This window comes from Hemitrygon akajei, unplaced genomic scaffold (assembly GCF_048418815.1).
Source record: "Hemitrygon akajei unplaced genomic scaffold, sHemAka1.3 Scf000073, whole genome shotgun sequence".
In the NCBI taxonomy this organism is placed as follows: Eukaryota; Metazoa; Chordata; class Chondrichthyes; order Myliobatiformes; family Dasyatidae; genus Hemitrygon; species Hemitrygon akajei.
Window position 1 is genome coordinate 1,350,130 of NW_027331959.1, and position 126,191 is coordinate 1,476,320.

The 126,191-nt window shown below is 44.6% G+C and overlaps 3 protein-coding genes across 3 annotated transcripts; 2 read left to right on the forward strand and 1 right to left on the reverse strand.

Moving 5' to 3' along the window:
• Positions 1 to 5,550: 5,550 nt before the first annotated feature.
• LOC140722269 (uncharacterized) lies at positions 5,551 to 85,177 on the reverse strand. Its single transcript, XM_073037071.1, has 3 exons — positions 85,149 to 85,177; positions 79,838 to 81,253; positions 5,551 to 8,816 (listed from the first exon to the last, which is right to left on the reverse strand). The coding sequence occupies exons 2-3, from the start codon at positions 80,846 to 80,848 to the stop codon at positions 7,614 to 7,616; spliced, it is 2,214 nt and encodes a 737-aa protein (XP_072893172.1). The 5' UTR covers positions 80,849 to 81,253; positions 85,149 to 85,177; the 3' UTR covers positions 5,551 to 7,613.
• LOC140722226 (uncharacterized) lies at positions 34,234 to 43,972 on the forward strand. Its single transcript, XM_073037013.1, has 2 exons — positions 34,234 to 34,298; positions 39,979 to 43,972. The coding sequence occupies exon 2, from the start codon at positions 40,200 to 40,202 to the stop codon at positions 41,151 to 41,153; it is 954 nt and encodes a 317-aa protein (XP_072893114.1). The 5' UTR covers positions 34,234 to 34,298; positions 39,979 to 40,199; the 3' UTR covers positions 41,154 to 43,972.
• A 7,402-nt stretch (positions 85,178 to 92,579) lies between the features above and the next one.
• LOC140722266 (uncharacterized) lies at positions 92,580 to 109,047 on the forward strand. Its single transcript, XM_073037068.1, has 3 exons — positions 92,580 to 92,659; positions 93,622 to 93,788; positions 103,868 to 109,047. The coding sequence occupies exon 3, from the start codon at positions 104,261 to 104,263 to the stop codon at positions 105,464 to 105,466; it is 1,206 nt and encodes a 401-aa protein (XP_072893169.1). The 5' UTR covers positions 92,580 to 92,659; positions 93,622 to 93,788; positions 103,868 to 104,260; the 3' UTR covers positions 105,467 to 109,047.
• The last annotated feature ends 17,144 nt before the right edge of the window (positions 109,048 to 126,191 follow it).

Below are 126,191 nucleotides of genomic sequence, written 5' to 3' on the forward strand. Positions count from 1 at the left end.
GAGAGTGGGAGAGATGAGCGATAAAAGAGGAAGCATGTGTCTGGAGTGCAAGGAGGCAGTGAACGTCCTTACCCATACTTTGCTTCAATATTCACCAGTGAGCACGACATTGATGAATGTGGATACAGCGAAACACGACGGATGTGCCGGTACACGCAAACGTTCAGAATTACGAGCTAGATACAGGGAAAACATGAAAATAACTCTTTCCCCGTTGCTACAAGGGATGTAATTCAGGTAATCAGAGAAAGCGAGCGAAGATATTGCTGCGCTTTAGGACATGACATTGGAGTCATCACTGGCCACAGAGAACGGCAAATGTTATTTTTCTTATCAAGAAATATAATGTAGTCCTGAGAGTTACAGGCCAGTGAGTCTTCGGTCAGTGGTGGGCAAGTTTTACGAAAGGTTACTTAGAGACAGAATTTATGAGTATCCGGAGAAACGCATCCTGGTTGCGGAAGGTCAGCATGGTTCAGTGAGGACAGGTCGTCCCTTATGAGTCAGTATACTTTCCATGAAAAAAGTGAAACATTGGTCGATGAAGTCGGAACAGTCGTGGTAAGGTTAATGGTTAAGGCTAATGGTTAAGCTGTTTGACTGGGTTCCATGTGGAGCACTGATTCAGACCTGGGATCTAGTGAAAACTGGTTGCATAGATTCAGAACTGGCTGAGTAAGGGAAGTCCGATGAGGCAGTGGATGGAGACTTTCCGCACGGTAGGTCTAATCAGCGGAACACTCTACAACTATAACTGTACTGTGATATGCTATTAGAGTGTTCTGAGAAACAGACATTAATTTGACCATCCTGCAGCACTGGGATAATTTACAGTAATTTAGAGTCATAGGTGATGATGAAAGCAAAATACTGAATCCGGACTGAAACTGCACGCTCTCTTTCTTTCTTTTCAAATCTTTTTATTAATTTTTTAAAAAAAACAGAAGAAAAATATTATTACAAGACATTTGAGAGTACATAATAGATTAATTGACATTCAAATATATATTGATCAATACATAGAATCTCTCAAACTCATATTATAATATAAATGATTTAAGAGAAAAAAAACCCCATAAGAAAACAACAACAACTAAATTAAAAAAAAACTAACCAACATGGGAAATCGCATAATGTTATATATATACAGTAGTGCCTATGACTCCCAACCTCCATCCACACAAATCAGGATAGTGGCAATAAGGTTCAGGATCAGACCGTTTAATTCATATGAAAATGCTGAATAAATGGTCTCCAAGTTTTCTCAAATTTAACTGAAGAATCAAAAACCACACTTCTAATTTTTTTCTAAACTTAAACAGGAAATAGTTTGGGAAAACCACTGAAATACAGTTGGAGGGTTAGTTTCTTTCCAATTCAGTAAAATGGATCTTCTAGCCATTAGTGTAACAAATGCAATCATTCGTTGGGATGAAGCGGATAAACGCATTATCTATCATTGGTAAGCCAAAAATTGCAGTAAAAGGATGTGGTTGGAGATTAATATTTAAAACTCTTGAAATAATATTAAAAATATCTTTCCAATAGTTTTGTAAACAAGGACAAGACCAAAACATATGAGTCAACGAAGCTATATCAGAATGACATCTATCACAGGTTGGATTAACATACGAATAAAATCGAGCAAGTTTATCTTTAGACATCTGAGCTCTATGTACAACCTTAAATTGTATTAGAGCATGTTTAGCACAGATAGAGGATGAGTTTACCAATAATAAAAATTTTTCCCATTGCTCAATAGATATAGGGCAATGCAGTTCTTCCTGCCATTCCTTCTTAATTTTTTCTGATATATCTGGTTGTAGATTCATAATCATATTATAAATGATAGCAACTAAACCCTTTTGACAAGGATTAAGAGCTAAAATTCTTTCTGTAATGTCCAATGGACATTCTTTCGAAAAAGACTTTAGTTCATTATATAAAAAATTTCTAACTTGTAGATATCTAAAAAAATGGGTTTTAGATAAATTATATTTATTAGATAACTGTTCGAAGGACATAATGTTATCATCCAAAAACAGATCACGAAAACATGTTATACCTTTTGTTTTCCATAAAAAAAGGCTTGATCTATGGAAGATGGTCGAAAAAAGTAATTAGATGTTATAGGACTTGACAGTATAAACTTATTCAAACCAAAAAATTTACGAAATTGAAACCAGATTCGTAATGTATACTTGACTATAGGATTAGTTATCTGTTTATTCATTTTAAATAACGAAAAGGGAAGTGAAGATCCTAAGATTGAATTCAATGAGAAATCTTGCACAGATTTACATTCCAAATTTACCCATTGTGGGCCAGCAACTGTAGTCAATTCTTGTATCCAAAATATCAAATACGGTATATTAACTGCCCAATAGTAAAATCTTAAATTTGGTAGAGCCAAGCCGCCCTCCTTCTTAGGCTTCTGTAAATATTTTTTAGCTAACCTAGGATTTTTGTTCTGCCACAAATACGAAGATATTTTAGAATCAACTATATCAAAGAAAGATTTAGGAATAAAAATTGGTAATGCTTGAAATAGATATAGAAATTTAGGTAGTATCATCATCTTAATGGCATTAATTCTACCTACAAAAGACAAAGATAGTGGGGACCACCTATTAGCAAGTTGCTTAATTTGATCTATTAAAGGCAAAAAATTAGTTTTAAATAAATCTTTATGTTTTTTAGTAATTTTAATACCTAAATAAGTAAAATAGTCTGTGACAATTCTATATGGTACCCGATTATAAATTGAAGTGTGCATATTTAATGGAAAAAGTTCACTCTTATTAAAATTCAATTTATATCCAGAAAAGTTACTAAATTGAGCAAGCAAAGAAGAAATAGCAGGAATAGATCTTTCAGGATCAGATAGTTATAATAACAAATCATCCACATATAATGATACCTTATACATCGTCTCCCCACGGGTAATACCTAAAATATTGGGTGATTCACGAATAGCTATAGCCAAGGGTTCTAAAGCAATGTCAAATAATAAAGGGCTTAAAGGACAACCTTGCCTTGTGCCTCGAAATAACTGAAAAAAAGGGGATCTTTGATTATTGGTGAAGACCGAAGCTAAAGGTTTCTGATATATTAATTTAATCCATGTATAAATTTTGAACTAAAGTTAAAATGTTGCAAAGTATTAAATAAATATGACCATTCGACTCTATCAAATGCTTTTTCGGCATCTAAAGTAATGTCACATTCTGGGATTTTAGATGAAGAGGTATAAACAATATTAATTAATTTTCTAATGTTAAAAGATGAATAGCAATTTTTAATAAATCCAGTCTGATCCTCAGAAATAATCCGAGGCAATATATTTTCTAATCTAATAGCCAAAATTTTACTAAAAATCTTAAAATCCGTATTCAGCAAAGATATAGGCCGATAGGATGCACATTCAGTGGGGTCTTTATCTTTTTTAAGAATTAAGGAAATAGAAGCTTCATAAAAAGATTGTGGTAGTTTACCTATACTTAATGCATCTTTAAAAATTTTACAAAGCCAAGGAGAAAGTATAAAAGAAAAGGATTTAAAAAATTCTGCAGAAAAAGCATCTGGACCCAAAGCTTTACCCGAGTTCATTGAGAAAATAGCCTTTTCTATTTCAGACTCCGTAATAGGTGTGTCCAAAAATACACTATCCTCAACAGTTACTTTTGGAATATTCAATTTCCTTAAGAATTCATTCATTATAGAAGAGTCCTTAGTACATTCTGATTGATATAAAGAATTATAAAAATCTTGGAAGGCTTTATTTATCTCTTTATGATCAATCGTCAAAGTACCATCTTGCTTACGAATCTTAGTAATTTGTCGCTTATCCGAAACAATTTTCAATTGGTTAGCTAGTAGTTTACCAGACTTATCTCCATATGTATAGAATTGAGCTTTCGATTTAATTAACTGACTTTCAATCGAGGAGGTTAATAATAAACTATGCTCCATTTGAAGTTCCACCCTTTCTTTATAAAGTTCTTTACTAGGGGTCAATGAGTAGATCTTGTCAATTGCCTTAATTTTATCAAGTAATGTTAATATTTTAGAATTAGTTCATTTCCTAACTCCGGCAGAATATGAAATAATCTGTCCATGAATATATGCCTTAAAAGTATCCCACAAAATTCCACTAGAGATCTCTGCTGTAGAATTTATTGAGAAAAACAAATCAATTTGCTGTTTAATAAAGTTAACAAAGTCAGAGTCCTGCAGTAAAACAGGATTAAACCTCCAACCTTTAGTACTAATATATGAATCCGTCACCTAATAGATAACTTCAAAGGTGCATGATCGGATATAGCAATAGAGTCATATTTGCAATCCATAACATCTATAAGTAAATGCTGATCAATGAAAAAGTAATCAATTCTTGAGTAAATATGATGCACATGGGAAAAGTATGAGAACTCTTTGTCATTAGGGTGTAGAAAACGCCAAATTTCACAAATAGCTGAATCAATCATAAAAGAATTAATAAGAGAAGCCGATTTGTTCGGAAAAGTTTGAGTGGGCTTGGATCTATCCATCAAAGGGTTTAGACAACAATTAAGATCCCCGCCCATTATCAATCTATATTGATTCAGATTAGGAAAGGATGTAAATAAGCATTTAAAAAATTCAGGGCAGTCAGTATTTGGAGCATAAACATTAACTAAAACAACTTTTTGATTAAAAAGTAAACCAGTAATAAGCAAAAATCTACCTTGCTGATCTGAAATTGTTTCATGATGTATAAAAGCAGTTGATGAGTCTATAAAAATAGAAACACCTCTCACTTTGGCTTGCGAATTTGAGTGATACTGTTGACCTTCCAAAACCTAAACAACCGCTGACTATCCACCTTCCTTACATGAGTCTCTTGTACAAAAATAACATTAGCATTCATTCTATGGAATACTTTGAATACTTTTTTCCGTTTGATCAGATGATTTAAACCATTAGTATTCCAAGAAACAAAGTTAATAGTCTTATCCATATTGACAATATATATTACAGTTAACATATAGGTTTGAAAGAAAAGTGAACTCATGAACCCGGAAGAAGGAAGTAAGTTCAAAGGGAAACCGGAAGTCACAGCACTGCAGCCATTTTTGTAGTTTCATATAAGCCCATGAAATAAAACTAAGCAAAAAGCAAGCGAAAAAAAGAAGAAAAAAAATCCCCCTCCCACCACCCTCAAAACCCCAGGAAAAAAGCCAAAAAGAGGCAAGCGAGCGATCTAATACTAAAATTACCCCCTTGTCTCAAGACGGCAACTCGAACGTAACAAAGTTAAAAAAAAATACAAACAACCCACATTATAAAAAAGGGTTGATATAACAAAAGTTAAAATATAAAATTAGTGTTATAAATGTATATAAACAAAAGGGCTTAAAAAAATTAAAACAATAAATGAAAGTTTAAAACTTTCAAACACATCAAAACAGTTATGACGCTGCAAACACTGGAGTCTGTCGGGAAGAAGAAACGCCATTTTATTTTTTCCCAATCTTAATATTCAAATGTTAAAAGTGTAAAAAAGAGCGTATATTGATTTTAAAAAAAAGAAAAACAAAAAAGAAGAAAAAAACCCTAATAGGTCATTTTCAACGCTAATAGATTAATAATATAAAAAAATATAAAGTCAGAATAAGCCCAGCAAAAAAAAAAGAGCTTTAACCGTATGTAAGAAATACATGTAAACCGTATCAAAAAAAAACCCAAACGTCAATCTATAACAGATCCAAATCTATAGGCTAAATTACATTGGTCAGCCCGATAAAATGTCATTGTTCCAGGAAACCTTGAGCATCCGCTGGCGATTTAAACAGCCAAATAGTTCCATCTTGGAGGGTGACTCTCAGGTGTGCTGGAAATAGCAACGCTTGCTTGTAGCCTTTCTGGTGAAAATTTGACATAACCGATCTAAAAGCCAGCCTAGCCCGTAATACCTCCGGGCTATAGTCCTCCAGAATGTGAAAATTGAAGTTTTGATAGGTTATCATACCTTTTTTATGAGCCGCACGAATCAGACGTTCTTTGATATGAGGATAATGGATTCTGAGGATTACGTGTTGTGGTTTCAGACTTGAATCTGCCTGAAATCGTGATACCCGGTGTGCCCGATCGATTATCGGGGGTTATCCAGGACCTCTGCGCCCAGGACATCCACTAGAAATTTAGAGAAGAAAACGGTCAGATCACCGCTTTCAAATTTTTCCGGGATCCCAATTAACCGAAGATTTTGTCTTCGAGAGCGATTTTCCAAATCAGTAATTTTAACTTTGTAACGATCCATCTGTTGGAACGTCGAAGTTTGCTCTTCTTGTATTTTTTCGATTATACGATCCTTCTTACGAGCGGCTTCTTCAAGAACCAAAATGCTTGCTTGTTGTTTTTGTGATTCCAGTGAAAGGGTCAGGAACTTTTCTTCGAGTGATTTCAAACGTTCGTCATACTGTGAAAATCTTGCGAATAATTTTTTCTCCAGATCTTCAAATTTAGCTTCTATAAACTTCACAACTACTTCTAAAGTTATCGGTTCTTTCGTCTGTTTCGGTTCTTTTGCTTTAGACATTTCAGCAAGTTGAGAATAATTCAAATAGTTTAAAAAGAAAAATTCTATATGTTTAGACCCCTTTAGAATAAGTTTAAGGGGTGTTTGTAGGTTAAAAAACGTAAAAGGTTTGGAGCAAAGCCTAGATGCGGTTTACTCCATGAGCGCCATCTTGAGACCCAGGACATTCCAAACCCCATGTGGATTCTGCGTGTCTTTCTCTCATTTCCTGCGTCTCCTGACCTGAATTAATAGCGATCTTGCGATTCTCAAAAAGGTGGGGGCTACTTTGTACCCTTCTGCCCCTCAGAGTTGGGTCACAGGCGTAACAAAATATAACTCCCAAACTATTGAGCTCGGGGGAAACAAGGCTTAGAGTCTTGAGATGGTAAAGTATGGAAGTTCAGTTCATCCACGGAATAGGTGATGAGAGAGAGATATTTGTAATCCAGGGTAAATGTCGAGAGAAGGCAATTACGTCGATTTCCAAAGGTTCCATTGTGGTGAAACGAGAGAACAGTTGCTGTAGATTTTATGCTTCATCGTTTCAAATCCACATACGAATTATCACCGAAAGTGACTTGTCACAAGGGGTATCGCCTTCAAGTGAATTATCACACCACACCCAGCCAAGCGTTAACACATAAGTAGTCTTCACAGGATACCCCAAATCCTATCCACACCTATGGATCAAATGAGGTGATAACCACACATTCGATGTATGGTGAATCAACACTTAACCCACCCTTGTGGGCATAGGAAAGCTCTAAACAGTGACCCTTGGCCACTAGTTCCCTGGTTTCGATCCTTCCATTTTCCCTCCGTCTTCTCAGCCTGACTCTGAGTGTGAGTCCTCGGTTAAAACTAAACAAGCTGTGAGCGATGTAAACAAGCTGCAAGCCCGACTGATTTGCCTTCTTAATCACTCTCTCTCTTAAAATGAATGTCCTCAGCAAGCAAAAGCAAGGAATTAATAACAATGTGAACTGACTGGTGTGCCAGTAGTTGGGATGACTGAATGAATCCTTTCCAACATTCTGAGCAGGTGAATAGTTCAGAATGTGTGAACTGACTGGTGTTTCAGTAGGCTGGATGACAGAGTGAATCCCTTCCCACAGACTGAGCAGGTGAATGGTTTCTCCCCAGTGTGAACTCGCTGATGTACCTTCAGTTTAGATGGCCGAGTGAATGCCTTTCCACAGACTGAGCAGGTGAACGGTTTCTCCCCAGTGTGAACTGACTGATGACTCAGCAGGTTGGATGACGAAGTGAGTCCCTTCCCACAGACTGAGCAGGTGAACGGCTTCTCCCCAGTGTGAACTCGCTGGTGACTCCGTAGGTTGGATGACCGACTGAATCCCTTCCCACAGTCTAAGCAGGTGAATGGCTTCTCCCCAGTGTGAACTCGCTGATGACTCCGTAGGTCGGATGACCGACTGAATCCCTTCCCACAGTCTGAGCAGGTGAATGGCTTCTCCCCAGTGTGAACTCGCTGGTGTGTCAGTAGTTGGGATGACACAGTGAATCCCTTCCCACATTCTGAGCAGGTGAACGGCTTCTCCCCAGTGTGAACTGACTGGTGACTCTGTAGGCTGGATGACCGACTGAATCCCTTCCCACAGTCTGAGCAGGTGAATGGCTTCTCTCCAGTGTGAAGTTGCTGATGACTCTGTAGGTGGGATGAGCAAGTGAATCCCTTCCCACAGACTGAGCAGATGAATGGCTTCTCCCCAGTGTGAACTTTCTGGTGTCTCTGTAGGTCGGATGAATCAGTGAATCCCTTCCCACATTCTGAGCAGGTGAATGGCTTCTCCCCAGTGTGAACTCGCTGATGTCTCAGTAGTTGGGATGACACAGTGAATGCCTTCCCACATTCTGAGCAGGTGAATGGCTTCTCCCCAGTGTGAACTCGCTGATGACTATGCAGGTTGGATAGCCGAGTGAATCCCTTCCAACAGACTGAACAGATGAATGGCTTCTCCCCAGTGTGAACTCGCTGATGACTATGCAGGTTGGATAGCCAAGTGAATCCCTTCCCACATTCTGAGCAGGTGAATGGCTTCTCCCCAGTGTGAACTCGCTGGTGTGTCAGTAGTTCAGATGACCGAGTGAATGCCCTCCCACATTCTGAGCAGGTGAAGGGCTTCTCCCCAGTGTGAACTCGCTGGTGTATCAGTAGTTCAGATGACCGAGTGAATGCCCTCCCACATTCTGAGCAGGTGAATGGCTTCTCCCCAGTGTGAACTCGCTGATGACGCTGTAGGTGGGATGACTGAGTGAATCCCTGCCCACATTCTGAGCAGGTGAATGGCTTCTCCCCAGTGTGAACTCGCTGATGACTCTGTAGGCTGGATGACCGAGTGAATCTCATCCCACAGACTGAGCAGGTGAACGGCCTCTCTCCAGTGTGAACTCGCTGATGTACCTTCAGTTGAGATGACCGAGTGAATCCCTTCCCACAGTCCGAGCAGGTGAATGGGCGCACCCCGGTCTGAACTCGCTGGTGTGCCATGAGGTCAGATGTCCGAGTGAATCCTTTCCCAGAAATTCAGCAGATGACCAGCTTCTGACTGATGTGTCCACAGGTGGGATGACAGACTAAGTGCTTTCTTACACACAGAACAGGTGAATGACCTTGCCCAGTGTGAACTTGCTGATGTACCTTCAGTTGAGATGACTGTCTGAATCCATTCCCAATGTCTGAGCAGAAGAATGGGCTCTCCCCTGTGTAAAATGACGGGCATGCCAGTTGGTCAAATGACTGAGTGAATCCTGCCCCGTAGTCTCATCAGGTAGGATGGTCGATTGAATCCCTTGCTTCACTTCTTAAATATCTAGACAGAGACAGCAAAACTGGTGTGCCATGTTTGAGCTTCCGGGAGACAAATTCCTTCTCGTTTTTAACCTGTAAAAAGATTTACAAAATCCATCACTGGGTGTAGGACAACACTTCGGATGAGATTACTTGAGTTGCCAAGGTTTGATACAGCATCACACTGTTACAGTGAGGTTCCACCCAAGTTGCACAGAGAAATCATCTTCTAACTGGGCACAGTGCTGGTATCTGAAATAACCATCAATTCCCTGATGCTCTTCTTGTTTCTATAGGAATGGGGCATTTCTGTGGTCTCCAATTTGTGCCTTGGCTCAGTTTGGCTCCCTCCATTTGTATTATTCCCTGTTCCTGCTGAGCTGCATGGGTGCCTGGCCACACAGTAACTGAAAAATTCTCACACAAATAGTCTTTTTTGACGTGCAGCTGGGATTTTCTTATATGTATTATTAACTTAAAGTGCCACAGTTTTAATGCCTTATAAAAATTTCTTGCTGAGATGAATGGTTGGACCGCACAGCTGTTAAAGGCTCTTGCAGAAAAGTACCAACAAAGAAACAGGCCCTTTGGGCTATCTAGCTTGTGCTAAACTATTTAAACTCCCCACTCCCACACCCCTACCATTCAGGTACCTACACAAAACTCCTTAAATGTTGAAATCCAGCTCGCATTCACCATTTGTGTTGGCTGCTCATTCCGCACCCAGATGACCATCTGTGTGAAGAAGTTTCCCCTCATGTTCCCCTTAACATTTCAACTTTCACCCTTAAGCCATGGCCTCTGGTTGTAGTTCCACACCATCTCCGTGGTAAAAGCCAGCTTGCATTTTATCTATGCCCCTCTATCACAATCAAATCTCCCCTCAATCTTCTACATTCCAAGGAATAAAGTCCTAACCTGTTCAATCTTTCCTCGTAACCCAAGTCCTCCAGACCTGGCAAAATCCTTGTAAATTTTCTCTGAACTCTCGGAACCTCTTTTACAACTTTCATCTATCTACTGTTGTCAGTGCTTTGGTTCATGAAGGCCAATGGGATGAAATCTTTCTTTCCGTCTCTATCTAACTGTGATACCACTTTCAGTGAATTACGGACATGTATTCCCAGGTCCCTTTCCTCTAAAACACTCCTCAGTGCCCAACCAGTCACTGTGTAAGACCTACACTGGTAGGTCCTACCAAAGTGCAACACCTCACACTTGTCTGCATTAAATTTCATTTTCCATTTCTCAAACCATTTTTCCAGCTGGTCCAGATCGCACTGTAAGTCATGATAGTCTTCCTCGCTGTCCACTACACCCCAATCTTGGTGTCATCCACAGATTTACTGATCCAGTTAACCACACTATCATCCAGATTACTGATATAGATGACAAACAACAACAGGTCAAGCACTGATCCCTATGGCACACAACATCTGACTTCCAATATAACTCGGAGTCCTGCCATGTGCAGAAGTTCGCTGATGACACGGCCATAGTGGGATGTGTCAGGAATGGACAGGAGGAGGAGTATAGGAAACTGATACAGGACTTTGTGATAAGGTGCAACTCAAACTACCTGCGTCTCAATGTCACCAAGACCAAGGAGATGGTGGTGGACTTTAGGAGATCTAGGCCTCATATGGAGCCAGTGATCATTAATGGAGAATGTGTGGAGCAGGTTAAGACCTACAAGTATCTGGGAGTACAGTTGGACGAGAAGCTAGACTGGACTGCCAACACAGATGCCTTGTGCAGGAAGGCACAGAGTCGACTGTACTTCCTTAGAAGGTTGGCGTCATTCAATGTCTGCAGTGAGATGCTGATGATGTTCTATAGGTCAGTTGTTGAGAGCGCCCTCTTCTTTGTGGTGGCGTGTTGGGGAGGAAGCATTAAGAAGAAGGACGCCTCACGTCTTAATAAGCTGATAAGGAAGGCGGGCTCTGTCGTGGGCAAAGTACTGGAGAGTTCAACATCGGTAGCTGAGCGAAGGGCGCTGAGTAGGCTACGGTCAATTATGGAAAACCCTGAACATCCTCTACATAGCACCATCCAGAGACAGAGAAGCAGTTTCAGCAACAGGTTACTGTCGATGCAATGCTCCTCAGACAGGATGAAGAGGTCAATACTCCCCAATGCCATTAGGCTTTACAATTCAACTGCCAGGACTTAAGAACTTTTTTTAAAGCTATTATTAATGCTTTTTGAGTTAGTGATTTAGATGCATATCATATTATTACTGAGTTAAGTATTGTATGTACAACAAGTGTATGGGACATTGGAAAAAATGTTGAATTTCCCCATGGGGATGAATAAAGTATCTATCTATCTATCTATCTATCTATCTAGTCACAGGCCTCCAGTCAGAGAGGCAACCATATGCTACCACACTCTGGCTTCTCCCAAAGACAGTGTCTCGTCCAATTTACTATCTCATCTTGAATGCTGAGTGACTGAACCTTCTTGACCAACCTCCCATATGAGACTTTGTCAAGTGCCTTGCCGAAGTCCATGTAGACAACATCCACTGCCTTGCCTTCATCCACTTTCCTGATAACTTCCTCGAGAGACTCTATAAGATTGGTGAGCCATGAACTACCAAGCACAAAGCCATGTTGTCTATCCTTAATCAATTCACATCTATCCAAATACTTATATATCCGGTTCCTGCACATAAGTTCCAATAACTTTCTCCCTACTGATGTCAAGCACACCAATGTACAATTTCTTAGTTTATTTTTAGAGCCTTTCTTGAACAGCGGAACAACATTGGTTGTCCTCCAATCCTCCAGTACCTCACCTGTCACTAAGGGTGATTTAAATATCTGTGCTTGGGCCCCGACAACTTCTGCACCTGTCTTCCAAAGGGTCCGAGGGAACAATTTGTCAGGCCCTGGGGATTTATCCATGGCAATTTGCCTTCAGACGGCAAACACCTCCACCTCTGTAATCTGTACAGTGTCCATGAAGTTGATGCTGCTTTGCCTCACTTCTATAGACTCTGTGTCCACCTCCTGAGTAAATACGAATGCAGAAAAAATCTCCCCCATCTATTTTGTCTCCTCATATGGATTACCATTCTGATTTTGTAAAGGATTAATTTTCATCCTTGCAATCTTTTTGCTCTTAACATATCTGCAGAATCCATGAGGATTCTCCTTCACCTTGTCTGCTGGGGCAACCTCATGCCTTCTTTCATCAGTGTTCACTTGAATTTCCTGTATCTCATAAGTACCCCATTTGTTCCTATCTGCCTGTATGCACCTCCTTTTTATTGATCTGGGAGATGAAAACCAAAGGGGTGATAGAGCTGCATGGCGGGGGGTGGGGGTAAGGGGGGTTAAACTAACATCTCAGGGGGAATGGATGCCTGAATAACAGAACAGATAGTGCAGGTGTTGTGGAGACAGGTGTTGTTCAGACCTCAGACAAGGTCAGGAATGAAAAACGTTGAGCATGGTGCAGTAAATGTGCTGAGCCCTGTATATCTCAATGCAAGGAGCATGATAGGAAAGGTGGATGTGTTCAGGGAATGGATCAACACCTGGAATTAAGATACTAGGATCTGGCAACTGTGGACTGGGACAGGCTGCTTTATGGCAAAGGTGTGCTTGGTAAGTGGGAGGCCTTCAAAGCGAAATTTTGAAAGTACAAAGCGGGTATGTGCTTGTCAGAATTAAAGGTAAAGATAGAAACTGCAGGGAACCTCAGATTTCAAGAGATATTGAGACCCTGGTGAAGCACAAAATGGAGTTTCTTAACAGGGATAGGCAGGCAGGTTCTTATGAAGTATAAAAAATACAAGAGAACACATAAGAGATAAATCAGGATGGCTAAAAGCAGGCATGAGGTTGCCATTGCAGAAAAGATTAATCATCAGGGATTCCAGAGATAGATTAAGAGCAAAAGGATTTTAAGGCACAAAGTTGGTTCTCTGTAAGACCAGAATGGCAATCCATGTGTGGAACCAAAGCAAATGGGGGAGATCTTAAATATGTTTTCATCTCTATTTACTCAGGAGATGGACAAAGGTTCTATTGGAGTGTGAAAAAGCCACATTAAAATCGTGGACCCTGTACAGATTAAAGAAGAGATGTTATTTCACTGTTCAACATAGAACATTGAGCATAGAAATCTACATCATATTCCAGGCCATTCAGCCTATAATGTTGTGCCAACCACGTAACTTACTCTAGAAACTGCCTAGAATTTCCCTAGCACAGAGCCCTCTATTTCTCTAAGCTCCATGTGCCTATGTAAGAGGCTGTTAAAAAATCCTATTGTATCTGCCTCAACCACCACTGCTGGCAGTGGACTGCACACACACACTATTTTCTAGGTAAAAAACTTACCCTTGCCATCCCCTCGGTAACTATTTCCAAGCACCTTAAAACTATGCCCCCTCGTGTTAGCCATTTCAACCCTGGGGGTAAAACCTCTGGCTATCCACACGATCACTTTATAGCCCTAAAAAAGGGTCTAAACATCAGAAAGTAAATTATACATTGCTTTGAGGATCTGTTAGAATTATGAGGGTATAGATAGGGTAAATGCAAACAGCTTTTTCCACTGAGGTTGGGTAGGATGACAACCAGAGGTCATGGGTAAGTGGGGAAGGTGAAAATTTAACGGGAACATTTGGGAAAGCTTTTTAATGAAATGGTCGTGAGAGTGTGGAATGAGATGCCAGCAAAAGTGGTGAATATAAGCCCAGTTTCAACAATAAGAGAAGTTTGATAGATACCTGAATGGTAGGGGCATGAAGGGTGATTGACCAAGTGCAAGTAGTTGCATTAGACAGCTTAAATGTGTTCTCAGCATTGACTAGGTGGGCCAAATAGCCTGTTTCTGTACTGAACTTCTCCATGTTTCTATGACAGAGAAGCTGGCCAAACTTGTAAGGGGAAAGGTAGGAGTGACAACGGAGCAGCAATGGCTGGAGTTTCTGGGAGCAATTCGGGAGCTGAGTGATCGACACATCCCAAAGAAGCGGAAGCATTGGATAGGCAGAATGACACAACCATGGCTGAAATGAGAAGCCAAAACCAACATAAAGACCAAAGAGAGAGCAAACAAAAGAGCAAAAACTATTGGGAAGCTTTTAGAAACCAACAGAAGACGACTAAAAAAAAAGTCAGATGAGCTCGCATGGATTTATGATTTGTAGTCATTAATGAGTCTTGGTAGCACCCAACTGTCTGAGGCATTCAGAAGAATAAGATATCCGGGGCCTCAATATCTCTTGAAAACCAAGGTTCCCTGCACCATTTACCTTTCAACTTTTATTTTTACAGGCACGTACAAACTCAACACCCTCAAAATTTCACTTCTGAAGGCCTCACACTTACCAAGTACTCCTTGGGCAGAAAACAGCCAGTCGCAAACCACACTTGTCAGATCCTTTCTGATACCATCAAAATTGACCTTTCTCCAATTTAGAATATCAATCCATGGTCCAGACCTCTCTTTTTCCATATTTACTTTTGAATCTCATGGCATTATGATCACTAATTTCTGTCATCAGCCCTGGATCAGTTCCCAACAGCTTATTGCACACTTCTACGTCGGGATTCCTACGCACTGATTAGGGGCACATTTGACAAACGTTACCCCATTTAGTCCTTTTACATTATGGGAGTCCTAGTCAATATATGGAAAGTTAAAATCACTTACTGCATCAAGCTTTGTTTCTTGGCATGGTCTGCGATCTCTCTACAAATTTGTTCCTCTAAATCCCTCAGACTGTTGGGTGCAACAAAGTCCCAATCATGGCTACAATATCGTAATTCCCTGCCCTGAGCTCATCTGGCTTTCCTACGATGCTTCTTGCATTGTGATATACACAGCTCAGCACATTCATCGCACCATGCTCAGCCATTTGATTGCTGACTCCATCTGAGGTCTGAACAACTTCTGACCAAGCCTGTAAAGATGGGAATCTGTCCCCCCAGTTTAACTCCCTACTGCTCCAATACTTACCAACTAAATTAGCCAACATGATTAAAACAAATAATATGGATTGGCCTGACAGTGACCAAAATCGAATGTGACAAGCTTTGACATATTGTTGGGACCTGACTTTCAAATCCCAATCAACCCAGAAGGGAACTAATATTAAAGGTGAAGATGTTCAGTGGGAAGAAGGATGCGAGAGGGCTATATCTGGGGATCAGAGATGGGAACAAAAACCTACCAAGGGACAGGTGGGGACAACAACCCGTTTTCAAATTAACAAGCAAGGATGCTTCCTGCCGTGAGTACCACCCCTCAGGAAGAGCCCAATGGAACATTGCAAGTTGCTGGAATTCCAATTCCATTTATGATTGATATGCCGGCAACCACAACCACTCTCAATCAGGAAATTATATCGGAAAATGGAGTCCAGCTATCAAACACTACAATCACTCTGTCTGGGTTCGAAGGCACGGAACGCACGTATTCACATACACAGCCACTACAGGTGTAATTCCAGGGGGATTGAGAAACGCCAGTATTATGCACCCCTCTAGGGACAAAGTTCCCAGTCACATTAGAGAGGTTAAAGGAAGAGAGAACAGTGCATTACTGGCCGAAGTTCCGGATTTCCTTTGGCGACAGACAGGACAGGTGGTTCCCCATACCACCGTGAGGGTTTGCCTTGGATTCAAGCCAAAGAGCCTAGGGTTCCTTGCCTACACCCTGATGAAACAAGCCTCCAGCACCAAGGGAGGCTGGCCAGACTTGGCCGCATGCCAACTCTGATACTAGAAGGACTCGGGTGAAGACAGGACATCTGGTAAGACACTCTTTTAATATTGACCAAACCCAAGAGGCTGTACCCCATCTCTGGGCAATCTCAGGCCATGAAATTGGCCTTGCTTGTTAATTTCTAAAACTGCCCCCCATCCGGATCACCATGAAAGAAGGACAGACTCTCCCATCCACTCTGCAATATCCCCTCAAGCCCGAGGCAATGTTTTATGAGAATGGAAGCCCTTTTGTGGATCCAGCAGGGAAACAATATTCTGGCGATGCGATAGTAACTGACAGTGAAGTAATTGAGCAGGCCTCTTTTGAAGCAGCTGTCTCGTCCAGAAGGCTGAGCCGTTTGCTCTGACTTGTGCCTGCATCCTAGCAACAGATAAAAGTGCGAACAATTACACGGACTCCCGTTATGCATTTGGAGTTGTACATGACTACCGGGCTGTCTGGGAACGTGGGTATTCCTGACTTGCTCTGGCCACCCCATTAGTAATGCCTCCTTTGTAAACAACTTACTCACCGCTCAACAGCTACCTCGAGTTTTGGCTATTATTAAATGTGCGGCCCACACCCGCATGGCCAACCAGGTCACTAAACTCAATGCTTCAGCAGATTAGACAGCGAAAAGTGCTGCACAATCCTCGATAGTTGTCGTCTCCTCGGGTTCCCATCAAGCAATCCTCCGTGACTCAAGCAGAACGAGTTTGCCAGACATGTGGGAGGTACGTACTTTTCAGGGGGACGCCTCTGAGGAGGAGTGCAAGCTGTAGTTCCAGGTGGGGTGCCAGAAAGACCCCGACCGAGGTTTCTGGATCACCCCAGCGGGACAGGTTTGTGTTCCTACACAGTTTTTACCTATATTGATCAATTCTGCACACACCTGGAAAAGGAGGGAATGGTTGTTAACCTGCACACCGGGTACGACTCCCTTGACCATTTTCGTGTCTACAAGTTGATGTTACTGAATTGCCTAGAGTACGTTGCTATAGATACTGCTTAGTTATTATAGATGCATTTAATAGATGGATTGAAGCTATTCCAACTACCAATAATACTGTTATGACTGTTGTGAAGGTATTATTACGGGATATAATTCCCAGGTACGGCCTGCCAGAGATGCTGAGCTCTGACAATGGCCCACATTTTGTGGCTAAAGCAAGTGAAGGGGTGTGTAACAAGCTAGCTATCAAGCAACAATTCCAGTGTGTACACCACCCACGGGCCACTGGCTTAGTGGAAAGAGTCAGTGGCACTCTGAAGAGTAAATTGGCCAAACTAACAGCGGAGACTGGACTCACTTGGTTGAAGGTCCCACTGTTAGACCTATTCTACATGAGGGTCACCCCACAGGGGAAAACAGTGTTCTCACCAGCTGAAATCATTTATGGACGGCCCATGAGGACACCCTGTGGACCAAGACCTTGTGTAACATTGTTCCCAGAAAGTCTACCAGGTAAATTGGATATGCATACCCTCGGGGAAGAGATGGGGAAATACATATGCCAACTAAACAAAATTTTCCAAACATTACATTCACAGGTACTACAGGCTTACAAGGAAGAGAACCACCCCGCAGAGAGGAGTGACTATCCCACCCTAGAACCTGGGAATTTTGTCCTGACCAAGAACTGGGATTGAGGGAAACTCAGACCTCGGTGGAGAGGACCATATTAGGTGTTACTGACCACTCCACGGCTCTGAGACTGAAGGGGCAATCTCGGTGGATACATCAAACAGACTACAATCGTGTTACTGAAGGAACTGAGTAGAAGGACTCTCTCGGACTAAAGGAAAAAGTATTGGTTGATCGTGGTGTGATGAACCTCCAGGTTTCTTGTCACTCAGAGAGTGCCTGAGTGACGTCAGCCGCCGGCTTTCTCGGCTCCTGTTTGATTCTTACTGAGAGAGAGGGAGGGGTGGAACTATTTGACTCTGCAGCGTGCTTACACTTGCTCACAGCTTGTGTTTACATAGCTCGCAGTTTGTTTTATTTAAGCCAGGACAGTCAGAGACAGACAGTCAGATGGAGAGAAAGAAAGAAGATGGAAGGTTCGAAACAAAGGACCTAGTGGCCGAAGTTCGCTGTTTGAACTCTCCTGTGCCCACAAGGGTGGGTTGATTATCGATCCAGCAAATACCTGGAAAATACCTGAGGAGGAAGGTAAAGCTGCGTGAGCGCGGGTGACGTCAGTGGCGAGCGCGGGCTTTAAAAAGCGACCCACTTTCAGGAGCGGGCAGCGGAGTGCGCAGGAGCAGAGTGCTGGGCTTTGGCTCAGCGGGCTTCGGCGCAAGAGGACTTCGGCAAGAAGCCTGCTTTTCATTTATTCTGACTAATCTGGGATCAGGTAATGGGGGAGACGGTTAGAGCAGTGGTGTGCTCCGTATGCAGTATGTGGGAGGTCAGGGTCAACACAGTTGTCCCTGATGACCACACCTGCAATAGGTGCATCCAGCTGCAGCTCCTATCAGACCGAGTTAGGGAATTGGAGCAGGAGCTGGATAAACTACGGATCATTCAGGAGGCAGAGGCAGAGATAGATAAGAGTTATCGGGAGGTAGTCACACCGAAAAGACAGGAGGTAGGCAAATGGGTGACAGTGAAGAGAGGCAGGGGGAGCAGACAGAGAGAGAAAAGCACCCCTGTGGCCATTCCCATCAAAAATAAGTATACCGTTTTGGATACTGTTGGTGGGTATGACCTACCAGGAACAAGCTGCAGTGGTCCTGTCTCTGGCACTGAGGTTGGACCCGCGACTAGGAAGGGGAGGAGGGAAGAGAAGAGAGCAGTAGTGATAGGGGATTCTATAGTCAGGGGGGCGGATAGGAGATTTTGTGGGGAAGATCGGGAGTCTCGGATGGTACGTTGCTTCCCTGGTGCCGGGGTCCGAGAAATCTCAGATCGGGTACAGGTTATTCTCGAGTGGGAGGGCAAGGATGCAGATGTTGTGGTCCATGTAGGGACCAATGACGTGGGTAGGATGAGTGAGGGGGTCCTGCGTAGGGAGTTCAGGGAGTTAGGTGCGAAGCTGAAGAGCAGGACGTCCAGGGTAACAATCTCAGGATTGCTACCTGTGCCACGTGCGAGTGAGGCAAGGAACAGGAGGATTATAAAGATTAATACGTGGCTGAGAGGATGGTGCAGGAGGGAGGGCTTCAGGTTTGTGGATAATTGGGCTTTGTTCCAGGGAAGGTGGGATCTGTTCCGAAGGGACGGTTTACACCTGAACTGGAGCGGTACTAACATTCTTGCAGGGAAGTTTGCTACAGCTTCTTCGGGGGGGGGTTTAAACTAAATTTGCAGGGGGCGGGGATCCAGACTGTGAGAGATGATAGCGAGAGGATGAATAAAGGACAGGTGGGGACTACACGGTTCCAGAATATTAAGTGTGTAGTAGAGGGAGGTGGAGCGGAACAAGTGATAAGGAGGACTCGTGTACAGAGGGATGGTCTGACGGAACATGGAGTTAAATGTGTTGCAAGAATAAGTAAATGTAGGAAGGACAACAAAATTCTAGGGGCGTATAGCCCGATGGGAGTTCGGGGAGCTGGGTTAAGCACAATAGGCAGCGATTCAAACAGAGAGAGGAGAAATGGGTTAAAAATTCTATATCTGAATGCACGGTGTCAGGAATAAGGCGGATGAGCTTGAAGCCCAGGTGCGAATGGGTAACTATGATGTTGTTGGGATAACAGAGACATGGCTGCAGGGAGATCAGACCTGGGAAATGAATGTACAAGGGTATATGTGCATGTGGTAAAGGTAATGTCGCAGTAGTTATGGGGGATTTCAACATGCAGGTGAACTGGGAGAATCAGGTTGGTGCTGGACCACAGGATAGGGAGTTTGTAGAGTGCTTACGGGATGCATTCTTGGAACAGCTTGTACGAGAGCCGACCAGGGACAAGACTATTCTGGATTTAGTGTTATGTAATGAACAGGATTTGATAAGCGATCTCGCAGTAAAGGAGCCATTAGGAGGTAGTGATCACAATATGATAAGCTTTTATCTGCAATTTGAGAAGGATAAGGGCAGCTCGGAGGTGTCAGTGTTGCAGATGAACAGGGGAAACTATGAAGCCATGAGGGAGGAGCTGGCCAAAGTTGACTGGACGGATAGCCTAGCAGAAAAGACCGTGGCAGGTAATCTTGGGAATAATGCACAAGGTGCAAAATCAGTTCATCCCCCAGAGAAGGAAGGATTCAAAGGGGGGAAAGGCGCCTCAGTGGTTGACAAAGGAAGTCAGAGACTGCATAGCATTAAAAAAAAGGAAATATGACAGAGCTAAGGTGAGTGGGAGGACAGATGATTGGGAAGTTTTTAAGAAACAACAGAACTTAACTAAAAAGACAATACGGGGAGAAAAAAATGAGGTACGAACGCAAGCTAGCCAGGAATACAAAGGAAGATAGCAAAAGCTTTTTTAGGTATGTGAAGAGAAAGAAGATAGTTAAGAACAATGTTGGGCCCTTGAAGAATGAATTGGGTGAAATTGTTATGGGAAACAGAGAAATGGCACAAGAATTTAATGAGTACTTCAGATCTGTTTTCACTAAGGAAGTCACAAGCAATCTCCCAGATGTATGGATGGGCCAAGGACATAGGGTAACAGAGGAAATGAAACAGATTGACATTTGGAAGGAAACGGTGATGAGAAGACTGATGGGACTGAAGGCTGACAAATCCCCAGGTCCAGATGGTCTGCACCCTAGGGTACTAAGAAGGTGGCTCTGGAAATTGCGGATGCATTGGTAATCATTTTCCAATGTTCCTTGGATTCAGGATCAGTTCCTGAGGATTGGAGAATGGCTAATGTTATCCCACTTTTTAAGAAAGGAGGGAGGGAGAAAACAGAACTATCGACCTGTCAGCCTGACATCGGTGGTGGGAGAGGTGCTGGAGTCCATTATTAAGGATGAAATAGTGGCATATCTAGATAGCAGTGATAGGATTGGGCCAAGCCAGCATGGATTTACCAAGGGTAAATCATGCTTGACTAATCTGTTGGAGTTTTTTGAGGATGTAACCAGGAAGTTAGACGGGGGAGATCCAGTGGATGTAGTGTACCTCGATTTTCAGAAGGCATTTGATAAGGTCCCACATAGAAGATTAGTGGGTAAAATCAAAGCTCAGGGCATCGGGGGGAAGGCATTGACATGGATAGAAAACTGGTTGGCAGATAGAAAGCAAAGGGTAGCGGTGAATGGGTGTTTCTCGGAATGGCAGGTGGTGACTAGTGGAGTGCCACAGGGCTCGGTATTGGGACCACAGCTGTTTACCATTTACGTTAACGATTTGGATGAAGGCATAGAGAATAGCATCAGCAAATTTGCTGATGATACTAAGCTGGGTAGCAGTGTGACATGTGATGAGGCTGTTAGGAGAATTCAGGGTGACTTGGATAGGCTGGGTGAGTGGGCAGATACTTGGCAGATGACGTTTAATGTGAATAAGTGTGAGGTTATCCACTTTGGGAGTGAGACCAGGAAGGCAGATTATTATCTGAATGGTATAGAGTTGGGTAAGGGAGTAATACAAAGAGATCTCGGAGTCCTTGTTCATCAGTCACTGAAGGTGAATGAGCAAGTGCAGCAGGCAGTGAAGAAGGCTAATGGAATGTTGGCCTTTATTACAAAGGGAATTGTGTACAAGAGCAAGGAAATCCTCTTGCATTTGTACAGAGCCCTGGTGAGACCACACCTGGAGTATTGTGTACAGTTTTGGTCTCCAGGGTTAAGGAAGGTCATCCTGGCTGTAGAGGAAGTGCAGCATAGATTCACGAGGTTAATTCCTGGGATGTCTGGACTGTCTTACGCAGAGAGGTTAGAGAGACTGGGCTTGTACACACTGGAATTAAGGAGATTGAGAGGGGATCTAATTCAAACATATAAGATTATTAAGGGATTGGACAAGATAGAAGCAGGAAATATGTTCCAGATGCTGGGAGAGTCCAGTACCAGAGGGCATGGTTTGAGAATAAGGGGTAGGTCATTTAGGACAGAGTTAAGGAAAAACTTCTTCTCCCAGAGAGTTGTGGGGGTCTGGAATGCACTGCCTCGGAAGGTAGTGGAGGCCAATTCCTTGGATGCTTTCAAGAAGGAGCTAGATAGGTATCTTATGGATAGGGGAATCAAGGGATATGGGGACAAGGCAGGAACCGGGTATTGATAGTAAATGATCAGCCATGATCTCAAAATGGCGGTGCAGGCTCGAAGGGCTGAATGGTCTACTTCTGCACCTATTGTCTATTGAATGTGTGATTGTCACTTTGTTTGATCCACTGGAGTGGATCTTTAGGTTTGGCAGTATCCTGTGAAGACCACTTGTGCTAACCCTTGCCTGGGGGTGGTAATTCACTTGTACAGGGTACCCCGTGACAAATCACTGTTGGTGATAATTCCTATAATCCATATGGGGATTTTGATGGAGTATCCCGTGGCTACCACTTTTGTTAACCCTTAACTGGATTTAGGTGTGTTATGTGGTAACCACTTGTGAGAAAGAGATTCTGTGGAAATCACTGTCCGTAATACTTTGTGTGTTGGACCTGGATTGGGAGTACCTTGTGGAATCTACCTGTGTGTTAACCCTTGCCTGGGTGGTAGTTCCCTTTGAAGACGGTACCCCTGTTATCAGCTAGTTTTGGTGATAATTCATATGTGGATTTGGAACAAAGACGGATAAGATCTTCGGCGACTGTTATCCTGTTTTATCACCATGGAACTTGTGGAATTGGAAGCAATTGCCTACTCTCGACATTCACCTTCGATTACAAATATCTCTCTCTCATCATTTATTCCGTGGATGAGCTGAACTTTCATACTTTACCATCTTAAGACTCTAAGCTTGGTATTCCCTGAGCTCAATGGTTTGGGAGTTATATTTACACATATGTACACACATAACACTGTTAACCATAGAACACTACAGCACAGTACAGGCCCTTCAGGCCTCCATGTTGTGCCGACCCATATAACCCTTAAAAATAATGTACTAAATCCACACTACCACATAACCCTCTATTTTTCTTTCATCCATGTGCCTGTCCAAGAGACTCTCAAATAGCCCTAATGTTATAGCCTCCACCACCATCACTGGCAAGTCATTCCAGGGACCCACAACCCTCTGTGTAAAAAAACTTACCACTGATGTCTCCCCTAGACTTCCCTCCCTTAATTTTGTACAGATGCCCTCTGGTATTTGCTATTGCTGCCCTGGGAAACAGATACTGACTATCCACCCTGTCTATGCTTCTCATAATCTTGTAGACCTCTGTCAAGTCCCCTCTCATTCTTCTACTCTCCAAAGAGAAAAGTCCCAGCTCTGCTAACCTTGATTCATATGACTTGTTCTCCAAACCAGGCAACATCCTGGTAAATCTCCTCTTCACCCTCTCCATAGCGTCCACATCCTTCCTATAATGAGGTGACCAGAATTGAACATAATACTGCATAATAAAGTGCAGTCTCACCAGAGATTTGTAGAGTTGCAACATGACCTCTCTACTCTTGAACTCAATCCCCCTGTTAATGAAGCCTAGCATACCATAGGCCTTCTTAACCACCCTATCAACCTGTGCAGCAACCATGAGGAATGTATGGATTTGAACCCCAAGGTCCCTTTTGATTGTTTTGCTTAAGTTGTTATATTATAAGTAGATACAAATAAAGATAGTGGTGTTAACATCAAAACCAAACTCCATGTGTGGTCTATTGCTGCTGGTTCATTTAAATTGTTACAGGTATGTTAACAGTGGTGTTCGTGTTTATGTCTTTGAGAGGGATCACCCCACAATCCGGGGTCCCCATGTTAACACATTTCTGTGTCTCTGTCACACCGATGCCAAACAGGTAGAACTAGGGGCCACCAAACGCAACTTCCCAGACTGGGAAACATGCATCCTGGCCATACTTGCAGGTGCCCAGTGGCGGAGAGGAATAACTGAGACTGAGTGATTTTGGATGATCACTTTTCTCTCCTATGGAGTAGCCAGGAATCCACCAAAGATAATCAATTTGGCTACAGCACTTGAGCTGGCCACAATACTGCAGGGGCCCTGACAGAAACGCAGGCCCAAGTAACAGAAATATCCACTGAAATGAATGCAATCCGACAAACAGTCGTACAGAATCGTATGGTTTTAGATTTTATCCTAGCTGAGAAAGGGGGAACCTGTGTTATTATTGACACAGAATGCTGCACCTATATCCCTGATGAGTCTACTAACATTACATCCCTCTCCAAGCACACTGCCAGGGAGATTGACAGCATCAAGAAAGTAGGGCAGGATTTACACAGGCTCACCGAAGGTTCGAAATGGTGGTATTTGAAGGCCTGTTTGGTAATATGTGAGGCATGATATTGCATTATGGCTTAATAGTTGTGCATATCATTGTTATAATTACTGTTGTGCACTGTTTTTATCCATTGATAAGTCAATGCTGTACACGGTTGCTCTCTCTGTAAAAAAAATTACGGGTTTGTTGATCATGTAATGATCAAAAGGAGGGAGTGGTAAAGTATGTAAAAGGGTTAACACTTCCTTAAACAATAGCCGCCTGTTCTTCTGAAAGAAATTGCTGATGATTAGCCAATGTACTAAGCCATGCTGAGCCATATTTCTTCTTGAGGGCAGCTAGCTAGGGTTTCTGGATGTTTATCTGAATTGTGCACTCATGCGTAGAGATAGGACAGCTTCAGTCCGTTCTGTGTGTGTAAGCCATTATGACTATTTTGTAATTTAAATTAAGGGGCTGTAATATAGTAAATAACTTTGGCTCCAGCCTGCCTTGTGTGGTGGGTATCTGGACAGATATATCTGTGGTGTAAGGGGAATTGTTAGTCAGTTAGTGGATTGGATACTAACGACACTAACGACATAAACAGTCTATGACTGTTCCTGTTTGAACGACTAACTGAGTAAGCCCCAGGTGCTTGGAGTAAAGAGTTTGTATTTATACGGTCTCTGAGTGACTTTATCCAGATTCGACTTCCACAGAATGGGAGTGGTTTCAAAGGACTGGGCTGCTGGAAGCACATTACCAGACCTGGAGTGATTGCAACTGGATCTGACAGAGGCATAACTGGCTCCTCTGGGCACATTCAGTCTCACTCCAACAATTTCCTACCTTCCTTTTACAGGTATGTAATGTCTAAAGGACCAGTGTTTCAGTAAATGAGACTCACCAAACTTTCTCCTGACTGAATCACTGGATTCTATGAGTCAGATGGGTTCTCTCCAGTTGACGCTCTCAATCCTCGGGCTGGTTCACTTGTTGATGTTCCACTGTCTTCAGTTGTGGTTTGCTTCCAGTTGGGTTTTTCTTCCAATAAATCTCTCACCGCAGGTCTAACTTTAACATGAAAGATAATGAAGCACATTGACAATAGAAAGGAGAACCAAACATTTCTGCTTAATGTTACTAAGAGCAAAACTCACTGAAATTTAAATGTTGAAGGTAGATATAATGATCTCAGTGAACAATCTTTTATTGTCCCTCACACGTCACAAAACGATATGGGATAAGAAGGAGCCATCATTCAGTTATGGTCAGACATAAGACACAGGAACAGAATTAGGTGATTCGATCAATCTGGTCTGCCCCACCACTCAACCATGGCTGATTTTCATTCCAACACCATATTCCTGCCTTCCTCCAGTAACCCTGAAGCTACTTAGCAATCATCAATATATTAATCTGTCATAAACATACTCAAATGGCAGCCTCAACCACCCTCTACAGCAACAAATTCCACAAATCAGACTTCCTTTGGCTGAAGAAATTTTCTCACCTCAATTTTAAAGGGAAGCATCTTTATTCTGAGCCTGTGCTGTCAGATCACAGATTCTCTGTCTAATGGAAACATCCTTTCCATGTCCATTTTATCCAGGCTTTTCAGCATTCGGTAGGTTTACTTAACCATACATCCCTCCACCACCCCCCACTCTGAACTCCATTGAGCACAGGTCCAGAACCATCAAATACTCCTCATACATAAAGCCGATCATTCCTGAGATTATTCTTGTAAACATTGTTAGCAACACACCACGTGATCGTGCGTCACAAAGCAGATCTGCGGCGCACAGCCTCACGTGACCTGTTGGCGGGACTCCCCTTTCAATTCTGCGGAAATAGACAGCCTGTGCTCCTGGTTTGGATCGCTCAATGCAGATTCAGTGAAGTCGACACATTTCTGACGAGCCCAGATAACTGGGTACTAAATGAGTAATTGGCCCTCAGTTCGGGGCTCAAGGCCAATATCGGACCTCCCCGCCCGGGATCGGTCTCAATACTCACCGATGGGAAAGTGATATTTTCGGCCCGCAGACAGTGATCCCGAATCCGCAGAACGGCGCCAGCCTGGAGACTGTGAGCATGCGCAAAGTGATTGGTGCATCATCCGGAGGGCGGGGCCTCGGAAGCGACGCACAGATGCTGCCCATCTGTGGTTAAATGGGAGGGGAAAATGGGATCACCTGACTCCTCCTTCCCCCCCGGCTGTGACTCCAGCTATCCATTACTCTGTGGAAAGAAGCAAACTTGCCACTCACATCTCCTCTCACCCTAAATGTATTAGCCATTTCACCCCCAGGAAAAATATATCGTCTTTCCACTATTTATTCCTCTCGTAATCTTATAAATGTCCATCCAGTCTCACCCCAGTCTGCGCCGCTCTGGAGTAAACAACACAAGTTTGTGCAACCTCTCGTTACAGCTCATGCCTCTAATCCAGGCAATATTCTGGTGAACCTATTCTGCGAACAGAACTGTATGAAATACTTCAGATGTGGTCTAACTAGTTGAATAAAACTGTGTTACGAACTGTAACGTTTTAGAAACGAAACAGCAGCAATACAGTTCACACCGGAGTCTGGTTTTGATGTTAAAACCACTTATTTATTAGTATCTACTTATAGTAACTTAACGAAATAAAGGAAAGGTAACAGTGTTATGTGTAAATATAACTCCCAAACTATCGAGCCTGAGGGAACAAAGCTTAGAGTCTTGAGATGGTAAAGTAGGAAAGTTCAGTAATCCCCGGAATAAATGATGGGAGAGAGATATTTGTAATCCAGGGTGAAACGTAGAGAAAAGGCCGTTACTTCGAAATAACCGTCGTCGAAAATTTTATCCGTTGAATCTGTCCATATACAAGTTATCAGCGAAAGTGACCTGTCACAGTAATACCGTCTATCAGGGGTTACCGCACAACATACCCAGGCAAGGGTTAACACAAGTAACAACCACACACATTCGTTGTGGTTCCGTGCACCGATGATCAACCCACTCTTGTGGGCCGAGGAGAGTTCCAAGCCTCAGCTGCGACTAACTGAAGCTATCAGCTTTTCCACACACACACACACACACACACTCTCTCTCTCTCTCTCTTCCCCCCCCCCCCGCTCTCTCTCTCTCTCTCTCTCTCTCTCTCTCTCTCTCTCTCTCTCTCTCTCTCTCTCTCTCTCTTCAGACTGGCCGACAGCCTGTCTGCAGATCGCTCACTCTCTCTCTCATGATTAATCCACAGTTAGCGCTGTCAGCCTGTGACTGACGTCATAGTCCCGCCTCCTCACGCCGGCGCTCTTAAAGAAACAGTCACAGTACGACCGCAGGCACGTAACAGCCGCAACACAACTTCCCGACTTTTGAACTCAAAGCTTCAACTAATAAAGACAACCACGCCATTTGCCTTCTTAACCACCCGATCAATCTGTGCAGTCTATTTCAGGAGCGATGAACTTGGAGTCTGAGATCCCTCTGATCATCAACACTGTTCAGGGTTTTGCATTTAACAGTGTACTGTCTCATACATTCGACCTACCGAGCTGCCAAGATGATCATCACTGATCAAATCTCACTGAGATTTCTCAGGTCCTGTTGAATTTATTGCCAAGTGCACAAGTACGGGAAGGTACAGGTACAGAGAAACATTGACTTGTGGCAGCATCACAGGCAAGTACATTCGGATAACACACGGAACACAGATTATACGATTCTCTGTCAGTAACAATCTATTATCTATAAATATGTCATTAACCGTATTTTATATACAGTACGTTCTGTCATGATCAATATTTAAATGTGCAATAACGGACTTGGAAATGTTGAATTTGGTCCATGTTTCCATTCCTCCTGTAATCCACAACCAGCTCCTTTGTTTTTGACACAATGAGGGAGAGGTTGTTTTCTTGACACCACAGTGTCGGGGTGATGATGCTTCTCTGTCGGCTGTCTCGTTATTATTTGAGATTAGGCCAGTCAGTGTAGTGTCGTCAGCAAATTTAATAAGCAGATTGGAGCTGTGGGTGACGACACAAGTCATGGATATACAGAGAGATAAAGGAGGGGGCAAGGAGACGCCCCTGTGGGGTATGTGTGCTGGGGGTCAGAGAGACAGAGGTGAGGGAGCCCACTCGCGCGATCTGACAGGAAGTCCAGGATCCAGCTACACAAGACACGGTGAAGGCCGAGGTCCCTGAGCTTCTTGTCGATACTTCTCGCCTTCGTATGGCTGCTACTCTGCCCATGACTGCAAGGAACGGCAGAGAACTTTGGAGAGCGGAGAACATCAGAGAAACAAGCCTCCCCTCCATGGACTCTTCCTACACTTCCCCTGCCTCGGAAAAGCAGGCCATGTACTCACAACCTGGACATTCTTGCTGCAAACCCGCTCCCCATCGGGGAAGAGATACAAAAGCTTTAAAGCGCGAAACACCCGGCTCAAGGTCGGCTTCCTGTCTGTGGTTATAAGCCAAATGAATGATAAAATGGACTCGACCTCACAATGTAACTCGACGTGACCCTGCACCATATGTCTATCTACACTGCACTTTCTCTGCAGCCATAATGCTTTGTTACAGTTATTGTCTTGTCGTATATCAACTCAATGTACTGTCGTAATGTACTGATCCTGTGTGGCTGGTACGTCAGGCAAGCTATTCACTGTAGCTCAGTACGTGATAAGAATAAACAATATCCCCATTTTAATTGTGTGGAAATATTAGACAGACTGAGCTTCTGCTTTGGAAACTCAGAAGGAAACTTAACTGACTGTTGTAATTTCTGAGGAATGCAAATAAATGGAAAAGGCTTCAATCTCGCATTACGATCTGCGGTAACTGGGATCAGGTGACCGGTGGTGGGTCTCCCATATCAATATCAGAATCAGGTTTAATAGCACCGGCATATGTCATGAAATCTGTTGTCTCTGCGGCAACAGGAGAACCTAATTCATAACAATAGATTTTAACAACTATGAATTACAATAATATACATATTAAATCGTTAAATTATATAAGTAGTGCAAAAATAAACATAAAAACTAAACTCTTTTAATTGTGTGGATATTCTGGAGCAAAGCTTAACTGAACTGTCCACATTGATGAGAAGCTCAGAAAAATAGTAAAGGCTAAATTCTCATATGAATGGGTCAGGCATCCAGAAATATTGGCTGCACTTTGGCAGGGAGAAACAGTGGAATAGACCATAAGACCATAAAATATTGGAGCAGAAGTTGGCCATTCGGCCCACCGAGTCTGCTCCGTCATTCAATGATGGCTGTTCCAATTCATCCTGTCATCTCCACTCCCCTGACTTGGTCCCATACCCTTTGATGCGCTGGCTAATCAAGAAGCTATCTATCTCTGCCTTAAATACACCCAATGACTTGGCTTCACAGCCACTCATGGCAACAAATTCCACAGATTTACCACCCACTGACTGAAGTAATTTATCCGCATCTCCATTCCAAATGGACGTCCTTCAGTTCTGAAGACATGCCCTCTTGTCCTAGCATCCCCTACCATTGGAAATTTACTTTGCCATATCTAATCTGTAATGGTCTTTTAACATTCAGAATGTTTCTATGAGGTCCCTATTATTCTCCTGAACTCCAGGGGACACAGCCCATGAGCTGTCAGACCCTCCTCATATGGTAAACCTTTCATTGCTGGAATAATTCTAGTGAATCTTCTCTAAACCCTCTACAATGCCAGTATATCATTTCTAAAATAAGGATCCCAAAACTGCACACAATAGTCTGTGTGATCTCACGAGTGCCTTACAGAGTCGCACCATCGCATCTTTGCTCTTAATTCAACCCATAGAGACTCTACACCTTCCAGTCATATGTCATCTCCTTCCAATGATTTAATATTGTACACAGGGCCACACCACTTCCTGTGCCTACCCACCTCTCTTTCAGATACACCGTACATCGTTGGACTTCCAGCTGCCAATGGCCGCCATTCTTTAGCCAAGTTTCACAGATAGCCACAGCGTCATGTTTGCCAATCTGTAGCTGGATTTCAAGATTGTTCATTTTATTCCTTATGCTGCGTGCATTCAAATACAACACTCTCAGTCCAGTATGTGCTGCTTTCTGTTTTAATCGCACAATGACTCTATTGCCCTGTAACTCATGCCACTGGTTTTGATTAAGCTTCATCTCCTGCCTGTTCTTTCTATAATCTCCGTTGCACACAATCTTTGATTTATTTCTGTTTTCCCCTTCCTCAGCCCAATCACTCCGGGTCCCATCTTTGTATACCTGTCTGGACACGCCCCTCTGCTGACTGCTCCTCCTCCTCCCTCAGTCACCTACTCCTGAGGTTCAATAACATTGCTGACTCTGAGTTTACCACCGTCAAATGCCAGGAGGGATATAATAATAATAATAATCATCATCATCATCATCATAATAATAATAATAAGAAGAAGAAGAAGAAGAAGAAGAAGAAGAAGAAGAAGAAGAAGAAGAAGAAGAAGAAGAAGAAGAAGAAGAAGAAGAAGAAGAAGAAGAAGAAGAAGAACAAGAAGAAGAAAGTTTCTGGTGGCAGCCGTGTAAATAAAATGTGATCTAGCGTGTCCAATCCGTTAATAATCTTACCTGTTTCATTCAGATCCCCTCTCATCCTTCTAAGAATGCGAAGGAGACAGACAAACTGAGCCAAGTCACAGACTGATGAAGGGGAGGAATGATCCATTTTGATACAGAGAGGGAAGCAGAGAGTTTGATATTGTGCCTGACACCGGAACTGTAGCCAGTTAGAAGATGAAGTGTTGTTCCTCCAAATTGTTTTGAGCTGTGAAAGTGTTTTTTTATCAGAAGACACAATGGAGACTAAAATTATCTGAGTTGAAATGTTGTCCTTCTCCCAGTGACGTGCTTTGTAAACTTTCAACAGTGTAGAAAGATCCAGGGATTTGTGTATGGGAATCTCAAACGTTGTTTCCGCTGTATCTGTCAGTTCACCAGCGCTTGAATGTCGCCGATCCTTGAATGTGGGGGCGGAGATACGGGAGAAGACAGCGCCCCACTCGCTGCAAGACAGCCCGATCACGTGTCCGTGTTCGTGATCTGATTGGATACATTGCCACGACGTTGATAGCAGTGTGATGTCATTCACTGACGAAGTGTCTCGGCCCGAAAAGTTGACAGCTCGTTTCAACGGATGCTGAGTTCATCCAGCTTGTTTGTACGTGTTGATGTCATTCACTGGCACTCATTTTGGAAGGGATTCAATCGGCCATCGCAGATACACCAACAGCTTCGCACTGGGAAGCGGCCGTTCACCTGCTCCGTGTGTGCAAAGAGACACATTCAGTTAACCCACCTTGTGATGCTCCGGTGAGTTCACAATAAATAGAGGCCACATTTCTGTCCGGAGTGAGCAAAGAGTTTTACTCAGTCATCCCAGCTGCTGCAACACCAGCAACTTCACATCAGGGAGGAAGTTCAAATCAGCTCCGTGTTAAATGTTTAACCATCACGGTGACTGAAGGCAGCTGCAGGTTCATGAGGGACTGTTACTGTCAGATTCTGCAGTTCTTTCAGCTGCTCATCGCACCCAGGACTGAACCCTGGTCACTGAGCATTGGAAGAGTCTGTTCTGCTGATGTTAACCTTAAACTGGACTGATGTTTAATATTGTGGATCTGTGAAAGATAAACCAGTTCTGTTTCAAATCCCGTGTCTCAGGTACTGACTGTCTCTGCCAGACTCAGAATGTACACTAGAGAGGCCCATGTTTCTGTTCCATATCAGTATTTAGAAATATATCCCTGCCACTCCCCATTCAATCTCCCTGTGATTACCGGTTGCAGCTAGTCGCCACTCTAGGAGATTTCCCTTGAATTTCATAAAATCATAGAAATCTACAGCACATTACAGACGCTTTGGCCCACAATGTTGTGCCGACCATGTAACTTACTCTAACTCTGCCTGGAATTACCCTACCGCATAGCCACCTATTTTCCTAAGCTCCATGTACCTATCTAAGAGTCTCTTAAAAGACCCTATTCTATCCGCCTCTACAACTGTCGCTCGCAGTCCATTCCACACGCACACACACCACTCTTTGCTTTAAAAAACTTTGCTCTGACATCTCCTCTGCACGTACTTCCAAGCAGCTTAAACCTCTGCCCCTCGTGTTAGCCGTTTCAGCCCTGGGAAAAAGCCTCTGGCTATCCACACGACCAATGCCTCTCATCATCTTATACACCTGCATGAATTCCCTGCATGATTTTCTCCAGGCTGAATAAGACGATGAGCTCACTGTGGTTTTGACTTTCTTCAGGGCTCTGGACAAAGTTGGTTAAACTCCTTCTTCCCTGCTCTTTTCAACGTTTTGGGTCATTTTCACCTATTTTAAAGGACGGTGCCTCAGACAGCTGGGTTGTTGCAATTGTTACGTACCAGGAGCAACAGATCACTAATGGAGTCTGGTTTCGATGTGAAAACCACTATCTTTATTAGTATCTACTCCAAATATAAAAGATTAAACAAAATAAACAGAAGTTAACAGTGTAATGCGTATATGTAGCTCCTAAACTATCAAGCTTGGGAAACAATGTTTAAAGTCTTAAGATGGTAAAGTAGAAAAGTTCAGTAATCCACGGAATAAGTGAGTGAAAGGAGAGATTTGTAAATCCACACGAACATGTAGAGAGAAGGCAATTACGAAGAATTCCACACACATTTTACGCTGGGTAAACGAAATAACAGTCGCCGAAGATCTTAGCCGTCGATTCGTTCCGAAATTCACTTCAAAATATCACCAGGTGACAGTGACAGGAATATCGTCTTCAAGTGGTTACCACAGAACACCCCGATTCCAGGTAATGGCCAACAGAAGTGATAGCACGGGATACTCCAACAAATCCACACGTATGAATTATACGAAGTGACAGTCACACATACGTTTTGCACTGCGTGCTGATGATCAACCCAGTCTTTTGGGCATGGAAGAGTTCCAACTCGTAGCAGTGAGAAGCTGATGTTCCAACAGTCTCTCTCTCTCTCTCTCTCTCTCTCTCTCTCTCTCTCTCTCTCTCTCTCTCTCTCTCTCTCTCTCTCTCTCTCTCTCTCTCGCTCTCTCTGACGTCACAGTCCCGCCTTACTCTGGCACTTAAAGCGACACTCAAGTAAACGAACCCGCGGTTTCGTAAAACAATGCACCTCTAAAGTCTGACAGCAGACTAGTGAATGAATCTTCGATGGAGCAGAGTCAGAAACCAGAGAGTTGCCAGCCTGAGCCAGGGCTTTGGGGCTCCGGAGAAGGATGCAGTACAGAGTTTACGAGGAGGAGGAGGAGGAGGAGGAATCAGACCAGCAGCATGCGGCTACAAAAGAAAGATCAGAAACATTTGGAAACTGGCTGACCGAAAAAGAAGGTGGTTAAGTTCTGCAAAATACTGGTGGAAATCAACAGATGAGGCAGCAAATATGGAGAGGAATAAACAGTGTACGTTTAGGCCGAGCCCCTTCAGCATGCCGAGTCTGTGTACTCCTCTGCTTAGTTGCTGCTGAACTGCAGAGCTCCTTCAACATTTTGTGTGTGTACGTCTCTGTATTTCCAGTAACTGCAGAATCTCTCGTGTTTCACATCTGCATTTTACCTTGGCATGAGATACACGTTGATATTGAGTATATTGTATATGGGAGCCGCTTTCTGCGTTAAAACAGCTGCTGATTTTTCTATACACACGAAAAAAAATGAGGTATGGACATTGAACCAGTGCTTGCAGAAATGTTTAATGGCGTCGTGATTACCCATAAGGACTTGCGTCACAGTTTTTGGCCGGCGCTGATGCACCGATCGAATGAGCAGGCGTCAGGGCTGTTGACGTCACTGTGTACACGTATGCGCGCAGTACAGAAAAGGCCTTGGAAAATTTCAATGCAGGTGAGAGTTATTCTCCATTCTGCTAATTTAAACTCCAACTTCGGGACAATGCCCTTGAGGTGTGGCCATTATGGCCCGCAATCCCGGGACAGTCCTGTCTTTTTTTTCCCTCTCTGTCATCCCCACGATCCGTGCACGGGCCCCGGGGAGCTTAGGGCTGATGAGGGAGTGGGAGCCAATGCATCTCTCAGACAGAGCTGAGCTCCAGCTATCTGAATGCAAGGATTAGGAACTCGGAGAAAGGGAACTTTTTTTTACATCAGCTGTGAGAAAGCCACCTTTGTTCTACCTCCAATCCTTAATAAGAGAAAATCCACAGATGTTGGAAATCCAAACAACAAACACAAAATGCCGGCGGAATTCATCATTAGTACACTTTTCGATGGTTGCTGCCTGGTCTGCTGAGTTCCTCCTGCATTTTGTGCGTGTGTTGCTTGTTCAAACTCCTCTTGTTCTGGACTTTTCTACCGGTGAGAAGATATTTTGTCCCATTCTCTCTGGGTACATAATGATATCAAACAAGTAGCTTTCACATCTGGAATGTGCCAGACTCCAATGAGACGGACTACATTGCCATCAATGAGTTCACCACCATCTGTCACCTGGGAGAGGATTCATGGGAAATATTTATGTACACTACAGAAACTGGTGATACATGTGTGCATTGTGATGATGCAAAAGTTGCTGGAGAATTTGCAAGTGAGAAGAAATGGCTTGATATTTGGAAATCTGACTTTTTAAAGCATATATGTCAAACTCAAGGCCCGTGAGATAATATCTAATTACTATTAAAGCTGGCCCCAGTAATCGAAGAGCCTATGGCGTATGATATGGCTAATGCTGAGTTTATTCAGGTACTAGGTTTTCAGGGTTTTTAGTGTTTATTCGGCAGTCTTGCTTGGCAGTCTTCTTCATAAGAAACCGAATTTGTAAAGAAAAACACTTTGTAGTTATAGCAGAGGCTGAGACACATGAGAGCAGGCTGAAAAAACGGAGGCAACGAAAGCTGCGTTCACACGCGTCCGACTGATGCAGTATGAAGCTGCATTTTGCTCAATCCGGCCCGTGACCTAAAATGAGTTTGACACCCCTGTTTTAAAGCATCATTTAGCAAGCCAACCAGATATTGACAATATGCAAAGGCTTTGGTGAGAAAATCCTTCATTACCCATTCCAGGCCTGCTACATAGGTTGTGTGAGAGTGCAGATGAACTGGATCAAACCCAGAAGAGGTCAAATTTCCTATCGACAGTGATTTGCCAGCTGTGAAAATGAATTCCTCTCTATATTAAATTCACTGTGCGCATGTTGTCACTGGGTAAAAAAATGCACAGTACAAGGTTTATGTGCACAAGGATCATTACAAATTAGAGGGGACATTGGTGGGAAGTTGGGGAGACCTCCAGTGTCCCTGATGCCCTCACCTACAAGATGTGCATCCAGCTGCAGCTTGTAACCCTGCACTTCAAGGAGCTGGAATTTGAAATGGGTGAATTCCAGATCATCCAGCAGTTGGAGGGGGTGATAGATATGACATGAATATGGGTAAGTTACACCCAAGGTTCAGGACACAGGACACTGGGTGAGAGCCAGGAAGGGGAATAAGGTTAAATAGCAGAGTACTCTTGTTGATATCCCACACAACAACAGTAGACCACTTTATTGGGGGGAATTACCTGGCAAAGGAAAGTCAAATAGCTGATAGGGGATTCATTAGTTAGTGGAACAGAACAACAGGGGATGAATATCCTAGTGGTAAGGCTTGCTGGTGGGGGGGAGAGGTGATGTGGTTACAATAAGCTGTAGAAGGTATGGGAGTCAGAATGACAGAACAGATAGTGGAGAGGGTGAATTGAGTTGACTTTATCACATACATACTTCATAAACATGAGGAAAATGCAATTGTATCAGCATGAATTAATCAGTCTGATGGCCTGGTGGAAGATGATGTCCCGGAGCCTGTTGGTCCTTTTGCTGTGGTACTATTACCTCGATGGTCACAGCAGGAACAGTTTGTGGTGGTGGTGAATTTGGCCTGTTGTTCCCTGATATCCTTTGGGCCCTTTTTACACACCTGTCTGTGTAAGTGTACTGAATTGTGGAAAGTAGATTGTGCAATGTATAATTTCCTTGTTTATATTTAGAGCCTTTTTTAGGTGTATAAAATGATGAGGGGTATTGAGCGTGTGGGTGGCCAGAAGATTTTTCTCCAGGGTTGAAATGGTTAACACGAGGGGGCATAGTTTTAAGGTGCTTTGAAATAGTTACCGAGGGGATGTCATGGGGTAAGTTCTTTATACGGAGAGTGGTGGCTGGGTGGAATGCACTGCCAGTAGCAGTGGTCCAGGCAGGTACAATGGGGTCTTTTAACAGACTCTTAGATAGGTACATGGAACTTAGAAAATTAGAGGGCTATGCACTAGGAATGTTCTATGCAGTTTCTACCTTGTCATGCCCTGGAGATGTATCCACCCTAATCTGCCACAGAATAGCAAACAGCTCCTCTTCTTTAATCTGTACAGGGTCCATGATTTTTTCTAAAATCTAGGCAGTTACTAGAGTAAGTTACATTGTTAGCGCAACGTTTTAGGCTGAATGGCATGGAATACGCTGTAGATTTCGATGTTCTATTTTGAACAGCAAAATAACTTCTCTTCTTTAAACTGTACAGGGTCCAGGATTTTAATGCCACTTTTTCACACTCCCATATACCCTGTGTCCATCTCCTGAGTAAATAGAGATGAAAAAATATTTAACATCTTCCCATCTGCTTTGGTTCCACACGTGGATTGCCATTCCGGTCTTCCAGAGGACCAACTTTGTGCCTTGCAATCCTTTTGCTTTTAATCTATCTCTAGAATCCCTGAGGATTATCCTTCATCTTTTCTGCGACAGCAACCTCATGCCTTCTTTTAGTCATCCTGATTTATTTCTTATGTGTTCTCTTGCATTTCTTATACTCCATAAGAACCTGCCTGCCTATCCCTGTTATGCAACTCCATTTTGTGCTTCACCAGGGTCTCAATATCTCTTAAAATCCAAGGTTCCCTACAGTTTCTACCTTTTCCTTTTATTCTGACAAGCACATACCCGCTTTGTACTATCAATATTTAGATTTGAAGGCCTCCCATTTACCAAGCACACCTTTTCCATAAAGCAGCCTGTCACAGTTGCCAGATCCTGGTGTCATAATTCCAGGTGTTGATCCATCCCTGAACACATCTGCCTGTCCTACACTGCTCCTTGTATTGAAATATACAGGGGTCAGCATAGTCACTGCACTATTCCTGACTTTGTCTGAGGACAGAACAACAACTGTCTCCAAAACCCCTCCACCCTCTGTTCCATTATTCCGGCCCCCTGCAACTTTAGTTTAACCCCCCCCCCCCCCACCTACGCCCTCCTCCCACCATGCAGCTCTATCACCCCTTTGACTTTCATCACCCAAATCTATAAATAGGAGGTGCATACCAGGTACAGGCAGATAAAGAACAAATGGGGTACTTATGAAGTACAGGAAATTCAAGTGAACACTTATGAAAGAAATAAAAGAAGGCATGAGGTTGCCCCAGCAGACAAGGTGAAGGAGAATCCTCAGGGATTCTGCAGATAGGTTAAGAGCAAAAAGATTGCAAGGGAAAAAATTAAACCTCTGGTAGATCAGAATGGTAATCCACATGAGGTAACAAAATAGATCGGTGTGATTTTTTGCACATGTGCAGGAACCGGATATATAAGTATTTGGATAGCTGTGGATTGATTAAGGATAGACAGCATGGCTTTGTGCATGGTAGGTCATGTCTAACCAACCTTACAGAGTCTCCCGAGGAAGTTATCAGGAAATTGGATGAAGGCAAGGCAGTGGATGTTGTCTGCATGAACTTTGGCAAGGCACTTGGCAAAGTCTCATATGGGAGGTTGGTCAAGAAGGTTCAGTTACTCAGCATTCAAGATGAGACAGTAAATTGGATGAGACAGTTTCTTTGGGAGAAGCCAGAGTGTGGTAGCAGATGGTTGCCTCTCTGACTGGAAGCCTGTGACTATTGGTGTGCCAGAGGGATCAGTGATGGATCTGTTGTTGTTTGTCATCTGTATCAGTAATCTGGATGATAACATGTTTAGCTGGATCAGCAAATTTGTGGATGACACCAAGACTGGGGGTGTAGTGGACTGTGAGGAAGACTATCATGGTTTACAGTGTGAACTGGACCAGCTCGGAAAATGGCTTGAGAAATGGAAAATGGAATTTAATGCAGACAAGTGTGAGGTGTTGCACTTTGGTAGGACCTACCAGGGTAGGTCTTACACAGTGACTGGTCGGGCTCTGAGGAGTGTTGTAGAAGAAAGGAATCTAGAAATACAGGTTTTCTCTGAAAGTGGTGTCACAGTTCGATAGGGATGGAATGAAAGATTTTGGCACATTGGCCTTCGTGAACCGAAGTACTGCGTACTGGAGATAGATGTTATGTTGACTTTGTACAAGATATTGGTGATGCAGAATTTGGAGTATTGTGTGTAATTTTAGACACTAACCTGCAGGAAAGATGTAAAAGAGTTTGAAGGAGTTCAGAGAAAATTCACAAGGATGTTGTCAGGTCTGGAGGACGGGTTATAAGGAGAAATTGAACAGGTCTGGGCTTTATTCCTTGGAATGTAGAAGATTAAGGGGAAATTTTGATGGAGGTGTACCACAATTGTGAGGGCTATAGATGAGGTAAATGCAAGCTGGCTTTTACCACTAAGATGGGGTGGGACTACAACCAGAGGCCATGTGTTAAGGGTGAAAGGTGAAACTTTAAGGGCAATATGAGGGGAAACTTCTTCACACAGATGGTCATCCGGGTGTGGAATGAGCAGCCAGCACAAGTGGTGCATGCGAGCTCATTTTCAACATCTAAAAGGTTTGTATATGTACCTGGATGGTAGGGGTATGTGAGTAGACAATTTAAATAGTTCAACACAAACTAGATGGGCCAAAGGGCCTGCATCTGTGTTGTACTTTTCCATGACTGACAAGAACCTTAAATAATACTAACATTCACTTGAATTCCTTTTAACAGCTGTGCATACCAACCATACATCTGAGTAGGAGATATTTACATGGCATTAAAACTGGCACTTTAAATTAACAGTACCGAAAGGAAAATCCCAGCTGCATGTCAACAAAGCCTATTTTCATGAGAGTGTTTCAGTTACTGTGGGGCCAGGCACCCATGCAGCTCAATGGAACAGGGAATAATACCAATGGAGAGAGTCAAACTGATCCAAGTAACAGTTTGAAGATGGAAAAAATGCCCCATTCATACAGAGACAGGAAGAGCATCAGAGAGTTTGATTTCAGATACCAGCACAGTGCCCAGTTAGAAGATAATTTCTCTCTCCAACTTGGGTTGTACCTCGCTGTAACAGTGTGATGACAGATCACACCTTGACAACTATAGTGATCTCATCTGAAATGTTGTCCTTCATTCGTTGATAGATTTTGTAAATCTTTTTACAAGTTAAAAATGACAAGGAATTTGTCCATGGGAATTCCAACAAAACACACCAGTTTTGCTGTCTCTGTCCAGATATTTAAGAAGTGGAGCAAGGGATTCACTCAATCATCTTTCCTGCTCAGACTGTGGGGAGGGATTCACTTGATCATCTGACTAACTGGCATGTCTGTCATTTTACACAGGGGATCCCATTCATCTGCTCAGAAAGTGGGAATGAATTCAGTCTGTCATTTCAACTGAAGGTACATCAGCAAGTTCATACTGGGCAAGGCCATTCACCTGTTCTGTGTGTAAGAAAGCATTTAGTCTGTCATCCCACCTGTGGACACACCAGTCAGTTCACACTGGGCAGAGGCTGTTCATCTGAATTTGTGGGGAAGGATTCACTCGGTCATCTGACCTAATGGCTCACCAGCGAGTTCACACCGGGGAGCGGCCGTTCACCTGCTCGGACTGTGGGAAAGGATTCACTTACTCATCTAAGTTGAAGGTACATCAGCGAGTTCACACTGGAGAGAGGCCGTTCATCTGCTCGGACTGTGGGAAGGGATTCACTCAGTCATCCACCCTACAGAGTCACCAACGAGTTCACACTGGGGAGAAGCCATTCACCTGCTCAGACTGTGGGAAGGGATTCACTCAGTCATCCACCCTACAGAGTCATCAACGGGTTCACACTGGGGAGAAACCATTCACCTGCCCAGACTGTGGGAAGGGATTCACTTTATTATCTCACCTACAGAGACACCAATCAGTACACACTGGAAAGAGGCCATTCACTTGCTCAGTCTGTGGGAAGACATTCACTCAGTCATCCCACCTACAGAGTCACCAGCGAGTTCACACCGGGGAGAAGCCGTTCACCTGCTCAGACTGTGGGAAAAGATTCACTTGGTCATCTGATCTACTGAGACACCAGCGATTTCACACTGGGGAGAAGCCATTCACCTGCCCAGACTGTGGGAAAGGATTCACTTTATTGTCTCACCTACAGAGACACCAGTTAGTACACACTGGAAAGAGGCCGTTCACCTGCTCAGTCTGTGGGAAGGCATTTACTCAGTCATCCCACCTACAGAGTCACCAACGAGTTCACACCGGGGAGAGGCCATTCTCCTGCTCAGACTGTGGGAAGGGATTCACTCATTTATCCGAACTACAGAGTCACCAACGAGTTCACACTAGGGAAAAGCCGTACACCTGCTCAGACTGTGGAAAGCATTTCACTAGATCATCCACCCTATTGGCACACCAGTCAGTTCACACTGGGGAGTGGCCGTTCACCTGCTGTGAATGTGGGAAGGGATTCACTCGGTCATCTCATCTACTGAAACACCAGCGAGTTCACTCTGGGTAGCGGCCAATCACCTGCTCAAACATTGGAAAGAGATTCTCTCAGCCATCTCCACCAAATGAGCATCAGTGAATTCACATTGGGGAGAGGCTGTTCACCTGCTGTGAATGTGGGAAGGGATTCACTCAGTTATCTAACCTTGTGACACACTACTGGGTTCACACTGGGGAGAAAGTTTCAATAAGCTGCATGCTGGATATTTGTCCATCACCGTTGCTGAATGTAATTTCGAGAGTGACTGTCGGTGCTGAACTCTGCAATTATTGCTGCTGCTCACCACACCCAGTTCTGCACCCTGGTCACTGGGCACGGGAGGAGTTTCATATAACCATATAACAATTACAGCACAGAAACAGGCCATCTTGGCCCTTCTAATCCGTGCCGAACACTTACTCTCACCTAGTCCCACTGGCACTCACTCAGCCCATAACCCTCCATTCCTATCCTGTCCATATACCTATCCAATTTTACTTTAAATGACAATACCAAACTTGTTTCTACCACTTCTACTGGAAGCTCGTTCCACACAGCTACCACTCTCTGAGTATAGAAATTCCCCCTCGTGTTACCCTTAAATTTTTGCCCCCTAACTCTCAACTCATGTACTTTTGTTTGAATCTCCCATGCTCTCAATGGCAATAGCTTATCCACGTCAACTCTTATCTATCCCCCTCATAATTTTAAATACCTCTATCAAGTTCAGCCTCAACCTTCTACGCTCCACAGAATAAAGACCTAACTTGTTCAACCTTTCCCTGTAACTTAGATGCTGAAACCCAGGTAACATTATAGTAAATCTTCTCTGTACTCTCTCTATTTTGTTGACATCTTTCCTATAATTCTGTGAACAGAACTGCACACAATACTCCAAATTCGGCCTTGCCGATGCCCTGTACAATTTTAACTTTGCATCCCAACTCCTATACCAATGCTCTGATTTATAAAGCCCAACATACCAAAAGCTTTCTTCACCACCCTATCCACATGAGATTCCACCTTCAGGGAACTATGCACCATTATTCCCAGATCACTCTATTCTACTGCATTCTTCAATCCCCTATCATTTACCTTGTATGTCCTATTTAGATTATTCATTCCCAAAATGTAGCACTTCACACTTCTCAGCATTAAACTCCATCTGCCATCGTTCAGCCGACTCTTCTAACTGGCCTAGATCTCTCTGCAAGCTGTGAAAACCTACTTCATTATCCACATCGCCACCTATCTTGGTATCATCTGCATACATACTAATCCAATTTACCACCCCATCATCCAGATCATTAATGTATATGACAAACAACATCGGACACAGTACAGATCCCTGAGGCACAGCACTAGTCACCGGCCTCCAACCTGACAAACAGTTATCCACCACTACTCTCTGGCATCTCCCATCCAGCCACTGTTGAATCCATTTTACTACTTCAATAATAATACCTAACAATTGAACCTTCTAAACTAACCTTCCATGTGGAACCTTGTCAAAGGCCTTACTCAAGTCCATATAGACAACATCAACTGCTTTACCCTCGTCAACTTTCCTCGTAACCTCTTCAAAAAATTCAATAAGATTTGTCAAACGTAACCTTCCATGCACAAATCCATGTTGACTGTTCCTAATTAGACCCTGTCTATCCAAATAATTATATATATATACCATATCTAAGAATACTTTTCATTAATTTACCCACCACTAACATCAAACTGACAGGCCTATAATTACTAGGTTTACGCTTAGAACCCTTTTTAAACAACGGAACCACATGAGCGATACGCCAATCCTCCGACACCATCCCTATTTCTAATGACATTTGAAATATTTTTGTCCCCTGCTATTTCTACACTAACTTCCCTCAAGTTCCTAGGGAATATCCTGTCAGGACCCGGAGATGTATCCACTTATAGATTCCTTAAAAGCGCCAGTATTTCCTCCTCTTTAATCATCATAGTTGCCATAAATTCCCTACTTGTTCCCCTTACCTTACACAATTCAATATCTTTCTCCTTAGTGAATACCGAAGAAAAAAAATTGTTCAAAATCTCCCCCATCTCTTTTGGCTCCACACATAGCTGTCCACTCTGATTCTGTAAGGGACCAATTTTATCCCTCACTATCATTTTGCTATTAATATAACTGTAGAAACCCTTTGGATTTATTTTCACCTTACTTGCCAAAGCAACCTTGTATCTTCTTTTAGCTTTTCTATTTTTTTTCTTACATTCTTTATATTCCTCGAGCACTTTATTTACCCCATGTTGCCTATATTTATTGTAGATATCTCTCTTTTTCCTAACCAAGTTTCCGATATCCTGTAACGGGGTGCTACGCGCAGCGCTGAAATTACGCCACGGAGTCGATAAACTGCAGCCACAGAATAAGTTTATTTCAAAAACACAGTCTTGCTTTAAAGCCTGTCTCCCCCACTCGATACTTCAAGAGGCACGTAACTGAAACCCCTTGAGGCTATCTCCCTTTGTCTCTGGCTCTGGCTAATTGTCAGCCAGTTCGAGTGAGCTAGTAATTGGGTCACCACAATCCTTTAAAAACTATGGCTCTCTCAAATTTCTAACCTTTACTTTCAACCTAACAGGAACATAAAGATTCTGTACCCTTAAAATTTCACCTTTAAATGACCTCCATTTCTCTATTACATCCTTCCCATAAAACAAATTGTCCCAATCCATTCTTTCTAAATCCTTTAACATCTCCTGAAAGTAGGGCCTTTCTCCAATCAAAAATCTCAACCCTGGGTCCAGTCCTATCTTTCTCCATTATTATATTGAAACTAATGGCATTGTAGTCACTGGACCCGAAGTGCTCCCCAACATATACCTCTGTCACCAGGCCTATTTCATTCCCTAACAGAAGATCCAACACTTCCCCTTCTCTATGTATTGCTGCAAAAAACTATCCTGCACACATTTTACAAACCCTAAACCATCCATCCCTTTTACAGTATGGGCTTCCCAGTCTATGTGGAGAATTAAAATCTCCCACAATCACAACCCTGTGCTTACTACAAATGTCTGCTATCTCCTTGCAAATTTGTTCCTCCAATTCTGGCTCCCCATTAGGTGGTCTATAATACACCCTTATGTATTACTACACCTTTCCCATTCCTCAATTCCACCCAAATAGACTCCCTAGATGAGCCCTCTAATCTATCCTGCCAGAGCACTGCTGTAATATTTTCTCTGACAAGCAAAGCAACACCAGCCCCTCTTGTCCTTCTGATTCGATCACACCTGAAGCAATGAAATCCAGGAATGTTTACTTTTCAATCACACCCCTCCTGCAACCATGTTTCACTGATAGCAACAGCATCATATTTCCAGGTATCAATCCATGCTCTAAGCTCATCCACCTTTCTTACAGTGCCCCTAGCATTAAAATAAATGCATTAAAGAAATTCTCCACCTCTTCCTCTCTGTTTATCTCTAACAATACAAAGAACTTTACTGTCTTATTTTTCTTCCTTCTCCCATACATCTGTTCCTAATCTCTGGTTCCCCTCCACACCCCCCCCCCCCCCAGTATCTAGCTTAAATCCACTGGAGCCTCTCTAGCAAACCTGCCTGCAAGAATATTTGTCCCCCTCCAGTTCAGATGTAAAATGTCCCGCTGGAACAGGTCCCACCTTCACTGGAAAACTGCCCAATTATCTACAATTCTGAAGCCCTCCCTCCTGCACCATGTCTTCAGCCACGTGTTGATCTGCAGTATCTTACTATTTCTAAACCCACCTGCACGTGGCACTGGTAGCAATCCTGAGATTGCTATCCTGGAGGTCCTGTCCTTTAACTTAGCACCTAGCTCCCTAAACTCACCTTTCAGGACCTCCTCACTCTTCCTACTCATGCCATTGGTCCCTACATAGACCACGACATCCGGCTGCTCTCCCTTCCTCATGAGAATACTGAGATCTCGATCCGAGATATCACGGACCCTGGCACCAGGAAGTCAACAGACCATCCGGGACTCTCGATCTCTTCCACAGAACCTCTTATCTGTCCCCCCTAACTATCGAATCCCCTATCACTACTGTTCTCCTCTTTTCCTTCCTTCCCTTCTGAGCTGAGGGTCCAGTCTCGGTGCCAGAGACACAATCACTGCATCTTGTCCCTGTTAGGTCATTGCCACCAACAGTATCCAAAACGGTATACTTGTTGCTAATGGGAACAGCCACAGGGGTGCTTTGCTCTTCCTGTCTATTCCCCTTCCCTCTCCTGATAGTCACCCAACTACCTGTCTGCTGACTCCTAGGGGTGACAATCTCCCTGAGACTCCTGTCTATTTCTGCCTCTGCCTCCCAAATGATCCGAAGTTCATCCAGCTCCAGCTCCAGTTCCCTAACACGGTTTGTCAGGAGCTGCAGCTGGATGCACCTTTTGCAGACAACAGTGCTCGCCCTGACTTCCCACATGCTGCAATCGGAGCACTCAACTGCCCTAACAGCTGCCTCCATTACCTACTCCTAAACTAATTAGATTAGTTAAAGGTCTTACCTCACTTGGAGTTAAGCTCGTTCTCAGCCTCTGCTCACTATTTAAATTCTCCCGCTGCCACACGGGCCGACGTTTTATGCGCTTGCGCAGTTGTGCCCCGTTCAAACCACGCAAAAGCCTGACTGAGCCAAAGCCGTCCCACTCTGCCTCAGTCCACTCCGACGATGGCCACTGTATATGGCGGTCTTTCTTTTTAAAACTTTGGTGCGCTGCGTGACGCGCCTGTGCAGTCTAGCGTCTTTGCCCCGATCAGTTAAAAAAAACAGCTTCTCTCCGAGCTTCTTTTACCTCTTCCCTCTCCGCCTCTTGCCGTGATTTAAATAACCATTGAAAACTTCCTCTCCTTTTTATACCTTTGGCGCGCTACGTTTCTTCTGCAGGCTGAAGAAGCCGAGCTGACTGAAATTCTGTCTGCGATGTCCTTCGCCCCTCTAATCTCTGGGCTGAGGAAGAATGACATTGGTAGTTGACCTCCTTAATCTCGACTCATTTCCATATTATGGGTTATTTTCTCTCCTGAGAAAGCAGTCCTGTCCTCTGAAGACTGAAAGCAGAATGGGAAACCATCAGTTGGATGTTCCAACGAAGCAGGGACAGAAACCAGAGGCAGGTCTGCACAGGGCAGAGTTTGGGGCTCCGAACGATGGTCGGGGTAAGTTCGTATGATGAGGAGAAGGGAATCATCAGCTGGGTGTGGCAACGAATGACAGAGTAGCAACATTTGGAAGCTGATTGACAGAGAAAATCTTTTGGTTGTCTGACTGATAACATAAACAATACCCGTGGTGAGGTGCTCCACTGGCTGAGGAAGATGTGTGTGTTGGGAATGGTTTTATCTATTCAGGGAGTTGTTCCTGCTTGTTATCCTGTAATATTATTAATGGCCTCCTAGGTTCCCCAGCGTTTTGTGTATGTGTTGCTTGGATATGTAGAGTCCACTGATTTTCTCCTGTTTTTGAAAAGAGCAAAAGCGGGGTTATATAATATAGCAAGAAAATAGTAGGAAGTCAGAGGATTGGAAAGCTTTGACATAACCAACAGAAGACAACAAAAACACACACACAGGAGAGGCAAGATGGAAAATTGAGGTAAGTGAGCCAATAATATCAAGTATCAAAAGTTTTTCAGATACATAAAGAGTACAAGAGAGGCAAGAGTTGATACTGTACCACTGGAAGATGATGCTGGCGAGTTAGTAATAAAGGAAAGAACCAGCGGCCGAATGTAATAAGTATTTTGTGCCAATCTTCACTGTGTAAGACACCCGCAGTATAAGACCATAAGACATTGGGGCAGAATTAGGCCATTCAGCCCCATCGAGTCTGCTCCAGCGTTCTATCATGGCTGATCCCGGTTCTCACTCAACCCCACGCACCTTCCTCCTCGACATATCCTGCAATGCCCTGACTGATCAACAAACTATTAGCTTCTGCCTTAAATGTACTCACAGACTTGGCCCCCACCGCTGTCTGTGTCAGAGAATTCCACAGATTCACCGCTCTCGGACTAATTAAAATCCACCTTAACTGCTCTAAAAGGTCACTCCTCAGTTTTGAGGCTGTGCCCTGTTATGCCTACCCCCACCATACAAATTGTCCTCTCCTCATTCACCCTATCTAGAGCTTTCCGCATTCGGTAGGTTTCAGTGAGATTTACCCCCATCATCCACATTTATTAAACATAGGTCAGTGCAGGAGTACAGGCCCAAGGCTGGCAAACGCTCCTCATATCTTAACCCCTTCATTCCCGGAAACATCTTCTTGAACATCCTCTGGACTCTCTCCAACGACAACACTCCTTTTCTGAGATTTGGGTCCCACATCCTCCAAGTGCAGCCTAAGTAGTGTCTTCTAAAATATCTACATTATCTCCTTGTTTATATATTCTGATTCACTTTAAATAAATGCCAGAATTGCATTTGCCTTCTTTACCACAGGCTCAACCTATAAATTAACCTTCTGGGAGTCTCGCCCGAGGACTCATATTTCCCGCTGTACTTCTGATGTTTGAAACTTCTCCCCAATCAGATAATAGTTCACTATTGTTCCTTTTACCAAAATGCATTATCATACATTTCCTAATATTGTATTCTATCTGCCACTTTTTTGCCCGGTCTTCAAATTTGTCTGTGTCCTGCTGCAATCGTATTGCTTCCTCAGCCGGACCAACACCTCCACCTATCTTTGAATCATCCGTAAACCTTGCCACAAAGCCATCAGTTCCATTATCCAACTCATTGACAAGCAATGTGAATAGTACCGGACCGAATACTGACCCTTGTAGACCACAAGTCACTGCTAGCCAAACAGAAAAGGCTCCTTTTATTCCCACTTGCTGCCTCTTGGCTGTTAGCCATTCCTCTATCCATGCCAGTATTTCTTCTGATTTTCATCCTGTTAAGCATTCTCATGTGTGACACCTTCTCAGAAGCCTTCTGAAAGTTTAATTAAATTATATCCACTGCCGCTCGTTTCTCCATCCTGCTTATGACTTCCTCGAAGAACTCTAACAGGCAAGATTGCCCTGTACAGAAGCTATGCTGGCATTGACTTTTTTTCTCATTAGTCTCCTGGTACCTCAAAACCTCATCTGTTATAATAGACTCAAATGCTTTCCCAGCCACTGAGGTTAGGCTAACTGGACTATAATTTGTTTTAATTGCCTGGTGTTGAATTTTAAAAGATACCCAATTATCTAACTTCCTTCTCACTTTTGCTTTCTTATATGCACTTTTCTTGGCTTTTGTGCAGTCCATAACTTCCTTTGTCAGCCACGGTAGCCTAGCCCCGCTGTTTCAGAACTGCTTCTGCGGGACATAACTATCCTGTACATTATGAACTATTCTCAGAAATGGGGAATTCTCACCTGGGGAATCACCTCCCCCATGCCTCTGTAATTCCCTTTATTCCATTGCGATACTACGCATGTGACCTATGGTTCTCCCTCACAAATTGCAGTAGGAATTCAATCATTTTATGATCCCTACCTTCTATTGGTTCCTTTACATTAACCTCCCTAATAAGATCTGAGTTGTTACACAACACCAGAACTGAGATAGCAGTTCCCCGATTAGGCTCAACCATCAGCTGCTCTAAAAAATCTATTTCGTAAGCATTCACTCTCTTGCGATTGGACACAAATCTGTCTTTCCCAATTTTCCTGCAGATTGAGTTCACCCACTACAATTGTGTCATTAAATTTATTACATAAATGCCAAACATTCAGAAGTATCTGGGGCAGAATTGAGGATAAATGCTTCTACCAAGGAGAGAAGGTGTTTTTGAAGCTGAAAGGTTTTTATTAATAATTACTGGGTTCAGGACTGTAAGGATGGAATTTGCTATCATCAGGCACAGAAATGTCTAAGAAGGATTTTGATATTTGAAACGGATGCTTCCCAGAATAACTGATGCCAAGATGAAGGAAATCATTTTTGTTGGTCCACAAATCAAGCAGCTCATCACTGACAGCCAACTTGAAGAATTTCTAGTGGGACCAGAGAAAATAACATGCAAGGCATTCAAGGAAGTTTTTGAAATTTTTTCTCGGTATCAACAGAGCACCAAATTTCATGCAGCTGGTTGAAAGTATGCGTCAAACATATAAAACCACAAAATGCAACATGTCACTAAAGATTCATTTTCTGCATTCATATTTAGACTTCTTCCCTGCAAATCTTGGTGCTGTTAGTGACGAGCATGGTGAAAGGTTTCACTAAGATGTTGTGGTCATGGAGAAAAGATACAAGGGCAACTGAATCCAGCAATGCTGCAATTTATTATTGGACACTTAAGCGAGCAACCTCAGATACTGAGTACAAAGGAAAAATCATTAACAAAATATTTTTAACTTAGTTGAGCTATTGCAAAGCATTAGCACCATTATGCAATTAAACACATTATATTCAATAAAAGTTAATTTGTCGTTTTTCCCAAATTCCTACGTGATACAAGTAGTCTGAAATTCTATTTGTGTTAATCTTCAAGCAGTCTATCATAAACAAAAAAAAAATTGAAGAAGCAACACTTTTGAAAAAGATTGTTGTCCAGTGAAATTACAGGACAGTTAGTCTGACCTCAGTGGTCAGGAAGATGTTCGAGTGTATTAAGGGTGAGTATTTTGGATACTGTAATTGGGGGAGGCATGATGAAGTAGGACAAAGTTAGCAGGATTCCTTTACAGGAAATAGTGCCTCATAAATACCTTGGAATATTTTGAGGAAATAACAGGCAAGATAGATAAAGCAGAGGCAATGGATGTTGTTTGCTTTGATTTTCAGATGATTTTAACAAGGTAAAATCTTGAGGAAGGCTGATTGAGAAAGTAAGGAGGCATGGAATCCAAGAGGACATTGCTTTGTGGATCCAGAACTGGCTTGCCACAGAAGGCAATGAGTGGTTGTAGACGGGTCATATTCTGAATGGAGGTCAGTGACCAGTGGTGTGCCTCAGTGATTTGTTCTGGGACTCCTACTCTTCGTGATTTTTATAAATGACCTGGATGAGGAAGCGGAGGAATTACTAAGTTTGCTGATGACACAAATGTTGGGTGCGTTGTGGATAGTGTGGAGGGCTGTCAGAGGTTACAGCAGGATATTGATAGAATGCAAAACCGGGCTGAGAATTGGCAGATGGAGTTCAACCCAGACAAGTGTGAGGTGGTTCATTTTAGTAGGTCAAATATGATGGCAGAATATAGCATTGATGGTATGACTCTTGGCAGTGTGGATGATTGGAGGGATTTTGAGGTCCGAGAGCATAGGATGTGGAAACCATAGAACGGGTGCAGATGGGATATAGAGGAATGTTGCCTGAATTGGGCAGCATGCCTTATGAGAGAAGGTTCAGTGAACTCGGCCTTTTCTCCTTGGAGTGACGGAGGATGAGAAGTGACCTGATAGAGGTGTATATCATGATGAGAGGCATCGATCTTGTGGTGAGTCAGAGGCTTTTTCCCAGGGCTGAAATGGTTAACACGAGAGGGCACAGTTTTAAGGTGCTTGGAAGTAGGTACAGAGGAGATATCAGGGGTAAGTTTTTTATGCAGAGAGTAGTGAGTGCATGGAATGGGCAGCCAGCGACGGTGGTCGAGGCAGAAATGATAGGGTCTTTTAAGAGTCTCCTGGATAGGTATATGGAGATTAGAAATTTAGAGGATTCTTGGTAAGCCTAGGTAGTTCTAGGGTAAGGGCATTTTCTGCATAGCTTTGTGGGCAGAAGTGCCTGTATTTTGTTGCAGGTTTTCGATGTTTCTAAGGTGCTGCACGTGAGGCTGCTTAATAAGATCACAGCTCATGGAATTACAGTAAAGATACTTGTATGGATCGAAGAGTGGCTGACTGACAAGGGAGAAAGAGTCAGAGAATCTGCAATTCTGTATTGCTGTTGGTAACTAATAGTGTTCCGTAGGGGGTCGGTATTGAGACCGGACCTTTTCATGTTATATCTGAATGATATGGATGACGGATTTGATACCTTGGAGACTGCTGCACCCTTGGCTTTATCACAGGCCAGAGAAGTCGTGTCAGAGCTTTGGAATGTGCAAAATATTATTCCTTTGTTTAAAAAGAGAAGTGGAGATAACTCTGAAAATTATAGTTTAGTGAGTCTTACGTTTGTGTGCAAACTATTGGAAAAGATTGTTAGAGACATAATTTAAGAGAAATTGGAGACGGGAATTGAAATAGTCATTATTGCTTTCAGAGGAGCAGCTCTTGTCTCAGAAGCCGTGTTGTATTTTGTGAGGGTATGACAAAGCACATTGATAAAGGTAGAGACGCTGATATGGGAAAATGGATTTTAATAAAACATTTGATAGGTTTCACCGAAGTCACCGACAGCAAAAGTCATCTAGCAGGATCCTTGCCTCGCCCTGCCTCTGCCTGGAGCTTTGCCTTGCCTTGCCTCGCCTTGCCTGTGTCTGAGTCTCGCCCTGTTTGCAACTGTACGTCCGTGTCCGCGTCTTCGATAGGCAGGTCCGGCCATTTTGCCGCTACTTAGCGTTGGGAACTGTCTCATCGAGTCCGCATTCTGTGTGATGACTCCCGGCCCTACGTCCTGTACCCAAGGAGGGGTCCCGGCTCGGTGTTCCATGTTCCTATCCTCCCTCGACTCAGGCTCAGTGTTCTGCGTTCCTGTCTCTCCCTCGACCAAGGCTCTGGCGTTCCAAGTATCAAGTCCTGGCTCTGGCGTTCCAAGGATCAAGTCCTGGCTCTGTCGTTCCAAGGATCAAGTCCTGACTCTGGCGTTCCAAGGATCAAGTCCTGGCTCTGGCGTTTCAAGTATCAAGTCCTGGCTCTGGCGTTCCAAGTATCAAGTCCTGACTCTGGCGTTCCAAGGATCAAATCCTGGCTCTGGCGTTTCAAGTATCAAGTCCTGGCTCTGGCGTTCCAAGGATCAAGTCCTGGCTCTGGCGTTCCAAGGATCAAGTCCCGGCTCTGGCGTTTCAAGTATCAAGTCCTGACTCTGTCGTTCCAAGGATCAAGTCCTGGCTCTGGTGTTCCAAGGATCAAGTCCTGGCTCTGGCGTTCCAAGGATCAAGTCCTGGCTCTGGCGTTTCACGTATCAAGTCCTGGCTCTGGCGCTCCAAGGATCAAGTCCTGGCTCTGGCGTTCCAAGTATCAAGTCCCGGCTCTGGCGCTCCAAGGATCAAGTCCTGGCTCTTACCCCCGAGCTCCTAGTCCTAACCCCAGACGCTGAGTCCCAGCCTAGTCCCAGGCCTGAGTCCTCGGCCATAACGCCTATTCCCGCTTCCTCTTTGCTCTCCTTGATTTCTCTCAGTTCTATCCTTGCGTCACGGCTCTCCTTGTAAATAGTAATAAACTCTATTTAGTTAACCTTACGAAACGTATTTGTGTCCTGCATTTGGGTCCTCCTCCAGCAGCCTTGCCCCTCCACGTTTTGACATGATTGTTAGCAGTCTCGTGGAACAGAGGGATGTTAGCGTCCACATCCACAGATTCTGCAATGTTTCTTCACGCTTTGACAGGCAGTTTAAGAAGACGAATTGGGTGTCAGCTGCATTAGGTAGGGGGTTGAGTTCAGGAGCCACGAGGTCATGTGGCAACATCCTTGTAAATCTCCTCTGCACCCTTTCTATAGTTTCCACATCCTTCCTGCAGTGAGGTGACCAGAACTGAGCAGAATACTCCAAGTAGGGTCTGAGCAGGGTCCTTTATAGCTGTAATATTATCTCTTGGCTCTTGAACCCAATCCCACAGTTGATGAAGGCCAATGCACGATATGCATTCTTAACCACACATCCAACTTGCATAGAAGCTTTGAGTGTCCAATGCACTCGTCCCCAAGATCCCTCTGATCCTCCACGCTGCCAAAAGTGTTACTATTAATCCTATATTCTGCCATCATATTTGACCTGCGAAAGTCAACCACCTCACACTTATCTTCGTTGAACTCCATCTGCCATCTCTCAGCCCAGTTTTGCATCCTATTGATGTCCTGATGTAACCTCTGACAGCCCTCCACACTATCCACAACACCTCCAACCTTTGTGTCATCAGCAAACTTACTAACCCATACCTCCCCTTCCTCATCCAGGTCTTTCATAAAAATCATGAAGAGAAGGGATCCCAGAACAGATCCCTGAGGTACACTACTGGTCACCAAACTCCATTCAGAATATGACCCGTCTACAACCACACTTTGCAAGCCAAATCTCGATCCACAAAGCAATGTCCCCTTGGATCCCATGCCTCCTCACTTTCTCAATAAGTCTTGCATGGGGTTCCTTATCAAACGATTTTCTAAAATCCATATACACTACAGCTATGGCTCCACCTTCATCGGTGTGTTTATTCACATCCTCAAAACATACAATCAGGCTCCGAAGGCACGACCTGCCTTTGACAAAGCCATTGTGACTATTCATTATCATATTCTACCCCCTGAAACGGTCATAAATCCTGCCTCACAGGATATTCTCCATCAACTTACCAACCACTGAAGTAAGACTCACTGGTCTATAATTTCCTGTGCTATCTTAGCTCCCTTTTTTGGAATAAGGAAACAACATCTGCAAACCTGCAATCCTCTGGAACCTCTCCCATCCCCATTGATGATGCAGAGATCATTGCCAGAGGCGCAACAATCTCCTCCCTCGCTTCCCACAGTAACCTGGGGTGTATCTTGTCTGGTTCCAGTGACTTAATTAACTTGATGCTTTTGAAAAGCTCCAGCACATCCTCTTTCTTAACGTCTATATGCTCAAGCTTTTCAGTCCGCTGTAAGTCATCCCTCCAGTCGCCAAGGTCCTTTTCCGTAGTGAGTACTGAAACAGGTTTGTGTGGTGTCACAGTTTTTCAGGACGGTGCCTGGGGTTTGTGGTGTTTCAGTGTGTCAGGACCCTCCCAGGGTGTTTGTGGTCTCACAGTATATCAGGATCCTTCCAGGGGTGTCTGAAGTCTCATAGTGCGTTAGTCCCCTTCCAGGGATCCGTGGGGTCTCTCGGTGTGTCAAGACACTACCAGGGGAATGTGGGTCTCACTGTCTCTCAGGAAACTTCGGTGTGTGTATCACAGTTTATCAGGACATGGCGGGGTGTGGGATCTCACAGTGTGGAACAGTGTCAAATATTACAAGTAGAAGACAGAGATTGAAGCAGAGGACAAAGGGGATTAGAGGGATCTGAGGAAGAGATTTTTCACTCAGAGGGTAGTTGAAATCTGGAACACACTGCCTGAGGTGGTGGTGGAGGCAGGTCCCTTCACAACATTAACGAAGTGGATGAGCATTGAAACTGCTGAGATACAGTCGGCTGTGAACCAAGTGCTGATAAATGGGACCAGTGTAGACAGTGAGTGGATGGTCACAACAGGGATGGCCGGCCAAAAGCCTGTTTCCGTGCTGTGTGATCCGTCACTCCGGACATGCTAAATTAACGATAGTGGCACTGCAAGGCGTTGATTTCAAAACTCCACACCCCTCCCCAACCGGCATCCCTTTGTCTCCACTGCGAATATCTGTTTCCGTTAAGATAACATACAAATTGGTCACTTCTACTGAACAACTGGCAATTGATGAAGTTCCTGTGTCTTCTTCCATTAATGTTGCTTCCTTACAGCAAAACTAACCCTCTCACTGTGTCAGAATCAGTGACTAAATCCGGCCCCAAACACTGTGCTTTCATCCCTGCACATTGTAACTTGAACCATCTCACTGAGGGTCTGATGGAGACACAACTCCTGCCCTCTGCACATGCGATCACATTTCCCCTGCTTCTGACATTTCAAATGCCCTCAGAATGGTTTTCTGATTCAGTCTGAAGGTGATGGTACATTCAGCCCGTCGTCAGACCTGACAAACCATGTCTTCCCACAGCTGGTCCCAGCTGTTGGTGTGTCCTCTTTCCTCCACCTCCGGGGAAGCTGCATCTCCACACAAACTCCTCACTTGAGACGACAGTCTGTACCCGTGACACAGGAAATCACATCTCTGTCACTCTCCTGATACCGTGTCTGACCTGCTCACCTCCGGGTATCCTCCCTCAACAAGCTTCATCCTCAGTCACCGTCTGTGAGATTATATATATAAAAAAAGCAATTAAAACCATCTATCAGGCAGCTCCTGTACCCCTCCACCCCAGACGATGGCTCGCTGGTTAAAACTCTCTTTCCTCAGCCCCAGATATGCCAGCAGATCCGAATCCACTATAGGGACATTTACATCTCACAAGCGGCTGTACAAACCCGTGTCTTTCTCTGATGCAAGGTCACTGACACCCCTCCCCTTTCCCATTCTGCACTCGCAGCCCATGACGGTGACAGCTGTTCCCAGACGCTGGGGCTTTGTAACAAACACAATGTCAACATCAAGATTAGACAATAATTAATTTAAAGAGAGTATTGTTGCTTCCTGAAAGGATACCCAAGCGTCCAATACAACGGAGCAGATCCTCCCCTGTTTACAACTGTATTTGACCCGGGTCACGGAACCGGAGATCCCTACAGACCTCCTACAGTATCGGAGGCCGGAGGGACAACGGAGAGGTAAATCACAAACACGACGAAGTCTGCAGATGCTGGAAGTGCAGAGCAACACAAACAAAATGCTGGCGGAACTCAGCAGGCCGGGCAGAATCTATCTTAAAGAGTCAACAGTTGACGTTTCCCGTTGAGACCCTTCTTCAGGACTGAGAAGGAAGGGGAAACGTATCGGAATATAAACGGGGCGGGTGAGGAAGGGGTATGGGTCACATTGTCAGGGTGTTAAGTTTACCAGGAGACAGACGCAAATCGAGACAAACACCACGCTGCCCACTCCACCAACAACACGGCACGGCCGGACACATAACAGGGGACTTTACATCTCACAACACTGGATTCAGTGATGAAACCCATGATTAAAGTTGTTGGCCCACTGAAATCATCAGAAACGTGAATTAAAGTGTTTTTATATGTGAGCGCTCTCCCACAGCTGCCGTCAGACACCCCCCCCCCCCCCCACGCGCCTGACGTCACACATGGGCTCCACACGCCTGGAACTGCCCTCGCGTGAGCAGTGTCTTACGTCACCCACGAGCTGGAGAGCTCGAGATTTATCGGTTTAACGGCTGGGCTACTAACCACGTGACCATCCCCTCCCCCACCGCTGTCAACGGAGGATTCGGGAGCTGCGCTATTCCTATTGGTGCGAGGCGATGTCAATCACTGGTTAAACCAAGTCTCGGAGGCGGACAAGCGGAGTGGGCGTTACCACCGCTTCGTTCGTCTCCCGCTCAAGCGCCGACCGCCTCATCAGAGCTGAGAAAATCTCAAAGTAAATGGCCGCTTTCTGATTTATTTCCATTTCCCTCCGAGGGAAGTCGGGGCGTTTGTGAAACGTCTCTTGCGGCCGGAGTCTGATGTATCACTGAGAGGTAGGAGGAGACCGCTCGGCCCGTCGTTTTGATGCCGGCTCCCCGGGGTGAGGGAGGGAGAGGGGGATTTTATTGAAAGGATGAAGATGGTGAGAGACGGGGCGGACAGGATGTTTGTCCCGGTGGGGACAGGAGGGGCTCATCTGTGGAAATGTCTGAGACCACGGTGGTGTCGAGCAGAGGGATTCATCACATTGGGAGGCAAACACCGGCAGACTGTTGCCCTGCAAGCGGGGCCAGTGGTCCGGCAAAGTGACAATTATTAGGGATTTGTTGAAACTGTACCTGGAATATGGTGTAAAATCCCGCTCCCCATAATCACACGGGTTATGTAGACCAATCCCTCTGGACTGAGAGTGGACGGGAAATAGTCAGAGAAAAGAGGTGAGGGGTGGGGATGGGGCAAGAGCTGGGGAGTGAGAGGTGGATCCAGGTGAGGGGGGAGGTGGGAAGGTGGAAATAGTGACAGGGGTGGGAGGTGAGTGTTTGAGGCAACACGGGGCTGCAGAAGATGTAAATTAATTCCATAGAGCAGGGGTGTCAAACTCATTTTAGGTCACGGGCCGGATTGAGCAAAATGCAGCTTCATGCGGGCCGGATCAGTCGGACGCGTGCGAACGCAGCTTTCGTTGCCTCCGTTTTTTCAGCCTGCTCTCATGTGTCTCAGTCTCTGCTATAACTACAAAGTGTTTCACTTTACAAATTCCGTTTCTTATGAAGAAGACTACCGAATAAACACTAAAACCCCTGAAAACCTGGTACCTGAATAAACTCAGCATTAGCCATATCATACGCCATAGGCGCTTCGATTACTGGGACCAGCTTTAATAGTAATTAGATATTATCTCGCGGGCCAAAGATAATTCCACCGCGGGCCTTGAGTTTGACATATATGCTGTAGGGGACTTACAAAGAGGTTAGAGAGTATTTGTTATCGAGAGTGCAATGAAGATTCACCAGACTGATCCCTGGAGTGGTGGGGTCTGTAAATCCCCACCACAGAGGGCGGTGAAGACTCAGTGATCATCCTCACATAAAACAGAGGCCGGCAGATGTGTGGAGACCGAAGGGATCGAGGAAATGAGGATCGGGCAGAAACATGTGGCTGAGATGGGAGAGCAGCCATCATCTTGTTGATGGTTAGAGGGGCTGAATGGCCACAGATAGAAAAGAGCAGACAGATCGAATAGACCTGCGGGGTAATCACAATAAACAGAGTCAGTGAGTACCTGGATTAAGCTGATCAGTGTTTGTATCGTTGGTTATCTACCTCGGGTTCAGTATCCTCACCGTGTTTGGAAATTCCCACTCACTGTCGTCTGTCTGTGAGCAGCTGGAAGTTAAAGAAACACTCAAGATGCTGGAGACCTGAAATCACATCAGAAATTGTTTGAAGCCATTCCGACACAGGGTGTTGGAGCTGAAACACTAACTTTGTTCCTCACAACAGATATTCTTTGTCTGTTAAGTGTTACTTGAATTTGCAGTTTTTTAGAACATTTCGTTGGAATGATTTAAGTCTCCTAGGAAATGGACTTGTGTCGGACGTACAATGTAATTCACTCTCTTACAGCACAGAAACAGGTTTTTCGGCCCATCTAGCCTGTGCCATTTTATGCCTGGATCCATCCACGTGCACCCAGACTCTAGATGTCAATACCTCCCTCATCCACGTACCCCACAAACTTCTCTTCAATGCTGCAATTGAACCCGCATCCACGTTCGCATCACCATCTGAGAGAAGTAAACATCACAACGAACAGGGTTGTCGGAACAGATCGGTTCAGAACACTCCTGTGAACCGACTTCCAGAGAGAATACGCTCACTCTGCCACCAACCTCTGCCTCCTGTGGCCAAGTCATTTCGGTATCCACAAAGCCAAGTTCCCCTGGATCTATGCTTCCTACCACCCTGACCCGGCCTAATTTCGGGAACGTTGTTAAAATTCTCACTAAATTCCATTTGGCGCTTCTTCGTGAATTTTAATAAATACTCCCGAATACCTTAAGTGTAGTGAACAGTGAAAAGATAAGCGCAGAATACATAAAATTGAAAAAGACCGAAAAAAATGAAGTTCCATTGTGTGTGTGTCTGTGTGTGCATTTTTGTGAGGGAGAAATGAACAGAAAAATAGGTGGAAGATAGAAAAATAGATGGACAGAAGCGCAGATAGAGAGAGAGAGAGATGTCCCCATCGCAGGTGAATTGTTTTGCTGTAACAGAATCAAAGAGATCGGCGTGGGCAGGAACGCCGGCATGGACATCGTCGACCTCACTACACACATCGATGCTGTGAAACTCCATGGACAAGGTGGAGCGAACTGCCCGCTTGCATGAGCGGAATATGTTGATTGCAGAGGGTCAATGTGTGGTAGGGCAGGACAAGAGGAACTCTGTCGCTATTGCTCCATTGTCTTCATAAATGCTACCCGACCGGCTGAGTTCCTTCAGTACTTTGTGTGTGTTGCTTTGGGTTTACAGCATCTGCTGAAATCCACCTGTTTAACATACTGAGATGAACATTTTTTTCAGGTATGTCGCATCCGGAATCCAGCATCAGCCTGATTCGAACTCAGGACCTCTCGCCCCGAAGTCCAGCGCTGATGCCAGTGCGCCAGCAGCCGTAGTGGCAACAGAAATGAACATATTTTTTGAAAATTTCAGATGGATGGAGACGCACGGAGAAGTGAATCCATAAAACCATCAGATATACGAGCAGAAGTAAGCTATTCGTCCCAACGGGTCTGCTCCGCCAATGAATCATGGGCTGATCTAATTATTCCAGACATCTGAACTCCCCTGCTTTCACCCCATACCCGTTGATGACCTGCCTAATCAAGAACCTATCTATCTCGGTCTTAAATACGCCAAATAACTTGTCCTCCATGGATGCTCGTAGCAACAAATTACACAGATTTACCACCCTCTGACTACAGTGATTTCCCCACATCTGAGTTCTAAATGGACGTCCTTCAAGTCCGAAGTCGTGCCATCTTGTCCTAGAATCCCCTACCATGGGAAATTAACTTTGCCATATCTAATCTGTTCTGGCCTTTTAATATTCAATATGCGATCTCCCTCATTCTCCTGAACTCCATGGAATACAGCCCAAGAGATGTCAGACGATCCTCATACGGTAAACCTTGCATTCCTGGAATCATTCTCTGAATCTTGTCTAAACCCTCTCCAATATCATTATATCATTTCTAAAATAAGGATACCAAAACTGCACACAATACTCTGCCAATTTCCCACTATTTTTTCCTCTATTATTTCCCTCGATCGTTCAATTGCCCTCTATTTTCCTAAGTTCCATGTACCTATCTAAGAGTCTCTTAAAAGAACCTATTGTATCCGCCTCTACCACCGTCGCTGGCAATGCATTCCACACACATTGTTCAATAAACGTAGCCCTGACATCTCCTCCGTACCTACTCCCAAGCAGATTAAACTTTTGCCCCTTCGTGTTATCCGTTTCAGTCTTTGGGAAAAGCCTCTGCATATCCACACAACCATTGCTTCTCCTCCTCTTATACACCTGCATGAATTTCCCGCATGATTTTCTTCAGGATGAATAAGACAATAAACACACTATGGTTTCGAAATTCTCCAGGGCTCCGAACTGAGGTGGTTAAACTCCTTCTTCCCTGCTCTTTTCAACTTTTTGAGTCATTTTCACTCATTTCAAAGGACTGTGCCACAGACAGCTGAGTTGCTGCATTGCACCTCTAAAGTCTGACAGCAGACTAGCGAGTGAATCTTCGATGGAGCAGAGTCAGAAACCAGAGAGTTGCCAGCACCAGTCAGGGCTTTGGGGCTCCAGAAAGGGATGGGGTCTAGAGTTTACGAGGAGGAGGAAGAGGAATCAGACCAGTAGAATGCGGCTACAAATGAATGATCAGCAACATTTGGAAACTGTTTGATCGAAAAAAAAGTGGTTAATTTCTGCAAAATACTGGTAGAAATCAACAGATCAGGCAGCAAATGAGGAGAGGAACAAATAGACAACGTTTAGTCCGAGCCGGTTCAGCATGCCTAGACTGTGCACTCCTCTGCTTAGTTGCCACCTGAACTGCAGTTTTGTGTGTATGTGTCTACATTTCTAGCAACAGCATAACCTCTTGTGTTTAATATCTGCATTTGTAAGAAGGTTCTACTTTGGCATTAGAAACGCGGAACGTTTGCTGATATTAAGAGCATTGTTTCTTAGAAACTGCTTCCTGCGTTAAAAGAGCTGCTGAGTTTTCTACACAAAAACAAAACTGAGGTCTGGATATGGAACCGGTGCTTGCAGAGACTTTTAATGGCACCGTGATTACCCTGAAAGCTCTGCTGAACAATTCTCACTGTCGCTGATGCACCGATCGAATGCGCAGGCGTCAGGGTTGCGGATGTCCCGAATATCGCGCATGCGCGCAGTACACAAAAGGCCTTGGAGGATCGATGAAAAGGTAAGTGTTTCGCCGGGTTAGCATTTTCACTACCGACTGAGGGGCTATTTCTGTGAACTCAGTACATCGTGACCCACAATCACGGGACAGTCCTGCTCTCTTCCCTCTCTCACAGCCCCGTGTTCCGTACACGAGCCCCGGGGGGCTTCCGGCTGATGAGGGAATGGATCTCTCAGACAGACCTGAGCTCCAGCTATCTAACTGCGAGGATTGTGAACTCGGAGAAAGGGAACAAAATCGTTTCCATCAGCTGTTGAGAAAATCACCTTTGTTCTACCTCCAATCACAAACAAGAGAAAATCTGCAGATGCTGGAAATGCAAGCAGCGCACACAAAATTCTGCAGGAACTCAGCATTAGTACTCATTTCCATAGATGCTGCCTGGCCTGCTGAGTTCCTCCAGCATTTTGTGTGTGTTGCTTGTTCTACCTCCACTTGTTCTGGACTTTTCTGCCAGTAAGGACATGTTTTGATCCATTCTCTCTGGGTACATAATGATATCAAACACCTTGGTCCTGGGCAACAAGTAGCTTTCACATCACACATGTGCCAGACTCCAGTGAGACAGACTACTGCCCTTCCCTTCATATTCATTGGCATTACCATCACCGAGTTAACCACCATCAGTCATTGGGGGAGAGTTCAGGGGAAATATTTATGTACCATATTGAATGTGGTGTTACCTGTGTGTAGAAAATTTGCTGGAGAATTTGCAGGTAGGAATAAGCAGAGTGATATTTGGAAATCTGACTTTTTAAAGTGTAATTTAGCAAGCAAATCACATATGGACAATGTGCAAAAGCTCTGGTGAGAAAATCCTTCATTACCCGTTATAAGCCTGGTACATAGGTTGTGTGAGAGTGCAGATGAACTGGACTGAACCAAAAGGAGATCAAAGTTCCTATAAACAGTGATTTGCTAGCTGTTAAAATGAATTCCTCTCTATAGAAAATTCACTGTGCACAGGTTGTCACTGGGTAAAATATGGACATTACATGATTTATGTGCACACTGGTCATTACAAATTAGAGGGGACATTGGTGGGAAGGTGGGGAGACCTCCAGTGTCCCTGATGCCCTCACCTACAAGATGTGCATCCAGCTGCAGCTTGTAACCCTGCACTTTAAGGAGTTGGAACTTCAAATGGATGAATTCCAGATAATCCAGGATTTGGAGGGGATGATAGATATGACATGAAGAGAGGTGAGTTACACCCAAGGTGCAACACACAGGAAAGTAAGTGAGAGTCAGGAAGGGAATAGAGGTGAAATAGCCATTGCAGAGTACTCTTGTGGAAATCAAACACAACAGCAGGTGGACCACTTCAGAAACGGTTGGGCTGTACTACCTGGCAGAGGAAAGTCAAAGGGCTGATAGGGGATTTGTTAGTTAGGGGAACAGTACAAGAGGGGACTAATATCCTAGTGGTAAGGCTTGCTAGGCTAGTGTGTGTGTGTGGGGGGGGGTGTGATGGGGTTAAAATAAGTTGTAGGGGGATTGGGAACCAAATGACAGAACAGATAGTGGAGAGGGTGATTTGAATTGAATTCGCTTTATTACATACATCTTTCATATACATGAGGAGTAGAAATCTTTATGTTACCTCTCTGTCTAAATGTGCAATGTGTAATTTATGGTAATTTATAATAAATAGCTTGTACTTAGAACTGTCAATGTAACATCGAAATCAATTAATCAGTCTGATGGCCTGGTAGAAGATGAAGTCACGGAGCCTGTTGGTCCTTTTGCTGTGTTACCGTTGCCTGGATGGTAACAGCAGGAACAATTTGACGTTGTAGTTAGTTGACTCCCCAATATCCTTTAGTCCCATTTTATACAGCAGTCTCTGTAAATATCCTGAATAGTGGAAAGTTCACATCTACAGATGGGCTGTGCTATCCGCACCACTCTCTGCAGGTTCCTGCGATTAAGGGAAGTACAGTTCCCATACCAGGCATTGATGCGGTCAGTCAGGATACTCTCAATTGTGTCCCTGCAGAATGTTCTGAGGATTTGGGGCTGCATCCCAAGATTCTTCGACCGTCTCAGGTGAAAGAATTGCTGTTGTGCTTTTTTTCACAACACAGCGGTATGTACAGACCATGTGATATCTTTGGTGATGTTTCTGCCAAGGAACTTAAAGCTGTTCACCCTCTGAACCCCAGATCCATTGATATCTTGATGTCAATATGGGTTAGCCTGTCTCCAATCCTCCTGTCACCCACAATCAGCTCCTTTGTTTTTCTAACAATAAGGGAGGGTTTGTTTTCTTGACACCAGTCAGATGTTGTTCAGACCTCAGATAGAGTCAGCAATCAAATGGTTGAGCATGGTGCGATGAATGTGCTGAGCTGTGTATATCACAATGCAAGAAGCATCGTAGGAAAGCCAGATGAGCTCAGGGCAGGGAATTACGATATTGTAGCCATGATTGGGACTTGCTTACACCCAACAGTCTGAGGGATTTAGAGGAACAAACTTGTAGAGAGATGACAGACCATGCCAAGAAACAAAGGTTGATTTAGTAAGTGATTTTAACTTTACATATATTGACTGGGACTCCCATACTGTAAAAGGACTAGATGGAGTAGAGTTTGTCAAATGTGTCCTTAATCAGTACGTAGAATTCCCGGTGCAGAAGTGTGCAATAAACCGTTAGGAAGTGATCCAGGGTGACCGAAATTAGTGATCATAATCCATGAAATTCAAAGTAAAGGTGGAAAAAGAGAGGTCTGGACCACGGGTTGAGATTCTGAATTGGAAAAAGGTCAATTTTGATTGTATCAGAAGGGATTTGACAAGTGTGGTATGGGACAGGCTGTTTTCTGGCAAAGGAGTACTTGGCAAGTGGGAGGCCTTCAGAAGTGAAATTTTGAGGGTGTAGAGTTTGTATGTGACTGCCAAAATAGAAATTGAAAGGTAACTGGTTCAGAGAACCTTGGTTTTCAGGAGATACTGAGGCCCTGGATATTCTGGTCCTCTAAAAGCCACAGACTTTTGGGTGCTACCAAGACTCATTAATGACAACCATATCATAATCCCATGCCCTGAGCTCATCTGGCTTTTTTTTTATTAGTCATCTTCTATTGGTTTCTAAAAACTTCCAAATAGATTTTCTTCTATATTTTGCCCTCTCTTTAGCTTTTATGTTGGCTTTGGCTTCTCAGTTTAGCGACGGTTTTGTCCTCCTACAAGTCTAATGCTTCCATTTCATTGGGATGTATGGATCACTCAGCTCCCGAATTGCTCCCAGAAACTCCAGTCTTTGCGGCTCTGTTGTCACTCCTACCTTTCCCTTCCAAACAAGTTTGGCCAGCTTCTCTGACAATACACAATAGACAATAGGTGCAGAAGTAGACCTTTCGGCCCTTCGAGCCTGCACCGCCATTTTGAGATCATGGCTGATCAATTCCTATCAATACCCGGTTCCTGCCTTGTCCCCATATCCCTTGATACCCCTATCCATAAGATACCTATCTAGCTCCTTCTTGAAAGCATCCATAGAATTGGCTTCCACTACCTTCCGAGGCAGTGCATTCCAGACCCCCACAACTCTCTGGGAGAAGAAGTTTTTCCTTTACTCTGTCCTAAATGACCTACCCCTTATTCTCAAACCGTGCCCTCTGGTACTGGACTCTCCCAGCATCTGGAACATATTTCCTGCCTCTATCTTGTCCAATCCCTTAATAATCTTATATGTTTCGATCAGATCCCCTCTCAATCTCCTTAATTCCAGCATGTACAAGCCCAGTCTCTCTAACCTCTCTGTGTAAGACAGTCCAGACATCCCAGTAATTAACCTCGTGAATCTACGCTGCACTTCCTCTACAGCCAGGATGTCCTTCCTTAACCCTGGAGACCAAAACTGTACACAATACTCCAGGTGTGGTCTCACCAGGGCTCTGTACAAATGCAAGAGGATTTCCTTGCTCTTGTACTCAATTCCCTTTGTAAAAAAGGCCAACATTCCATTAGCCTTCTTCACTGCCTGCTGCACTTGCTCATTCACCTTCAGTGACTGATGAAGAAGGACTCCGAGATCTCTTTGTATTACTTCCTTACCCAACTCTATACCATTCAGATAATAATCTGCCTTCCTGTTCTTACTCCCAAAGTGGATAACCTCACACTTATTCACATTAAACACCATCTGCCAAGTATCTGCCCACTCACCCAGCCTATCCAAGTCACCCTGAATTCTCCTAACATCCTCATCACATGTCACACTGCCACCCAGCTTAGTATCATCAGCAAATTTGCTGATGTTATTCTCTATGCCTTCATCCAAATCGTTAACATAAATGGTAAACAGCTGAGGTCCCAATACCGAGCCCTGTGGCACCCCACTAGTCACCACCTGCCATTCCGAGAAACACCCATTCACCGCTACCCTTTGCTTTCTATCTGCCAACCAGTTTTCTATCCATGTCAATGCCTTCCCCCCGATGCCCTGAGCTTTGATTTTACCCACTAATCTTCTATGTGGGACCTTTTCAAATGCCTTCTGAAAATCGAGGTACACGACATCCACTGGATCTCCCCCGTCTAACTTCCTGGTTACATCCTCGAAAAACTCCAACAGATTAGTCAAGCATGATTTACCCTTAGTAAAGCCATGCTGGCTCGGCCCAATTCTATCACTGCTATCTAGATATGGCACTATTTCATCCTTAATATTGGACTCTAGCATCTTTCCCACCACCGATGTCAGGCTGACAGGTCGATAGTTCTCTGTTTTCTCCCTCCCTCCTTTCTTAAAAAGTGGGATAACATTAGCCATTCTCCAATCTTCAGGAACTGATCCTGAATCTAAGGAACATTGGAAAATGATTACCAATGCATCCGCAATTTCCAGGGCCACCTCCTTTAGTACCCTAGGGTGCAGACCATCTGGACCTGGGGATTTGTCAGCCTTCAGTCCCATCAGTCTTCTCATCACCGCTTCCTTCCGAATGTCAATCTGTTTCATTTCCTCTGTTACCCTATGTCCTTGGCCCATCCGTACATCTGGGAGATTGCTTGTGTCTTCCTTAGTGAAAACAGATCTAAAGTACTCATTAAATTCTTGTGCCATTTCTCTGTTTCCCATAACAATTTCACCCAATTCATTCTTCAAGGGCCCAACATTGTTCTTAACTATCTTCTTTCTCTTCACATACTTAAAAAAGCTTTTGCTATCTTCCTTTATATTCCTGGCTAGCTTGCGTTCGTACCTAATTTTTTCTCCCCGTATTGTCTTTTTAGTTAAGTTCTTTTGTTCCTTAAAAACTTCCCAATCATCTGTCCTCCCACTCACCTTAGCTCCGTCATATTTCCTTTTTTTTAATGCTATGCAGTCTCTGACTTCCTTTGTCAACCACTGAGGCCCCTTTCCCCCCTTTGAATCCTTCCTTCTCTGGGGGATGAACTGATTTTGCACCTTGTGCATTATTCCCAAGAATACCTGCCATTGCTGTTCCACTGTCTCTTCTGCTAGGCTATCCGTCCAGTCAACTTTGGCCAGCTCCTCCCTCATGGCTCCATCGTTTCCCCTGTTCATCTGCAACACTGACACCTCCGAGCTGCCCTTATCGTTCTCAAATTACAGATAAAAGCTTATCATATTGTGATCACTACCTCCTAATGGCTCCTTTACTGTGAGATCGCTTATCAAATCCTGTTCATTACATAACACTAAATCCAGAATAGTATTTTCCTTGGTCAGCTCTCGTACAAGTTGTTCCAAGAATGCATCCCGTAGGCACTCTACAAACTCCCTATCCTGAGGTCCAGCACCAACCTGATTCTCCCAGTTCACCTGCATGTTGAAATCCTCCATAACTACTGCAACGTTACCTTTGCCACATGCCAATGTTAACTCCCTTTTCAACTTGCACCCAATATCCATGCTACTGTTTGGTGGCCTGTAGACAACACCCGTTTGGGTCCTTTTGCCCTTACTGTTCCTCAGTTCTATCAACACAGACTCTACTTCTCCTGACCCTATGTCCCCCCTTGAAAAGGACTGAATCTCATTCCTCACCAACAGGGCCACCCCACCCCCTCTACCCACATTTCTGTCCCTACGATAGCATAGAAACATGGAGAAGTTTAGTATGGAAACAGGCTATTTGTCCCATCTAGTCAATGCTGAAAAAACATTTAAGCTGTCTAATGCAACTACCTGCACTGGGACCAACACCCTCCATAACCCTACCATCTAGGCTTCCCTCCAAACTTCTTTTAAATGGTGAAACCGAGCTCATATTCACCTCTTGTGCTGACATCTCATTCCACAGTCTCACAACCGTTTCAGTAAAGAGTTTTGCCACATGTTTCTGTTAAATGTTCACCTTTCCCTCTTACCCATGATCCTCTGGTTGTCATCGCACCCAACCTCAGTGGAAAAAGCTGCTTGCATTTACCCTAACTATACCCTCATAATTTTGTATACTTCCAACAAATCCTCAAAACAATGTATACTTTCCTTATAATTAGATTATATTCAGATCCTTTTTTTTAAATGTATAAGATGATGAAGGGCATTGATTATGTGGATATCCAGAGTTTTATTCCCAAGGCTGAAATGGCTAATGCGAGGGACCATAGTTTTAAGGTGTTTTGAAATAGATTCCGAGGGGATGTCAGAGGTAAGGTTTTTACACAGAGAGTGGTGGGTGTGTGGAATGCACTGCCGGCTATTTGTGTGAGAGTGTTTCAGTTACTGTGGGGCCAGGAATCCATGCAGCTCAGTGGGAACAGGGAATGGAGACAGTCAAACTGAGCCAGGTCACAGATTGTAAATGGCAGAAATGCCCCGTTCTTATAGAGGAAGGAAGAGCATCAGAGAATTTGAGGGCCATTCCAGATACCAGCTCTGTGCCCAGTTAGAAGATGATTTCTGTCTCCAGCTTGGGTTGAACTTCATTGTAACAGTTTAATGCCAGATGACACCTTGATAACCCAAGTGTTCTCACTGAAATGATGCCCTTCACCCATTGATGGATTTGTAAATGTTTTTTACAGGTTAAAAATGACAAGGAACTTGTCTACGGGAATCTCGAACACAACACACCAGTTTTGTTGTCTCTGTCCAGATATTTAAGAAGTGGAGCAAGGGATTCACTCGATCATCCTTCCTGCTCAGACTGTGGGGAGGGATTTGCTCAATCATCTAACTGACTGGCATGCCCATCATCTTACACAAGGGGGAACTCATTCATCAGCTCAGACAGTGGGAATGGATTCACTTGGTCATCACAACTGAAGGTGCATCAGCAAGTTCACACTCGGACAAGTCCATTCACCTGTTCTGTGTGTGAGAAGGGATTCAGACGGTTTTCCCACCTGTGGACACACCAGTCAGTTCACACTGGGCAGAGGCTGGTCATCTGCTGAAGTTATAGGGAAGAATTCACTTGGTCATCTGACCTAATGGCTCACCAGCGAATTCACAACAGGGAGCGGCCATTCACCTGCTCAGACTGTGGGAAGGGATTCACTAAAGCATCTAAACTTAAGGTACATCAGCGAGTTCACACTGGAGAGAGGCCGTTTACCTGCTCAGACTGTGGGAAGGGATTCACTTGCTTGTCTCAACTGAAGGTACATCAGAGAGTTCACACTGGAGAGAGGCCGTTCACCTGCTCAGACTGTGGGAAGAAATTCAGTTGCTCATCTCAACTGAGGGTACATCAACGAGTCCACACTGGGGAGAGACCATTCACCTGCTCAGACTGCGGGAAGGGATTCACTCTGTCATCTAAACTGAAGGTACATCAGAGACTTCACACTGGAGAGAGGCCGTTCACCTGCTCAAACTGTGGGATGGGATTCACTTGCTCATCTAATCTGAAGGTACACCAGTCTGTTCACACGAGAGAGAGACCGTTTACCTGCTCAGACTGTGGGAAGGGATTCACTCAGTCATCTAAACTGAAGATACATCAGAGAGTTCACACTGGAGAGAGGCCATTCACCTGCTCAGACTGTGGGAAGGGATTCGCTCGGTCATCTCAAGTGAAGGTACATCAGAGAGTTCACACTGGAGAAAGGCCATTCACTTGCTCAGACTGTGGGAAGGGATTCACTCAGTCATCCACCTTAATTGCTCACCAGCGAGTTCACAACAGGGAGTGGCTGTTCACCTGCTCGGACTGTGGGAAGGGATTCACTTCATCATCTCAACTGAAGGTACATCAGCGAGTTCACACTGGGGAGAGGCCATTCACCTGCTCAGAGTGTGGGAAAGGATGCAGTCAGTCATCCAACCTACAAGCACACAAGTCAGTTCACACAGGGGAGAGGCCATTCACCTGCTCAGTGTGTGGGAAGGGATTCACTCGGTCATATAAACTGAAGGTACATCAGCGAGTTCACACTGGAGAGAGGCCGTTCACCTGCTCTGACTGTGGGAAGGGATTCATTCAGTCATCCACCCTAATAGAACACCAGCGAGTTCACACTGGGGAGAGACCATTCACCTGCACGGACTGTGGGAAGGGATTCACTTCGTCATCTCAACTGAAGGAACATCATCGAGTTCACACTGGGGAGAAGCCATTCACCTGCTCAGAGTGTGGGAAAGGATTCACTCAGTCATCCCACCTGCAAGCGCACCGGTCAGTTCACACTGGGGAGAGACCGTACACCTGCTTAGACTGTGGGAAGGGATTCGCTTCGTCATCTCAACTACAGAGACACCAGCGAGTTCACACTGGGTAGAGTCCTTTCTCCTGCTGTGAATGTGGAAAGGGATTCACTCAGTCATCTAACCTTATGTAACTCTCACTTCGCCTGGCAGCTTAATATAGGGGGTGTTCACGCCACCCCCCCCCCCCCCCCCAGCACGGCCAAACTTAAGAAATCTCGTTTGGGTGGATGCTGCGCGATGTGTCCCTTGTTACAGATCAGTGCCCCGAAATAACAAACAATACACAATATGTCATTAAAGAACTGGGCTCTATAATTCTTACTTTCACTATAGGGTTAGTAAAGAAAAAATAAGGGCCCATTTTCTCCATTTGTGTCTTCTCATCTGTCCCGGCAAGCGACCATGAAAATCTCTCTTCCAGACTCAATGAAAGAACATTACTCTCATTGGATAGCATCGCACACCACAACCCTGTTATCTCTGCTACAGAGAAACCATTACCTCAGCAGTGAAACATTACAGAGAGGCCATTACATGAGCAGTGAAACCTTGCAGCATGTTACACTTGTGGCACACTGGCGGGTTCACACTGGGGAGAAAGTTTCAATGAGCTGCATGCTGGAGATTTGTCCATCACCGTTGCTGAATGCAATTTCGAGAGTGACTGTCGGTGCTGAACTCTGCAATTATTGCTGCTGCTCACCACACCCAGTTCTGCACCCTGGTCACTGGGCATGGTAGGAGTTCCTTCTGCTGCATATTCACCTTTAATGGGACTGGATCTGTGACAAATAAATCAGTTCTATTTTAAACTCTCCGGTATTTAGTGAATTTATAACGCAACTAGTGTACAGTAGAGAGTTAACTCATGCTGGCTGGACCCTGCCAGTGATACTGTTTGCAACAGTCCTTTTACATCTTCCCCTGTTGTTCATCTCTCACTCTCCATTCACTCCATTCTCATCTCCCTCACTCTCCGCTCACTCTGTGGGTGAAGAGGTTTCCCTTGAATTTTCTGCAGACTGAAGAATTCGAACTGACTGCAGTTCTGTCTGAGATGTTCTTCGCCCCTCAAATCTCTGGGCTGAGGAAGAATGGCATTGGTTGTTAACCCTATTCAGGGCTCATTTCCACATTATGGGTCATTTTGCCTGCTTCTAAAGGGTTGTTAGAAAACACCACTGTCCTCTAAACACTGAAAGCAGAATGGGAAACCATTAGTTGGGTGTTCAACGGAGCAGGGTCAGAAACCAGAGGCGGGTCCACACAGGGCATTGTTTGAGGCTCTGGACGATGGTCGGAGTAAGAACGTATGATGAGGAGAAGGGAATCAGCAACAGGGTGTGGCAACGAATGACAGATTAGCAACATTTGGAAGATGACAGAGAAGATAATTCAGTTATCTGACTGATGACACAAACAATGCCTGTTGTGAGGTGCTGCACTGGCCGAGGAACGTGTGTGTGTTGGGAATGGTTTTGTCTATTGAGGGAGTTGTTCCTGCTTGTTTATCCTGTAATATTATATCCAGATGGTTATTATAGATTGTCCTGTCTGATATAATGTATTGATTATCATATAATTTGTAAGATTTTGACTGTAAACGTGGATCAGGCTTGAACTTACGGTGCCTCGATGAAGTGATGAGGGCATTCATGCGTTTGTATTTTGAAGCAAGGTTTTGGTGAATCATATTTGCCACTGATTGTACCTTTGTAATTAATCAGATTGAATTAAACTGCTGTAGGGTCCTGAAATGTGTTGGATTGTGTCTGATTTCTCTTGGCATTTTCTACATAGACAGACAGACAGACATACTTTATTGATCCCGAGGGAAATCGGGTTTCGTTACAGTCACACCAACCAAGAATAGTGTAGAAATTGGTGCCTTATTGTTTGTATTTCATGTACTTTCGATTTTTCTTTCCTTTTGTTGACCACATTGATGTGTATTTCTGCAAGGGACCCCTTGTCAAGTGATTTTTGACAGGTCATGACCATTGCATCTGTTATCTCTTCAGCAGCCTCTCTCAGGTGTTACAAATCCCTCGGTTTCCTTTGCTGTGGACTGTCACTTTAAGAAAGTTCCTGAGTGAGGCGGGACTAACAGTGACGTCAGCCGGCAGCTTTCTCAGCTCAGAGAGAGAGCGAGATAGAGATTTAGAGAGAGCGATATATATAGATAGATATGAGACACACACACACACACAGTCGGAACGAGGGAGACAGAACAACTACTCTCGTAGTCTAAGACTTTTATTTAGAACTGCCAGGGCAAGGTTTGCTCCAGAATGTGTGTCTGTCACTTCGTATAATCCAAAGGAGTAGATTTAGGAATGTAATGTGGGACCACTTGAAGTCAACCCTTACCTGGATATGTTATGTGGTAGTCACTTGAAGACGACATTCGTCTGATATATCTAAGTGGATTTTGGATCGATTCAACGGACAAAATCTTCGACGACAGTTTGCGTTTACCTGTGGAATTCGACATAATTGCCTTCTCTCTACAATTACCCTGGACTACAAGTATCTCTCTCTGATCATTTATTCCTCCGATTACTGAACTTTCCTACGTTACCATCTCCAGACTCTAAGCCTTGATCCCCCAGGCTCGATAGTTTAGGAGTTATATTTACCCATATTTATACGCGTAACACTGTTAACGTTTGTTTAATTTGTTTAACTTAAAATATTATAAGTAGTTACTAATAAAGATAATGGTTTTAACATCAAAACCGGACTCCGGTGTGAACTGTATTGCTGCTGGTTTGTTTCTAAAACGTTACATAGGACTCTGGGATATGCTCCATCTAGTTCAGGTGACTTATCCACTTAAAGAACCTGAGTTTGCCTCGCACGTTTTCCTTTGTAATAACAATGACATTCACTCCTGCTCCCTGACTCTCACTGATCTCTGGCACACTGCTGTGTCTTCCACAGAGAAGACAGATGCAAAGTACCTATCAAGTTCATCTACCATCTCTTCCCCATTTCTACCTCATGAGCATCATTTTCCAGAGGTCCGAAATAAACTATCGCCTCCCTTTCGCATTGTTATAATGGTGCATATTATTGTCTAGTTTGCTCTGATATTTCACCTTTCCCCTTCATATAGCTTTTTGCTGTTGCCTGTTGTTGGATTTTCAAAGCTACCCAATTATCTAACTTCCTACTCACTATTGCTACCTGAAGTCCATAACTTCCTTTGTTAGCCACGGTAGCCTTGCCCCGCCATTTGTGAACTACTACTGTGGGACATTATGACCTATTCTATACATTATGAACTATTCCCAGAAACGTCAGCCACTTCTGCTTTGACGTCATCCCCACCAGTATCCTTCTCAAATCCACCTGGGGAATCACCTCTCCCATGCCTCTGTAATTCCCTTCATTCCATTGTGATACTATGCATGTGACCTATGCTTCTCCCTGACAGATTGCAGTAGGAATTCAATCATTATGGTCACTGCCTTCTGATGGTTCCTTTACATTAACCTCCCTAATAAGAGCTGAGTTATTGCACAACACCCAATCTAAGATAGCAGTTCCCCGAGTAGGCTCAACAATCAGTTGCTCTAAAAATCCATTTCGTAAGCATTCAATACATTCCCTCTGTTGTGATCTCACACCAATCTGACTTTCCCAATTCTCCTGCAGATTGAAGCCACCAACTGCTTTTATAAAGGAGAGAACGTGTTTTGGAAGCTGAAAAGCCTGAAAGTGAACACACCAGGGTGCGGAAAGAGGCAGCTGAAGAGATTGTGAAGGCATTATAGTCATAGAATACTACAGCACAGAAAAATCTTGTCCGTGCTAAAGCATTAATCTGCCGAATTCAAACAACTTCCACCTGGACCATAGCCCTCCATATACTTCTCATCCATGGACATAGGCAAACTTCTCTTAAAGGTTGAAATCGTCCCTGCCACTTGCTCTGGCAGCTCGTTGCACACTCTCCCCGACTCTGAATGAAGAAGCTCCCCCTAAGTTTTCTCTTAAAGTAATGAGTAATGATCTATCACGAATCACTAGAATTTGGAACGGTTCTGGCAAACTGGAAAGTTGCAAACCACACTCCACACTTTAAGAAGTGAGAGAGGGCTGAAGAAAATTATAGGACAGTTAGTCTGACCTCAGTGGTCAGGAATATGTTGGAGTGTATTAAGGGTGTGTGTTTTTGGGTACTGTAATTGGGGACGCATGATGAAGTAGGCCAAAGTCAGCAGGATACCTTTAAAGGAAATTGTGTCTGACAAATCACTTGCAATACTTTGAGGAAGCAACAGGCAAGATAGATAAAGCAGAAGCAGTGGATGTATTTTGCTTGGATTTTCAGATGATGAGTTCATGAATCACTTGCTTCTGGCATGGTCCCGGAGGACAGGAAGATTGCAAATGACAATCGACTATTTGAGAAGGGAGGAAGGCGAAGGAAAGCAAATTATAGTCCAGTTAGCCTCACCTCATGCTGGGGAAGTGTTTATTAGAGATGAGGTTTTGGGGTACTCGGAGACTAATGATAAAATAAGTCAAAGCCAGCATAGCTTCTGTACAGGGAAATCTTGCCTGACAAATCTGTTAGAGTTCTTCGAGGAAGTCATAAGCATGATGGACAACCGAGAAGCAGTGGATATAATTTACTTGGGTTTTCAGAAGGCATCTGATAAGGTGTCACACATGAGACTGTTTAACAGGATAAAAATCAGTAGATATACTGGCATGGATGGGAGGAATGGCTAACAGCCAAGAGGGAGCGAGTGGGAATTAAAGGAGCCTTTTCTGGTTGGCTAGCAGTGAATAGTGGTCATGGGGCAGTAGTCTGTCCGCTGCTTTTCAAATTATTTGTCAATGATTTGGATAATGGAATTGCTGGCTTTGTGTCAAGGTATGCGGATGATTCAAAGATAGATGGAGGTGCTATTAGTGCTGGGGAAACAATGCGACTGCAGCAGGACAGACAAATTTGAAGAATGGGCAAAAACTGAGAGAGGGGGAGTAGTGAAGGAAGAAACTTCTTGGGATATAATGACAAACAGACAGACATACTTTATTGATCCTGAGGGAAATTTGGTTTTGTTAAAGTCGCACCAACCAAGAATAGTGTAGAAATATAGCAATATAAAATCATAAATATTTAAATAATAATAAGTAAATTATGCCAAGTGGAAATTAGTCCAACACCAGCCTATTGGCTCAGGGTGTCTGACACTCCGAGGGAGGTGTTGTAAAGTTTGATAGGCACAGGTAGGAATGACTTCCTATGAAACTCAGTGTTGCATCTCGGTGGAATGAGTCTCTGGCTGAATGTACTCCTGTGCCTAACCAGTACATTATGGAGTGGATGGGAGACATTGTCCAAGATGGCATGCAACTTGGACAGCATCCTCCTTTCAGACACCACTATCAGAGAGTCCAGTTCCATCCCCACAACATAACTGGCTTTACGAATGAGTTTGTTAATTTTGTTGGTGTCTGCTACCCTCAGCCTGCTGCCCCAGCACACAACAGCAAACAGGATAGCACTGGCCACTACAGACTCGTAGAACATCCTCGGCATCGTCCGGCAGATGTTAAAGGACCTCAGTCTCCTCATGATATAGAGACGGCTCTGACCCTTCTTGTAGACAGCCTCAGTGTTCTTTGACCAGTCCAGTTTATTTTCAATTCATATCCCCAGGTATTTGTAATCCTCCACCGTGTCCACACTGACCCCTTGAATGGAAACAGGGGTCACCGGTGCCTTAGCTCTCCTCCGGTCCACCACCAGCTCCTTAGTCTTTTTCACTTTAAGCTGTAGATGATTCTGTTCACACCATGTGACAAAGTTTCCCACCATAGCCCTGCACTCAGCCTCATCTGCGGTGCTGATGCATCCAGCTATGGCAGAGACATCAGAAAACTTCTGAAAATTTCCTTAACGATTCTCGAAAGATCATTGCTAATGCATTCATATCTCTTCAGCCATCTCTGGTTGGAGTACCACCTGGTCCAGGTGACCTATTTACCTTCAGACCATCTGTTTCCCAAGAACCATCTCCCAGGTAACATAACTTTAAACATTCTGACCACTAACATTTGGGACTTCCATATTCCTGCAAGTGTCTTCGACAGATAAGAGTGATGCACAATACTTATTCAGTTCATCTGCCATCACCTTACACCCCCACCCCATTACTACCTCTCCAGCATCATTTTTCAGAGGTTTGATATCCACTTCAGCCTCTCGTTTACACTATTACCTGAAGAAAAAATTGTTATCCCCTTTAATATTGCTGCCTAGCTCATCGATGTATTCCATCTTTTCCTTCTCAATTATTTTAGTTGCATTCTGTTTGTTCTTAAAAGCTTCCCAATCATCTAGCTTCCTAGTAATTTTTGCTCTAAGCCATCTCTTTGGTTTTTATGTTGTCTTTGGTTTCTCTTATCAGCCACAGTTTTGTCACCTTACCTTTAGAATACTACTTCCTCTTTGTGATGTGTATATCCTGTGCCTTCTGAATTACTTCCAGAAATGCCAGCAATTGCTGCTCTGTTTTCAACCTTGCCTGTGTTCTTTTCAAATCAATTTTGACCAATTTTTCTCTCATGCCTCTCTAATTCTCTGTATTCCACATCTGACTTTAGCTTCTCCTTCTCTAATGTCGGGGAAATTTGATCACATTAAGATCCCTTGCCCCTGAGGGTTCTTTGAACCTGAGTAACCTAATTAATTCCAGTTCATTACAACACCCAATCCAGAATAGCTGATCCCCAAGTGGCCTCAAACACGAGCTGCTCCAAAAAGCATCTCATAGGCATTCTAGGAGTACTTCCTCTTGAGACCAACACCATCCTAATTTTCCGAATCACCTACATGACAATCCCCCATAACATTGCCCTTTTGACACGCATTTTCTATCTCCCATTCTGATTTGTGGACCACATACTTACTACTGTTTGGAGGTCTCTATACAATTCCCATCAGGGATTTTTTTTTTACATTTGCTGTTTCTTAATTCTACCCACAGATTCTACAACTCCCAACACTATGCCATCTCTTTCTAATGATTTTATTGAATATTTTAACAACAGGGCCACACAACCCCAGGGCCAGCTTGTTCCTGGCTTGTTCTTTCAAGAAACATGTAAGTATCTGGGAAACAAGAGGACCTGAAGATGCTAGAAATCTAGAGTAATACACACAATGTGCTGGAGGGGCTCAGCATGTCAGGCAGCATCTAAGGATGGGAATCAAATTTTTGGGCCAAGACCCCTTATCAGGACTCTTGATACCCACGTATCTGGAATATCAAGAAGCAAAGAAAATAGGAAGTAGTGCAAAATAGGAAAACCTTTGAAAAATTTAGTTCAAGGCTTTAAAAAAACCTGTCAGAGCTCAATAGTTAACAAACACAACAAAGGCAATAAACACTTCCATCAACACTGACATTGAATTATTTTTTACAAAGATATCTTGGTCCCATTTCAATCAGTAGAATTTACAAAGATAAATAAGAACTTTAGAAAACTTTAGAAAAGACTATTTACACCCAAACCCACTTAGATTAACACCAGCTTGGACAGAACGAGGAAGAGATATAACACACATGATAAAAAATCACACAACAGTCAGATAAAACTAAGTATATATTTTCATCAAAAATGAACAGGATTCAGCACTCCATGTGTGTATATGCAATCATGATAAGCAATACAGACCAGAAAACTTAAATGAAAGACCAACTCAGAAAAATGAATTACCACTATGGAAGAAAGCATTAACCATTGGAATGAGTATGACCCTCCATGGGAGACATCCCAACAATCTGAGCAGATCAGATGTTGACAAAGAAGCATCGAGCACTCCACTGAAAGTTCGAGACTTCTTCCCAGAAACAGAGGGGTTCCTTGCAGAAATACAGGACAAGGTGGTTAACAAAATGAAAAAAAATCAAAAATACATGAAATACAAATAAAAAACAAAGCAGTAAGTGCAGAAAATGCCAAGAGAAACCAGACACAATCCAACACATTCCAGGATTCTGCAGTAGTTGAACTCAATCTGATCACTTGTGCAGGTACAATGAAGTTCTAAATATCATTCACCAACATCTTGCTTTAAAATACAAACTCATGAATGACCTCCATCACTTCATCAAGGCACCATAAATTCAAGCCTGATCCAGTTTTAGAGTTAAAATCTAACAAATTATATGATAATCAATACATTATGTCAGATAGGACAATTCATAATAATTATCCGGATATAATATTACAGGATAAATAAGCAGGAACAACTCGCTCAATAGATAAAACCATTCCCAACACACAAATGTTCCTTGACCAGTGAAGCACCTCACCACAGCTATTGTTTGTATTATCAGACAACCAAAAGATTTTCTCTGCCAATCAACTTCCAAATGTTGCTACTGTGTCATTTGTTGCCATGTCCTGCTGAATCCCTTCTCCTGATCATACATTCTTACACCAACCATCATCCAGAGCCCCAAACTCTGCCCTGTGCAGACCCGCCTCTGGCTTCTGACCCTGCTTCGTTTCCCTTTCTGCTTTCAGTCTTTGGAGGACAGTGGTGTTATCTTAAGAAGCAGGGAAAATTGCACATAATGTGGAAATGAGCCCTGAATAAGGAGATTAACTACAAATGGCATTCTTCCTCAGTCCAGAAATTAGAGGGCCAAGGGACATGTCAGACAGAACTGCAGTCAGCTCGACTTCTTCAGTCTGCAGAAAATTCAAGGGAAACCTCTTCACCTACAGAGTGGTGACTGTTTGGAACCCATCACAACAGGGAGAGTGAGAGGGGAACAACAGGGGAGGATTTAAAAGGACTGTCGTGGAACAGAATCCCTGGCATTGTCCAGCCGGCCGGAGTTGACTCACACTAGGTGTGTTATAAATTCACTAAGTACTGGAGACAGAGTTTAAAATAAACTGATTTATTTGTCTCAGATCCAGAACATTAAACTCCAGTCCCATTAAAAGTGAATGTGCAGCAGAAGAAACTCCTCCCATGCCCAGTGACCAGGGTGCAGAACTGGGTGTGGTGAGCAGCAGCAATAATTGCAGAGTTCAGCACCGACAGTCACTCTCGAAATTGCATTCAGCAACGGTGATGGACAAATATCCAGCATGAAGCTTATTGAAACTTTCTCCCCAGTGTGAACTCGGTAGTGTGTCATAAGTGTAACATGCTGTAAGGTTTCACTGCTAATGTAATGGCCTCTATGTAATTTTTCACTGCTGAGGTAAAGGTTTATATGTAGCAGCATTGTTTAGGTTACAACGGGCGATAAAAGGGTTTGGAGTGCAAGGCTATCCAATGACAGCAATGTTCTTTCTTGTGAGTCTGAAAGAGAGATTTTAGTGGTCTTTTGATGGGGAGAGATGAGAAAACTCGAATGGTGAGAGTGAGCCCTTTCTCTTTTCTTTTGGTTTATTTCACTAACTATATAGTCAAAGTAAGAATTATAAAGCTCAATTGTTTAATCGCATATTGTGTACCATTTGTTATTTCGGGATACTGATTTGTAACAGGGGTCATCACATAGCACCCACCCAAACGAGATTCCTTACATTTGGCTGGGCCAGGGGTCTATCACCCCCTATATAAATCTGCTAGCCAAAGCAAGAGTTACATGAGGTTTAATGACAGAGTAAATTGCTTCCCACATTCACAGCAGGTGAACGGCCTCTCACCAGTGTGAACTCAATGATGCACATTTGGTTGATTTGATTGAAAGAATCTCTTCTGAAAGTCTGATCTGGTGATCGGCATCTACCCAGTGTGAAATTGCTGGTGTCTCCGTAGTTAAGATGACCGACTGAATCCTTTCCCACAGTCTCAGCATATGAATGGCCTCTCCCCAGTGTGAACTCGCTGATGTACCTTCAGCTTAGATGAACAAGTGAATCCCTTTCCACAGTCTGAGCAGGTGAATGGCCTTTCTCCAGTGTGAACTCGCTGATGTAACTTCAGTTTAGATGAGCAAGTGAATCCCTTCCCACAGTCCAAGCAGGTGAACGGCCTCTCCCCAGTGTGAACTGACTGGTGTGCCTTTAGTGTGTATGACTGAGTGAATCCCTTCCCACAGTTTGAGCAGGTGAAAGGCCTCTCCCCAGTGTGAACTGACTGGTGCCTCAGTAGCTGCGATGACAAAGTGAATCCCTTCCCACAGTCTGAGCAGGTGAACGGCCTCTCCCCAGTGTGAACTCTCTGATGTACCTTCAATTGGGATGAGCAAGTGAATCCCTTCCCACAGTCTGAGCAGGTGAATGGCCTCTCTCCAGTGTGAACTCGCTGATGTACCATCAGTTTAAATGAGCAAGTGAATCCTTTCCCACAGTCCGAGCAATTGAACGGCTGCTCCCCAGTGTGAACTCTCTGATGTACCTTCAGTTGGGATGAGCAAGTGAATCCTTTCCCACAGTCCAAGCAGGTGAATGGTCTCTCCCCGGTGTGAACTCGTTGATGTACCTTCAGTTGGGATGAGCAAGTGAATCCTTTCCCACAGTCCAAGCAGGTGAAAGGCCACTCCCCGGTGTGAACTCGTTGATGTACCAGTAGTTCGGATGACCGAGTGAATCCCTTCCCACAATCTGAGCAGGTGAATGGCCTCTCCCCAGTGTGAACTCGCTGGTGTACCAGTAGTTCGGATGACCGAGTGAATCCTTTCCCACAGACGGAGCAGGTGAACGGCCTTTCTCCAGTGTGAGCTCTCTGATGTACCTTCAGTTGGGATGAGCAAGTGTATCCCTTCCCACAGTCCGAGCAGGTGAATGGCCTCTCCCCAGTGTGAACTCGCTGATGTACCTTCAGTTTAGATGACTGAGTGAATCCCTTCCCACAGTCTGAGCAGGTGAACGGCCACTCCCCAGTGTGAACCCGCTGGTGTACCTTCAGTTGGGATGAGCAAGTGAATGTCTTCCCACAGTCCAAGCAGGTGAATGGCCTCTCCCCAGTGTGAACTCGCTGATGTACCTTCAGTTTAGATGAACAAGTGAATCCCTTCCCACAGACTGAGCAGGTGAATGGCCGCTCCCCAGTGTGAACTCTCTGATGCACCTTCAGTTGAGATGATTCATTGAATCCCTTCCCACAGTCCGAGCAGGAGAATGGTCTCTCTCCAGTGTGAACTCGCTGATGTACCTTCAGTTTAGATGACCGAATGAATCCCTTCCCACAGTCTGAGCAGGTGAACGGCCGCTCCGCTGTGTGAACTCGCTGGTGAGCCATTAGTCAGATGACTGAGTGAATCCTTCCCCACAAATTCAGCAGGTGACCAGCCTCTGTGCAGTGTAAACTGACTGGTGTGTCCACAGGTGGGATGACCGACTGAATCCTTTCTCACACACAGAATAGCTGAATAGCTTTGCCCAGTGTGAACTCGCTGATGTACCTTCAGTTGAGATGACCAAGTGAATCCCTCCACACTGTCTGAGCAGATGAACGGGTTCCCCCTGTGTAAAATGACTGGTATGTCAGTCGGTCAGATGATGGAGTATATCGCTCCACATAGTCTGAGCAGGAAGGATGATCGATTGAATCCCTTGCTCCACTTCTTAAATATCTGGACAGAGACAGCAAAACTGGTGTGTTGTGTTCAAGATTCCTGCAGACAAATTCCTTTTCATTTTTAACCTGTAAAAAGATTTATAAAATCCATCAATGGGTGTAGGACAACATTTCAGATAAAATCACTTGATTTGCTAAGGTGTGATCTGGCATCACACTGTTACAGTGAGTTTCAACCCAAGTTGGAGTGAGAAGTCATCTTCTAACTTGGCACAGTGCTGGTATCTCTGATGCTCTTCCTGTCTGTGTAAGAATGGGGCATTTCTGCCATCTCCAATATGTGACCTGGCTCAGTTTGTCTCTGTCCATTGGTATTCGCTGTTCCCACTGAGCTGCATGGGTGCCTGGCCCCACAGTAACTGAAACACTCTGGGAATAATACTCTGGCTATCCACATGATCAATGCCCCTCAACAGCTTATACACCTAAAAAAACTCTAAACATAAACAAGGAAATTATACATTGTTGTGAGGATTTGTTGGAAGTATACAAAATTAAGAGGGTATGAGGGTAAATGCAAGCAGGTTTTCCACTGAGGTTGGGTGGGATGAGAAACAGAGGATCATGGGTAAGAGGGAAGGTGAAAATTTAATGGAAACATTTGGAAAAGCTCTTTACTGAAATGGTCATGAGAGAGTGGTATGAGATGCCAGCACAAGTGGTGAAAATGAGCTTAATTTCACCATTTAAAAGAGGTTTGGATGGGAGCCTGGATGGTAGGGGTATGGAGGGTGATGGTCCCGGTGCAGGTAGTTGCATCAGGCAGCTTAAATCTTTTTTCAGCATTGGCACAATGGGCCAAATAGCCTGTTTTCAAACCGAACTTCTCCATGATTCTATGACAGAGAAGCTGGCCAAACTTGTTTGGAAGGGAAAAGTTAGGACTGACATTGGATCAGCAATGGCTGGAGTTTCTGGGAGCAATGCAGGAACTGAGTGATCGATACATCCCAAAGAAGTGGAAGCATTGGAAATGCAGGATGACACAACAGTGGCTAAAATAAGAAGCCAAAGCCAACATAAAAGCCAACGAGAGGGCAAACAAAAGAGTAAAAACTATTGGGAAGCTTTTAGAAACCAATAGAAGACGACTAAAAAATAAGTCAAATGAACTCAGGGCATGGAATTATGATATTATAGTCATCAATGAGTCTTGGTAGCACCCAACAGTCTGAGGCATTTAGAGGAACACAATATCTCTTGGAAACCAATGTTGCCTGCACCAGTTACACTTCAACATTTATTTCAACAAGCACATACACACTCTACATTCCCAAAACTTCACCTGAACAACTGCCACTTACCAAGTACTCCTTTGCCAGAAAACAGCCTGTCCCAAGCCACACTTGTCAGATCCTTTCTGATACCATCAAAATTGACCTTTCTCCAACTTAGAATCTCAACCCATGATCCAGACCTCTCTTTTTCCATATTTACTTTTAACCTCATGGCCTTATGATCACTAGATACAAAGTGTTCTCATACACTAATTTCTGTCACTAGTCCTGGATCATTTCCTAATACCTTTTTGCATACTTCTATGTCTGGAATTCTATATGTGCTGATTAAGGGCATATTTGATAAACTCTACCCCATTTAGTCCTTTTACATTATGGGACTCCCAGTCAATATTTGGAAAGTTAAAATCACTTACTGAATCAACCTTTGTTTCTTGGCATAGTCGGTGATTTCTCTACAAATTTGTTCCTCTCAATCCCTCAGACTGTTTGGTGCAACCAAGTCCCAGTAATGTCTACAATATCATAATTCCCTGCCCTGAGCTCATCAGGCTTTCCTATGATAATTCTTGCATTGTGATATACACAGCTCAGGACAGTCTTCACACCATGCTCAACCTCTTGATTGATGACTTTGTCTGAGGTCTGAACAACATCTGTCCGGTGTCAAAACAAACTCTCTGGGACAGCTTCTTCCACCAGTCTACCAGACTTTAATTCAATGATGAAAGAATTGTATTTCTGTGTAATATTGACTGTGCTGTTGTACATACAATTTATTGTAAATTACTATACATTGCACATTGCACATTTAGATGTAGATGCAACATAAAGATTTGTACTCCTCATGTATATGAAGGATATAAGTAAGAAAATCAATTCAATTCACCCTCTCCAGTATCTGTTCTGGCATTCTGGTCCATACCCCTTGAAACTTTAGTTTAACCTCTAACCCCCCCCCCCCCCCCACTAGCAGTAGCAAGCCTCACCCCTAGGCTATTAGTCCCCTTCTAGTTCTGTTCCCCTCAGTAACAAATCATGTATCACCACTTTGACATTCCACTGCCAGCTAATTCCCTCCAACACTTTCTAAAGTGGTCCATCTATTGTTGTGGGGGATGGCCACAAAAGTACTCTACAATGGCTATTTAACATCGTTCCCCTTCCTGACTTTCACCCAGTTTCCTGTGTCCTGCAACCTGGGTGTAACACCTCTCTTCATGTCATACCTATCACCCCTCTGAATCCCGGATGATCTGGAATTCATCCATTTCCAGTTCCAACTCCTTAAAGTGCAGGTTTACAAGCTGCAGCTGGGTGCACATCTTGTAGGTGAGGGTATCAGGGACACTGGAGGTCACTTCACCTTCCCCACCAGTCCCTTCTGATTTGTGAAGACCAGTGTGTGCAAAAATCTTATGCTGTGCAATTTTGACCCAGTGACAGCAGCATATGCACATTGAATTTTATATAGAGAGGTATTCATTTTAACAATGTCAATAAGAACTTCTATCTCCTCTGGGTTTGATCGAGTTCATCTGCACTCTCACACAAGCTATGTAGCAGGCCTATAGTGGATAATTAAGGATATTCTCGTCAGAGCATTTGGGACACCATCCATATGTGATTTGCTTGCTAAGCAACGCTTTAAACAGTCAAATTTCCAAATATCACTCCACTTCTTCCCACATGCAAATTTATCCAGCAACTTTTGCATCACTACAATACATGCAGGTAACACCAGTTTTTGTATTGTACATAAATATTCCCTCTGAACCCTCCCCCAGGTGATAGATGGTGGTGAATTCATTGATGGAAATGCCAATGAATGTGAAGGGAAGGGCAGTAGTCTGTCTCACTGGAGTCTGTGACGTGAAAGCTACATGATGCCCAGGGCAAAGGAGTTTGATATCATTATGTACCAAGAGAAAAGGGGGACAAAACATGTTCTCACTGGTAGAAAAGTCCAGAGCAAGAGGAAATAGAACAAGCAACACACACAAAATGCTGGAGGAACTCAGCAGGCCAGGCAAAATCTATGTAAAAGAGTACTAATGCTGAGTTCCTCTGGCATTTTGTGTGTGTTGCTTTGATTTCCAGCATCTGCAGATTTTCTCTTGTTTTTGATTATATAGGCATCCGCTAGTCTCATGAGACCATGGATTTGTGCCTTGGAAGGTTTCCAGGATGCAGGCCTGGGCAGGGTTGTATGGGAGACCAGCAGCTGCCCATGCTGCAAGTCTCCCCTCTCCACGCCCCCGATGTTGTCCAAGGGCATTAGGACCCATACAGCTTGGCACCGGTGTCGTCGCAGAGCAATGTGTTGTTAAGTGCCTTGCTCAAGGACACAACGCGTTGCCTCAGCTGAGGCCCGAACTAGTGACCTTCAGATCACTTGGCCACGCGCCAAGTGGATAAGTGTTTGTAATTGCAGGTAAAACAAAGGTGAATTTTCTCAGCTGGTGATGGAAACGATTTTGTTCCCTTTCTCCGAGTTCCCAGTCCTTGCATTCAGATAGCTGGAGCTCAGCTCTGTCTGAGAGATCCATCGGCTCCCACTCCCTCATCAGACGGAAGCTCCCCGGGGCTGGTGTACGGGTCGTGGGGCTGGAGAGATGGAAGAGGGCAGGACTGTCCCGGGATTGTGGGGTGTAATGTTCGAAACTCACAGCAATTGTCCCGAGGTCGGAGCTTAAGATAATATCACGAAGAATCGCTCTTACCTGCTTCCGACATTTTCCGAGGCTTTTTGGTGTACTGTGCGCATGCGTGATATCGGAGACCGCTGCAGCCCTGACGCCTGCGCATTTGATCGGTGCTTCACCGGTAATCACGCTGCAGTTAAAAGTTTCTGCATGTACTGGTTCAATGTCCATACCTCAGTTTTTTTCTGTGTGTATAGAAAACTCAGCAGCTGTTTTAATGCAGAAAGCGGCTCCCATAAGAAGATAATCAATATCAACGTGTATCTAATGGCAAAGTAAAATCCTCTTACAAATGCAGAAATGCAGACAAGACATTCTGCAGTTGCTGGAAATACAGAGACGCACACACACAATGCTGGAGGAGCTCTGTAGTTCAGGCAGCAACTAAGCAGAGGAGTACACAGACTCGGCAGGCTGAAGTGAGTCGGCCTAAACGTTGTCCATTTATTCCTCTCCACATTTGCTGCCTGATCTGTTGATTTCCACCAGTATTTTGCAGAAATTAACCACGTTTTTTCGGTCAAACCGGTTTCCAAATGTTTCTAATCTTTCATTTTTAGCCACATCCTGCTGGTCTGATTCCTCCTCCTCCTCGTAAACTCCAGACCCCAGCTCTCTCTGGAGCCCCAAAGCCCTGACTCAGTCTGGCAACTCTTTGGTTTCTGACTCTGCTCTATCGTAGCTCGTCTTCTGTCAGACTTTAGAGGTGCATTGTGTTACAAGACCGCTGGCTCGTTTGAAGACAGAGGCTGATCAGAGTCCTGACGATGGGTCTCGGCCCTTCGACAGTGCTTCTCCCGATAGATGCTGCCTGGTCTGCTGTGCTCCACCAGCATTTTGTGTGTGTTGTTTGAGGTTCGGTCACTGTTAGAGGCGGGACTATGACGTCAGAGACAAGCTGCGGCAGCCTGCTTGAGAGAGAGAGAGAGAGGAGAGAGAGTGAGTGAGAGAGTGAGAGTGAGAGTGAGAGAGAGAGAGAGAGAGAGAGAGAGAGAGAGAGAGAGAGAGAGAGAGAGAGAGAGAGAGAGAGAGAGAGAGAGAGAGAGAGAGAGAGAGAGAGAGAGGGACTGAGACTGTTGGAACTTCAGCTTGTCACTGCTATGGGTTGGAACTCTTCCATGCCCAGAAGGTCGGGTTGATCATCAGTACGCAGTGTACAACGGATGTGTGACTGTCACTTCGTATAATTCCTACGTGTGGATTTGTTGGAGTATCCTGTGGTATCACTTCTGTTGGCCATTACCTGGAATCGGGGTGTTCTGTGGGTAACCACTTGTCACTGTCACCTGGTGATATTTCGAAGTGGATTTCGGAACGAATCAACGGATGAGATCTTCGGCGACAGTTATTTCGTTTACCCAGCGTGGAATGTGTGTGTGGGATTCTGCGTAACTGCCTTCTCTCTACATGTTCGTGTGGATTTACAAATCTCTCCTCTCACTCACTTATTCCGTGGATTACTGAACTTTTCCCACTTTACCAGTTTAAGACTTTAAGCATTGTTTCCCAAGTTTATGGTGGAGGAAGGGAAGCCCCTTTGTTCAAAAAAGGAAGACATCTCCTTCGTCCTGGAACGAAAAGCCTCATCCTGAGAGCAGATGCGGCGGAGACGGAGGAATGTTAGAAGGGGATAGACTTTTTTGTAAGATACATTTTTGTAAGAGACAGGGTGGGAAGATGGGAAGCTACAGTCCAGGAGGCTGTGAGAGTCTGTAGGTTTACAGTAGATATCAGTAGATAGGCCGTCTCTAGAGATGGAGACAAAAAGATCAAGAAAGGGGAGGGAGGTGTCAGAAATGGACCAGGTAAATTTGAGGGCAGGGTGAAAATTGGAGGCAAAGTTAATGAAGTCAACGGGCTCAGCATGCGTGCAGGGGGCAGCTCCAATGCAGTCGTCTATGTAGCGAAGGAAAAGAGGGGACAGATGCCCATATAACCATATAACCATATAACAATCACAGCACGGAAACAGGCCATTCCGGCCCTCCTAGTCCGCGCCGAACTCTTAATCTCACCTAGTCCCACCTACCCGCACTCAGCCCATAACCCTCCACTCCTTTCCTATCCATATACCTATCCAATTTTACCTTAAATGACACAACTGAACTGGCCTCTACTACTTCTACAGGAAGCTCATTCCACACAGCTATCACTCTCTGAGTAAAGAAATACCCCCTCGTGTTTCCCTTAAACTTTTGCCCCCTAACTCTCAAATCATGTCCTCTCGTTTGAATCTCCCCTACTCTCAATGGAAACAGCCTATTCACGTCAACTCTATCTATCCCTCTCAACATTTTAAATACCTCGATCAAATCCCCCCTCAACCTTCTACGCTCCAATGAATAGAGACCTAACTTGTTCAACCTTTCTCTGTAACTTAAGTGCTGAAACCCAGGTAACATCCTAGTAAATCGTCTCTGCACTCTCTCTAATTTATTTATATCTTTCCTATAATTCGGTGACCAGAACTGTACACAATATTCCAAATTTGGCCTTACCAATGCCTTGTACAATTTTAACATTACATCCCAACTTCTGTACTCAATGCTCTGATTTATAGGCTTGGAAAATGAACTGTTCCACAAAGAGAACAAAAAGGTAGGCATAACTGGGACCCATACTGGTGCCCATGGCTACACCTTTGGTTTGGAGGAAGTGGGAGGAGCCAAAGGAGAAATTATTGAGAGTAAGAATTAATTCCTGTTGTGTTCCCAATCACAAATCCTTTGACTTTTCTACACTGCTAAAAGTTTACAAAAGCACGTCAGTGGGTGAAGGGCAACATTTCAACTCAGATAATTTTAGTCCCCATGGTGCCTTCTGATAAAAAAAAAACACTGTCACAGCTCAAAACAGTTTGGAGGAACAAGACTTTAGCTTCTAACTGGCCACAGTTCCGACATCAGGCACAATATTAAACTCTCTGCTTCCCTCTGTATCAAAATGGATCATTGCTCCCCTTCGTCAGTCTGTGGCCTGGCTCGGTTTGTCTATCTCCTTCGCATTCTGAGCATGCGCCACACACCTACTGCGATCACATTTTATTTACACGGCTGTGACTAGAGACTTTCAGATTATTATGTCCCTCCTGGTATCTGTCGGTGGTAAAGTCAGAGTCAGCAATGGTATTGAACCTCAGGAGTAGGTGATTAGGCTTTTTCGTTGGAGATCGATAAACTGCCGGTAGTGTGTGGCTGGATGAGAGGGTCGTTTTCAGACTGGAAGGAGGCAGCGTTTGGAGAATCCCTGAGATCAGTCCCTGACCACAGTTGTTCACAGTTTAATGTCCTGGCGGAGGCAGCGAGATGTGAGATGTCCCAGTCTGCTGGTGACGCAGAAAGAGTGGAGTTGAGGTAGGGGAGGCTATTCGCATGCAATTTCGTAGCTTTGCAATCAGTACATAGTGCACTGTGGGGCTGCAGTGGCGGGTTCCATTGCTGGGATCAGTGCACAGTCACTGTGGGCTATGAGGATTTTGTGAATAAAGCGCCATTCTCCAATTTAGAATCTCCAGCCGCGGAGCAAGCCTACCGTTTGTACATTTATATTGTATTTATGGCATTGTGATAACCAGATACTATAGCCCTCCACAACCTCTCTATCTAGTCCTAAAGCGTGGCTGCCATTGGGAGCTGAAAGTCCAACGATGTACGGTGTATCAGAAAGAGAGGTGAGTAGGCACAGGAAGTGGTGTGGCCCTGTGTGCAATATTAAATCATTGGAAGGAGTTGACATATGATTGGAAGGTTGAGAGTCTCTATGGGTTGAATTAAGAGCAGGGATGCGATGGTGCGACTCTGTCAGGCACTCGTGAGATCACACAGACTATTGTGCGCAGTTTTTTGATCCTTATTTCAGAAATGATATACTGTCATTGTAGAGGGTTCAGAGAAGATTCACTAGCATTATTCTAGCAATGAAAGGTTTACCATATGAGGAGGGTCTGACAGCTCATGGGCTGTGTCCCCTGGAGTTCAGGAAAATAATAGGGATCTCATAGAAACATTCTGAATGTTAAAAGGCCTTTACAGATTAGATACGGCAAAGTAAATTTCCAATGGTAGGGGATGCTAGGACAAGAGGGGATGTCTTCAGAATTGAAGGACGTCCATTTGGAATAGAGATGCGGATAAATTACTTCAGTCATTGGGTGGTAAATCTGTGGAATTTGTTGCCATGAGTGGCTGTGAAGCCAAGTCATTGGGTGTATTTAAGGCAGAGAAAGATAGTTTCTTGATTAGCCAGCGCATCAAAGGGTTTGGGGTGAAGTCAGAGGAGTGGAGATGACTGGAAGAATTGGAACAGCCCATTATTGAATGACGGAGCAGACTCGGTGGGCCGAATGGCCAACTTCTGCTCCAATATTTTATGGTCTTATGGTCTATTCCACTGTTTCTCCCTGCCAAAGTGCAGCCAATATTTCTGGATGCCTGACCCATTCATATGAGAATTTAGCCGTTACTGTTTTTCTGAGCTTCTCATCAATGTGGACAGTTCAGTTAAGCTTTGCTCCAGAATTTGCACACAATTAAAAGAGTTTGGTTCAGTTTTTATGTTTATTTTTGCACTACTTATATAATTTAACGATTTAATATGTATATTATTGTAATTCATAGTTTAAAATCTATTGTTATGAATTAGGTTCTCCTGTTGCCGCAGAGACAACAGATTTCATGACATATGTCGGTGCTATTAAACCTGATCCTGATATTGATATGGGACACCCACCACCGGTCACCTGATCCCAGTTACCGCGGATCGTATTGCGAGATTGAAGCCTATTCTACTTATTTGCATTCCTCAGAAATTACAACAGTCAGTTAAGTTTCCTTCTGAGTTTCCAAAGCAGAAGCTCAGTCTGTCTAATATTTCCACACAATTAAAATGGGGATATTGTTTATTCTTATCACGTACTGAGCTACAGTGAAAATCTTTCCTGACGTACCAGCCACACAGATCAGTACATTACGACAGTACATTGAGTTGATATACGACAAGACAATAACTGTAACAAAGCATTATGGCTGCAGAGAAAGTGCAGTGTAGATAGACATATGGTGCAGGGTCACGTCGAGTTACATTGTGAGGTCGAGTCCATTTTATCATTCATTTGGCTTATAACCGCAGACAGGAAGCCGACCTTGAGCCTGGTGGTTCGCGCTTTAAGGCTTTTGTATCTCTTCCCCGATGGGGGAGCGGGTTTGCAGCAAGAATATCCAGGTTGTGAGTATCTGAGTACATGGCCTGCTTTTCCGAGGCAGGGGAAGTGTAGGAAGAGTCCATGGAGGGGAGGCTTGTTTCTCTGATGTTCTCCGCTCTCCAAAGTTCTCTGCAGTTCCTTGCAGTCATGGGCAGAGCAGTAGCCATACGAAGGCGTGAAGTATCGACAAGAAGCTCAGAGACCTCGGCCTTCACCGTGTCTTGTGTAGCTGGATCCTGGACTTCCTGTCAGATCGCGAGAGTGGGCTCCCTCACCTCTGTCTCTCTGACCCCCAGCACACATACCCCACAGAGGTGTCTCCTTGCCCCCTCCTTTACTCTCTGTATATCCATGACTTGTGTCGCCACCCACAGCTCCAATCTGCTAATTAAATTTGCTGACGACACTGCACTGACTGGCCTAATCTCAAATAATAACGAGGCAGCCTACAGAGAAGAAGTCATCACCCCGACACTGTGGTGTCAAGAAAACAACCTCTCCCTCATAGTGACAAAAACAAGGGAGCTGGTTGTGGATTACAGGAGGAATGGAAACAGGGACCAAATTCAACATTTCCAAGTCTGTTATTGCACATTTTAATATTGATCATGACAGAACGTACTGTATTTAAAAAACGGTTAATGACATGTTTATAGATAATAGATTGTTACTGACAGAGAATCATATAATTGGTGATCTGTGTGTTATCCGAATGTACTTGCCTGTGATGCTGCCACAAGTCAGTGTTTCTCTGTACCTGTACCTTCCCGTACTTGTGCACTTGGCAATAAATTCAACAGGATCTGAGAAATCTCAGTGAGATTTGATCAGTGATGATCATCGCGGCAGCTCGGTAGGTCGAATGTATGAGACAGTACACTGTTAAATGCAAAACCCTGAACAGTGTTGATGATCAGAGGGATCTCAGACTCCAAGTTCATCGCTCCCTGAAAGAGACTGCACAGATTCATCGGGTGGTTAAGAAGGCAAATGGCATGGTTGTCTTTATTAGTTGAAGCATTGAGTGCAAAAGTCGGGAAGCTGTTACGAGCCTGCGGTCGTACTGTGACTGTTTCTTTAAGAGCGCCGGCGTGAGGAGGCGGGACTATGACGTCATGCACAGGCTGACAGCGCTAACTGTGGATTAACCATAAGAGAGAGAGAGCGATCTGCAGACAGACAGTCGGTCAGTCTAAAAGAGAGAGAGAGAGAGAGACTGGAAAAGCTGATAGCTTCAGTTAGTCGCAGCTGAGGCTTGGAACTCTCCTCGGCCCACAAGAGTGGGTTGATCATCGGTGCACAGAACCACAACGAATGTGTGCGGTTGTTACTTGTGTTAACCCTTGCCTGGGTATGTTGTGCGGTAACCCCTGATAGACGGTATTACTGTGACAGGTCACTTTCGCTGATAACTCGTATATGGACAGATTCAACGGATAAAAATTTCGACGACGGTTATTTCGAAGTAACGGCCTTTTCTCTACGTTTCACCCTGGATTACAAATATCTCTCTCCCATCATTTATTCCGGGGATTACTGAACTTTCCTACTTTACCATCTCAAGACTCTAAGCTTTGTTCCCTCAGGCTCGATAGTTTGGGAGTTATATTTACACATAACACTGTTACCTTTCCTTTATTTCGTTAAGTTACTATAAGTAGATACTAATAAATAAGTGGTTTTAACATCAAAACCAGACTCCGGTGTGAACTGTATTGCTGCTGTTTCGTTTCTAAAACGTTACAGTTCGTAACACAGTTTTATAAAACTAGTTAGACCACATCTGAAGAATTTCATACAGTTCTATTCGCCCCCATTCTCACAAGGATGTCGGGGCTTTGGAGGAGGCGCAGAAGAGGTTTACCAGGATATTGCCTGGATTAGAGGGCAAGAGCTGTAACGGGAGGTTGCACAAATTTGTGTTGTTTACTCCAGAGCGGCGCAGGCTGGGGTGAGACTGAATGGACATTTTGTAAGATTACGAGAGGAATAAATAGAGTGGACAGACGATATATTTTTCCTGGGGGTGAAATGGCTAATACATTTAGGGTGAGAGGAGATGTGAATGGCAAGTTTGCTTCTTTCCACAGAGTAATGGATAGCTGGAGTCACTGACCGTGGGGGGGGGGGGGGGGGAAAGGAGGAGTCAGGTGATCCTATTTTCCCCTCCCATTTAACCACAGATTGGCAGCATCTGTGCGTCGCTTCCGAGGCCCCGCCCTCCGGATGATGCACCAATCACTTTGCGCATGCTCACAGTCTACAGGCGGGTTGCGTTCTGCGGATTCGGGATCACTGTCTGCGGGCCGAACATATCACTTTCCCATCGGTGAGTATTGAGACCGATCCCGAGCGGGGAGATCCGATGTTGGCCTTGAGCCCCGAAATGAGGGCCAATTACTCATTTAGTACCCAGTTATCTGGGCTCGTCAGAAATGTATTGACTTCACTGAATCTGCATTGAGCGATCCAATCCAGGAGCCCAGGCTGCCTATTTCCGCAGAATTGAAACGGACGTCCCGCCAACAGGTCACGTGAGGCTGTGCGCCGCAGATCTGCCCCGCCCCCCGCTTTGTGACAGACGATCACGTGGTGTGTTGCTAACAAGGTTTACAAGAATAATCTCAGGAATGATCGGCTTTATGTATGAGGAGTATTTGATGGTTCTGGACCTGTGCTCAATGGAGTTCAGAGGGACGGAGGGGGTGGTGGAGGGATGTATGGTTAAGTAAACCTACCGAATGCTGAAAAGCCAGGATACAGTGGACATGGAGAGGATGTTTCCATTAGACGGAGAGTCTGTGATCTGACAGCACTGTCTCAGAATAAAGATGCTTCCCTTTAAAATTGAGGTGAGAAAATTTCTTCAGCCAAAGGATGTCTGATCTGTGGAATTTGTTGCCGCAGAGGGTGGTTGAGGCTGCCATTTGAGTATGTTTATGGCAGAGAATATATTGATGATTGCTAAGTCGCTTCAGGGTTACTGGAGGAAGGCAGGAATATGGTGTTGGAATAAAAAATCAGCCATGGTTGAGTGGTGGGGCAGACCAGATTGATCGAATCACCTAATTCTGTATCTGTGTCTTATGTCTGACCATAACTGAATGATGGCTCCTTCTTATCCCATATCGTTTTGTGACGTGTGAGGGACAATAAAAGATTGTTCACTGAGATCATTATATCTGCCTTCAACATTTAAATTTCAGTGAGTTTTGCTCTTAGTAACATTAAGCAGAAATGTTTGGTTCTCCTTTCTATTGTCAATGTGCTTCATTATCTTTCATGTTAAAGTTAGACCTGCGGTGAGAGATTTATTGGAAGAAAAACCCAACTGGAAGCAAACCACAACTGAAGACAGTGGAACATCAACAAGTGAACCTGCCCGAGGATTGAGAGCATCAACTGGAGAGAACCCATCTGACTCAGAGAATCCAGTGATTCAGTCAGGAGAAAGTTTGGTGAGTCTCATTTACTGAAACACTGGTCCTTTAGACATTACATACCTGTAAAAGGAAGGTAGGAAATAGTTGGAGTGAGACTGAATGTGCCCAGAAGAACCAGTTATGCCTCTGTCAGATCCAGTTGCAATCACTCCAGGTCTGGTAATGTGCTTCCAGCAGCCCAGCCCTTTAAAACCTCTCCCATTCTGTGGAAGTCGAATCTGGAAAAAGTCACTCAGAGACCATATAAATACAAACTCTTTATTCCAAGCGCCCGGGGCTTACTCAGTTAGTCGCTCAAACAGGAACAGTCTATGACTGTTCCCGCCCATTCCACAAACTGATTAACAATTCCCCTTACACCACAGATATATCTGTCCAGATACCCACCACACAAGGCAGGCTGGAGCCAAAGTTATTTGCTATATTACAGCCCCTTAAGATAAATTACAAAATAGTCATAATGGCTTACACACAAAGAACAGACTGAAGCTGTCCTATCTCTATGCATGAGAGCACAATTCAGATAAACATCCAGAAACCCTAGCTAGCTACCCTCAAGAAGAAATATGCCTCAGCATGGCTTAGTACATTGGCTGATCATCAGCAATTTCTTTCAGAAGAACAGGCGGCTATTGTTTAAGGAAGTGTTAACCCTTTTACATACTTTACCACTCCCTCCTTTTGATCATTACATGATCAACAAAGCAGTAATTTTTGAAAGCAACCGTGTACAGCATTTCTCTCCTTTGGAGTAGCCAGGAATCCACCAGAGATAATCAATTTGGCTACAGCACTTGAGGAGCTGGCCACAATACTGCAGGGTCCCTGACAGAAACAAAGGCCCAAGTAACAGAAATCCACTGAACAACCTGTACCCGATCTGAGATGTCTCGGGCACCGGCACCAGGGAAGCAACATACCATCCGAGACTCCCGATCTTCCCCACAAAATCTCCTGTCCACCCCCCTGACTATAGAATCCCCTATCATTACTGCTCTCTTCTCTTCCCTCCTCCCCTTCCTAGTCGCGGGTCCAACCTCAGTGCCAGAGACAGGACCACTGCAGCTTGTTCCTGGTAGGACATCCCCACCAACAGTATCCAAAACGGTATACTTATTTCTGATGGGAATGGCCACTGGGGTGCTCTTCACTCTCTGTCTGCTCCCCCTGCCTCTCTTGACTGTCACCCATTTGCCTACCTCCTGTCCTTTCGGTGTGACTGCCTCCCGATAACTCTTATCTATCTCTGCCTCTGCCTCCCGAATGATCCGTAGTTCATCCAGCTCCTGCTCCAATTCCCTAACTCGATCTGATAGGAGCTGCAGCTGGATGTACCTATTGCAGGTGTGGTCATCAGGGACAACTGTGTTGACCCTGACCTCCCACATACTGCATACGGAGCACACCACTGCTCGAACCGTCTCCCCCATTACCTGATCCCAGATTAGTCAGAATAAATGAAGAGCAGGCTTCTTGCCAAAGTCCTCTTGCGCCGAAGCCCGCTGAGCCAAAACCCAGCACTCTGCTCCTGCGCACTCCGCTGCCCGCATCGACACTGCCCGCTCCTGAAAGTGGGTCACTTTTTAAAGCCCGCGCTCGCGCAACTTTACCTTCCTCCTCAGGTATTTTCCAGGTATTTGCTGGATCAATAATCAACCCACCCTTGTGGGCACAGGAGAGTTCAAACACCGAACTTCGGCCACTAGGTCCTTTGTTTCGAACCTTCCATCTTCTTTCTTTCTCTCCATCTGACTGTCTGTCTCTGACTGTCCTTGCTTAAATAAAGCAAACTGTGAGCTATGTAAACACAAGCTGTGAGCAAGTGTAAGCAAATAGTTCCACCCCTCCCTCTCTCTCAGTAAGAATCAAACAGGAGCCGAGAAAGCCAGCGGCTGACGTCACTCAGGCACTCTCTCTTAAAATGACAGTCCATGGCAAGAAACCTAGAGGTTTGTCACACCACTATCAACCAATACTTTTTCCTTTCGTTTGAGAGAGTCCTTCTACTCAGTTACTTCAGTAACACGTTTGTAGTCTGTTCGATGTATCCACCGAGATTGCCCCTTCAGTCTCAGAGCCGTGGGAGTGGTCAGTAACACCTAATATGGTCCTCTCCACCAAGGTCTGAGTTTCCCTCAATCCCAGTTCTTGGTCAGGACAAAATTCCCAGGTTCTAGGCTGGGATAGTCACTCCTCTCTGTGGGGTGGTTCTCTTCCTTGTAAGCCTGTCGTACCTGTGAATGTAATGCTTGGAGAATTTTGGTTGGCTGGCATATATATTTCCCCATCACTTCCCCTAGGGTATGCAAATCCAATTTTGCTGGTAGACTTTCTGGGAGCAATGGTACACAAGTCCCCAGGGTGTCCTCATGTGCCATCAATACATGATTTCAGCTGGTGACAGCCCTCTTTTCCCCTGTGGGGTAACCCTCATGTAGAATAGGCTAGCAATACGACCTTCAACCGAGTGAGTCCAGTCTCCGCTGTTAGTTTGGCCAATTTACTCTTCAGAGTGCCATTGACACTTTCCACTAAGCCAGCGGCCCGTGGGTGGTGTACACAATGGAATTGTTGCTTGATAGCTAGTTTGTTACACACCCCTTCGCTTGCTTTTGCCACAAAGTGTGGGCCATTGTCAGAGCTCAGCATCTCTGGCAGGCTGTACCTGGGAATTATATCCCGTAATAATACCTTCACAACAGTAATAACAGTATTATTGGTAGTTGGAATAGCTTCAATCCATCTATTAAATGCATCTATAATAACTAAGCAGTATCTATAGCAATGTACTCTATGCAATTCAGTAACATCAACTTGTAGACACGAAAATGGTCAAGGGAGTCGTACCCGGTGTGCAGGGTGCAGGTTAACAACCATTCCCTCCTTTTCCAGGTGTGTGCATAATTGACCAATATAGGTAAAAACTGTGTAGGAACACAAACCTGTCCCGCTGGGGTGATCCAAAAACCCCGGTCGGGGTCTTTCTGGCACCCCATCTGGAACTACAGCTTGCACTCCTCCTCAGAGGCGTCCCCCTGAAAAGTACGTACCTCCCACATGTGTGGCAAACTCGTTCTGCTTGAGTCATGGAGGATTGCTTGATGGGAACCCGAGGAGACTACAACTATCAAGGATTGTGCCGCACTTTTCGCTGTCTAATCTGCTGAAGCATTGAGTTTAGTGACCTGGTTAGCCATGCGGGTGTGGGCCGCACATTTAATAATAGCCAAAACTCGAGGTAGCTGTTGAGCGGTGAGTAAGTTGTTTACAAAGGAGGCATTACTAATGGGGTGGCCAGAGCAAGTCAGGAATCCCCATGTTCCCAGAGAGCCCGGTAGTCATGTACAACTCCAAATGCATAACGGGAGTCTGTGTAAACGTCCGCATTTTAGTCTGTTGCTAGGATACAGGCACAAGTCAGAGCAAACAGCTCAGCCTTCTGGACGAGACAGCTGCTTCAAAAGAGGCCTGCTCAGTTACTTCACTGTCCGTTACTATCGCATCGCCAGAATATTGTTTCCCTGCTGGATCCACAAAAGGGCTTCCATTCTCATAAAACATTGCCTCGGGCTTGAGGGGATATTGCAGAGTGGATGGGAATGTCTGTCCTTCTTTCATGGTGATCCAGGCGGGGAGCAGTTTTAGAAAGTAACAAGCAAGGCCAATTTCATGGCCTGAAGTTGCCCAGAGATGGGGTACAGCCTCTTGGGTTCGGTCAATATTAAAAGAGTGTCTTACCAGATGTCCTGTCTTCACGTGAGTCCTTCCAGTATCAGAGTTGGCATGCGGCCAAGTCTGGCCAGCCTCCCTTGGTGCTGGAGGCTTGTTTCATCAGGGTGTAGGCAAGGAACCCTAGGCTCTTTGGCTTGAACCCAAGGCAAACCCTCACGGTGGTATGGGGAACCACCTGTCCTGTCTGTCGCCAAAGGAAATCCGGAACTTCGGCCAGTAATGCACTGTTCTCTCTTCCTTTAACCTCTCTAATGTGACTGGGAACTTTGTCCCTAGAGGGGTGCGTAATACTGGCTTCTCAATCCCCCTGGAATTGCACCTGTAGTGGCTGTGTATGTGGATACGTGCGTTCTGTGCCTTCGAACCCAGACAGAGTGATTGTAGTGTTTGATAGCTGGAATCCATTTTCCGATATAATTTCCTGATTGAGAGTGGTTGTGGTTGCCGGCATATCAATCATAAACGGAATTGGAATTCCAGCAACTTGCAATGTTCCGTCGGGCTCTTCCTGAGGGGTGGTACTCACGGCAGGAAGCATCCTTGCTTGTTAATTTGAAAACGGGTTGTTGTCCTCACCTGTCCCTTGGTAGGTTTTTGTTCCCATCTCTGATCCCCAGATATCGCCCTCTTTGCATCCTTCTTCCCACTGAACATCTTCATCTTTAATATTAGTTCCCTTCAGGGTTGATTGGGATTTGAAAGTCAGGTCCCAACAATATGTCAAAGCTTGTCACATTCGATTTTGGTCATTGTTAGGCCAATCCATATTATTTGTTTTAATCATGTTGGCTAATTTAGTTGGTAAGTATTGGAGCAGTAGGGAGTTAAACTGGGGGGACAGATTCCCATCTTTACAGGCTTGGTCAGAAGTTGTTCAGACCTCAGATGGAGTCAGCAATCAAATGGCTGAGCATGGTGTGATGAATGTGCTGAGCTGTGTATATCACAATTCAAGAAGCATCGTAGGAAAGCCAAATGAGCTCAGGGCAGGGAATTACGATATTGTAGCCATTATTGGGACTTTGTTGCACCCAGTAGTCTGAGGGATTTAGAGGAACAAATTTTTAGAGAGATCGCAGACCATGCCAAGAAACAAAGCTTGATGCAGTAAGTGATTTTAACTTTCCATATATTGACTAGGACTCCCATAATGTAAAAGGACTAAATGGGGTAAAGTTTGTCAAATGTGCCCTTAATCAGTGCGTAGGAATCCCGACATAGAAGTGTGCAATAAGCTGTTAGGAAATGATCCAGGGCTGATGACAGAAATTAGTGATCATAATGCCATGCGATTCAAAAGTAAATATGGAAAAAGAGAGGTCTGGGCCATGGATTGATATTCTAAATTGGAGAAAGGTCAATTTTGATGGTACCAGAAAGGATCTGACAAGTGTGGTTTGCGACTGGCTGTTTTCTGGCCAAGGAGTACTTGGTAAGTGTGAGGCCTTCAGAAGTGAAATTTTGAGGGTGTTGAGTTTGTATGTGCCTGTCAAAATAAAAGTTGAAAGGTACCTGGTGCAGGGAACCTTGGTTTTCAAGAGATATTGAGGCCCCGGATATTTTATTCTTCTGAATGCCTCAGACAGTTGGGTGCTACCAAGACTCATTAATGACTACAAATCATAAATCCATGCAAGCTCATCTGACTTTTTTTTTGTCATCTTCTGTTGGTTTCTAAAAGCTTCCCAATAGGTTTTGCTCTTTTGTTTGCTCTCTCTTTGGTCTTTATGTTTGTTTTGGCTTCTCATTTCAGCCATGGTTGTGTCATTCTGCCTTTCCAATGCTTCCACTTCGTTAGGATGTATCGATCACTCAGCTCCCGAATTGCTCCCAGAAACTCCAGCCATTGCTGCTCCGTTGTCACTCCTACCTTTCCCCTTACAAGTTTGGCCAGCTTCTCTGTCATAGAAACATGGAGAAGTTCAGTACAGAAACAGGCTGTTTAGCCCACCTGGTCAATGCTGAGAACACATTTAAGCTGTCTAATGCAACTACTTGCACTTGGTCAATCACCCTTCATGCCCCTACCATTCAGGTATCTATCAAACTTCTCTTATTGTTGAAACTGGGCTTATATTCACCACTTTTACTGGCATCTCATTCCACACTCTCACGACCATTTCATTAAAGAGCTTTCCCAAATGTTCCCGTTAAATTTTCACCTTCCCCACTTACCCATGAACTCTGGTTGTCTTCCCACCCAACCTCAGTGGAAAAAGCTGCTGCATTTACCCTATCTATACCCTCATAATTCTAGCAGCTCCTGAAAGCAATGTATAATTTACTTTCTGATGTTTAGACCCTTTTTTAGATAGATAAGTAGATAGATAGATACTTTATTCATCCCCATGGGGAAATTCAACCTTTTTTCCAATGTCCCATACACTTGTTGTAGCAAAAACTAATTACATACAATACTTAACTCAGTAATAATATGATATGCATCTAAATCACTAACTCAAAAAGCATTAATAATAGCTTTAAAAAAAAGTTCTTAAGTCCTGGCAGTTGAATTGTAAAGCCTAATGGCATTGGGGAGTATTGACCTCTTCATCCTGTCTGAGGAGCATTGCATCGATAGTAACCTGTCGCTGAAACTGCTTCTCTGTCTCTGGATGGTGCTATGTAGAGGATGTTCAGGGTTTTCCATAATTGACCGTAGCCTACTCAGCGCCCTTCCCTCAGCTACCGATGTTAAACTCTCCAGTACTTTGCCCACGACAGAGCCCGCCTTCCTTACCAGCTTATTAAGACGTGAGGCGTCCCTTTTCTTAATGCTTCCTCCCCAACACGCCACCACAAAGAAGAGGGCGCTCTCAACAACTGACCTATAGAACATCTTCAGCATCTCACTGCAGACATTGAATGACGCCAACCTTCTAAGGAAGTACAGTCGACTCTGTGCCTTCCTGCACAAGGCATGAAGTGCTATAAAGTGATGAGGGGCATTGATCGCGTGGATAGCCAGAGGTTTTACCCCCAAGGTTGAAATGGCTAACACGAGGGGGCATAGTTTTAAGGTGCTTGGAAATAGTTACCAAGGGGTTGGCAAGGGTAAGTTTTTTTACCTAGAAAATAGTGTGTGTGTGCAATCCACTGCCAGCAGTGGTGGTTGAGGCAGATACAATAGGGTTTTTTAACAGCCTCTTACATAGGCACATGGAGCTTAGAGAAATAGAGGGCTATGTGCTAGGGAAATTCTAGGCACATTCTGGAGTAAGTTACGTGGTTGGCACAACATTATAGGCTGAATGGCCTGGAATATGATGTAGATTTCTATGCTTAATGATCTATATTGAACAGTGAAATAACATCTCTTCTTTGATCTGTACAGGGTCCACGATTTTAATGTGGCTTTTTCACACTTCAATAGAACCTTTGTCCATCTCCTGAGTAAATAGAGATGAAAACATATTTCAGATCTCTCCCATCTGCTTTGGTTCCATACGTGGATTGCCATTCTGGTCTTACAGAGAACCAACTTTGTGCCTTAAAATCCTTTTGCTCTTAATCTATCTCTGGAATCCCTGATGATTAATCTTTTCTGCAATGGCAACCTCATGCCTGCTTTTAGCCATCCTGATTTATCTCATGTGTTCTCTTGTATATTTTATACTTCATAAGAACCTGCCTGCCTATCCCTGTTATGAAACTCCATTTTGTGCTTCACCAGGGTCTCAATATCTCTTGAAATCCAAGGTTCCCTGCAGTTTCTATCTTTACCTTTTATTCTGACAAGCACATACCCGCTTTGTACTTTCAAAATTTCGCTTTGAAGGCCTCCCACTTACCAAGCACACCTTTGCCATAAAGCAGCCTGTCCCAAACCACAGTTGCCAGATCCTAGTGTCATAATTCCAGGTGTTGATCCATTCCCTGAACACATCCACCTTTCCTATCACGCTCCTTGCATTGAGATATACAGGGCTCAGCACATTCACTGCACCATGCTCAACGTTTTTCATTCCTGACCTTGTCTGAGGTCTGAACAACACCTGTCTCCACAACACCTCCACTATCTGTTCTGTTATTCAGGCATCCATTCCCCCTGAGACATTAGTTTAACCCCCCTTACCCCTACCCCCCACCATGCAGCTCTATCACCCCTTTGGTTTTCATCTCCCAGATCAATAAAAAGGAGGTGCATACAGGCAGATAGGAACAAATGGGCTACTTATGAGATACAGGAAATTCAAGTGAACACCGATGAAAGAAGGCATGAGGTTGCCCCAGCAGACAAGGTGAAGGAGAATCCTCATGGATTCTGCAGATATGTTAAGTGCAAAAAGATTTCAAGGGAAAAAATTAATCCTTTGCAAAATCAGAATGGTAATCCGTATGAGGAGACAAAATGGATGGGGGAGATTTTTTCTGCATTCGTATTTACTCAGGAGGTGGACACAGAGTCTATAGAAGTGAGGCAAAGCAGCATCATCTTCATGGACACTGTACAGATTACAGAGGTGGAAGTGTTTGCCGTCTGAAGGCAAATTGCCATGGATAAATCCCCAGGGCCTGACAAATTGTTCCCTCGGACCCTTTGGAAGACAAGTGCAGAAGTTGTCGGGGCCCAAGCACAGGTATTTAAATCATCCTTAGTGACAGGTGAGGAACTGGAGGATTGGAGGACAACCAACGTTGTCCGCTGTTCAAGAAAGGCTCTAAAAATAAACTAAGAAATTGTACATTGGTGTGCTTGACATCAGTAGGGGGAAAGTTATTGGAACTTATGTGCAGGAACCGGATATATAAGTATTTGGATAGATGTGAATTGATTAAGGATAGACAACATGGCTTTGTGCTTGGTAGTTCATGGCTCACCAATCTTATAGAGTCTCTCGAGGAAGTTATCAGGAAAGTGGATGAAGGCAAGGCACTTGACAATGTCTCATATGGGAGGTTGGTCAAGAAGGTTCAGTCACTCAGCATTCAAGATGAGATAGTAAATTGGACGAGATACTGGCTTTGGGAGAAGCCAGAGTGTGGTAGCAGATGGTTGGCTCTCTGACTGGAGGCCTGTGACTAGTTGTGTGCCATAGGCATCAGTGCTTGATCTGTTGTTGTTTGTCATCTATATCAGTAATCTGGATGATAGTGTGGTTAACTGGATCAGTAAATTTGTGGATGACACCAAGATTGGGGTGTAGTGGACAGCGAGGAAGACTATCATGGCTTATAGATCTGGACCAGCTGGAAAAATGGTTTGAGAAATGGAAAATGAAATTTAATGCAGACAAGTGTGAGGTGTTGCACTTTGGTAGGACCTACCAGGGTAGTACTTACACAGTGACTGGTTGGGCACTGAGGAGTGTTGTAGAGGAAAGGGACCTGGGAATACAAGTCTGTAATTCACTAAAAGTGGTATCACAGTTAGATAGAGATGGAAAGAAAGATTTCAGCCCATTGGCCTTCATGAACCAAAGCACTGACAACTGTAGATAGATGAAAGTTGTAAAAGAGGTTCCGAGAGTTCAGAGAAAATTCACAAGGATTTTGCCAGGTCTGGAGGACTTGGGTTACGAGGAAAAATTGAACAGGTTAGGACTTTATTTCTTGGAATGTAGAAGATTGAGGGGAGATTTGATTGTGATAGAGGGGCATAGATAAAATGCAAGCTGACTTTTACCACGGAGATGGTGTGGAGCTACAACCAGAGGCCATGGGTTAAGGGTGAAAGGTGAAATGTTAAGGGGAACATGAGGGGAAACTTCTTCACACAGATGGTCATCTGGGTGCGGAATGAGCAGCCAACACAAATGGTGAATGCGAGCTGGATTTCAACATTTAAGGAGTTTTGTGTACGTACCTGAATGGTAGGGGTGTGGGAGTGGGGAGTTTAAATAGTTTAGCACAAGCTAGATAGCCCAAAGGGCCTGTTTCTTTGTTGGTACTTTTCTGCAAGAGCCTTTAACAGCTGTGCGGACCAACCATTCATCTCAGCAAGAAATTTTTATAAGGCTTTACAACTGTGGCACTTTAAGTTAATAATACATATAAGAAAATCCCAGCTGCACGTCAAGAAAGACTATTTGTGTGAGAATTTTTCAGTTAGTGTGTGGCCAGGCACCCATGCAGCTCAGCAGGAACAGGGAATAATACCAATGGAGGGAGCCAAACTGAGCCAAGGCACAAATTGGAGACCGCAGAAATGCCCCATTCCTATAGAAACAAGAAGAGCATCAGGGAATTGATGGTTATTCCAGATACCAGCACTGTGCCCAGTTAGAAGATGATTTCTCTGTCCAACTTGGGTGGAACCTCACTGTAACAGTGTGATGCTGGATCAGACCTTGGCAACTCAAGTAATCTCATCCGAAGTGTTGTCCTACACCCAGTGATGGATTTTGTAAATCTTTTTACAGGTTAAAAACGAGAAGGAATCTGTCTCCCGGAAGCTCAGACATGGCACACCAGTTTTGCTGTCTCTGTCTAGATATTTAAGAAGTGAAGCAAGGGGTTCAATCGACCATCCTACCTGATCAGACTATGGGGCAGGATTCACTCAGTCATTTGACCAACTGGCACACCCGTCATTTTACACAGGGGAGAGCCCATTCTTCTGCTCAGACATTGGGAATGGATTCAGTCAGTCATCTCAACTGAAGGTATATCAGCAAGTTCACACCGGGCAAGGTTATTCACCTGTTCTGTGTGTAAGAAAGGATTTAGTCTGTCATCCCACCTGTGGACACACCAGTCAGAAGCTGGTCATCTGTTGAATTTCTGGGAAAGGATTCACTCGGTCATCTGACCTGATGGCTCACCAGCGAGTTCAGACCGGGGAGCGGCCGTTCACTTGCTCGGACTGTGGGATGAGATTCACTCGGTCATCCACCCTACAGAGACACCAGAAAGTTCACACTGGGGAGAAGCCGTTCACCTGCTCAGTCTGTGGGAAGGGATTCTCTTCCTCATTCCAACTGAAGGTACATCAGAGAGTTCACACTGGGGAGAGGCCATTCACCTGCTCAGACTGTGGGAAGGGATTCTCTTCTTCATCCCAACTGAAGGTACATCAGAGAGTTCACACTGGGGAGAGGCCGTTCACCTGCTCAGTCTGTGGGAAGGGATTCACTCGGTCATCTGACCTGCTGAGTCATCAGCATGTTCACACTGGGGAGATGCCATTCACCTGCTCAAGCTGTGGGAAGGGATTCACTCAGTCACGTGACCTAATGGCTCACCAGCGAGTTCACACCGGGGAGCGGCCGTTTACCTGCTCAGACTGTGGGAAGGGATTCACTTTGGCATCGATACTAGTGAGACACCAGCGAGTTCACACTGGGGAGAAGCCATTCACCTGCTCAGTCTGCAGGAAGGGATTTACTCGGTCATCCCACCTACAGAGACACCAGCGAGTTCACACTGGGGAGAAGCCATTCACCTGCTCAGTCTGCGGGAAGGGATTTACTCGGTCATCCCGCCTCCAGAAACACCAGCGAGTTCACACTGGGGAGAAGCCATTCACCTGCTCAGAATGTGGGAAGAGATTCACTGATTCATCCACCCTACAGAGACACCAGAAAGTTCACACTGGGGAGAAGCCGTTCACCTGCTCAGTCTGTGGGATGGGATTCACTCAGTCATTTCACCTGAAGAGTCATCAGCGAGTTCACACTGGGGAGAGGCCATTCACCTGCTCCGTCTGTGGGAAGGGATTCACTCGGTCATCCACCCTACAGAGTCATCAGCGAGTTCACACTGGGGAGAAGCCGTTCACCTGCTCAGACTGTGGGAAGGGATTCACTTTCTCATCTCAACTGAAGGTACATCAGGTGGTTCACACTGGGGAGTGGCCATTCACCTGCTCAGTCTGTGGGAAGGGATTCACTTTCTCATCTAAACTGAAGGTACATCAACAAGTTCACACTGGGGAGTGGCCGTTCATCTGCTCAGTCTGTGGGAAGGGATTCACTCAGTCCTCCAGCCTGCAGAGACACCAGTCAGTTCACACATTCTGAGCTATTCACCTGCACAGAATGTTGGAAAGGATTCATTCAGTCATCCCAACTACTGGCACACCAGTCAGTTCACATTCTTATTAATTCCTTGCCTTTGCTTGCTGAGGACATTCATTTTAAGAGAGAGAGTGATTAAGAAGGCAAATCAGTCGGGCTTGCAGCTTGTTTACATCGCTCACAGCTTGTTTAGTTTTAACCGAGGACTCAGACACTCAGAGTCAGACGGAGATGAAGTAGGAAAAATGGAAGGATCGAAACCAGGGAACTAGTGGCCAAGGGTCACTGTTTAGAGCTTTCCTATGCCCACAAGGGTGGGTTAAGTATCGATTCACCATACATCGAATGTGTGGTTATCACCTCATTTGATCCATAGGTGTGGATCGGATTTGGGGTATCCTGTGAAGACTACTTATGTGTTAACGCTTGGCTGGGAGTGGTGTGATAATTCACTTGAAGGCGATACCCCTTGTGACAAGTCACTTTCGGTGATAATTCGTATGTGGATTTGAAACGATGAAGCATAAAATCTACAGCAACTGTTCTCTCGTTTCACCACAATGGAACCTTTGGAATTCGACGTAATTGCCTTCTCTCGACATTTACCCTGGATTACAAATATCTCTCTCTCATCACCTATTCCGTGGATGAACTGAACTTCCATACTTTACCATCTCAAGACTCTAAGCCTTGTTTCCCCCGAGCTCAATAGTTTGGGAGTTATATTTTGTAACGCCTGTGCCCCAACTCTGAGGGGCTGAAGGGTACAACGTAGCCCCCTCCTTTTTCAGAATCGCAAGATCGCTATTAATTCAGGTCAGGAAACCCAGGAAATGAGAGAAAGACGCGCAGAATCCACAGGGGGTTTGGAATGTCCTGGCCCCTCAGCGATACAAAGCCACGGGAAATGGCCATTGTCTCTTGGAGACGGAATTGTGTATTGAGTACTGTACTATTTATTTGAAGGCCTCAGGGAATGAGCGGAGGGGGCTGGTTGAGGGATTGCATCATCCCAACCTGATTGATATCTGAGACCCCATGAGTAAGGATAAAAGAGGGTCTGGGGAACAACCCCTTTAGACGCACCAGGAGAAAGGATAGAAATCCCGTGACAGCGTTTAATAGCGACTGCCGGTGGTGACTTGTATGTGTGTCCATCCTTGCTCGGATGACGAGTTTTCCACGGAACGGCTTAGCTAAAGGACCGACTACAAAAACGGAACTCTCAAAGGATCGACATCATATAAAGGAAAGCAGGCAAGTTTAAAACATCTGTCTCTCTTGACTCCAACAAAAGGCTGCAGCCTGCATGAACTTGAGTGACTTTTATATTTCCATCAGACAATACATCGGACAATCCCCTGGACATAGATAGAGCTATTTCTTATTGATTATTATTATACCCGCACTTTTAGATTTAGGATTGACAACGTATATTATCTGTATGTTTGCATTGATATTATTTTTGTGTATTTTTATCAATAAATACTGTTAAAAATAGTACCATCAGACTTAACGGACCTCTCTATCTTTGCTGGTAAGTGACCCAGTTAAGGGGTACGTAACAACTTGGGGTTCTCGTCTCGAGATTTGAGACCAAATTGGGAGGTCAGTGAATCGGGCTTGTTAGTCCAAACTTGGATCTGGTACAGGGGTAGCCAGACGGGAAACCAGGAAAGATGGACGTGGATGAATTTATAGAAAACCCGACTTTGGAGGCGCTAGAGGCGGCCACCAATTCGGACTTGATAAATATGGCGAAGGGGCTAAACCTCGCAGAGGTGAGGTTGTCAATGAAAAAGTGGGAGGTGTGAAGGGCCATAACTTAATATTATATTGAGAAGAATGTGTTTGCAGCTGAGGTATTGGAAAATATCCCTGAAAAGGTACCAGCTAGTGGGACGGCTCAGTTAGAGTTGGAGAAATTAAGGTTGGAACATGAAATTAAATTAAAGCAGCTGAGAAGGAGAAAGACAGAGTTGAGAAGGAGAAAGAAAGGGCTGACAAACAAAGGGAGCATGCACTCCAGCTAAAGGAGTTAGAGGTGAAACGGGAGCATGAGCTCCAGCTAAAGGGGTTAGAGGTGAAAAAAGAGCAGGACAGAGCTGATAAGCAAAGAGAGCATGAAATTCAGTTAACACAGCTGGAGGCAGCTGAAAAGGAAAAGGAGCGAGCCGAGAAGGAGAGAGAGTATGAGGAGGCAGAGAAAGAGGCAACATGACTTGGATATGGAAAAGTTAAAGGCAAGAGTGAAGAGCTCAAGGGTCAGACCGAGAGGAGCGGTTTAATGTTAGTCGGGAGTCAGGTTAGTACCTCCGTTCGAGGAGATGGATGTTGATAGTTATTTCTTGCTTTTTGAAAAAGTGGCAGTGAATCAGAAGTGGCCCAAAGAGCAGTGGGTGGCGTTGTTACAAAGTGTGTTAAAAGGGAAGGCACAAAGGGCATATGTGGCGTTGTCTGTGGAGGAGGAAGAGGCGGAGGATTATGACTAAGTAAAAACGGCCATTCTCCGGACTTACGAATTGGTACCTGAAGCGTATAGACAAAAGTTCAGAAATTTAAAGGAAGGGTGGAATCAGATGTATACCGAGTTTGCCTATGAGAAGGGTGTGCTCTTGGATTGTTGGTGTACAACAGAAATAGTGGAAGAGGATTTTTGGCGTCTCAGGGAGCTAATTCTGATTGAGGAATTTAAAAGTGGTGTTTCGGAGGATATCTGGATGTATTTGAATGAGAAGCTGAATAAGTCCATCTCCGAATTTGCTAGGTTCGCAGATGAATATGCCCTAACCCACAAGACAAAGTTTTCCTCGAATAAAAGTTCCCAGAGAGATTGTGGGAACGATAGAGAAAGCCTGCTGGCTGAGGCAGAGGTCCCGCCGGGAGCTAGTGGTACGATTGGGGAGGAGAGGCAAGACGGCCAGAGATTTCCTGGCTTGACCTATTTTAATTGTGGAAAGGGTGGACATATAGCATCTAGGTGCTTGGCTCCGAGGAAGGAGACGGAAAAGGGAAAGCAGCAGTCCCTATTGGATGTGCCGTGGTAATCAGTAAATCGACAAGAGTGCCCCGGGTAGACAGGGTACGAGAAGGGTCTGAGACTTGTATTCAAACGGAACCGTGTCTGTGAGAGAGGGAGACCCACCAGTTCCCGTGCGAATCTGGAGAGACACGGGGGCTGAACTGTCATTGATTAGCAGTCAGGTACTGGATTTTGGTCGCAAGACGGGAATGGTAGCTGTGAAAGGAATAGGAAAAGGGACGGAAACGGTGCCCTTGCATAGGGTCATTATGAATTGTGACCCAGTCTCTGGACCAGTTGAAATGGGGGTGCGATCAGAATTCCCGAGAACTGACGCGGACGTCCTTCTGGGTAATGATTTAGCCGGTGGTAAGGTTTGGTCAGCAATGAAGCTGACGAGACAGCCGGTGGAGACTCCGCCCCTAGATTCCGAGATCTATCCCGCATGCGCGATCACTCGCAGCATGTCGCGAAAGGCAGCTGAGAACGAGAGCAGTTTAAATCCGGCCAATATCGAGTTGGCCGAGACGTTTTTACCGACCCTGTACCACGAGGGTTTAGAGGGTGGTAAAACTAAGAGTAATAAAGTGAAAGAGAGTAAGGGAGAGGAGGTAGACCCTCCCTTAGCGAGGAGAAAAGTTCTAAAGGCACGAAATAAAGATGAGAAACAGATAAAGCTGTTAAAAGGTCCAGGGTTAGACATGGATGATCTGTCTGGTTTGGCAGAACTGTTTGAAGAAGTGGAAAATTCTAAAGGTGTTCCCAATAATGAAATGAGGGCAGTCCTCGATGAAAAGGGTGCCTTGAAGAAGACTGCTGGGTTGGCAGATGAGGTTGTTTCAGCCCGCGGTGTTGAGTTTACTCCGGAAGGGAGTTGCCCACAGAGTAGCTGGGAGGATCAGGGGAATTTAGAATTTGGACCGGGTATGGGTATTGAAAACCTGGAAGAGGCAAATGTCCCGTTTGAGTGTGTCCAAGATGTGGATGCACGTGGTACTGAACCTAGTAATGGAGCTCGGAAAAAGTCTGAGGTATTTGATTCACTTGAAAAGGAACGCAGTCCTTGTGGATCAGATGGACTTGGTTCAGTGAAGAAAGGGTTAACCTTGGTAAAAGTGGGAAGTGAGAGTTCCCAGGTGTTTGGGCTCGAAGGTGTGTTAAAAGTTAGTGAGGAGATCAAAGGTGGTGAGGTGAATATTTTTATTGAAGGAAAGGGGAAATGTGTAGTTCCCAAATTGAATGATGATAATTTAAAGGCTGGACTGATATCAGAAGCAGCAACCAGGCTACAGAGACAATGGCTCGGTACCACAAAGCCTGTGAATCAATTACAGGTTGAGTTGGAAGGTAAAGGGGCCCCACACGCTATTGTTCTTCTAGAGTGTGGTGTAAAAAGGCAGAATTTGAAATGCTGTTTGAACAAAGAGTTTAAATTGAAAACTAATAGCCTGAAGGGTCCTGAAGAGGAATCTAGCAACTTGCGTAAAATTAAAGAATTGGGTGGAAATTCGGAAGATGGTCTAAGTTTGGAACACATTGTTGATAAAATAACTCCTATGAAAGGAGCGGGCGAAAGCCTGTTTCGCCAGGGTGCCCAAGATCACCACGAGGGAATTAACCGGAAAAGAGGCGAGGGTTAATGGAGACGCCATTTTTAAATAGCAGAAGCCGGTTTTAAGGGATTTCGACAAAGTATGTGAATAATAAAGACAACCCCCATGGAAGCTTGACTGTTAAGTTTGAAAGTAACATAAAGATTAGTATTTTGCATGAACTTTTGCAGTACACACATAAGCTAAGATCACAACTCTTTAGTTTTGTTTGCTGAAGGAAAGAAATAAAAATAGGTGGTTATTAAATTGAAGTCTGATGCTACAAGAAGGTACAAGATGTTAAGATATTAAAGGAAGTGACAATGTAATCGTTAATTGTTTAGATGCCGAATTGAATGTATAACTGTATTACTCTGTAATGAAAAAAAAAGCTTTGTTAGATTCTAAAATCCTGTAAGACTCTGTATTACTCGTTTATTACCGATAGTAAAAAACACGTTGAAGAAAGGGGGTGTTACGCCTGTGCCCCAACTCTGAGGGGCCGAAGGGTACAAAGTAGCCCCCTCCTTTTTGAGAATCACAAGATCGCTATTAATTCAGGTCAGGAGACCCAGGAATTGAGAGAAAGACACGCAGAATCCACAGGGGGTTTGGAATGTCCTGGCCCCTCAGCGATACAAAGCCACGGGAAACGGCCATTGTCTCTTGGAGACGGAATTGTGTATTGAGTACTGTAATATTTATTTGAAGTCCTCAGGGAATGTGCCGAGGGGGCTGGCTGAGGGATTGCATCATCCCAACTTGATTGACATCTGAGACCCCGTGAGTAAGGATAAAAGAGGGTCTGGGGAACAACCCCTTTAGACGCACCAGGAGAAAGGATAGAAATCCCGTGACAGCGTTTAATAGCGACAGCTGGTGGTGACTCGTGTGTGTGTCCATCCTTGCCCGGATGACGAGTTTTCCACGGAATGGCTTAGCTAAAGGACCGACTACAAAAACGGAACTCTCAAAGGATCGACATCATAAAAAGGAAAGCAGGCAAGTTTAAAACATCTGTCTCTCTTGACTCCAACAAAAGGCTGCAGCCTGCATGAACTTGAGTGACTTTTATATTTCCATCAGACAATACATCGGACAATCCCCTGGACAACGATAGAGTTATTTCTTATTGATTATTATTATACCCGCTCTTTTAGATTTAGTATTGACGACGTATATTATCTGTATGTTTGCATTGATATTATTTTTGTGTATTTTTATCAATAAATACTGTTAAAAATAGTACCATCAGACTTCAACGGACCTCTCTATCTTTGCTGGTAAGTGACCCAGTTATGGGGTACGTAACAATTTACACACATATATACACATAACACTGTTAACTTTTGTTTATCTTGCTTAATTTACTTTATTATAAGTAGATACTAATAAAGATAGTGGTTTTAACATCAAAACTAGACTCCAGGAGTAGTCTATTGCTGCTGGTTAATTTCTAAAGCTTTAGTTTCTAAATTTTTGTTCATAACAAAATTGGGGCCTGCATATGGGATATGAACAAATTTGAGGGCGTGTTGATTAATTAATTATTGATTTCATTGGGGAAATCCCTTTTGATTTATTTGTCTGCAAAATCAGTAGCAATGGATGTTGATAAATTTCTGGAAGCACCAACCTCTGAGGCATTAGAGGACGCCAGAAGGATCGTTTTGTTGTGTATTGCGAAAAGGTTTAAACTTGCTAAGGTGAAATTGACAATGAGGAAGGCACAGATGCAGAGGATTATAGCTGAACATCATGTATCTGAGGTGTGTTTAAAGTGGAGGAGTTGGAGGTGTTTCCTGAAAGTAAACCTAGTGAGCTTGAGCTCCATTACAAGTTAGAAAAGTTAAAGATGGAGGCTGCGGAAAGGCAGAGGCAGTTTGAGGCCAGAGAGGCAGAAAAACAGAGGGAGGAAGCAGAAAGACAGAGGGTGTTCGAGCTGGAAAAGATAGAGAGATTGCAGCCAAGGGGTCTAGCGTTAGACACTGGTGATAAGTTTGAGGACAGTCGGGAAGTTAAATTGGTACCTCCACTTGACGAGGCAGAGGTTGATAAATACTTTCAGCATTTTGAGAAGGTTGCTCAGAGTTTAAAGTGGCCAAAAAGGGTTGGCCTATTCTCTTACAATGTGTAATTGAGGGGAAGGCTCAGCAAACCTATTCTGCTTTGACAGTTGATGAAGCAGCTGATTATGACATAGTGAAACAGGCTGTGCTCAAACTTACAAGTTGGTCCCAGAATCATACAGGCAAAAGTTTAGAAATTCAAGGAAATCTGTGAACCAGACTTATATGGAATTTTCTTGTTTGTGTTTTTGCTGGTGCACATATAAAAATATAAATGATGATTTTAACAGCTTGAAAGGGTTAGTTGTAATTGAAGAATTCAAAAGGTGCGTCCCTGATGACATAAAGACGTATTTAGATGAAAAGGATGCTGCTACATTGCAGGAGTCTGCTACATTAGCAGATGAGTTCGCTTTAACTCATAGTGTTAAATTTACCCAGAATAAGAGTTTCCGAAAGAGCAGCAGGGATCACCAGGGTAAACCAGAAATTAAAGCTGGGACTAGTGACATGAGTAAGGATGAACGGAAGCAGTTGAAGGAGAAATATTCTGGTCTGTCTTGTTACTATTGTAAGAAGCTGCTCATATGATGGCTAACTGTTCTATCCTGAATAAGAAAAAGAAAAAGGAGGCAGTCCCAAATGCCTGTGTTCAGTATGTTGAAGCACCTATAACCCCACAGGGTTCTGAACATTCTGTTGAGACTCAGTTAAGTACTGAGAGGTCTGACCGAGTTAAGAAGGGATTCGATCATTTTATGTTAGATGGGTTTGTATTAGTAAAGGAACGGTCAACCCCAGTACCAGTGAAAATTCTTTGAGATACTGGGGCTTCTCTGTCACTTATATTAGCGTTCTAAAGTTTGGTGATGAGACTAACACTTGTGAGGTGAATCTTATTAAAGGCATTGGGAGCGGCATTTTATTAAAGGCATTGGGGCTTCTGTGCCATTGCTCAAGGTAACTTTACAGTCAGGGTTGGTTTCCAGACTTGTTAAGATTGGATTATGCTCCAGTTTACCGGTGGAAGATGTTACTTTGCTGTTAGGGAATGACCTGGCAGATGGTAAAGTAGTTCCTGCAGTGCAGTTGACAACTAAGCCAACCACTGATGACTGACAGATGGATTTTAAAGTTTATCCTTCCTGTGTAGTAACTCCCAAGTATGGCTAAAAAGTCTGCCGACGCAGATGGTTCTGTGCAGCATGATTCTGATACCCATGATAGCCAAAGTCGGGATTCAGGTAATGCTGACCTGTCAGGGACTTTTCTGCTTTCATTGTTTCAACAGGATTCAGGTAGTAAGTCTGATGAGAAAGACTTATCCCTGTCTTGGAAGGAGTTTATAGCAGAACAGAACCGGGACCCTGAGATTGAAGTTTTAAAAGAAACAAATCTCTCAGATGATGAGATTAAGAAAATGCAAGTTGGGTATTATCTCAAGGATGGAGTGTTAATCAGGAAGTGGAGGCCACCTGCTATACCTGTTAGTGAGGAACGGACAGTTGTTCACCAAGTTGTAGTTCCTAAAGTTTATAGGATAAAAATGTTAACTCTGGCCCACAGTATGCCCTTAGGTGGCCATTTTGGAGTGAATAAAAGTAAACAGGATTATGAAGGAATTTTATGGCCTAATTTGAGGAAGATGTTATGACCTTTTGCAGAACCTGTCACACTTGTCAAGTTGTGGATAAACCTAATCAGGACACCCCAGTGGCCCCACTCCGGCCTATACCTGCATTCAGTGAACCCTTTTCCAAAGTTATAGTGGATTGTGTTGGCCCATTGCCAAAGACTAAAGCTGGCCATCGGTATTTGCTATCTATTATGAGTACCTCATCCAGATTCCCAGAGGCAATACCTCTCAGGAATATTAATGCTCAAACTGTGACGAAGGCTCAGTTTTTTACTCTATTTGGTTGCCTAAAGAATTCCAGTCTGATCAAGGAAGTAATTTTACATCTGGTTTATTCCAGCAGGTGGTTTATGAACTGGGAGCTAAATGAATTACATCAACTGCATACCATCCGGAATCACAAGGGGCTTTAGATAGATTTCATTCCACCCTCAAAACAATGAATAAGACATACTGTGTTGAAAGTGGAAAATACTGGGATGAAGGAATATATTTTTTTTGTTCACAGTAAGAGAGTCAGTACAGGATTCACTGGGCTTTAGTCCATTTGAATTTGTATTTGGTCACTGCGTGAGGGGACCTTTGACCTTGTTAAAGGAACAGTGGATTGATGGGATGTACATGTTAACTTCTTAGACTATGTTTTGAAGTTCAAAAACAAACTACACCAGTCCTGTAGCCTCGCAAGACAAAACTTATAGATTTCTGAAAGCAAAATGAAGTTTTGGTTTGATAAGCAGGCTTGTGAAAGAAAATACCAGGTGGGGGGTAAGGTGCTTGCCTTATTTCCAATGTGGATGAATCCAGTTAAGGCGAAATTCAGTGGACCGTATGAAACAGTCTCTCAAGTTAATGATGTGAATTATGTTATTAAGACACCCGACCGATGCAAACCAACACAGGTGCTACACATAAATACGATACAGACTTGTTTTTACAAGCAGGCACCATCTGTGGGTTTTATTATCAAAACATATGAATCTGGCAACCCTGAGAATGAAACAATTGACTCATCTGAGACTTTTCACAAGCCAAACATGGTCCCAGTTAGGCTAATGAACTCGGTTGTTCAAGAAAACATTGATAATAAGTTGGCTCATCTGCAGCCAAAGCAACAACAACAGCTGAAGGAATTAATTCTGAAGTTTAAAGATTTATTTCCCAATGTTCCCAAGCAAACCACGGTCGCAGTACACGACGTAGATTTCGGTCCAGCCAAACCGATTAAACAACACCCATATTGCATGAAGGTAGAACAATGTAAATTGGCTTAGCAAGAAATTGAATATATGCTGAACAATTATATTATTAGAGCTGTGATTATGGACTGTGCCTCTAAGAACCATGTCTGTAAGAGAGAGAGAGAGAGACGAGCACAAGCCGCTTGTTACAGAGACAGATAGAGTGGAGGGCCTGCATGATGGACAGCTGGTGTTCAGCACAATGGTATTTAAAGGAGAGTTGCTGTTTGTTTTTTAGGACAGGCAGACACACAAAGGCTAGTGGGAAGTGTTGTCACTGAAGTTTTAAATGCCCACGAGGGTGGGGTTGAGGATCAGTTAAGAGGAATCAGTCTGTGACTATTAGTGCATGTAAGAGCGAACCCTGTGAAATCTGCTAGAAACCCTTGCCTGGGTTGGTAGATTGTCACTTGAAGACGGTGCTCTTTAGCTGGTCACGTTTGACTAAATTGAAAGATTTGGAGGACATCGGAAGAGAGTCGACGACACCTGTTTGGATGCCAAATCTCTCACTCAGTTCAATCCCGTGAACGGAACTGAATATCCTTACCAGACCAGCGTAAGACTGCATCATTTACCACCTAAGTTTGGGAAATATATATTTACACCTATATATGCATAACACTGCTATATTTTGCACTGATTATGGAAAGATAAATGCAGTAACAAAAACAGATGCATATCCTATCCCTAGGTTGGATGATTACATCAATAAGGCTGGAAAAGCTAAATTTCTTACAAAGATTGATCTGCTGAAAGGGTATAGGTGTGTTCCATTGACGGACAGAGGTAGAGAAATTTCTGTGTTTGTGACACCTGGGTTGTACGAATACAATGTTTTGCCATTTGGAATGAAAAATGGTCTAGGAACATTTCGGAGAATGATTGATTCTGTAATTCGAGGGTTGGAACACACAGATACCTGTACTAATGACGTAGTCACAGGGAGAGATACTTGGGAAGAGCATATCTCTGCAGTAGAAAAGCTGTTTGACAGGCTTTCCCAGGCCAGCCTTACAGTTAACTTACCTAAGAGTGACTTTGGCCATGCCACTGTGACCTATCTTGGCAATGTTGTAGGTCAAGGCAAATTGGTTCCTGTTCAGGCAAAAGTCCAGACAATTTTCTGAATTTTCTATTCCGACTGGTTACAAGGCTCTTGGAAGGTTTCTGGGAATGGTTGGATATTATCGTAAGTTCTTTAAGAACATTGCTGGTATCGCTCTTCCGCTAACTAATCTCCTGAAGAAGGGCGAAAAGTTTGTTTGGACCGAGCCTTGTCAGAAGATTGATTGAAAGTTATTATTTGAGATTAGGCCAATCAATGTAGTGTCGTCAACAAATTTAATTTTCAGATTGGAGCTGTGAGTGGCGACACAAGTCATGGGTGCACAGAGAGTAAAGGAGGGGCCAAGGAGACAACCCTGAGGGGTATGTGTGCTGAGGGTCAGAGAGACAGAAGTGAGGGAGTCCACACTTAGCACCTGCTGGCGATCTGACAGGAAGACCAGGATCCAGCTACACAAGACAGGGTGAAGGCCGAGGTCTCTGAGCATCTTGTTGATACTTCACGCCTTGGTATGGCTACTGCTCTGCCTATGATTGCAAGGAACTGCAGAGAACTTTGGAGAGCAGAGAACATCAGAGAAACAAGCCTCCCCTCCATGGACTCTTCCTACACTTCCCCTGCCTCGGAAAAGCAGGATAAGAACTCAAAGATCCTCACAATCTGGACATTCTTGCAGCCAACCTGCTCTCCCTTCAAGAAAGCTATACAAAAGCCTTAAAGCGCGTATCACCAGGCTCAAGGTTGGCTTCCTGTCTGCGGTTATAAGCCAAATGAATGATAAAATGGACTCGAGCTCACAATGTAACTTGACGTGACCCTGCACTATATGTCTATCTACACTGCACTTTCTCTGCAGCCATAATGCTTTGTTACAGTTATTGTCTTGTCGTATATCAACTCAATATACTGTCATAATGTATTGATCTGTGTGGATGGTACGTCAGGCAAGCTATTCACTGTAGCTCAGTACGTGATGATAATAAATAATATCCCCATTTTAATTGTGTGGAAATATTAGACAGACTGAGCTTCTGCTTTGGAACCACAGAAGGAAACTTAACTGTTGCCTTTTCTGAGGAATGCAAATAAATGGAAAAGGCCTCAATCTCGCATAACGATCTGCGGTAACTGGGATCAGGTGACCGGTGGTGGGTCTCCCATATCAATATCAGAATCAGGTTTAATAGCACCAGCATATGTCATGAAATTTGTTGTCTCTGCGGCAGCAGTAGAACCTAACTCATAACAATAGATATTGACAATTGTGATTTAAAATAAGAATATACATATTAAATAGTTAAATTATATAAGTAGTACAAAAAATGTAATAAACTATTTTAATTGTGAGGAACTATTTGACTGACTGGGTTGTTGCTTTGGAAATTCTGGAGTGAAGCTTCCCTGAACTGTACACATTTATGAGAAGCTGAGATAAATCAAAAGGCTAAATTCTCACATAAATGGGTCACACATCCAGAAACATCGGCTGCACTTCAGCAGGTAAAGCAGTGGAATGAAACATGCTGAAAATATTGCAGAAAAAAACATTGTCCACCCACCATGAGAGGAAGTGACAGATCCGGATCTCACTGCCTTGTCTGTACGGGTGAAAGATGAAGCTACACATACACGTAGAACAGTGACCTGCAGATGCTGCAGATCTGCAGAGAAACGTGAACAGGAAACGGGATCAGGTGATGGGTGGAGGGTCTCCCACCTGAACCGCTAACTCCGCTCCTCACCCTCACACACTGCCCGACCCATCCGTCACATTTCCCACATTATTTCATATTTACACCAGATACATATTTCCTTCTTCCGTCCATGTCTTCCCCGTCCCTTTCCCTCCACCTCCATGGTCAAAGTCACGGGCTCGATTCACATCCCGGTACAACACACAATTCAGACCCATACAGGAAGTGCGCAGGTTTCATTTAAATCAGTCTATTCACATTCCTCCAGCCTCACTGGACAGGAACACTGAGACATCAAGTGAGAAACAGCAGGAGGAGGCCATTCAGCCCCTCTAACCATCAACAAGATGGCGGCTGCTCTCCCATCTCAGCCGCATGTTTCTGCCCGATCCTCATTTCCTCGATCCCTTTGGTCTCCACACATCTGCTGGCCTCTGTTTTATGTGAGGACGATTACTGAGTCTTCACCGCCCTCTGTGGTGGGGATTTACAGACATTTCTCACCCTCGGAGTGGAGACATTTCCCCTCAGCTCAGTCCGGGACAGTCCATCCCCTTTTTCAAAGACTGGGATCCCTGGTTCAACTGCTAATGATGTTGTGCATTTCAATGTGTTCACGTCAGTGCTCGATTCTCTAAATGAAAGGGTTATCACATTTGATCTTTCTCCATATGATGACCCACCACTCCAGGGACCAGTCTGGTGAATCTTCATTGCACTCTCTATAACAAATACTCTCTAACCTCTTTGTTAATCCTCTGTGGCATTAATTACCACCTTCTGCAGCCCGGTGTTGCCCCAACCACTCTCCTCCCCCCCGTCACTATTTCCACCTTCCCACCTCCCCCCTCACCTGGATCCACCTCTCACTCCCCAGCTCTTGCCCCATCCCCACCCCTCACCTCTTTTCTCTGACTATTTCCCGTCCACTCTCAGTCCAGAGGGAGGGTCTCGGCCCGAAATGTTGACGGTCCATTTCCCTCCTCAGATGCTGCCCGACCCACTGAGTTCCTCCGGCAGTTTGTTCTTTGGTCTGTATAACCCGTGTTAGTATGGGGAGCGGGATTTTACACCATATTCCAGGGACAGTCTCAACAAATCCCAAATAATTGTCACTTTGCCCGGACCATTGGCCCCGCTTGTAGGGCAACAGTCTGCCGGTGTTTGCCCCCTAATGTGGTGAATCCCTCTGCTCGCCACCACCGTGGGCTCAGACATTTCCACAGATGAGCCCCTCCTGTCCCCACCGGGACAAACATCCTGTCCGCCCCGTCTCTCACCATCTTCATCCTTTCAGTAAAATCCCCCTCTCCCTCCCTCCCCGGGGAAACGGCATCAAACCGACGGGCCGAGCGGTCTCCTCCTACCTCTCAGTGATACATCAGACTCCGGCCGCAGGAGACGCTGCACAAACTCCCCAACTTCCCTCGGAGGGAAACGGAAATAAATCAGAAAGCGGACATTTACATTGAGATTTGTTCCGCTCTGTCCAGACTCCGGCACCGCAGCGAGAGACGAACTCAGCGGGGTAACGCCCTCTCGGCTTGTCCGCTTTCGCTATTGGGTGCAACCAGTGATTGACATTCCTGCGCACCAATGGAAAAAGCGAAGCTCTTGAAGCTTTGTTTTTCAGCGGTGGGGGAGGGGATGGTCACGCGATTGGTAGCTCAGCCGTTAAACCGATAAAGCTCGAGCTCTCCAGCGCGCGGGTGACGTAAACACCGCGCACGCGAGGGCAGGTCCCGGTGTGGGGAGCTCCCGTGTGACGTCAGTCGCGTGGATTCACCTATGTGACGTCACCCGTGGGAGAGCGCTCCCATTTGAAAACACCTGAATGGACGTTTCTGATTATTTCAGTGGGACAACAACATTAATCACGGGTTTCATCACTGAATCCAGTGTTGTGAGATGTAAGGTCCCCGGTTATGTGTCCGGTTGTGCCGTGTTGTTGGTGGAGTGGGCACCGTGGTGTTTGTCTCGATACGGGTCACACCACCAGAATTGCCAGCGGGGTCCACACACAGTGTATTAGTCAACAGAAAATCTCTCGTCCCTGCAGTCTTTGTCTCCTGGTAAACTCAACACCCTGACAATGTGGACCACAGACACCCCTTCCTCTTTAAAGTCAGTCATTCATTCAGACAGCTGATCGCTGAGAGGAATTATATTTATTGGTCATTAAAGTTCGCCCAGATTCGTTTGGACGGATTTGATGTGGAGTTCGGGGTGTCACAGTGAAAGGGCCGGACGGCCGAACTCTCTCTGTTGTCCAAACATCCTTCCAGATGAGGTGACACTTCACCTGTGAATCTTCCGGGGTCGCCTATTGTGTCCGCTGCTCCCGATGCGGCCGCCTCTACACTGGTGACACCAGCTCCTCCGCAGTTGTGCGGGGTAGGGTTGTATTTTGGGGGGTCGGATCAATGTTATTGTTCCCTTTTGTGCTTGGGGGTGGGTTTTGGGTGTTGATGATCGGGATGCCGTTCTTTTTGATGCGGGGGGTGGGGTGGGAGTTTGATTTTTCTCTCTGAACGACTTTCATGCTCTTTCTTTGTTTTGTGGTTGTCTGGAGAAGAAAAAAACCCGCGAGAATTGTTTATGGATACCTGCTTTCATAATAAACTGATCTTTGAACTATCCGCTCCCAGCGGGACTTCCCGGTGTCCAAACATTTTCAATTAGATTCCGATTCCCATTCCCGTCCCGACGTGTCAACCCATCGCCTCCTCTTGTGCTAAGCTGTGGTCACCCTCAGGGTCCAGGACCTGCACCTTATATTCCGTTCGGGTAACACCCCGCCCCCCCCCCCCCCCCCACCACCACCACCTGTTGGCAAGAATATCGATTTCTCCTTCCGGTGAACAAATCTCCCTCCCTCTCACTCCCTTTCTTCCTCTCTGACTTTTCACGTCCTCTCACGTGCTTATCACGTCTCTCTGGGGCCACTGCTCCTATTCTCCACTCTCCTCTCCTATTAGATTCTATTTTCTTCTGCTCGAGCTTTCCCACCTACCTGGCTTCACCTATCAACTTTCAGCTAGATATTTCCTCGCCTGCCCCGATTTTTTCACATAATTCCCCCATTCCATTTCAATCCTGAAGGAGGGTTCACTTTTCGATATGCCTGCTGAGTTCCGCCAGCATTTTTGTGTGTGTTGCTCTGTATTTCCAGCATCTGCAGACTTCGTCGTTTGTGATTTACCTCTCCGTTGTCCCTCCGCCCTCCGGCCACAGGTGGTGATGTGCAGACCTACAGCCACTGGTGGCGCAATACAGACCTCCGGCCACTATTGGCGCTACGGTGAACCTCCTGCGTCTTGCCGACCGCAGCGTTTGCCGGTGTTTTTCCTATTTGGGCGGTGGCCAGCTCCGTGTTAAATGTTTAACCTTCACGGTGACTGAATGAAGCTGCAGGTTCATGAGGGACTGTTACTGTCAGATTCGGCAGTTCTTGCGGCTGCTCATCGGACCCAGGACTGATGTTTAATATTGTGGATCTGTGAATGTTGAATCAGTTCTGTATCAAATCCCCTGTCTCAGGTACTTACTGTCTCTACCACACTCACAATGTACACTAGAAAGACCACTCGGCCAATCTGGTCCCAGCCCATATTTCTGTTCCGTATCAGTATATCAAAATCTATTCCTGCTGTTCACCTCTCACTCTCCCCGTGATGACAGGTTGCAACTGGTCACCAGTTCGTCGGAGAAGAGATTTCCCTTGAATTTCAGAGAATCACAGAAATCTACAACACATTACATGACCTTCGGCCCACAATGTTGTGCCGACCATGTAACCTACTCTAGAAACTGCCTAGAATTACCCTACCTCATAGCCCTCTATTTTTCAAGGCTCTATGTACCAATCTAAGAATCTCTTAAAAGACCCTATTGTATTAGTATCTACCACCGTCGCTGGCAGCGTATTCCGCACACAGACACCACTCTTTGTGTAAAAAACTTGGCTCTGACGTCTCCCCTGAGCCTACTTCCAAGCAGCTTAAAACCATGCCCACTCGTGTTAGCCATTTCCGTCCTGGGAAAAAAGCCTCTGGCTATCTGATGCGCCATCAATAACTCTCAGAGACATGAGTCAAGGTAGGCTTTTACTGGCTGGAAGAAAGCACCGTCAGCAGCAAGCAAACACCACACAACATCCTGGAGACTGAACGAGGAGCAGTGCCTCCAATCGCCTTTATACAGGGGTTTGTGGGAGGATATATGTCAAACTCAAGGCCCGCGGGCCAAATGCGGCCCGCGGTGGAATTATCTTTGGCCCGCGAGATAATATCTAATTACTATTAAAGCTGGCCCCAGTAATCGAAGTGCCTATGGCGTATGATATGGCTAATACTGAGTTTATTCAGGTACCAGGTTTTCAGGGTTTTTAGTGTTTATTCGGCAGTCTTGCTCGACAGTCTTCTTCATAAGAAACGGAATTTGTAAAGTGAAACACTTTGTAGTTATAGCAGAGACTGAGACACATGAGAGCAGGCTGAAAAAACGGAGGCAACGAAAGCTGCGTTCGCACGCGTCCGTCTGATCCGGCCCGCATGAAGCTGTATTTTGCTCAATCTGGCCCGTGATCTAAAATGAGTTTGACACCCCTGAAGTAGAGCATAGAATTCAACAAACTGTGCAAATGCAAATATAATTAAATATCAATGAATAATGAAAGCAATGGCTGTAACCCTGGGGATCCTCACTAGGCTGGGCCTTGAGTCCAATAAACAGCCTCCCACCATCACTCTCTGCTTCCTACCATCAAGGCAACCGTGCATCCAGTGAGCCAGCTCTCCCTGGATCCCATGTGATCTAACTTTCCACAGCAACTTCCCATGCTGAACCGTATCAAAGGCCTCACTGATGCCCATATCAGCCTCGATCCTGGGACAGACGTGTCACAGATCAGAGGGCACAGATTTAAGCAGAGGATGAAGAGGTTTAGAGGGATCTGAGGAAGAGATTTTTCACTCAGAGGGTAGTTGAAATCTGGAACACACTGTCCGAGGTGGTGGTGGAGGCAGGTCCCTTCACAACATTTACAAAGTGGATGAGCATTGAAACTGCTGAGATACAGTCAGCTATGAACCAAGTGCTGATAAGTGTAGACAGTGAGTGGATGGTCAGAACAGGTGTGGCCGGTCAAAGGCCTGTTTCTGTGCTGTGTGGCCCTCCACTCTGGACACACTAAATTAACGATGGTGGCACCACAAGGGATTGATCTCAAAACTCCACACCCCTGTCCAACCTGAAATAAACCAGACTGCACTCCTTTGTCGCCACTGCAAGTATCTGTTTCTCTCAAGGTAACATAGATTGGTCACTTCTACTGAACAACTGGCAATTGATGAAGTTCCTGTGTCTTCTTCCATTAATATTGCTTCCTCACAGCAAAACTAACCCTCTCACTGTGACAGAATCAGTGACGAAATCTGCCCCAAAACACTGTGCTTTCATCCCTGCACATTGTAACTTGAACCATCTCACTGAGGGGCTGATGGAGACACAACCCCTGCCCCTGCTTCTGACATTTTAAATACCCCCAGAATGGTTTTCTGATTCACTCTAAAGGTGATGGTACATTCAGCTCATCATCAGACCTGACAATCCATGTCTTCCTACAGCTGGTCCCACCTGTTGGTGTGTCCTCTTTCCTCCACCTCCGGCGAAGCTGCATCTCCACACAAACTCCTCACTTGAGTCGACAGTCTGTACCCGTGACACAGGAAATCACATCACTGTCACTATTCCAGCTGCCACCATGCAGGAAGTGGTACCACAACTTAAAGGCCGGACCGACAGGCTCTGGGACAGCTTCTTCACCAGGACATCAGACTGATGAACACATGCTGATTTGAGTGTACTCTATATTACATTGTCGGTTTTATTTATTATAAACTATTATAAATTACTATGATTGCACGTTGCACATTTCGATGGAGACATAACGTAAAGATTTTTACTCTTCATGGATGTAAGAAATAAAGTCAATTCAATTCAATTCCTGATTCTGTGTCTGACCTACTCGCCTCTGGGTATCCTCCATCAACAAGCTTCTTCCTCAGTCACCACCTGTGAGATTACACACAAAAAACAATCAAAACGATCTATGAGACAGCTCCTGTACCCCTCCACCCCTGAACATGTTTAAATTCTCTCCTCAGCCCCTTCCCTATTACCTTTCCCATTCAGACTCCCGATGTGCCAGCAGATCTCATAGGAGGCTGTACAAACCGGTGACCTTCTCTGATGTACAATTCAGTGACCTCGTTCCCTATCCGCACTCGCAGCCCATGACGGCTGTCCTAGATTCTGGGGCTCTGTAACACACAATTTTGTAACACGTAATCTTGTTAGCAGCGAGATTGGACAGTCATTAAAATGATTGTTGTTTCCTGAAAGGACACGCGAGCTAAGCTGTTTGATCCAATTCACCAGATCCCCCCTTGTTTACAGCTTAATTCGGCTCGGGACCCGGACCCACACTCCATTCATAATCTCTACCCTCACACAGACAGAGCCGTCCCTTCACCCCAAACCCCTCGGAGAACCACAAGGGACTGATCCCACAGCCGGGGCTCGGTCGCAAAGTCAAAACCGGGGCTGAGGAGAGCCTGGAGCCTCCAGTCGAGACAAAACCGCGCTGCCCACTCAGTCAACAACTGGACACAGGACTTTACATCACACAGCACCGGATTCAGTGCTGAAACACTAATTTAATTTTGTTGTTCCACATCGTACGAAACAAAAGATGTTCTAAAATTGAAGCGCTCCCCCTCACGTGACGTCACACAGGAGCCCCCACGCGCCTGACGTCACCCATGGTCTCCTCATATCTGCACCTGCTTTCCGTCACACACGCGCTGCTGTGCTCGAGCTTTTTCGGTTTAACGGCCGAGCAATTAAGCAAGAGCCAACGCCCCCCTCCCCGAACAGTCAACGGAGGAATTGAATTGATTGCAGAGCTGCGCTATTCCCATTGGTGCGAAGTGATGTCAATCACTGGTTACACCCAGTAGTGAAGGCGGACCAGCCGAGCGGGCGTTGAGCCGTCTCCTGCTGCAGCTCGAACTGCACGTTAAAGCGGAACAAATTTCAAAGAAAATGTCCCGCTTTTTGATTTATATCTATTTCCATCCGAGGAAAGTTGGGGGCGTTTCTGAAGCGTCTCCGGCAGCCGGAGTCTGAGGAGGTAGTAGGAGACCACACGATCCATCGCTTGATGCCGCTTCCCCGTGGAGGGATCAGACATAAAAAGTGAGGAGAGGGGGTAATTTATTGAAGGGATGAAGATGGTGTGAGAGGGGGCGGACAGGATGTTTGTCCCGGTGGGGACAGGAGGGACTCATCTGTGGAAATGCCCGAGCCCACGGTGGTGGCGAGCAGAGGGATTCACCACATTGGGGGGCAAACACCGGCAAACTGTTGCCCTGCAAGCGGGGCCAATGGTCCGGGCAAAGTGACAATTATATGGGATTTGTTGAGATTGTACGTGGAATATGGTGTAAAATCCCGCTCCCCATACTAACACGGGTTATACAGAACAAAGAACAAACTGCCGGAGGAACTCAATGGGTCGGGCAGCATCTGTGGAGGGAAATGGACCGTCAACATTTCGGCCAACATCCTCCCTCTGGACTGAGAGTGGACGGGAAATATTCAGAGAAAAGAGGTGAGGGGTGGGGATGGGTATGAACTGGGGAGTGAGAAGTGGATCCAGCTGAGGGGGGAAGTGGGGTTGGAAATAGTGGCAGGGATGGGAGTTGAGTGTTTGGCGAAACACGGGGCTACAGAAGATGGAAATTAATTCCATATAGGATTAGCAAAGTTTTTAGAGAGTATTTGTTATAGAGAGTGCAATGAAGGTTCACCAGACTGATCCCTGGAGTGGTGGGTCATCAGATGGAGAAAGATCAAATGTGATTACCCTTTCATTTCGAGAATCGAGGATTGAGAGGTGAACACATTGAAATGAACAACATCATTACCGGTTGAACCAGGGATCCCAGTCTCTGGAAAAGTGGGTGGACTGTCCGGAACTGAGATGAGGGGAAATGTCTCCACTCCGCTGGTTGTGAATGTCTGTAAATCCCCACCACAGAGGGCGGTGAAGACTTGGTGACTGTCCTCACATAAAACAGAGGCCGGCAGATGTGTGGAGACCGAAGGGATCGAGGAAATGAGGATCGGGGAGTAACATGTGGCTGAGATGGGAGAGCAGCCGTCATCTTGTTGATGGTTAGAATGTCCCTCCTATTTCTCACTTGATGTTTCAGTGTTCCTGTCCAGTGAGGCCAGAGGAATGTGAATAGAAATTAGTGTTTATAAGCATAGAGTGATTTAAATAAAACCAGCACATTTCCTGTGTGGTCTGAATTGTGTGTCTGCCCGGGATGGGTATC

Excerpts from the sequence above, each read along its gene's own strand:
- LOC140722226 (XM_073037013.1), top strand. The coding sequence starts at position 40,200 with ATGGCTCACCAGCGAGTTCACACCGGGGAGCGGCCGTTCACCTGCTCG.
- LOC140722269 (XM_073037071.1), bottom strand. The coding sequence starts at position 80,848 with ATGGCTCACCAGCGAGTTCACACAGCGGAGCGGCCGTTCACCTGCTCA. Across the intron at positions 8,817-79,837 it reads CTTGCTCATCCCAATTGAAG|CGTCATCAGCGAGTTCACAC; the intron begins GTACATCAGAGA and ends TCCCACCTACAG.
- LOC140722266 (XM_073037068.1), top strand. The coding sequence starts at position 104,261 with ATGGCTCACCAGCGAGTTCAGACCGGGGAGCGGCCGTTCACTTGCTCG.